General features: G+C 37.8%; 3 protein-coding genes and 1 non-coding gene across 7 annotated transcripts in view; 3 read left to right on the forward strand and 1 right to left on the reverse strand.

Annotated features, from left to right (window-relative positions):
* Positions 1–256: 256 nt before the first annotated feature.
* On the forward strand, positions 257–52,130 carry LOC125678088 (uncharacterized). Of its 4 annotated transcripts, none has more exons than XM_056153757.1 (20): positions 257–459; positions 1,657–1,712; positions 5,060–5,377; positions 37,442–37,711; positions 37,862–38,076; positions 38,156–38,261; positions 38,372–38,692; positions 38,785–39,087; positions 39,623–39,739; positions 39,861–39,885; positions 40,209–40,261; positions 40,366–40,396; positions 42,469–42,536; positions 43,086–43,101; positions 46,304–46,374; positions 46,507–46,531; positions 46,940–47,067; positions 51,534–51,561; positions 51,656–51,735; positions 51,953–52,130. In XM_056153757.1, exons 2-20 carry the CDS (start codon positions 1,661–1,663, stop codon positions 51,997–51,999), a joined length of 2,274 nt encoding a protein of 757 aa, XP_056009732.1. In that variant the 5' UTR covers positions 257–459; positions 1,657–1,660; the 3' UTR covers positions 52,000–52,130. The 4 variants fall into 4 exon arrangements, with proteins under 4 accessions (XP_056009732.1, XP_056009734.1, XP_056009735.1 ...); XM_056153758.1 differs by having other exon boundaries at positions 315–459; positions 5,008–5,377; XM_056153759.1 differs by lacking the exon at positions 38,372–38,692.
* Trnaa-cgc (transfer RNA alanine (anticodon CGC)) lies at positions 3,766–3,837 on the reverse strand. The gene has a single exon. It is a non-coding gene; the product is annotated as a tRNA-Ala (tRNA).
* Positions 52,131–64,738: 12,608 nt separating the features above from the next.
* Positions 64,739–88,140, forward strand: LOC125678087 (uncharacterized). The gene is made up of 20 exons (XM_048916206.2): positions 64,739–64,802; positions 69,491–69,543; positions 71,821–72,138; positions 72,912–73,181; positions 73,336–73,550; positions 74,081–74,186; positions 74,290–74,610; positions 74,696–74,992; positions 75,267–75,383; positions 75,497–75,521; positions 76,235–76,287; positions 76,378–76,408; positions 79,503–79,570; positions 81,452–81,467; positions 84,141–84,211; positions 84,343–84,367; positions 84,645–84,772; positions 84,914–84,941; positions 85,043–85,122; positions 85,332–88,140. Exons 2-20 carry the CDS (start codon positions 69,495–69,497, stop codon positions 85,403–85,405), a joined length of 2,292 nt encoding a protein of 763 aa, XP_048772163.1. The 5' UTR covers positions 64,739–64,802; positions 69,491–69,494; the 3' UTR covers positions 85,406–88,140.
* An 8,386-nt stretch (positions 88,141–96,526) lies between these two features.
* The window catches only part of LOC125678086 (neural cell adhesion molecule 1-like), an 18,520-nt gene continuing 8,109 nt past the window's right edge, over positions 96,527–106,937 (forward strand). Inside the window, exons 1-13 of the mRNA XM_048916205.2 lie at positions 96,527–96,598; positions 98,686–98,741; positions 99,029–99,346; positions 100,145–100,414; positions 100,559–100,773; positions 100,853–100,958; positions 101,321–101,641; positions 101,725–102,027; positions 102,323–102,439; positions 102,565–102,589; positions 102,921–102,973; positions 103,054–103,084; positions 106,527–106,594. Coding sequence (XP_048772162.1) covers positions 98,690–98,741; positions 99,029–99,346; positions 100,145–100,414; positions 100,559–100,773; positions 100,853–100,958; positions 101,321–101,641; positions 101,725–102,027; positions 102,323–102,439; positions 102,565–102,589; positions 102,921–102,973; positions 103,054–103,084; positions 106,527–106,594 — 1,879 coding nt within the window. The 5' untranslated portion in view covers positions 96,527–96,598; positions 98,686–98,689. The remainder of the gene's footprint in view (positions 96,599–98,685; positions 98,742–99,028; positions 99,347–100,144; positions 100,415–100,558; positions 100,774–100,852; positions 100,959–101,320; positions 101,642–101,724; positions 102,028–102,322; positions 102,440–102,564; positions 102,590–102,920; positions 102,974–103,053; positions 103,085–106,526; positions 106,595–106,937) is intronic.

Here is a 106,937-nt window from a genome sequence, read left to right on the forward strand (position 1 = left end):
TGGAGCGGATCAAAGGTCTGGTTTTAATCAGATTGGGAAAAGGTTTAACCATTCATTAAAACAGTTTTAAATTCCTTTACCTAAGGATGCTAAAAGGCAAGTTTGGTTGGAATTAGTCCAGTGGTTCTACAGAAGAGGTAATACAGTTATATGTACATGTTTAAAGTTTATGGACGGACCCCGGACTAAAGGTGATTAGAAAAGCGGACTTGAGCTTTAACCTGAGGTACGCTAAAACGGAAATTAAAAATGACAATGAGACCCTCAAAATAGACGCTTGACTTCATTTTTGTAGTAGTTAAACAGGAAATACATTTTAAATAGAAAAAAATATCTAACAAGGAAGAACTATATGTTTTCTAATTTCCATTCGAGCGCTGGACTGTAAATACAAAAACGAAGTAAAGTCTCTCTTTGAAGGATACTCTCGTTTTGGATTTTATATGGGCTCAGGTTCCGGTAAGAAATATCTCTATATTCGTCTGTCTTATATATTATCGGCTGTTCCATCTGATAAGTAATATAAGATATGTAATAATAGTACATGTACCGTATATGTTTTATACATTAAATCTAATTACTTATTCATAATATTAGAGTAGATTTTTAAGTTGAACTTTACACGCTCGTATCTGTTGCAATTTTAAAAGTCTGTTTAATAACGAGATGTCCACTCTGAAAACTCATGTCAAATACCGCAAAATGTTAATTTTTAGCATGCGTGAAGAAGTAAAATTAATTATCTCATGCAGACAACTACCCGGTAGACCTACAGAAATGCATGCAGTAAACAATCATCCTGCGAAAAAGAAGTCTTCAAAACTATCTAAAATAATAAGGATTTTAAAAAATAAAAAAAAAACTGGAAAAATAGCCCGCCTTATGATATTTAAAGTTTCCTGTAATGCTAATAAAGGCTTTTGCAAATAATTTCCGTGAGAGCACAGGGTATTCCAATAGTCAAATACCTAGTGTCGTGCAAATAATTTCGCCGATATCTTGAAAATGTCCCCTTGGTCAAGACTCAATCCTTATATCTGGTTTCACACAGCGTGTGTAGCAAGTCTACCTCTTAGATTACACAGTGAATTTATAAGGAAAATACTAAAGCCTTTAAAATTCCCCTTACTTCAAAGGATATAGACGGTTATTAGGGTGTTTTCTTCTTAATTTTTGAAGTGCAACACCGGGGTCATGACAATAGTCCCTACGAGCAAAAAATGGATAGCCCCTCTCTTTCGACAAATACTCAGCATCGAGAGATGAGACGTTGGCCTTTCAAATGAGAAGTCACAGCAAAAGTAGTCTCGTTATAAGTGAAAAAACTTTCGAAGGGAATTAAACAAACATATATATATATATATATATATATATATATATATATATATATGGTCCGAAAGTGAATTAAACAAACAAATATACATACGGTCCAGAATTAAAGATCGTATTAAGAATTATATCATGATTAGCTGATAACACATTGGTATTTTTACATGACTTTGCGAATCTGGCAAAGGAAGCTTTTAATAAAGTATAGGTTATTTATTGCGATATCGGAAATCTCGTTTCAAATTAGAAAATATGAAGCTAACTTAGAGGTTTTGAGTATGATTCAAATATAGGACGTACTGACCTGAATATTTTGTTTTTACTTAGGAATATGATGGTTATTTGGGGACTCTTCCTCCTTCTGTTTATTCGGGAACGCACCGGTAAGTGTCATATTCATATTAAACACTGTTTACTGCATTTAAAAAAAAAATGACTCGCTCATAGAACGTAACAGTCCGAACATCGCTCGGTCTCTTCCGTCAAGTCGAGAGAAAAAGAAACACTCTCGGATGTAGGGTTGTTGCTAAAACACGGAACGGAACGGAAAACGGAACAGAATTGAAGAATTAGAATGATTAATGTAGCTAAGATAACACCAAAAATCACAAGAAAATACTCTATTATGATTAAAATCTAGATTGTGGGTAAAACAATTTTATCGTAAAATTCTGCATCATAAAATGATTTTAGCGAAGTTAAACGTCTGTATAAGAATTTACAAAGCATTTGGAAATGTCGGCATTGATAGATGTATTAGCGAGAGCGACACCTATGGGTAGAGAATGGAAAGAACACACGTACTTTATACCCCCCCCCCCCCCTGACAAAACGTCATTAACGCACATTTACATGTAAATTTACACATAATACTGTGTATGTGTGTACCTACAACAGGGAGTGCAGAACGTATAAGACAACGACAATTCATGATCTTATTAAGTCAGCAAGTTAAACATCTTGTGTTTGATATATTTTTTTTTTAAGTAATAGAGATTTTGTGACTGCAGCACTCCAATCCTAAATAGGGAGCACTTCTAACAGTTTATTTTTCAACTAAATACTTGTATCTTAACATTTTAGATTAATAATGAGATGACCTTAAAATTGTAATTCCATTCAAGCATAAATTGTCTGTTAGTCTTTCAGCTATTTCATATCTGTTAATTTATCATACTATGGGTTGTAAACTTCACGTTAGTTTTCATTGGTTCTGTTTCAATCTTTCTTTCCCACTGTATCTCTTCGGTTTAACACTAATCCACAGAATGTCAGTAAATGTACGAACTTTCACGTAAACTCATCCCATATCCTTTAAATACACCCCGGGCTCGTTCGTAAATTAATACATGTATTACACCAGGTATAGAACTAAATTACGAATAAAAGCAAGTTCGATTTAAGATGGCTATGTTTGGGGGAAATTATTGAAAATAATTCTTTTAACTTTTACTATGTTGTTTGGTTTTTTTTTCGGGGGGGTTGGGTTATAAATTAATTCATTGGATATAATTTTTTTTTTTTGAAACCTTGTCTTTTTCAGTATGATTATTTTTTTCATGGTAAGTTAATGATTTTAAAATACATATGCATTGGTATAAAGTACATGAAACGGTGGATTTTGTGGATGACTTCCCACTCTCTCTGTAATTTCTGCTTCCCTTGATCATGATAAACCTTTTATTTTGGAAAATGCTGACCTCCTCATAACATTATTGCATACAATATTTTCCGTTCCGTCTTTCGTTTCATTTTCCATTCCGCGTTTTAGCAACACCCCGGATGTAGATAAATCTTAACTATAACGAACAGTGATCAATCTCCTATAAGCAATACAAAATGGAGAATTGGGCAAAGACGGACTCCAGGATATATATACCAGAGGTGGGATCAGGTGCCTAGGAGGAGTAAGAATCCCCTGTTGACCGGTCACATCCGTTGTAAGCCCTATATCTTGATCAGGTAAACGGAGTTTTAACGACTAGACAGGACACATGCGAGGGAAACAAAACTGTATTTGTTGTCTTTTTCATTTTTTAAAATATCAAATATTTTAAAGTGGTGTGTATTATATAGATACTTACATTTTTGTGAAAGAAAACTTTTAAGTTGAAAAATAGCTACTTCCAATTTTACATGTGGTAACTTATGTAAAAATAGATGACCACGTTCGAAAACTGATCCGTCTAATATTCATGTTTGATTGGTTGTAACTTGTTTAACGTCTCTTTCGACGAGATTTTTTACTGATATGGAGACGTCAGCAAGACCGGTGAAGAGCTTCAAATTTAGACCTTTGCTCGGCGTTTACGGCCATTGAGCAGTGTGGGTTCTTAAGCGTGCCACACCTACTGTGACATCCGCATTCAAGGTTACCTCCGAGGACCAGTGACATTCACACCAGTCCTGATGTCGAGCGTTTTAACGACTGAGATCTGTCGCGGCCGGGATTCGAACCCTGGCCTTTCGCATGCGAGGCGAACGCTCTAACCTCTAGACCACCGCGGCGGTCTAATATTCATTTGAAATAAAATATACTGAATGAAAAGTGAAGATAACGAACAGTCATCACACTCATATCTCCCATACGTAATATAAAATAGATAGTTGGGCAAACACGGATCTCTGGACACACCAGAAGTGGGATCAGGTGCCTAAGAAAAGTAAGCATCCCCTGTCGACCGGTCACACCCACCGTGAGCCCTATATCCTGATCAGTTAAATGGAGTTATCCGTAGTCAAAATGAGTGTGCCAAGAACGGCCTAATAATTGGTATGAAACGCGTCGGACAGCATTTAATGATACCTGGTAGGTTGTATTGACGAAGTAGATCGTTATAACGACCATAGAATTTGCAAAATGCTGACTTCAATCGAGACTGTTGAAATCCCGGCCCTGTACCTTCAACTTGCTTGTCAGTAGTGTGCCTCGATTTAAAAACTGACCATAAGCAGAACAAGCTCTTGCGTATCAAATCAGCTGAGAGATATAAACACCATCTGCAGGTGATGATGGAATATTGCTAGATAAAAATGGGAAGTTGACGATGGAGAAGTTGAAATCATCTCGTTTGTCATACAGCTGAGTTGTCAGTTTGCCGTTAATGTCTACTTCCAATAAAATATCTAAGTATGAAGCAGAAGTGGGACTCTGTGGTGTCTTTTATTTTGAGCTCACAGGGATATATCGAATCGACATATGAATGAAAGTTATTATTGTTGATAGAATATAGAAGAATACGAGGAGTAGGGTGAAATCTTTGCGCAGTGAAGAGTCATATCCACTTACATTAACTTACAGTGAAAAGAGTGTGCCTTACAATATGCCAACTGCGGCCATTCTTGTCATGTGACCCAAAGTATATTTACTATAGTGAAGTATTATATTCTCGGTGTTTTTTTTACTTGACGGAAAAGGCCGAGTGATGTTCCATTTGGGAATGGAAGGAATGCTGACCATTTACGTATCCAGTATTCGCAGGCGTGTAGGAACATTATTTGTCAATTTCTCACAGGAAATCGGTGTAAATTTGTTGCTTCGTAAATTTAGTCTTTCCAGGGTAATGCTTATATATAAATTCGACTGTTAGATCAGAGAACACATTTTCCTTGGAACTGCCATTCATGTATAAAATACGGACAAAGACCATGATTTACCTTAATTATGATATCTTACAGCTTCATAGGATCATGCAAGGAAAGAACTCTTACCGCCATTATTCAATTGTAGAGTGTACAGTCCTTGTTCAGCCATCACCGATCGCTAACGTGACTTATGGGAAGCCCCTGTACTTCAATTGTACATCCCCACCATCATGGGAGGCTGTCACTCTTAACATTCCTGGTGAAACTGGTTTCAAATTCGCCATAATTAATGGCGGACAATGTGATGTTCCTAATAACAGACGGGCAGATTACAGCATTGCTTGTCATGGGAACACACTAACGTATGGGATTATGAAGCCACGAGACAATACAATATGGCGATGTACCTTTAGCAGCTCGGGTGTTACGGAACACGGTAACACCACCGTCAGTTTACAAGCAGGTATGGACGGACGAGAGGCGAATGTATCATTTAATGTATGAATACGCTACGGCGTATAGGACGTAGTAAATACAATAATAGTTTGAAATACATCTTATCCTTGGACGAATTTGGCTCCACTTTTTTGGCACGCTGTTTTTGGCTATATTTAGCTCCAAAACTTCATAGTTATTTTGGATTTCAAACATTTCGGTTGGGCATCACCGAAGAGACATTATTTGTCGAAATGCGCATCTGGTGCATCAAAATAATAGTTTGAAATACATTGAACCGTTTTTAATGTGACTTTCATGATAGGCTTTAATTTGCCTAATATGTTTTGTAACATTTATCTTATTTTACAAAAAGGTTCCAACTGAAAAATTTTGAGTGAAAAGGAATGTTTTTACGCTTTATCACGATGTCCTTTACTAATTTAGAATTGACAAGATTGCTACGCGTATCCATATGTCCCCCGCCACAAAACAAAAAAAGTTGAAAAAGAAAACTGTCCTATTGGACATTTGACTAGTCCACAAGGAAATAACGTAAATGTGATTGGACTTTTCCCCAATACTCAAAGACGGAAACGCAGTCATGGACATCGTTCATATAATAGACCAATATAAATGATTTCACGTTTGATTCACTTTTGCCTTACGTCAACAGAAAATTAGGTCCACATCATGTTCGTTCAAAACTTTACTGTGTTCCATTGAGAGTTTTACTTACGTTATTTGAAGAAGCTACAGTTAGTCTATACTTGGATTTTTCAACACCTGAATATAGACTGAACTCTATGATTATGGATGCTCATCTTTAAACCAACACGGGTCATGGATGATATTCCTTCCAAATCATGCCGCCAGTTCCTTAAGCTCAAATTTACAAACAAAGGAATAGATACCGTCAACATAAGCAACATTTTTCGTCATAAAAGGGTTCAGTCGTGTATTCCCACTAATTTCAACTTGAAGTCTACATCCTGTATTTCTCACTATTCCTAATATTTCTACTATTGCATCCAAACTTTTCAATTATAAACAAACTTTGCAGTGCCTAGGTATAGACCATCTTATACTTAATCCACTTACGTGTTCTTGTTCTTCATCTTCTTTCAATTATAGTCCAGCTGGACATGTCATTACTGGTGATGTTGATATAGATGAAAATGAGGACCTCAAATCACTTATTCTAAAAGGTCCTAAATACAGAGAATCCCGGTCTTTTAATTGGCGACAGAACTTCATCACTATTATGAATTTTGTCGAAGATTATGCCAGACGATGGGCTAAATATGAAACATAACAACTTGATACATTGTCAGAATGGGTTAAACGCATAAGAGAAATCCCGCATTAGATATATTAAAACAAAAGTACGTACCATCTATCCTTCTGTGTTTAGTAAACCAGAAGTGATAAAAGAATTAAGATAGATCCATTGAGGAATATCTTTTGGTTCCAGCTGACAAAGGTTGTAACAACAATGTCTTTGTTTTTAAGGCTCATTATTAAGGTCTTCCGTAACAACGGAAGACCTTCTACTGATTGTGCTGGTTAAGATTATTCTTATTCTTTTTTCTCTCTTTTTCCTGGACGCTAACTTTGAAGCTTCATATCTCGCTCATTTCTGCATGGATTTTGCTCAAATTTTCAGGGTTTATAAACTTTACAGAACAATTTTAAAATCATGTACTACATTTCAGAAATTCCTTCTGTTCACGAGTTATTCCCCTTTGAATGAAATTTTAGGGGCTTTGGTTTCCAGACATAGGCTCCGAAACTGTATAAGCTTGAGCAGAAAATGCATTGAAAATGAAAAGTAGGAGCATTGTAGTTCTGCACATCGTTTTTTGTTTTTTGATTACAGCGTTCGAAGTGGTGGTTGATAGGGTTCAAAAATTAGGACGCCTAAAGGAGCAAAACATTACACATATTTTCCTTTGTATCTTTTAAACTAAATATATTTTGTTAAGACGTGTAGAACAAAAGTTGTGCAAAATGTTAAGAGCTTTCTTTTGATATCCCTAAAAAGGGGGCTGACTCCTTAAATTCGGGATCTGGGGATCTTCAAATTTTCGCTTTATAACTAAAAAACGGTAAATATTTCGATATGGGAAAGCTTTCGCTGGAAAAGTTGTTCTTTAACATCTTATTGATCTCATAAACATAATATTTTGCTCGAGTATTGTGTTATATGTGAGTAAAAAGCTTAACCCGCAAACAGGTAACCGTATCATTAGGTAGGTGAAGGGGGAAACATATGCGTATAGCTTAAATAAACTTGCTTTAATTGATAAATCTGACTTCATGAAATGCTAATATTCTTTTAAAATAAGGTTTTAACGTGATCTATGATTCCTTTAAAAATCATCTATCGACAACTTTCTTTCTTTTTTATTATTTAGTAGCTTTAATATAAACAATCGTTCCAAAGAAATCAAAGTACTTAAAGTACTCGTGGGAGTTGAACATTGTGGAAATTCAGTTAGAACAGATAGCACTGGAAGGGTAGGGGGATAAATGACTGAATATTATCATGATTTTAGATACAAATCAATTGTTGTTTTTCAAAGCGTTACAACAGCAAACATGGATAATGGAAGGCCCATGGGCCACAACGCTCCTCGAGTAACTGAAGTCGTGTTGTTGTTTTCTAGAATTTCACCCCTTTATATTCTCATCAAAAATGTGACCACATATTATGGCCCAAACATTCAAATCAATATGGTTTTCAATGCCTTGCAGTTATGAAGAAGTTTTTCCCCTGTATATATACATTCAAGTTTAATCCTAGTTGTAGCTAATTCTAAGGATTCATTACTTGAAAAGGTAGTCCAATATGCTAAACTGTCACCTGAGTATACTACAGTCCTGTAGAGGATCAATGGAATGGTAAATAATTGTATAATAACTCAAAATAAATGAAATGCAAAAAAATTAAAAACTGTCCGGCATCGGAAATGCACAAGCCGAGTTGCGCAAGGAATGGGCATAGAGGGAACCGGCAGAAAAGTTTGCAAGAATTATCAAGCAGGGAGCAAAATTTTGCGTACATTAATTTCAGCCGACTTAAATCCTTTGTGACCTTGACCTTTAACCCTTGACCAAAATCAATAGGCTTCTTTGTCTCATCAAGGCGATAATCCATCTAAGTTTAATGGAGATCCTATAATTTGTTAAAAAATCATAGTGCAGAAAACAAAATTTTCTCCAAATTTCAGTCTATTTATAGCCACTGTGACTTTGACCTTTGACCTTGTGACCCCAGAATCGATAGGCTTCCTGGTCTTACTGAGGGTGACAATCCATCTAAGTTTGATTGAGATCGTATGATTCGTTCAAGAGCTATGGTGCGGAAAACAAAATTTTCTCCAAATTTCAGTCTATTTATAGCCACTGTGACCTTGAACCTAGTGACCCCAGAATCGATAGGCTTCCTCATCTTACTGAGGGTGACAATCCATCTAAGTTTGAATGAGATCCTATAATTTGCTCAAGAGCTATGGTGCGGAAATGAAATATTGATGCGTGCCCGCCTGCCCGCCCCAAGGCACTTCATCAGATCATGAGCCGAGTTCGACTTCATCGCAACTCCCCTAAAAATGAAACACTAGTCAAATAATGTTATTTATTGCCAAGGTATTTGGGATATTATACTGTGGCTCAAACAGGGGGTGAATGAACCTGACAGAATGGGAAGAATATAGCGGAATCAGACTTGTGATGTTGAATAAACTATACATGTACAAGATCCATAACTATTTTTTTTTTTCAGTTTGTGAGGGAGAATCCTCATGTCTCTTTCATCTGTAGACAAATAAACAATGTGTTTTGACCAGAGCAATTTCCAATCCTTTTTGCAGCATAAATTCAACATTGTGGCAACTGGGTTAAACTTTGATAGTGAAGTCATACATGGCAGCACCTTATCCCATGCTCTTAAAATTTCTGTTTGACACACACTCATGACATCCACTTAAACATTACAGAGTGCAGCAAAATCTCATTGTAATAGGGGATTCAAAATGGATAACTGGTACAAAATATGGTACATACTATTAAAAAAGGATAATGAATTTGACATACTGATGTCTTGGAAAAGGAAATTCTGACATCGGGGCTCTAAGCGTTTTCAAACATTGTCATTTGATAAAAGTGTTCTACATTTTTAAAAATAGAGATTAATATGTCTTTACATACATAGGTGAGAAAGTTTCCATTATTCCTAGCCGAGACATACCATGTATGCACAAAAAATTCATAAACAAATATCACACTACTCACGTAAAAAATGTGGACCTTACCGTCATCAAGCGCAGCGAAACACGCCATTTCGAGATTTTCGTCGACGAAAGCTCGGTAACAGTAATGAATAAGGTACACTCATTTTGTATCTATTTTGTGACTTTCTTTATTAAAAGACACAGTTCTCTAATGTGTAACGTGCAATTACTACGTAATTTAATAACTTGAAGCATGAAGCAGTTTCACTTTGCAACCGGATATAAGAAATATTATTTCGTATTCCGATCCCAATAGAAAGTTGTTGACTGGGAATGACGTGTTTTAATTCAATATACATGTAACATCAAGCGTTTTTTATATCACATTAAAAAAAACCCAAATATATACACATACGCAATGTTGTAGAGTTATTTCTTGTAAATTTTCTTGTGTGCAGTTGTCGTTCGTTTCCCTATCAATGTTTATAGGTGACTCTGCGCTACAAACGACAATTTTCAACTTTATCTTTTATTTTTCTATGTATATCAGTATCAATTTGATCGAAATCCTGTATTCAAATTGATTTGAATACAATATCATTGCATTTCCTTACATGTCAATAATCAAAATTAGATTAATTCAGAAAAGTTACATGGATTATTTAATGGCGGATGTTTATAAAAGTTTATGTTGATTTACCTAGGAGTAAATCAGCTGACACAGAACCCCCGCTGACGACCACTATACAAATCAATACAAATTACTGCGCAGAAAAGTGCGTGATGACCCAGGGAGATTGAACATAGTTCAACTCCCAAAAAAGAGGAAAAGGTTATCTCTTCTACGTTTGTTATTAAGACAACGATATATTTAATTGAAGAAACAAACCTTCAAGCACAGAATAACTCAGTCATTAACAACACGCATCTTACATACACCGCGGGGTTTGTTTTTGTTTACAATTACGTAACCGCCCCGATGAAACATCGTGTGTGAACCAGGCATGTACACAAAGTAAACATTGTCGTCCTGAATATAACACAGATTGTTATGTTTTTGATCGTATTGGATTTTTCGAATAATTCAGTCTTTCCGGGGATGTATATACTTGTTTATACGGGTTATGACTAGATGGTATCCCTCAAAAGCAGGTGACCCACGAGTTACTTGCCCCTGATCATAGATAGAAAGATAAGTCGTACGTCGAATAATTTCGTAAAGAAATGTGTTTACGATAAAGAAGGCAAAGAAAATTGTTGGGATTTTTTTTACTAATTAAGATTACTAATTAAACCCTAATTAGCTGAACTATTAAAAATGTAAGAAATAAATAAAGCAATGAACGCAATATGGAGAGAAATACGATTTGATAGAAAGTATACAGAGTATTATTTAATTAACATAATTAATCAAACCCTAATTCTCTCAGATGTTAAAAACAGTAAGAAATTTGATATAAAAAACTGTAAGGGGCGAGATCAACAGATTGATTTCGGATAAAAATCTAAATTCAAATAGTTAGGGGGAGGAGGGGGGGGGTGTTAAAACTTCTGTAAGTTTCTCTCATCCGACATCGATTACACATTAGTCGAAAAAGGAGAAAGACAAGTGACTGTTAAAACTACATGACGATATTACATTTTAATGAACATTTGATAGTTTTAATCTACACTTTCATTTGTGAATAAACAGAAGATAGGGTATACAGAGTTATTTATACTCGTTTGTTCTTACTTGTTAATCGATTATAGTTTAAACACTCATCATATCTAGTTTAGGGGGTCGTTGTGGGGGCGGATAGGGGGGGGGGGACGTAAAAACTATGTGAATTTAGTTTTTTTGTCAGACATTGAACTTTCGATCTCGCCCCTAGGAAGTAGATAAAACAGCGAATGCAACATGGAAAAAAATAATATTTAATAAGAAGTCTTATTAAAAGCAAAACTGATGATATCTAGCGGTGGTCAAAGTGACATATCTTTAGAAATTATTTTTGAAAGTACAGAAGGGTATTTTTGATCAAAAGTTAATCATAGAAATTATTTTAATTACCCCCTCCCCCCCTCATTCAGTACACAAAATCAACTCAAAACTTTCATTCAACATTATAACTCACTAAAAAGACCATTCCTCAAAACCTGCTTTTGGATATCGAGTTAATTATTAAGACCAAACTAACTCAAGATCCAGGGCGATATAAACACCTACTTTTGAGGGATACCAGATAAGCTTTGCCACCCAGCGAGGCCTATGCTAGCCCTGCCTTTCAGGGATACCAAGTTACTTAATAAGGCTCAACTAGCCCAGGTTCCCGGGAGATCTAAACACCTACTTTTGAGGGATAGCAGATAAGCTTTGCCACCCAGCGAGCCCTATGCTAGACCTGCCTTTCAGGGATACCGAGTTAATTATCAAGGCTCAACTAGCCCGGGTTCCCGGGCCCTAAAGTCACCTACTTTTGAGAGATACCAGATAAGCTTTACCACCCAGCGAGCCCTATGCTAGACCTGCCTTTCAGGGATACCGAGTTAATTATCAAGGCTCAACTAGGCCGGGTAACCGGGCGATCTAAACACCTACTTTTGAGGGATACCAGATAAGCTTTACCACCCAGCGAGCCCTATGCTAGACCTGCCTTTCAGGGATACCGAGTTAATTATCAAGGCTGAACTAGCCCGGGTAACCGGGCGATCTAAACACTTACTTTTGAGGGATACCAGATAAGCTTTACCACCCAGCGAACCCTATGCTAGACCTGCCTTTCAGGGATATCGAGTTAATTATCAAGGCTCAACTAGCCCGGGTAACCGGGCCCTAAAGTCACCTACTTTTGAGGGATACCAGATAAGCTTTACCACCCTGCGAGCCCTATGCTAGACCTGCCTTTCAGGGATACCAAGTTAATTATCAAGGCTCAACTAGCCCGGGTAACCGGGCGATCTAAACACCTACTTTTGAGGGATACCAGATAAGCTTTACCACCCAGCGAGCCCTATGCTAGACCTGCCTTTCAGGGATACCAAGTTAATTATCAAGGCTCAACTAGCCCGGGTAACCGTGCGATCTAAACACCTACTTTTGAGGGATACCAGATAAGCTTTACCACCCAGCGAGACCTATGCTAGACCTGCCTTTCAGGGATACCAAGTTAATTATCAAGGCTCAACTAGCCCGGGTTCCTGAGCCCTAAAATCACCTACTTTTGAGGGATACCAGATAAGCTTTACCACCCAGCGAGACCTATGCTAGACCTGCCTTTCAGGGATACCGAGTTAATTATCAAGGCTCAACTAGCCCGGGTTCCCGGGAGATCTAAACACCTACTTTTGAGGGATACCAGATAAGCTTTACCACTAAGCGAGCCCTATCCCAGACCTGCCTTTCAGGGATACTAAGTTCATTAATAGGGCTCAACTAGCCCGGGTTCCCGGGCGATCTAAACACCTACTTTTGAGGGATACCAGATAAGCTTTACCACCCTGCGAGCCCTATGCTAGACCTGCCTTTCAAGGATACCAAGTTAATTATCAAGGCTCAACTAGCCCGGGTTCCTGGGCCCTAAAATCACCTACTTTTGAGGGATACCAGATAAGCTTTACCACCCAGCGAGCCCTATACTAGACCTGCCTTTCAGGGATTCCGAGTTAATTATCAAGACTCAACTAGCCCGGGTTCCTGAGCCCTAAAATCACCTACTTTTGAGGGATACCAGATAAGCTTTACCACCCAGCGAGCCCTATGCTAGACCTGCCTTTCAGGGATACCGAGTTAATTATCAAGGCTCAACTAGCCCGGGTAACCGGGCGATCTAAACACCTACTTTTGAGGGATACCAGATAAGCTTTACCACCCAGCGAGACCTATGCTAGACCTGCCTTTCAGGGATACCAAGTTAATTATCAAGGATCAACTAGCCCGGGTTCCTGAGCCCTAAAATCACCAACTTTTGAGGGATACCAGATAAGCTTTACCACCCAGCGAGCCCTATGCTAGACCTGCCTTTCAGGGATACCGATTTAATTATCAAGGCTTAACTAGCCCGGGTTCCCGGGCCCTAAAGTCACCTACTTTTGAGGGATACCAGATAATCTTTACCACTCAGCGAGCCCTATCCCAGACCTGCCTTTCAGGGATACTAAGTTCATTAATAGTGCTCAACTAGCCCGGGTTCCCGGGCGATCTAAACACCTACTTTTGAGGGATACCAGATAAGCTTTACCACCCTGCGAGCCCTATGCTAGACCTGCCTTTCAAGGATACCAAGTTAATTATCAAGGCTCAACTAGCCCGGGTTTCTAGGCCCTAAAATCACCTACTTTTGAGGGATACCAGATAAGCTTTACCACCCAGCGAGCCCTATGCTAGACCTGCCTTTCAGGGATTCCGAGTTAATTATCAAGACTCAACTAGCCCGGGTTCCTGAGCCCTAAAATCACCTACTTTTGAGAGATACCAGATAAGCTTTACCACCCAGCGAGCCCTATGCTAGACCTGCCTTTCAGGGATATCGAGTTAATTATCAAGGCTCAACTAGCCCGGGTAACCGGACGATCTAAACACTTACTTTTGAGGGATACCAGATAAGCTTTACCACTCAGCGAGCCCTATGCTAGACCTGCCTTTCAGGGATACCGAGTTAATTATCAAGGCTCAACTAGCCCGGGTAACCGGGCCCTAAAGTCACCTACTTTTGAGGGATACCAGATAAGCTTTACCATCCAGCGAGCCCTATGCTAGACCTGCCTTTCAGGGATACCAAGTTAATTATCAAGGCTCAACTAGCCCGGGTAACCGGGTGATCTAAACACCTACTTTTGAGAGATACCAGATAAGCTTTACCACCCAGCGAGCCCTATGCTAGACCTGCCTTTCAGGGATACCGAGTTAATTATCAAGGCTCAACTAGCCCGGGTTCCCGGGCCCTAAAGTCACCTACTTTTGAGGGATACCAGATAAGCTTTACCACTCAGCGAGCCCTATCCCAGACCTGCCTTTCAGGGATACTAAGTTCATTAATAGGGCTCAACTAGCCCGGGTTCCCGGGCGATCTAAACACCTACTTTTGAGGGATACCAGATAAGCTTTATCACCCAGCGAGCCCTATCCCAGACCTGCCTTTCAGGGATACTAAGTTCATTAATAGGGCTCAACTAGCCCGGGTTCCCGGGCGATCTAAACACCTACTTTTGAGGGATACCAGATAAGCTTTACCACCCTGCGAGCCCTATGCTAGACCTGCCTTTCAAGGATACCAAGTTAATTATCAAGGCTCAACTAGCCCGGGTTCCTGGGCCCTAAAATCACCTACTTTTGAGGGATACCAGATAAGCTTTACCACCCAGCGAGCCCTATGCTAGACCTGCCTTTCAGGGATTCCGAGTTAATTATCAAGACTCAACTAGCCCGGGTTCCTGAGCCCTAAAATCACCTACTTTTGAGGGATACCAGATAAGCTTTACCACCCAGCGAGACCTATGCTAGACCTGCCTTTCAGGGATACCGAGTTAATTATCAAGGCTCAACTAGCCCGGGTTCCCGGGCCCTAAAGTCACCTACTTTTGAGGGATACCAGATAAGCTTTACCACTCAGCGAGCCCTATCCCAGACCTGCCTTTCAGGGATACTAAGTTCATTAATAGGGCTCAACTAGCCCGGGTTCCCGGGCGATCTAAACACCTACTTTTGAGGGATACCAGATAAGCTTTACCACCCAGCGAGCCCTATCCCAGACCTGCCTTTCAGGGATACTAAGTTCATTAATAGTGCTCAACTAGCCCGGGTTCCCGGGCGATCTAAACACCTACTTTTGAGGGATACCAGATAAGCTTTACCACCCTGCGAGCCCTATGCTAGACCTGCCTTTCAAGGATACCAAGTTAATTATCAAGGCTCAACTAGCCCGGGTTCCTGGGCCCTAAAATCACCTACTTTTGAGGGATACCAGATAAGATTTACCACCCAGCGAGCCCTATGCTAGACCTGCCTTTCAGGGATACCGAGTTAATTATCAAGGCTCAACTAGCCCGGGTTCCCGGGCGATCTAAACACCTACTTTTGAGGGATACCAGATAAGCTTTACCACCCAGCGAGCCCTATGCTAGACCTGCCTTTCAGGGATACCGAGTTAATTATCAAGGCTCAACTAGCCCGGGTAACCGGTCGATCTAAACACCTACTTTTGAGGGATACCAGATAAGCTTTACCCTAATTATGGTGTTCTTAAACCTAACCCTAGTTGCCCGCCTAATTAAAATATCAAGTCCCGTGGGTAGAGTAATTAAGTTTTAACGTGCCCCAACCCCCGGGACGCTAGGGGTTTTTTTGGACAAAGTTATGGCAAAATCCCTAAAAAGGCGAAAAATGCCCTTAAACTCTGATTTCCCATAAAGGATTAGATAAAACTAACTAGGGGTTGAATAGGGGGTCAAAATTAAGGGCTAACCCTGTGGGAAGGGATAGCCCAGCACCCCTAGAAATATGGCTCCAAGGGACCCAGGAACGAGGATGGTCTGAGGGGTATAACCAACTTACCCTATAATAATGTCTAAGTACAAAAGTACTTCATTTTTTGGGGTTAATAGTATGTTTTTCTTTTTCCTTGGATTTTTACTTGGATTTTTACCCTGGTCCGAGGGACAATGGTTGAAAACCTACCCTCCCAAAATTGCAGCCCGATCCCCAACTTGGGGGCTGGGGATGGACTTTGAAGTTTTTTTTTTTGAAGCCAAGACTGGCCCTAACATCTCATATCGGTGGCCAGTTCGAGCCTTTTTTCTACCCCCACCCCGGGTGCTAAGCGCCCCCTCAGAGATTTTTTCTGGGTGGGGTAATAAAGAGTGGACCCTGCCCTACGGATCTGGCAAGTTTCGTGCCTGAAATCAGCCTGGAAAGGGGATAGGATGATGTTTTACTAAGGTAGCCACTTGCCCTTAAAGTGCAGGGCTCGCTCTAAAAGGGTTTTTTCAGGGTTGTGCCCCTTTAGAAAAGGGGGTTAGACCCCTTCTTTCGACCCCAAAGGACCCCCAACATTTCAGATCGGCTCCTAAAAGGATATTACAGAAGAAGTCAAAGGCGACGGGTGACACTCCAGTTACTTCCCGGAGGCCTTGGGGAGTGGTCTTGGCCCCTAGCCCCTATTTTCAACCATGGGGCAATAGAGTGGGGCCAGGTCATGTTTGGGTGCTAAGGGGTCTTCGGTAGCCCCAAAGACTTGGGCTCAGTGAAGAATCAAAGTCGCCGACTCGCCCCAAAAGGGTGGGGCTAGGGTGGGGGTCAGACAGATCCTTTGCCCTTGACCCAGGCACCTGATTTTTGGGTCCCGAATTGCACAATCCTTTCTAAGTTGGCCCTGTAAAGGGCAACAAGATCCCTCAACGGATCTTGGAGATAGCGTCTTTCAAAAATTGCCCATTTTCACCAGTTTGGCCATTGGGGGACTTCAGTCCTGACCCCATATCTCCGCTACCCTGTACGACGCTGTTGTTTTGGGATCTCATAGGGGAGGTTTGGGGTCCCATCTCACGTGAATGTCGATTCCCTAGCACTAAGGCTTCTAGGACTTCCGGCCCTTCAAAAAAGTAGAAAAAAGTGAAAAAATCGACTTGGGCCCCACTTGACCCCTGATTTCAAGGGGCTAAATTTCCCCCGTGGGAGTCGAGGGCTGTCCCTTAAGAGGTTCCTCGCGAAAATTGGAACCCTCCAACCCCCTCGACCTTAGGGCAACGACTCTTAGAAAAAAGGTCGAAAATGGAAACATGGGGTCCATTGGGGAGTTGTTGTCAACAAACCTTTTGAGGATAGACAATGCCTCTCTAGGATTGGGTAAAACATAGATGGGGCTCAAACGCACTCAAAAATGACCCAAAATTCGAAGGTTACCATATGGGCCCTTCGACCCCAAGGGGCAACAGACCCCATGAGGGGCGACTACCATCCCTATTAAGGGTCCTCCGGTAATTTGAGCTCTCTAGCCCCATCAGTTCCGGACCCGCGAAAAAATGATTTTGAGGTGATGACCGGGAAGGGACAAAATTCCGACTTTTCAAAAAAAGGGGGCTCACTGGCCCCGGACCTGTTGGGGTCGCGTCCCCGAAGGGCCCTTCAGCTCATACTAGACCCGGAAGCCCAAACACCCCCAAAAAGTTATTCAAAAAGGAATATCACTCGTGCGAACAATGCTTGCATGGGGCAAATTGGCCCCATGGGGTCCGAGAGGCACCCCATGGAAGGGGCCTCGAACCGATTGGGGGCCCATTGCCCCATCCGTTCCAGAGCACCAAACCTTAAAAGAAAAGGAGTACTCCCCATGGGATTCCCGATGACCGGAGGGGCCATGTCACCCCATGAGGATTTCGGATCGCCCCCTTCCGAGGGTCCCTCTGTCGAATTGGGGACCCTTTGCCTCACTTCTGTCAGGTAGCCATTTTGGCCCTAAAACACTTAGACAATTTTCCAGGACCCAGTAGCCATTTCTGCCTCCAAGTAGCCAAGTAGCCCTATAAAAATCACCCCTCTTTCCAGCAAGCACGGTGACCATACCTCGGGACCTAGGGACCCCATTTTCCGCACAGGAACTCCCAGAAAGGGGCTCTGTTGACCCCTAGAAGGGCAACTCCCAGCAAGGGTCGAAAGTGGATTGGGGTCACCCCTTTAGAAGGGTGTAGTCAGGGTGGGTATTTAGCCCTCTAGCCCCAATACGGCCCCATGGGGCCACAGAGTGTGACCCCAACATTTCTCGCACAGAAAGGGGTCTGGTTTGGCCCCATCCAGTAGGTCTCAGTCCTGACTATAAAAATGTTGGCCCCATCCCTAATGGCCCCTGACCCCACTGGGGCTCTGGGACCCCACAGGGATCGAGATCGCCCCCTTCCAAGGACCCTTTTCCAAATTGGGGTATCGTAGTCTCATCGACCCCGGACCTACAGGTCTTGCACTAGAGGGTGATCACTCAGGAAAATCCTGCCCCAGGGGGCAAACTGGACCCATGGGGCATCAAGGGGGCCGCATCCAAGGTCCTTGTCCCAATTTCAGTTCCGTAGCCCCTTCCACTCCGGAGCTACAAAATTTGCAAAAAGGGTCCAAAAGAGAAAAAGGGGCTATTTCGGAGGGTTCATATCTCGGTACCCGAAGTACTTGGGGACCCTATTTTTTGCCACCCCCCCCCCCGACCCCTCGAGGGGTTCTCTTACGATCCCTGGAAAGGCAGGTCCCTAAAGGGACCCACAATAGTTTGGGGCCACCCTCTTAAAAGGGTCATGTCAGGTAACATTTATGGCCCTTAGCCCCAAATGGATCCCACGTGGGCACAGAGTTGGGCCCCACTAATCTTCAAAACAAATAGGGTTAGGTCTGACCCCATCATGAGGGGCTTGACCAGTGGTTAAAAAATTCTAGCCCTACCCATGGGGACTGATGACCCCAAGGGGACCCATTTGCCCCACAGGGACCGAGAACGGACCTCTCTTAAGCCCCATCCTAAATTGGGGCCCGCTAGCCCATCGATCCCAGCGCTACACGTCTACCAGTGAAGGGTGACCCATTTTTCAACCCAGGCCACAAGGGGCAAACTGGCCCCAGAACCCTCGAAGGTGACCCCTCTCAAGGTCTCTCCCGAACTTTGAGTCTTCTGGCCCCACAAGTTTGGCAGTGACCCCTCTTTTAAAAAGGCTGTTATTCAAGTAGCGAAAATGGCCCTAAAAGGTAGTCAAAATGGCACTTAAACAAAAACGTAAACAATCCCAGAAGTTTGAGAGTGAGCCATTTTTTCAGATTGCGGATCTTCCGGTAGTCAAAACGGCTATTAAAAAACGTTTAAAATCCCCAACTTTCGATTGGTCATATCTCAGGACCGAAAGTACCTAGGAACCCCATTTTTTGGCCCTGGATCCCTCGAAGGGTTCTTGGTTGATCCCCGGAAGAATAGATCCCTAAAGGGGCCGGCAATAGTTTGGGGCCACCCTCTTCAAAGGGTCATGCCGGGATAAGGTTTTTAGCTCTTTGCCCAAACTCGACCCCATGGGGCCATACAGTTGGGCCCAATGATATTAGCCCCTTAAAAATATGGGGCTGACCCCATCAAGTGGGGCTCAGTCAGCAGTCTAAACATTCTTAACCACCCTTTGGTGACCCCTGACCCCAAGGGGGCAAATTTGCCCCACAAGATTAGGGAACGGACCCCTCTTATCCCCCAGTCCCAAATGGGGTCCTCTAGCCCCATCGACCCCAGAGCTACAAGTCCTCGAGTAAAGGGTGTCACCCTGAAACACTTGGGTCCCAAGGGGGCAAATGAGCCCCATGGGGCTCCAAGCCGCTCTCCTTGAATGCCCCTGCCCAAATTTGGATCCCCTAGCTCCACCACTCTCGAGCCCCATAACTTGCAAAGAGGGTCGAAATCGGCAAAGTGGGGCTCTGTTGGAGGGTTTATATCTCGGGACAGGAAGTAGCTAGGGATCCCATTTTTTGGCCCTGAACCCCATGAAGGGGTTCTGTCGACACCCTGAAGAACAGGTCCTTTGAGGGGCCGGCAAAAGTTTGGAGTCACCCTCTTAAAAGGGTCATGTCGGGGTAGGGTTTTTAGCCCTTTGCCCCAAATCGACCTCATGGGGCAATGCAGTGGGGCCCCATGATATTAGCCACTCAAAAAATTGGGGGCTGACTCCATCAAATGGGGCTCAGTCGGCAGTCTAAAAGTTCTTAACCCCCCTTTGGGGACCCCTGACCCGAAGGGGAAAAATTTGCCCCCACGGGTGCCTAGACCGAACCCCTCTTAGGCCCCATCCCAAATTAGGGTCCCCTAGCCCAATCAACTTTAGAGCTAGAAGTCCTCCAGTAAAGGGTGTCACTAAAAAAACATTGGCCTTAAGGGGGCAAATGAACCCCAGGGGGCTCGAAGACGTTCCCTTTGAAGGCCCCTGCCTAAATATGGGTCCCCTAGCCCCATCCAATCTCGAGCCCCAACACTTCGAAATCGGCAAAAGGGGGCAAATTTCTAGTCTCATATCTCGGGACCGGAAGTACCTAGGGACTCAATTTTTTAGCCCTGGACCCCTCGAAGGACTTTCTGTCGACACCCGGAAGGGCAGGACCAAAAGGGGGCTTTACAATAGTTTGAGGTCACCCTCTTCAAAGGGTCATGCCGGGGTAGGGTTTTTAGCCCTTTGCCCCAAATCGACCCCAAGTGGACACAAGGTGGGGCCCCACTAGTTCTGGAAACGAATAGGGTTAGGTCTGGCCCCATCATGAGGGGCTCGACCAGTGGTTAAAAAATTCTGGGAACTGTTGACCCCAAGGGGGCCAATTTACCCAACAGGGGCCGAGAACGGACCCTTCTTACGCCCCATTCCAAATTTGGGTGCTCTAGCCCCATCGACCCCAGAGCTACACGTTTTCCAGTAAAGGGTGACCTTTCTAAAACTTCTGCCTCGTTGGGGCAAACTGGCCCCAGGGGGCTCGAGAGAGACAACACGGAAGGCCCCTCCCTAATCTTGAGTCCTCTGGCCCCACCCATTTGGCAGTGACGGGTCTTTGAAAAAAGCCATAATTCCGGTAGCCAAACCTGCCCTTAAAAGTAACCAAAATTGCCCTTAAAATGTAAAATTCTCCATTTCTCCAATGGGCCATAATTCGGTACCGGAAGTACCTAGGGACCCCATCTTCTCAAAAACTGACCCCAAATGGGGCCCTCTGATGACTCAGCGAAGGCCAGGCCTCATGAGGGGGCCAGAGTGGATTGGCATGACAACTTTAGAAAGGTAGGGTCGTGATAGGTGTTTTGCCCCTTAGGACCCCATGGGGCAACAGAGTGGGGCCAGTCCTTTTGCCACTCGGGAAAAGTCCGGTCTGGCCCCATCAACTTCGGCCCAGTCGGAATTCAAAAAATGTTGGCCCCACTTTTAAGGACCCCTGACCCCAAAAGGGCCGATTTGTCGCAAAGCGACCGAGAACGGACCCCTTTTAGGCCCCATCCCAAATTGGGGTCCTCTAGCTCCATCGACCCCAGACCTACAAATCCTCCAGTAAAGGGTGTCACCCACTTTGGCCCCACTGGGGCAAATAAGTTCCATGGGGCTCCAAGGCGCTCATCACGAAGGCCCTTCCCCAAATTTGGGTCCCCTAACCCCACCCATTCTCGAGCCCCAAAACTTGCAAAAAGGGTCGAAATCGGCCAAGGGGGCTCTCTTTGAGGGCTCATATCTCGGTACCGGAAATACCTAGGGACCCCAGTTTTTAATCCTGGACCCCACGAAGGGTCTTCGGACGACCCCTATAAGGGCAGGTTCTTAAATGGTCTCACAATAGTTTGGGGTCACCCTCTTAAAAGGGTCATGTCGGAGTAGGGTTTTTCTTATGTATAGCAACCATTGGTGTAGCACCAATCATCGGGGAACCAGTTTAGGTTGAGACCCAATCGGAATTCCTTGAATGTCTCGCGCACTATCATTCTCTCAACAAAGGGGGCGTTACGCAAGCTTCTCTTACCAGAGGTGGCGTTACGCAAGCGTCGCTTATACCTCTGTCAACGTTTGGAATCACGTGATAATATAATCACATGATATAAACAATTATTCTCGTTTCCTTTCCCTTTAAAAGTAGCGCACAGAACACTGGGTAGAGAATGGCGCACTATGTCGAGTGCACGAGACATTCGAGGCGTTCCGATTGGGTTGGGACCTAGGTAAACTGGTACCCTGTTGATCTCGCTTCTCTCGTGTGAAGCACCAATCAGTAGGGAACCAGTTTAGGACCTAAGGTAGTCTCGTGCAACCAGACGCTCGGCTGTCTCCAGAAATCTCCGACGAGCAGAGATTTTCGTTGCAGATTTGCCGAGACAGCCGAGTGTATGGTTGAACGAGACTAGACCTAGGTCGGGTATGACGTAACAATGGAAGCCGGGAGCGGTATGACGTAGGAATGCAAAAGCGTACAAACTCCCCGTCGAGGCCTCACTGCGTCACCTATGTATAGACATCTCCTATGTGACGCAGTACAATATACAGATTTGTATATTGTGAGTCCGCGATTATCACGCGGGCAAATAACACTAAAGAAGTAGTTCGTAGTTAAAGCTTGAAAATATTGACATTAAGAGCATATATATAAAAGTATGGATTTTATTTTAAATATAAAATGATCAAAAGATCATTAAAGAGAAGGGAGACTGTTCAAATTATAGTGTAAAGTAATAAACTTGTTGTTTACGTTCTTGATTTGAACTATTTACGTTTGACATTATGGTTTTTTTTTCGTCATTCTACAGTGACGTCACACAGTATACAATCGCTATCCCATAATGCCTAACTGGAAGAATTTGGTTTGTGAGCAAACGAACTCTGGCGGAAGTTTGAAGAGCGATATGACGTTAAGTCGAGCATGACGTAACAATGGGAGTTATTAGCTTTACGTCGGGAAAATAACGTTAAAAAAATTGAAATAGCAGAGAACACAATGACGTAACAATTGCAGTAATATGTGATATAGGTGTAATGGTATTTTGTAGTATGGGTAGTGGTATGTGGAGTATGGGCAGTGTAATAGTATGTGGTGTATAGGTTGTAGTTGATAGTGTATGGGTGGTATACACCACATATACCACATACCACCACCCATACAATCACCTATATCACCTCCTATACATACATGGTACCACTGGCACACTTATTATTAACACCTTTAAATACTACGCCGACTTGATCGATTCTTCCCTTGTCATTGCTACGTCATAGCGCTCTTGGCTTTCTCAATTTTTTCTGCGTTATCATTACAACATAGCGCTCCCAACTTCTATTGTTACGTCATATCCGACTTGACGTCACAGGTCTCTTGTATTTTTATATCATACCCTAAACTGGTTCCCCGCTGATTTGCAAGAGAAGCGAGGTCAACAGGGTACCATTTCATATCATACCCGACCTAGTTCATCCCAATCGTAACTACTCGGCTATTTCCGCAACCGCAAATGAACCTCATATGTGGATCGACGCCATCATAGTCTATTACCATGTGTACAGAAATGCAACTATGACGTCACAGGCGTACGTTACAATATGAAACGCGAGCTTTCAAATGCATTTAAGATATCATACATGTCTAAGGTATTCTACCACTATTATTTTTTACTTTTATGTTTATGTATTGGAGTGAATAAGACGTTAATGATACCAAAACTGAATCTCTGGTGAAAATATAAATAATACATTATACAAGGATTCGGTTTTGGCCTTTTAACCTAATCCACAGGCGCGCTTCCGGCGAAGAAATGCATCAATTTGATGCAATTCTTGCGCCGATCCACGTCCGAGTCTTTTTACCGGTTACGGAAAAAGGCGAGCGCGTGATCCGATTGAGTCCATCCTAATCCTACGTCATTGACATTTTACGTTATAGCGCTAATGGCTTATATTGTTACATCATCACTTGACCTTTGACCCACCTATCAATGCTGTTTATACTTACAAGGAATGTGATATTGCAGAAAAGAAGGATCAATTATACGCGTAACTCTCAATTAGATTTTTCACCCAAGATTTATAATAAATCATTTCTTTTTATGGTAATGTTGGTATATCAGTAACAATTCTGATTACATATACATGTAGTTGCAATGTCTCAAGCTCTCTCAATGCAATGATACATGCTTTTGCCCAAAATATGATGATATATCTTGAGTATATATTTGAATACAGATAAAAATATTATTATCTTACCTTCACTCAGTGGACTTATTGATTAAACTGCAAAATCAAAATAAATGAGGAGCCTTTCTTTTATACTGCAGTCGGAGAGAGAGGGGGAGAAAAAGAAAGGGAGAGAGAGAGGGATGAATAGAGAGATAAAGAGGTGAGAATGAGAGAGAGAGATAAAGAGGAGAGGGTAGAGAGTGAAGGGAGAGAGGGGAAGGGTGGTACAGAGAGAGGAGGAAGAAGACAGGAGACATGGAGAGAGAGGAGGAGGAAGGGTGGGGAGAGAGAGGGGCAAGAGAGAAAGGGAAAGACAGGCATGGAGGCATTGAGTAGGGAGAGATAGATTAGACCGAGAGTGAGTGAGAGGAAAGGTGGGAGGAGGTAGACAGACAAGAGAGCGAGAGAAAGAAAGACAAGAGAGCGAGAGAAAGAAAAACAGTAACAACTAACACCCAATATAATATGTGCACACATTCATTTACAAACTATCATAGCTGATGAGCTTAATCAGTCTATCAAAAATTAAAATTCCGTACTAAATGTTGTTTTAATTTGATCTAGTCAATGCAACATGGTGATTATTTCATAACGTTTAAGGATGTCCATGGAGATTTTTTTATCATTACAGTGTAGCGTCATTTCCATTACAGTACGAAGTGTTTCTCATTTACTAGTATTATACATCTTAGTTCCATAGTAATAACTATGCTAGGCGCGAAATACGTTATTGTAATAGCTTCATTTGTGCACAATAGTCCCCAAAGGCAGCTTAGCAAAACACCATAGGAATTGGCTTAGCTGTCCAAGGATTACTAACTCCGTATCTCTAAAAGGCAGATCTTATGAATCGATCTTTGTATAGGAAATCAAAAATACTATCCTTAAAAGGCAGATTAGTACCGTAGACTACAAATCGTACTACACTCGTCGTTATGCGTTGCTGATTAACTCAGTATCCCTGAAAGGCAGGTTTGCCATAGGGCTCGCTGGGTGGCAAAGCTTATCTGGTATCCCTCAAAAGTAGGTGTTTAGATCGCCCGGGAACCCGGGCTAGTTAAGCCCTATTAATAAACTTGGTATCCCTGAAAGGCAGGTCTAGCATAGGGCTCGCTGGGTGGTAAAGCTTATCTGGTATCCCTCAAAAGTAGGTGACTGTAGCGCCTGGGAACTTGGGCTAGTTGAGCGTCGATAATTAACTCGGTATCCCTGAAAGGCAGGTCTGGGATAGGGCTTGCTGGGTGGTAAAGCTTATCTGGTATCCCTCAAAAGTAGGTGTTTAGATCGCCCGGGAACCCGGGCTAGTTGAGCCCTATTAATGAACTTAGTATCCCTGAAAGGCAGGTCTGGGATAGGGCTCGCTGAGTGGTAAAGCTTATCTGGTATCCCTCAAAAGTAGGTGTTTAGATCTCCCGGGAACCCGGGCTAGTTGAGCCTTGATAATTAACTCGGTATCCCTGAAAGGCAGGTCTGGGATAGGGCTCGCTGGGTGGTAAAGCTTACCTGGTATCCCTCAAAAGTAGGTGACTTTAGGGCCCGGGAACCCGGGCTAGTTGAGCCTTGATAATTAACTCGGTATCCCTGAAAGGCAGGTCTAGCATAGGGCTCGCTGGGTGGTAAAGCTTATCTGGTATCCCTCAAAAGTAGGTGATTTTAGGGCTCAGGAACCCGGCCTAGTTGAGTCTTGATAATTAACTCGGAATCCCTGAAAGGCAGGTCTAGCATAGGGCTCGCTGGGTGGTAAAGCTTATCTGGTATCCCTCAAAAGTAGGTGATTTTAGGGCCCAGGAACCCGGGCTAGTTGAGCCTTGATAATTAACTTGGTATCCTTGAAAGGCAGGTCTAGCATAGGGCTCGCAGGGTGGTAAAGCTTATCTGGTATCCCTCAAAAGTAGGTGTTTAGATCGCCCGGGAACCCGGGCTAGTTGAGCCCTATTAATGAACTTAGTATCCCTGAAAGGCAGGTCTGGGATAGGGCTCGCTGGGTGGTAAAGCTTATCTGGTATCCCTCAAAAGTAGGTGTTTAGATCGCCCGGGAACCCGGGCTAGTTGAGCCCTATTAATAAACTTGGTATCCCTGAAAGGCAGGTCTAGCATAGGGCTCGCTGGGTGGTAAAGCTTATCTGGTATCCCTCAAAAGTAGGTGACTTTAGGGCCCGGGAACCCGGGCTAGTTGAGCCTTGATAATTAACTTGGTATCCCTGAAAGGCAGGTCTAGCATAGGGCTCGCTGGGTGGTAAAGCTTATCTGGTATCCCTCAAAAGTAGGTGACTTTAGGGCCCGGGAACCCGGGCTAGTTGAGCCTTGATAATTAACTCGGTATCCCTGAAAGGCAGGTCTAGCATAGGGCTCGCTGGGTGGTAAAGCTTATCTGGTATCCCTCAAAAGTAGGTGATTTTAGGGCTCAGGAAACCGGGCTAGTTGAGTCTTGATAATTAACTCGGTATCCCTGAAAGGCAGGTCTAGCATAGGTCTCGCTGGGTGGTAAAGCTTATCTGGTATCCCTCAAAAGTAGGTGATTTTAGGGCCCAGGAACCTGGGCTAGTTGAGCCTTGATAATTAACTTGGTATCCTTGAAAGGCAGGTCTAGCATAGGGCTCGCAGGGTGGTAAAGCTTATCTGGTATCCCTCAAAAGTAGGTGTTTAGATCTCCCGGGAACCCGGGCTAGTTGAGCCCTATTAATGAACTTAGTATCCCTGAAAGGCAGGTCTGGGATAGGGCTCGCTGAGTGGTAAAGCTTATCTGGTATCCCTCAAAAGTGGGTGACTTTAGGGCCCGGGAACCCGGGCTAGTTGAGCCTTGATAATTAACTCGGTATCCCTGAAAGGCAGGTCTAGCATAGGGCTCGCTGGGTGGTAAAGCTTATCTGGTATCCCTCAAAAGTAGGTGATTTTAGGGCTCAGGAACCCGGGCTAGTTGAGTCTTGATAATTAACTCGGAATCCCTGAAAGGCAGGTCTAGTATAGGGCTCGCTGGGTGGTAAAGCTTATCTGGTATCCCTCAAAAGTAGGTGATTTTAGGGCCCAGGAACCCGGGCTAGTTGAGCCTTGATAATTAACTTGGTATCCTTGAAAGGCAGGCCTAGCATAGGGCTCGCTGGGTGGTAAAGCTTATCTGGTATCCCTCAAAAGTAGGTGACTTTAGGGCCCGGGAACCCGGGCTAGTTGAGCCCTATTAATGAACTTAGTATCCCTGAAAGGCAGGTCTGGGATAGGGCTCGCTTAGTGGTAAAGCTTATCTGGTATCCCTCAAAAGTAGGTGTTTAGATCTCCCGGGAACCCGGGCTAGTTGAGCCTTGATAATTAACTCGGTATCCCTGAAAGGCAGGTCTAGCATAGGGCTCGCTGGGTGGTAAAACTTATCTGGTATCCCTCAAAAGTAGGTGATTTTAGGGCTCAGGAACCCGGGCTAGTTGATCCTTGATAATTAACTTGGTATCCCTGAAAGGCAGGTCTAGAATAGGTCTCGCTGGGTGGTAAAGCTTATCTGGTATCCCTCAAAAGTAGGTGTTTAGATCGCCCGGTTACCCGGGCTAGTTGAGCCTTGATAATTAACTTGGTATCCCTGAAAGGCAGGTCTAGCATAGGGCTCGCTGGGTGGTAAAGCTTATCTGGTATCCCTCAAAAGTAGGTGTTTAGATCGCCCGGTTACCCGGGCTAGTTGAGCCTTGATAATTAACTCGGTATCCCTGAAAGGCAGGTCTAGCATAGGGTTCGTAGGGTGGTAAAGCTTATCTGGTATCCCTCAAAAGTAGGTGACTTTAGGGCCCGGTTACCCGGGCTAGTTGAGCCTTGATAATTAACTCGGTATCCCTGAAAGGCAGGTCTAGCATAGGGTTCGCTGGGTGGTAAAGCTTATCTGGTATCCCTCAAAAGTAAGTGTTTAGATCGCCCGGTTACCCGGGCTAGTTGAGCCTTGATAATTAACTCGGTATCCCTGAAAGGCAGGTCTAGCATAGGGCTCGCTGGGTGGTAAAGCTTATCTGGTATCCCTCAAAAGTAGGTGTTTAGATCGCCCGGTTACCCGGCCTAGTTGAGCCTTGATAATTAACTCGGTATCCCTGAAAGGCAGGTCTAGCATAGGGCTCGCTGGGTGGTAAAGCTTATCTGGTATCTCTCAAAAGTAGGTGACTTTAGGGCCCGGGAACCCGGGCTAGTTGAGCCTTGATAATTAACTCGGTATCCCTGAAAGGCAGGTCTAGCATAGGGCTCGCTGGGTGACAAAGCTTATCTGCTATCCCTCAAAAGTAGGTGTTTAGATCTCCCGGGAACCTGGGCTAGTTGAGCCTTATTAAGTAACTTGGTATCCCTGAAAGGCAGGGCTAGCATAGGCCTCGCTGGGTGGCAAAGCTTATCTGGTATCCCTCAAAAGTAGGTGTTTATATCGCCCTAGATCTTGAGTTAGTTTGGTCTTAATAATTAACTCGATATCCAAAAGCAGGTTTTGAGGAATGGTCTTTTTAGTGAGTTATAATGTTGAATGAAAGTTTTGAGTTGATTTTGTGTACTGAATGAGGGGGGGGGGGGGGGTAATTAAAATAATTTCAATGATTAACTTTTGATCAAAAATACCCTTCTGTACTTTCAAAAATAATTTCTAAAGATATGTTACTTTGACCACCGCTAGATATCATCAGTTTTGCTTTTAATAAGACTTCTTATTAAATATTATTTTTTTCCATGTTGCATTCGCTGTTTTATCTACTTCCTAGGGGCGAGATCGAAAGTTCAATGTCTGACAAAAAAACTAAATTCACATAGTTTTTACGTCCCCCCCCCCTATCCGCCCCCACAACGACCCCCTAAACTAGATATAATGAGTGTTTAAACTATAATCGATTAACAAGTAAGAACAAACGAGTATAAATAACTCTGTATACCCTATCTTCTGTTTATTCACAAATGAAAGTGTAGATTAAAACTATCAAATGTTCATTAAAATGTAATATCGTCATGTAGTTTTAACAGTCACTTGTCTTTCTCCTTTTTCGACTAATGTGTAATCGATGTCGGATGAGAGAAACTTACAGAAGTTTTAACACCCCCCCCCCCTCCTCCCCCTAACTATTTGAATTTAGATTTTTATCCGAAATCAATCTGTTGATCTCGCCCCTTACAGTTTTTTATATCAAATTTCTTACTGTTTTTAACATCTGAGAGAATTAGGGTTTGATTAATTATGTTAATTAAATAATACTCTGTATACTTTCTATCAAATCGTATTTCTCTCCATATTGCGTTCATTGCTTTATTTATTTCTTACATTTTTAATAGTTCAGCTAATTAGGGTTTAATTAGTAATCTTAATTAGTAAAAAAAATCCCAACAATTTTCTTTGCCTTCTTTATCGTAAACACATTTCTTTACGAAATTATTCGACGTACGACTTATCTTTCTATCTATGATCAGGGGCAAGTAACTCGTGGGTCACCTGCTTTTGAGGGATACCATCTAGTCATAACCGTTTATACGCCCCTGGTCTTACGTTTGATTTGTTTTAAATTCAAAACTCTAGAACATTGAGTCAGTCATCACTTAAAATCTGCAATTTAATATACAGTTCGTTTCTCAATCATGTCTAATTGAATGTGTGTTTAATATCGGAGATTCATCGCTGCTGGACTAGCGATCTGTGATTTCACACTACTTTAACTGAACACACAAGCTTTACTCAAATTCTTCGTTATGAAAAAGAAAATGGATACATTTTACAAACATAACAAATTATTTTTGAACATGTTTTGAAATCAATAGTTTATAACCATGATTAAACCAAATCTAAACATGCGTATAGAATATTCAGAAACCCATGGCCGACCCGTCTCATATCAAATGATTTGTTGTTTTATTGTTTAAAAACAACGACTTTGATTAAACATTGATTCAGAACTCCTGGTCCAAATTATGTAACTGGCGTGAAATTCATACGCGACTTCTGTGCGCACTGTGTACATAATATACCTACATGTATTTACGCAGATAGATATTAAAGTTTAATAAAATATTCAAGATTTGAGAGCAATTTATTTGATTTGTATGTATAAATAATTCAAACTCGATTAATTATTCTCTTCAGTATGAATATTATGCTATCATAATTTTGTTGTATGATAAAATATTGGTAACAGCTATAAACCTTTATTGTATGTCCTGAGCCATAAATTTCATAAATTTAAATAGTAATTTTTTCTTCATTATTGGGACTGAAAAGTTAAATGCTGAAAGAATTTAATCCCCCATACACGCGCGCCTCAAAAGACTGATTCGTGGAATGAGATCATACACGCATGTACTTGAGTAGTATAAATTTATTAAACACTTTACGATAAAAATTTATAGTACACCTTTATAGCTTCATTTCAATGATATATATTAATTCTCAAACTATTTCATAATTACATACGAATTTGGCTCCACTTTTTTGGCACGCTGTTTTTGGCTATATTTAGCTCTAAAACTTCATAGTTATCTCGGATTTCATACATTTCGGTTGAGCATCACTGAAGAGACATTATTTGTCGAAATGCGCATCTGGTGCATCAAAATTGGTACCGTACAAGTTTTACATTACAATATCAATCACAATTTCTATTGTCTTAATTATCACAAACTGTGAAACACGAAATCCATGCATGAACGGTGCTACATGCATATGAGCACCTGTCAATCAACACCACTCGATTTTGTGAACTTAGTCTGGTATCGCGGAATCATTTCCCACGTTATAGAAAAAAAGTATATTTAAACACTGTTGGGAGACTACAAACCCTGTCCTGGCCATATCAAGTAATGAAGAAACATTTAGATTTCATACTGACAACAGATTTTCATGTTAACTGAGGCTGCATTAGGACCTGACCCAAGGACATATGGTCAAGTTCAAGGTTTTTATGTCACACAGCTCCGACGGAAGACCTCTCGTTGCTTTGCAACGAGTTTGCCTAGTTTAATGCTCTATTTTAAACAAACTTGGCATTAATTCCACTTTGGTAATCGTACTTATACTCCAGCTGCCATTTCAAAAGATGAAATTCTTCAAAACCATGCTTCAGTTTTAGACACATTTGATATCCAAGTCAATGGGTGGAATGAATATGAATTACCTTACCTATACTGGATTCCTAAACTACATAAAAACCCTTACAAACAAAGATACATTGCTGGATCCAGTAAGTGCTCTACCAAGTCCCTATCTTTGCTCCTCACGAAAATATTAACAGCTGTGAAGGAGAAACTTCAAACTTACTGTGCGACTACATATGCCAGAAGTGGTGTTAATCAAATGTAGATTCTAAAACATTCTATACAACTTTAGTAAACTTGAAATCGCAAAACCTCTCCGAAATCAAAAACATCAAAACCTATGACTTTTGAACACTATACACGACCATTCCTCACGATGAATTAAAGACTATACTTTTTGACATCATAGACAGTTGCTTCTTCAACAAGAATGGAAAAAGGAAATATTATTGATGAGATTGATCACTGTTCGTGATCTTCACCTTTCATCTAGTGATCAGTCATCCAAACACTTACTTTGTTAAACACCATTCTGATTCCACGCACAAGTACTCTGAAGTTGAAATAAAAAATATTCTAAAGTTCCGCATTGAAAATATCCTCATAATCTTTGGTGATCAGGTCTTCCAACAGTCTGTTGGAATTCCCATGGCTACGAATTGTGCTCCTTTGTTAGCTGACCTGTTTCTATATTCATATGAAATAGAATTTATTCAAAATTTTCTACATGAGAAGAAAAAATATCTTGCTGTGGATTTCAATTCGACATTTAGACATATCGACGCGTTTTCTCTATTAACAATAACTTTCATTGCAGTGGTGACGCCTTCATATGAGTGAAATATTCTCGAGAGGGACGTTAAACAATATTCAATCAATCAATTCGATATATCACAGTGAGCTCGAAATAAAAGACACCACAGAGTCGTTCACTTCTGCTTCATACTTAGATATTTTATTGAAAGTAGACATTAACGGCAAACTGACAACTCAACTGTATGACAAAAGGGATGATTTCAGCTTTTCCATCGCCAACTTCCCATAGTTATGTAGTAATATTCCATTATCACTTGCAGATGGTGTTTATATTTCTCACCTGATTCGATACGAAAAACTTGTTCTGCGTATAGTCAGTTTTTAAATCGAGGCAAGCTATTGACAAAGACGTTGATGGTACAGGGGTTTCAACAGTCTAGATTGAAGTCAGCATTTCGCAAATTCTATCGTCGTTATAACGATCGAGTTCACCAATACAACCTATCATTGGGTCAAACGTTGTCAGACGTGTTTCATACCGAGTGTTAGACCGTTCTTGACACACTCATATTGACTACGGATAACTCCGTTTACTTAATCAGGATATATGACTCACGGTGGGTGTGACCGGTGGACAAGGGATGCTTACTCCTCCTAGGCACCTGATCCCACCACTGGTGTGTTCAGGGGACCGTGTTTGCCCAACAATCTATTTTGTATTGATTTTAGGAGTTATGAGATTGATCACTGTTCGTTATCTTCACCTTTCCTTTCTGAAAAAAATGACCAAGGCCTTTAATTTCCATTAAATTCAGCGTAGTGGAACATTACGTAACGTAAAAACCTGTAACGATGTCCGAGGAGTTGTATCCACAGTGTTCTTATAGGGTAGCATGTACAGTCAACAAAGTCCCATAACTCCTATAAAATTGTCGAATGAAAATGCCGGCACAATATGATCAACTACATATGTACATATGGTGACTAACACCCGGCTGCGAGAGACCTAAGTCGTTAAAACAGGTATTGACAGTTCCATCGCCAAACGCTCGGCATCAGGTGTGAATGTCACAGGTCTTCGGAGATGACCTTAAAAACGGATGTCCCGTGTGACAGAAGGTGTGGCATGCTAAAGAACCCTCGTTGCTCAATGGCCGTAAGAGCCGAAAATGGGCCTAAATTTGAAACCCTTCACCGGTCTTGGTGACGTCTCCATATGAGTGAAAAATTTCCACAAAATATAAACAAAATCCATTGAGTGATTTCTGAGGAGTCTACAAAGTGTTCCTATAGTGTAGCATGTATTGATTGAGTATTGTTTAACGTCCCTCTCAAGAATATTTCACTCATATGGAGACATCACCACTGCCGGTGAAGGGCTGCAAAATTTAGGCCTATGCTCGGCGCTTATGGCCATTGAGCATGGAGGGATCTTTATCGTGCTACACCTGCTGTGACATGGGACCTCGGTTTTTGCGGTCTCATTCGAAGGACCGCCCCATTTATTCGCCTCTTACGACAAGCAAGGGGGTACTGAGGACCTATTCTAACCCGGATCCCCACGGGACGTGTAGCATGTACAAATTCAACAATTCCCATAACTCATGTAAAATTGTCGAATCAAAATGGCAGTGTAATATGATCAACAAAACATGGTGACTAACAATCCTACTAAATATGAACAAAATCCGTTCAACGGTTTCACAGACACCGATATTTCTATGTCCCCTTCCGCGTTGCAGTGGGGGACAAAAATTCAATGTCAAGTGCAAATTTTCTATTCTAAACTAAAAGGATCACGAACCATCTTATCCATCCAAGTATCTTTAGGTAGCTTTCAAAGAAACAAGTTTTCCTGTGGTTTGTTTTACGCCCCATCGAGAGTTTTTCACTAATATTGAGATGTCACCATCTCTAGATGAAGAAATACAAATTTAGACCTATTCTCAGCGCTCATGGCCGTAGCAATTAAGAGTTCTTTAACGTGACAACGCCTGTCATGAAACGGGACATCTTTTTTAAAGGTCATATCCGAAAGACCCGTGAATCTCACTTCTATATGACTAACGTTTGGCGAAGGAGCAATCACTACCTATATTAATGTTTTAGATTTGACGCTGCCATGGAACGAACGGTACTCGAACTCACGACCTCCCGGATACGAAGCGAACGCTCTACCACAGCTATTGCGACTGGTCCCTGTGGTTATTAGTCCCCTACCGACGAAGTCGAAGGGGACTTTAGGTCTGCGCTCCGTCCGTCTGTCTGTCCGTCCGTCAGTCCTGCAAATCAGTTTTCCGGACTTTTTTTGACATGCTTGTAGATTTTCATTTGATATTTGGTGCATTGCTTTGCCATAACAAATTACAGATCAGGTTCGAATTTCGTCTTGGTCCGTTGATGTGTCACTAAGTTATGGCTCTTGAAGAGGTTCGAATTTCGTCTCGGTCCGTTGATTTTTCACTAGGTTATGGCCCTTGAACTTTAAAAAAATAGCATGAATTATTAGTTTTCCCGGACTTTTTTTTTGGACGTGCTTGCAGATATTCATTTGATAGTTGGTACATTGCTTTGCCATAACAAATTACAGATCAAGTTCGAGTTTCGTCTCTGTCCGTTGATTTTTCACTAGTTATGGCCCTTGGACTTAGAAAAGTAGTATGAATTATCAGTTTTCCGGACTTTTTTTGACGTGCTTGCAGATATTCATTTGATATTTGGTACATTGCTTTGCTATCACAAGTTACAGATCAAGTTCGAGTTTCGTCTTGGTCCATTGCTTTTTCATTAAGTTTTGGCCCTTGGACTTAATATAAATTATCAGTTTTCTGGACTTTTTTTTAATGTGCTTGCAGATATTAATTTGATATTCAGTACATCATGATAATTGTTTTGCCATTACAAGTTACAGTTCGATTTTGAAGTTTTCCTTGTCTAGTCTTTGTACCTGAATAGTAGTTGATTTCCCAACCATTCCTATCTTGGTTTCCCAATCTTCCCTTTTACCATAACTTTGGTCTCATAAAGAATTTGAATATTGATGCAGTCCAATAATTTTTGCCTCCAGTAGGGAACTATGTATTGCTATGCAATACTCTCAGAATGCTTGTTGATACTATCATGGAAATAATTTCGGTAGGTATCCGAAATCACAATGCATTCAGTAGTATACGGAGTAAAACTGCCTTTTAATGATTCCGCTAAAATTAATAATACCCATGTGCCACCGGCATTTTGGAATCACTCTTCACCCTTCACACATGTTTTAAGTAAAAGTTATGATATGTACAAAATGAAAATTGGCTTTACATGTAACTCAAGCTCGAGGTTTATTTGATGAAGAATGGGTGCGCTCATTTTCTGGCGTACGTTGTATTTTTAGTTAATTCCAATGCAAGCAGGAATTATAAACATTTTAGAACGGAACAGAACGAGACTGCGACAAATAGAGTGGTATTATAACCCTTTGACCAACAGAAATCAATCGCAAAGACAATTTAAAGATTTAACAATTTATTTACAAGTATTGAAAGAAAAATATATCAATGTAAAAAAGAAACCCACAAAAAGTGTCCGCCGAGCTAAATTCATGTGACAAAAGTCCAATCACAAAATTCAGTCTTATCTTAATAAAAAGAAAGGTGAAGATAACAAACATTGATCAATTTCATAACTCCTATAAGGAATACAAAATATAGAGAGTTGGGTAAACACGGACCCCTGGATATACCAGAGGTGGGTTCAGATGTCTAGGAGGAGTAAGCATCCCCTGTCGATCGGTCACACCCGCCGTGTGCCCCTATATCTTGATCAGGTAAACGGCGTTATCCGTAGTCAAAATCAGTGTGCCAAGAACGGCTTAACAATCGGTATGACAGACAGCTTTTGACCCATTGATAGGGTGTATTGGCAAACTAAATAAAATGAAGTTTCCAGATTTTTTGTTTTTACGACGCAAATAAACAGAGTTACATTATCTTTACAGGGAACTGACTAACATCTTTCTATAAACAGAACGTATTGAATTTTGTCTATGTCACAGGTATCAATCAAGTACAATGTTTTACACAATAACCCCCCCCCCCACCTTAAAAGTTTGAATGACAACAACTCCGTGGGGATCCGTGTTAGGATAGGTCCTCAGTACCTCTAGTTTGTCGTAAAAGGCGACCAAATGGGGCGGTCCTTTGAATGACATCGCAAAAACCGAGGGCCCGCGTCACAGTAGGTTTGGTACGTTATAAAGATACATCCCTGCTCAAAGGCCGTAAGCGCCAAAGATATGCCTTAATTTTGCAGCCCTTTACCGGCTATGGTGACGTCTACAAATTAGTAACAAATTCTTGAGCGGGCTGTTTAAACAATGCATGTACATATGTACATCAAATAAACATTCTGAGAGTATTGCATAAGTAATACATATCCGGAACCGCCATTAATTGGCGCATGTAAAACTGTGACCTACACCATTGGTACCAAGTCACCATGGTTACCAGTATTGAATTCGTTTGATGTTTCGTTGTTATTTATATCAGTGATGAAATAATCAGAACTATATCGTCGCGATGTACCGTTTGTCTAGTTTCGATGCAGAACTTTCGAAAAACATCAAATCTGGTTCACTGTCTTTGCACAAAATACGTGGGAAAATATTTCAATAATCGTGCAAATGCAAAACGAAACAACACAATAATCGTGCAAAACGAAACAACACACCGATATAACATTCGTATCTGCATTTAGATACTTAGAAAGGACTTCTGAAACCTGTTCGTAATACCACTTACTATCAAATGTTTGAAGGCCGATTTCGAATACCTGCGATTTCAGGCGGATTGCAGGAGTACGGTGAAATGAGTACTGCCGACTGATATCTTCATTGATATGTTCCTTTTGCGATTATATTGAAATGTAAAATTAATGAAGTGACTTCTTTTTATACACAATCAGCTTCCGAGTTTTGTCAACTGCCTCTATTCAGTTGTACTACTTTTACAGCCATCTCCATTGGAACACGAATCCAATGAATATAAAAATGTAAAATGTGAAAGTTAATTTCAACACATGCCCATCAAAGTACGAAATTTGAACTTGTTATGCAGTTTGCCACTCTAAAACTACTCTACAAGTTTCAACTGAATCCTTGCAAGTATAACGTTAAAAGGTCTGGAAAACTGATAGGGCAGACGGACGGACAGACTGAAAAGAAAGCTATAGTCCACTTCGGTTTTACAAACCGGTAGGGGACTAATAAAAGCAATATAACCCAAAGATAGAGTATAGTAATGACACTCTTAACCAGGCATTTGCAATAACGTTATATTTGACATTGAAATCTTTGATTCTTGTTTGAAAATTTATGCTAAAAATGAGGGGGTATGTTATTTATTTCGTTGCTGCAGATGAACCTGTCATACTACCACAAAGACGTACCTATACCATCATAGAGGGTTCCAACATTTCCATTCCGTGTACATTTACTGGTGCACCGATATACAACACTACCTGGGAACACGACAATATTGTCATGCAATGGTCAGATCAAACTCGGCCCTTGGTTCTGAGTTTACAGAATGTCTCCAGATCAGCTGCAGGAAATTACACCTGTAACGTAACTGTTACCTTTAAGGGAACCTACACCGCCTCAAATACAGTAAATTTGATCGTTGAATGTAAGTTAAAAAAATAAAATTCCAATCTATTCTTTAAACAATTTCACATCCCTTTTAAAACTTGTAGCAGACATGTTTATTTCAGGAAATGGCATTCCTATATGCATGTTTCATTGTTTAACCAATATATTGTATTAATGGATTTCTTAGATCCGCCTACATTGAAACCAAGTATTGACACTACCGTCAATGAAGGAACCGGATCTGTGTCGCTTGCCTGTGAGATTTTAGTAGAAGGGTATCCCAGAAATTACAGCGACCTCTACTGGCAGCACTGGATAGGGAGCCAGTTGATAAGAGAACTAGCTTCCGACACCCATCTTACCATTCCTACTGTCAAAAAATATACTCTAACTTTGAAATCGGTGAGTAATTTACATAATGATAGAATTAATAGTGTCCTGTTGGTCGATGGTTACTATTTTTACATTTTATTTCAAACAGGTTTCGTATAATAACACGGGACGTTACGTGTGCGTAATGGGAAATGGAATTTCGAATTTGGATGGGAAGGTCGAACAAACTGCCCAAGTGGAACTGGTCGTGCAAGGTAATGTTATAAGTCAAGTTATTGATATAATATTACAACGGCTTGAGACTTGTAAAGGTGAAGTATGATTTATTTTTGAAATGATTCCATTTCTTCTTTGGAAACTTCAGCTATTCCAAGAATCTTACGACCAAAGCATGAGTATCATGGTCAAGTTGGAAAAACATTGAAAATAATGTTTAACAGCGTTGGTCATCCGAAAGCAAATTATCATATCAACTCCTTAGCGGGAAATTCTACTATCCAATTCAATAAAACGGAGACATTAGGCGGAATTGATGTAGTCATAAATGATGAAGTAATCAAAATGAATGGAACTACCTTGGAAATGGATTTTGGCAAGATAAGACACAGGTTCAGCACACTTTACCAGTTGATAGCAGAGAATTCCATGGGAAGAGTAACTCATAGCTTCTTGGTTCAAGGACACGGTAACAAAAGCCTTTCCAAGCTTAAGAGGATATATTTCGAATTGACGTTCATTATTGATATTTCTTTATGATGCAATATTTTGTTTTTGTAGATTTTCCGATTAAACCTTTCCATATCCATTTCAAAAGATACGATGCCTCCGCTTTCCTTGAGTGGGAAGCTGCTACTCCAGACTTAGACATGACTTATGAAGTTATTCTTAAGAATTATACTGGAGACGACATTATCAATATAATTCCTGGATCAAATGAAACAGTTTACAAATATTGGTTGACTAATCTCACACTGAACAAAGAGTATATCATTCAGCTGTGTACAACAAATGTTGTTGGTAGAAACTGCAGTTCCACATTCAAAATAAAAATGGACAAACCTATATCTATAACTTTGCAAGGTATGTTATTTCTTGCATCTGTGTTCATTGAAGAAACAAATCTAATAGCATTTATGATTTCATCCTTTATTAAATCAAATACCATGAGAGAGATTGGGTGTAAAATAGAAAAGTCGCAAGACATTAGCAATTATGTTGACTCGCACAATCGGGAATGTTTTAACAATACAATACTACCTTTAGATAATCCATAACAGAGAAAAACAGTATTAAGTTGTGTTCATTGAACAAAAAACCCAACAACAACAACAACCCCAAACCAAACAAACAAACAAATATAATAGCAGGCAAAAATTCATCCTTTATTAAATCAAACACCATAAAAATCAAGGTGTAAAATGGAATCAGAGAGATTGGTTTGTCTCACACAATTGGGAATGCTTTCTTGAACTTACATTTTTTTTGTAAGACCTACCTATAAATCACCCATAAGAAAGAAAAACAGTATGAAGGCCTGTTTGAATTTGTATGTTAAATAGATATTCGTCTTCTTCATGTTAGCTTACTAAAATTTCATATTAATGACAACTTTCAGCCAATCAGATGCCGATCTCGGAAACGACTCTAATCTCTATTGTTGTTGGTAGTGTGGGACTTCTAAACATCCTTGTGGTTGTTCTGATGGCCAGGAATAAAAAAAAGCATCGTAAAAGTAATACCTTTTTTGTATTTACTCTGTTCGATTCAGGAAAAAAAATGAATGCTTATAAGTCCAATGAATTCATTGATTCACATATTGTGCTGCAATGGTAAACTGTTTTGTTCTTCTACAGAAAAAAGTCTCTCCTCCTTCGAAAGGTAAAATTAATTTGGAGATTTAAACATACGGAAAGTATTACGCTTTAGTTATTGCTTTCAAGTATATAGGTATATTGATTTTTTCACCTTTGTTGATAGCTAACGCAAAGAGAAAATAAGTACAGCAAAAAGCACTTAAAGTTCATCACTATAGATAGATTAATTCTGAGACTTGGTTAAAGAATTCTAGTATCAAGAGACTAGTAAAAAGTTGGAGAATTCAACAGTCTCCAAAACAATCCGACATATAAAAGTCCGCATTTCCTCTGAATGTCATGGTTTCTTTATGTTCTTTCCTTATAAATATCAGTTGCTCTTTACAGACAAAATGTTCCCTCGAGAAGCAACAGTTGTTCGATGCAAAGACCGACCAATGGTAACCTGTTAACATTTAAGTTAAATTGTTTCAACACCTACCTTTAGTATGCAAAATGTTTATGTAATTTTATCATTTAAATTGATTTATTTGTCGAATTTCAGATTTAGAGACCTCCGAAAATAACTGTGAAAGGTAATACACATCATCATAATATTTAAAGAAGGATTAATTTTTTGGGGTAAAGATTAATTGATTGGTTGTGTATTGTTTCACGTCCCTCTCAAATATCTTTCACTCATATGAAGACGTCACCATTGCCGGTGAAGGATTGCAAAATTTAGGCCTATGCTCGGCGCTTACGGCCTTTGAGCAGGGAGGGATCTTTATCGTGCAGCATCTGCTGTGACACGAGACCTCGGGTTTTTTTTTTTTTTGGGTCTCATCCGAAGAACCGCTCCCATTTAAACGCCTCTTACGAAAAGGAATACTAAAGACCTATTCTAATCCGGATCCCAACAGGACTATCAAAAAGTGTATCAATATTGTAGCTGAAATCAATGTGAATGAATAATGATTAAAATTTAATAGAGTGCATGGATGTATTTCGTATACTACTCAAAATTTGATAAGGATCACTAGGTTATATGTGTGTAATTTACCACTAACATAACAAAAGACAAATTTGACTCAGAAACCTGTTTACCCAGGTTATGAATGAAAATTCATGAACGGCATGAACTTTTATCAATACGGAATGCTTGAAATATGATAACAACACCAAAAGGCATTTCATTACAAAAAGTTAACAGCAAACCAGAGAAAGAATTACACAGTTTTTTTGGGATAGTCCATCATTACACTTAGTCGATGAAGTGTCAATACCGGGTATGGCCTCCCCTTGCATCAATGACGGCTTGACAACGTCGAGCCATGCTGTCAATAAGCACCCGGATGTTTCCAATGGGAAGGTTGTTCCATTCTTCCACGAGGGCGTTTCCGAGCTCTGCCAAAGTCGTGGGTTGTGCTCTACGGCGTGAAAGGGCAACCTACAGCATGTTCCATACATGCTCAATTGGGTTCAAGTCCGGCGAGCGCGCTGGCCAGTCCATACGGACAATTGTCTCCTGTTGAAGATACTGCTCCACCACCCTGGCGCGATGAGGACGGGCGTTATCATCCATGAGGATGAACTCGGGGCCAACAGCACCAGCGTAGGGTCTGACGTAAACATCGAGGATCTCATCCCGGTACCGCATCCCCGTCATTGTTCCTCTCTCCAGGACATGAAGATCTGTTCTTCCATCCCTGCTGATTCCACCCCAGACCATGATGGAACCACCACCATAACGGTCATGTTCACTGATGTTGGCATCATGGAAACGTTCATGTGGTCGTCGCCACACTCGGTGCCTCCTGTCTGTAAAGTCCAAACAATACCTGGACTCATCGGTGAGCAGAACTTCAACCCAATCGTTCTGTGTCCAAGTGACATGATCTTCAGCCCAGTCCAATCGCTCCCTCCGGTGTCGAACAGTCAGAGGGACTCGAATACATGCCCTTCTCGAGTTGAGACCTGCATTGTGAAACCGATTCCGTGTCGTCAGAGTGGACACATTCACCCCCGAGGCGTTCAGGAGGTCGTTACGTAGGCTGGTTGCTGTCCAGAAGGGATGACGTCGTGCCTGAAGAGCCACAAAATGGTCTTGGAATTGGGTTGTCGACCTCTGACGACCACCCCCATGTCGGTGTGCTGCTATACCAAAAGTTTGCTGTCGGTTCCAGGCCCTGTTTACAACGCTCTGGCTAACGTTTAGTGCATTTGCAACGTCACGTTGTGAATAGCCAGCGTCAAGCATTCCAATACAGCTGCCCAGTTATTCTGTCGTCAGGCGACGCCTTACACGTTGAGGGGGCATTGTGTTGATAAACGTAGTGTAAACACTCAAGTGAGTTTGAAATTTTAGAAAGAATCAGACACCGATGCCTGAGTGAAAATCGTGCAATGGTAGCAAAAGCATAAACTGTGATGAGAAACGCATTTCCCATGGCATGAAATGCACGTGCAAGTTTGTTGAAGACGTTTTTGATTTCACTTGGACACAATATTGCCAGTTATGCAGTTATTAATTTTTTAAACAAAATATCTATGATCCTTATCAAAATTTGAGTAGTATGTAAAACTTATAGTATATGTTATGAAGTGTATGCCCATAGGAACCTCAATTGCTCGTAGGAACCTCAATGTGCTTTCTTTCTTTTGCTAGGACAGTGAACTTCTCTGCTGACACTTACCTGACGCCACAATGCCTGACCTCACCGCAATCAAAATCACGTTAGTAGTTCCAAACACGATTCTTTACCTATTCCATGTGATGCACCCAGTCTAACCTTAATGTTAAATTGAGAAATTATAGAATATTCCTCTCGAACTCCAAATAAACCCTTTTCATTTTGGGATTCGTCCGAACTATAAAGAAAAAAAAAGATGTATACCAGATTTTATTCGCGACTACTTTATTTCGCGTTTCACATTGAGATACAGTAGTTCGCGGCGAGTAATTTCCGCGATCGAGCCTATAGCATACATTCAAGGACTGATTCGCGACGATGAGATTCTCACGAAATTTTCTCTCACACGATTTAAAAGTTGGTTTACAGTATATTGTTAAAGGATGTATTTCATCTCACATAAATGTGTATGATCTTAAAGAAATTTATATTTATGTAACAATTGCACATGTCCCCTGCAAATATAACTTCAGGATGTTGCCTCAAAACATAAAGTAGTATGTAGATATGATTAAGAAAGCACCTTCTCATTATTTAATAAACAAACTTTTGTAGAAATCAATATATATGCCTATGCTTTTATATTTTGTAGCCTCATGGCAATCAAAGTAAGTGATAATCTACTTTTGTATGCATTTCACTTCTCATCTGAATATTTTCAGCCTGTTCAATTTCAATGGCAAACTTAGTTTTTGTAACTAACAAACAGATGTAATTCCTAAATCTATCAACAAGTTGAAAGCAGTATACCTTCTACTCTGCTTAACTCTACAATTATATCTCCTCTCTTCAAGGGGAGACATGATTTGTACTTTCTGTCCGTCCGTCTGTCTGTCACAAAATCTTGTGAACGTTTCTCAAACTATATGGCTTATTGGATAGACTTGAAACTGTGTACAATGCTTTATTGCCATTTGCAGACGTGCATATTGGTGGGACAAGAAGATCCAATTATTTTCTTAAAAGTTATAGTGGGTCTAAAAGGGGTAGAGGATGTTAAAATAGCTCCGATAGACTTGAAAATATTTATACAATTTGTATTGTATTGTTTATTGGCTTTAAGCCTTACGGCTTACTTCTATCCCATTTCCATATATGCATATTGTAGAAACAGGAGAATCCAATCGTTATCCTGAAAACTACAGTGGATCTAAGGGGTGGAGGGTGTAAAATAATTTGTGAACTTTCTCCTCTGTGGCTTGTTGGAGTTCGTAATGGCTATGTTCCTGCTCATTTTTTCCTCCATCCCATGCAGTACATTAAGGGGAGAATGTCTCAATTGGAGCACTCTCAATTCAGGGAGCTGGGGAGACATTTTTTCATTAAAAAATATCTAGTATTCTTCTGTTTCTTTCTACAATCAAATCGTCAACGAGGCATTGATTGTAAAATCTTTGATATAATAAAGAGGCTCATTAATTCAATCGGTCACCATTGCAACCTACAAACGGATTTAGAAATCCCTTCATTCATAAACACCTATTACATACAGTGAGTAAATCCCAGGTTTGTATATTTTCAAAATGGCCGCCACAAAACGCACGTCCACTAAGTTAAGTTTGTGAATACTGAATATAGTTTGACTGGCAGTGTATTTTAATTGATTTGTTAAATGAAATAATTGCTGTGCACATAAAATGCTTTTAATGTCAATGGAACGCACACATTGTTAAAGCAGGTCTGCAACTCTGTGCATGTCTTTCACTTAATCTAGGATTTGTTAACATGGTTAATAAAGTTATGTATGATATATTCGAATTTTAACCTGTTTGTACCTGTTGCCAGTTGACACGCGTTCCATCAAAGAAAAACACACACGATTTCGACTATTTTGTACCTGTCGCGTGTCAACTAGCGATAGGTACATCAACATGTAGGAGAAATCGCACCAGCGAATTTTGCCACACTAATCCACTAAATTGTTAGTTTAGAGTACAGAAACGGGTGTTGAACAGAGCAGGGGTATTTTTATTAAGATATCCGGCGACTTTCTTTCCTCCCTTGTATTGATGATACTACTTGCATGGGATGTAATTTAAACGATGTATCAATTGCCGAAACGAGTCGGCATCTTTATCAGAACGACTTCAAAGGTTTTTTTTTCAAGAGGATTCATATTTTTATTTATCTTTTTTAATATACTTTCCACAATCCAGAAGACACACCCCTGTGAATTATTATGATATACATTCATTCTTTAATATGATAAACATTAATCTGTTGTCAGATTATAAATCATAAAAAATCATTTTAAAAAAGCTAATAAGAATCACCTGATCAACACTTGGTTCATTTTGGAAAGAACACGTGTAAAAAGCTGTCTTTTGAAACTATTCTAATTTGTATGTTTAAACTTAAAGTTTTTGTCTCATTTCATTGATAGAATACCTTAGTATTGATATCTTGATTCAAATATAAGCTTAAAAACTAGAGCATGCGTAACTTAAAAGTTTTATATACATGTACGTGATCAAAGTTTACTTTCGTATGTTATAAAACTGCCATGATTTAATTGTAGACAAAAACTATTGTTCCTACGTATGAAACTGTCCTAGCTATACGTGCATGATGCAACTTAGCATTGCGTAAAATAAATCAACTCTGAACTGACATGCAGGGGTCAGTATTTGCTCAACTATCTATTTTGTATTGTTTATAGGAGTTATGAGATTTATCACTGTTCGTTATCTTCACCTTGCATACATTTATCGATGAGACTGCATTCATAATTAGGTGCATCTGTATCGGATATTCTATATATCATCGTCGGATACCCACAGCTGGTCTCGTCTTCTACTCATCACCGCAAGCAAACTACTATGATGAGTAGAAGACGAGATCAGCCGTGGGTATCCGACGATGATATACCTGTATAATATGAAACGATCTAGTTTGCCTATACAACCTGTAATTGGGTCAAATGCTGTCTGACATACTTTATACTAATTGTTAGGCCGCCTTTGGCACACTGATTCTGACTACAGATTACTCCGTTTACCTTATCAAGATATAGGGATCACGGGCAGGTGTGACCGGTCGTCAGGGGATGCTTACTCCTCCTAGGCACATGATCCTACCTCTGGTATATCCAGGGGTCCGTGTTTGCCCAACTATCTATTTTGTGTTCCTTTCAGGAATTATGGAATAGATCACTGTTCGTTATCTTCACCTTTTCATGAAGTTTATGAAACCCCCGCCTTGTACTTCTAGTTTTCACCAAGACATTTATTTATTCAAGTTTTGTTTTGAGGAGTTTTTAAGACTTGTAAATAATCCGTGTAGCCTATATTTGTACACTTTCTGATAGGATACAATTATCCCATTTACTCTGGTCAAAGGAACAAAAAGTAATTTCCCATTAGTGATTCCAAATTCAATACTCAAAAAAGATTTGAAAATTTTCATGTTTTTCCATACACTTTTGTGATAAGCTCTGACAAATTACCATTGGATAGTTGCATTATTTTTTAGTATGCAAGCTAAGATCTAGAGGGAAAACAATTACATGTGACATTAACGGTTTTAGATTATTAAAGTCAGCAAGTCATTGCTCTGATCATTTCCCCCAAACAACAGGGCTAATTTTATCAATATCTACTATTAGAAAAGTGGGGTTATCGTCTGCAAATGATGTTAACATACAACCTTTTGTACGTTGTGGGAGAGATAAGATACGTTTCTATATGTTCAATCTTCCCACTTTTACTCGCCAATATTCTCGGCAATAGTCGTCCACATCTTAAATTGAGTAAATGTAATATATGATTTTATATAGTCTATTTGAGGGTACTTTATTTAACGTTCATGCAGCTTGGATGGGAATGAATATGCAAGTGTAGACGATCCAACCCTCATGAAAATTGTTGCCCAACGAAATCACAGTAAGTTTTATGATGTGCAATTATATGTTTCTCAGATAATGTTAATGATCTGAATTCATTTAAATGCATAATTATTAAAAGAAAGTATGTCCACTTTCATATACCAATATATGCAATTTTACTTTATTTCAGATGTTGGAATATTCCGATTAAATGGGTACTTATTTTTGTACATGCACAACAAAACTTGGTTTCAGTAAATTTTAAAGACCCGTGAATGGTCTATGCTATTCTATATCCGTGTAACGAGTTCTATTTACAAATCATAAGAATTTGGCATGAAATGAGTTTCATAAAAAAAACACTTTAGCTATCGATCTTACGTTTTATTTTGGTAATTTTACAGATATAACATCTGATGTCATACTGTCATTTTTAAAATTGTATTTGACTGTGTATTATTGTTTTGTTTTTTGTTTTGGTTGCATTCCTCGTCTAACTCCTGTAAAGTGCCTCATAGTAATTTGTTTTATATAAGTCGTTATATAATATTTTATTATTATTAAAGAAAAAAGTTTAAAGATGTACATGTGAATGGTTAAATATATGAATTATCATTGTATAGTGGTGATCCAGTGAACACTGGCAGTGTGCCAAACCTCCCATCCCGAGTAACTCGAAACGTTAGTGAAACCATGGTAACTCCTAACGCTTGTCCAGGAAACGAGTACTTGGAGATGGAAAAGACAGCAGGTAAAGTTTCTTTGACAAGTGAAATAAGTACATCTTATTAAGGACAAACTGTCAAAACGTAGTACTACTATCAATCATTTTACGTCATTATGTTTATCTACTGAGGTACTATAAAAACGCAGCACTGGGTAATTTTAATTTTTGTTCTCTATTTTTTTTTATTTCATGTATTCGTTGAGAGTTTTACATACGTTATTTGAAGAAGCTACAGCTAGTCTATACTTGGATTTTTCAACACCTGAATATAGACTGAACTCTATGATAATGGATGTTGCCAATCACAGGTTCTTTAAACCAGCAAGGGTCATGGATGATATTCCTTCCAAATCATGCCGTCAGTTCCTTAAGCTCAAATTTACAAAGGAATATATGCCGTCAACATAAGCAACATTCTTCGTCATAAAAGGGTTCATTGTCAGAATGGTTAAACGCATAAGAGGAATATTAAAATCCCGCATTAGACATATTAAAACAAAAGTACGTGCCTTTATCCTTCTGTGTTTAGTAAACCAGAAGTGATAAAAGAATTAGATAGGTTACATGAGGAATATGTTTTAAAACCAGATCCTGAGATCCGCTCACTTAGATCGCTACACTAGGATCTGACGTAACCCCATATAGGGTCACGTCCGCATGACCTTTCGCTTGGAATATGCATGAGAACTATCAGGCAATCAGATTGCGCCATACAGACAATGATGGCTAATTAGGCGGTTCCTGGCAATTCGTAAACAAATTGCTGTAATCTCTCTCCCACGAAGTTTATTCCACACTGTAAAGTTGTATATTCTCGCATAACGAATTTTAAACTTTCGCGATAATGCCTAATCTATTCCGTTCATTCAAACAACAAAACGTACGATATGAAATATACCCAAATTAAATTAATTGTGAATTCAGATTTATGTATGAATAGGGACGGGTACGAATTGAATAGTTTTCAAGATGGTTTACTTAAATAACGCGAGGAATATAACGCCAGTCGACGTAAACGGTGCATTGTGACGTCGCATCTAGCTGCGATATGTTTTCTTTCAAACCAAACAATCGCATCCATTTTCCTTGAATTGTGAACTCCATCGGGATTGTTTAGCGTTTGAATGAAAGAAAACCCACAGAGAATATAGACGTTGTTTAAATCGCATGTTTTGACAGGTGTGCAGTCGTCCGTCAAACGCGCAGCCATTTTTTTTTATTTTTTTTTTTTTTTGATTTTTTTTTTTTGCATCTCTAACGCGTAAATAATGACGCAAAGGTTCATGGGAGAAAAATTATCGTGGGTATAAATCGACAGGGTCAATTTGATTGGCTTAATGAAAGGTCATGCGGACATGACCCTATATGGGGCTACGTCAGATCCTAGTGTAGCGATCTAAGTGAGCGGATCTCAGGATCTGGTTTTAATGAGATTGGCTCATTATTACAACTGTATTTTAAACGAACTTTGCATTAATTCCATTTTGGTAATCATACTTATAATCCAACTGCCCTTTCAAAAGGTGAAATTCTTCAAAACCATGCTTCAGTTTTAGACACATTTAATATCCCAGTCAATGGGTGGAATGAAATGAGTTACCTTACCTATACTGAATTCCTAAACTACATAAAAACCCTTACAAACAAAGATGCATTGCTGGATCCAGTAAGTGCTCTAGGAAGCCCTTATCTTTGCTCCTCACGAAAATATTAACAGCTGTGACGGAGAAATTTCAAACTTACTGTGCGACTACATATGCCAGAAGTGGTGTTAATCAAATGTGGATAATAATTTTTTTTAAACAACTTTAATAAACTTGAAATCGCAAAACTTTTCCCAAATCAATAACATCAAAACCTATGACTTTTGAACACTATACACGACCATTCCTCACGATGAATTAAAGACTATACTTTTTGACATCAGAGACAGTTGCTTCGTCAACAAAAATGGAAAAAGGAAATATTATTGATGAGATTGATCACTGTTCGTTATATTCACCTTTCATCTAGTGATCAGTCATTCAAAAACTTACTTTGTTAAACACCACTCTGATTCCACGCACAAGTACTCTGAAGTTGAAATAAAAAATATGCTAAAGTTCCTCATTGACAATATCTTTGTGATCTTTGGTGATCAGGTCTTCGAACAGTCTGTTGGAATTCCCATGAGCACGGATTGTGTTCCTTTCTTGGCTGACATGTTTCTATATTCATATGAAGCAGAATTTATTCAAAAACGTCTACGTGAGAAGAAAAAAACCCTTGGTGTGGCCTTCAATTCGACATTTAGATATATCGATGACGTTTTGTCTATTAACAATAATAACGTTCATTCATATGTCGATTCGATATATCCCTGTGAGCTCGAAATAAAAGACACCACAGAGTCGTCCACTTCTGCTTCATACTTAGATATTTTATTGAAAGTAGACATTAACGGCAAACTGCCAACTCAACTTTATCGTCAACATCCCATATTTATGTAGCAATATTCCATTATCACCTGCATGTCGTGTTTATATCTCTCAACTGATTCGATACGCATGAGCTTGTCCTGCGTATAGTCAATTTTTAAATCGAGGCAAGCTACTGACTAACAAGTTGATGGTACAGGGGTTTAAACTGTCGCGATTGAAATCAGCATTTCTCAAATTATATGATCGTTATAACGATATGCAAGGTGAAGATAACGAACAGTGATCAATCTCATAACTCCTACAAGCAATACAAAATAGATAGTTGGGCAAACACGGACCCCTGGACACACCAGAGGTGGGATCAGGTGCCTAGGAGGAGTAAGCATCCCCTGTTGACCGGTCACACCCGCCGTGAGCCCCATATCCTGATCAGGTAAACGGAGTTATCCGCAGTCAAAATCAGTGTGCCAAGAACGCCTTAACAATCGGTATGAAACACGTCAGACATTATTTGACCCAATGCGAGGTCGTATTGACGAACTAGATCGTTATAACGACCATAGAATTTGCGAAATGCTGACTTCAATCGAGACTGTTGAAATCCCTGTACCATCAACTTGTTTGTCAGTAGCTTACCTCGATTTAAAAACTGATTATACCCAGAACAAGCTCTTGCATATCGAATCAGTTGAGATATATAAACACCATATGCAGGTGATAATGGAATATTGCTACATAAATGTGGGAAGTTGACGATGAAGAAGCTGAAATCATCCCGTTTGTCATACAGTTGAGTTGTTAGTTTGCCGTTAATGTCTACTTTCAATAAAATATCTAATATAGTTCGTCAATACAACCTATCATAAGGTCAAATGCTGTCTGACGTGTTTCATACCGAGTGTTAGGCCGTTCTTGGCACACTGATTTTGACTACGGAAAACTCCGTTTAACTGAGCAGGATATAGGGCTCACGGTGGGTGTGACCGGTCGACAGGGGATGCTTACTCCTAGGCACCTGATCCTACCTCTGGTGTGTCCAGGGGTCCGTGTTTGCTTATAGGAGTTATGAAATTTATCACTGTTCGTTATTTTCACTTGTCATTTGAAACATGTCCTATTCCGGGTACACAATCTTTAATAAATAAAGTCATATACATGTATCCGAGAATTTAACGCGGCATTGCTGTTCCCTGAAAGGCTACAGAGGAATGGGCAACAATTCTGGTTTGGTTCACTAATACTTGGTATGCCCACCATTAACATTTATGACGGCACGTGGACAACGTTCAATTGACTGACAAATGTTTGAGGAATATTCTGTCACTCTTAACAACATCCTTTCCATTTCTTGTGAATTCCGAGGCTGGTGGCTGCACATACGTCTACCAATCTCGTTCTAAACATGTTTAATTGGATTAAGGTCTGGGGATATGTCAAGCCAATCAAGGACATTGATGCCATTTCTATAAAGAAAATTCCATATCAATTTCGCAGTGTGCGCGCGCATTGTCCTGCTGAAAAACTAATCTGCTACCTTGTATGTGTTGCTTTATCAATGGCGCCAACACAGACTACAGAACGTCTTCTAAGTTTCCGTGCAAAATTGGGAGCGAAAACTGGTGTTTATCGCACTCCAAGCCAGGATACTACTTCCGCCACACCTGTCTCGTTCAAGCACGCAATTGTCTACGTAACTTTTATGTAAAATTGTATTCCCCCGTCCGCATTAATGACGCTGAATTTTGATCCGTCAGGAAACAAGACCCGTGTCCAATTTTGGCGTTGATTTATCCGCTGTCGGGCCCACCACACTCTATAACCTCAATAATTAGGTTTAAGTGGTAAAAAAGTCTTCTGCAGAAAATTCTAAAGTGTTTCAGTGTTCAAGGAACTGTTTTACGGTTAATTGCCCTACCAAATACCAGTTACCGTATGATCGCCTGGTCACGTGATGTCACAAATGGTCGACCACGTCTTTTTTGTATTGTAAAATGTCTGAAGATATCAATGAAAGCGCTAACGTTTAACATACATGTTGCCTTTACTTTTACCCTTTATCCTTTTGTACAGGTATACCAAAGTCAACTATGTCTCCAAGGTAAAGATTTTTATAATCAACTTTCCGTAGAATGATTCACATCAAAGCGATAGAGAGAGGTACTAGTATATAATTATACACTTTGTCAATTCAGCTTGCAGTTTAAAATCCCTAACCAAACCATTAGCGAAGACTTTGAATTCACTCATTACGTCTCTATGGATGATGAAGATGGTACGTTGAACCCTTTTGTAAAAATCTAAATGATTCTATAAATCCAAATTCATTATAGTTTTAGACGTCTTTATGATAAAGTGATTTGTTTTTTATGCGAACTGGGGAGGCATGAATTCAAGCAGACGAATCTGACGTCAGGAAACGTCGTCTGAAATATCAGGCCGAATTTTTCCATTTTTGATACTTACTAATTTTTTTTTCATATCCTATGAAGATAAGAAAAGTCCAGAGGTTCAGAATGGTGGCTACAGTCAAATATGAACATAAGAAAAGTCCGGAAGTTCAGAATGCATGGTGGCTACAATGATGTTGAATATTGCAAATAGAAAGTGACTTCTTGTTTCCGTTGGTTTATCAGTTTGGAGAATAAAAAAAAATGTTTTGTGTTTAAACTGATTTATTCATCAGCTACAACAAAGTTGTAAACTTTTTGTGACTCTTTCCTTTGCACCATTGCGATCAAGTTAATTCATAAAGAATTCCTAACATCACAGGGACAGGTTTGGAGTTTTCTGGTTTGGTGCTTTCTAGAAGACCGCGCTAGCATTGAGTATAGCAGTTCTGAACGGTTGGAAAAAATACAGTTGGAAAATCAACAAAATCTAAATTAGTTTAAATTTTATCAATTTTAAAAATACTTTCACATGAACATATTTTTCAAAAGATAAACACAATCGACCATATTTCAGGGGCGTCGACAAGTATTTGACATTGCCATGATTGGGGAGGCGAACTGGATCGAAAACGGTCGAGGGTCTTACTAACATGTTTTGACTTAATTAAATCAGATTTCCAGCTGAATCTTGATATTCTTTTCCTATTCTGTCAATGTCATAAAGACACCACCTGATAATACTTATAAGTCAGGTCCCAGTATCATGTAACAAACTCGGACTTGTGTCAAAATTCCTATCACCTGTAAAATGTTCATTACTTTTGAACTGAAACTCTTAATTTGCAGACACTAGATTTGATGAAGCAATATTGAATAACAATTCTCTTTTGGAAACATTGACTTGTCAATCATTTAATCGCAATATTCATATTTTGAATTAAACTTAAGATGTTCTATGATCTTTTGCCTGAAAATAAAAGGGAGGGGAAAAAAATGAAAATTAAAAAAAAAACCACTATCACAAATATCATATTTAGTGTAATTAATGTATTTGAACCGACGATTTCAAGACATGTAGTACACAAAATTTGTTTCCATTTAAAATATCAGAGTAGATAAAATGTAATATTTTGATACTTCATCATAATGTGATCATACGTATGGAACGTTTAAATAGCTTTCACACTTGACTCCATTAACCACAGATCGCCGTTATACTCGCCGCTCCAATGAGTAGACATCGCCGTTACGAATCTTTTAATTTTGTCTTTGGTTTTTATTTAATTATATTTATTACTATTATTATTGGGGGGGGGGGGGCGAAATTATTGGGACGGCCCCTGCATTTGAAGCGGTTGCGGAATGCGTAGTGTTATATTTTGCTATTTATAGGTAGAGATAACAGAATCACCATTTTAAATTGCGTAAGAAAATGAAAAAATCATTAGCAATTCTTGAAAAAAAAATTTAAAAAGAAACCTTGTTTCGGCTGTGAATTTTCAAGTTAAGATGAAACAAAGGAAATTCATAAAATACTGTACATATAGAGCTTTAACAACCGTTCAAACAATCAAAAACCGAAGTAATAGAAAACGATGTAGTCCTCTTCCCATGCAGGAGCTTAAAATGGCATGGTAATGTCTAACGAAAAGGGAAAACAGACAAAAATTAAGGAAGCTATTCAAATGTAAAATTAAATACGGTGCCAATTTTGATGCACCAGATGCGCATTTCGACAAATAATGTCTCTTCAGTGATGCTCAACCGAAATGTTTGAAATCCGAAATAACAATGAAGTTTTAGAGCTATTATAGGGAAAAAACAGTGTGCCAAAAAAAGTGGAGTCAAATTCGTCTAAGGATAAGAGCTATGCGCGAGGGGGATACTGCTTAATTTGGAAATGAATTTCTAAATTTTAAAACGGCAATTAAATATACATCCGTATTTTCAAGCTAGTAACGAAGTACTTACATGTAGCTACTGGGCTGTAGAGACCCTCGGGGACTAACAGTCCACCTGAAGAGGCCTCGACCCAGGGGTCATAATGTAAAACTTAAATACGGTACCAATTTTGATGCACCAGATGCGCATTTCGACAAATAATGTCTTTTCAGTGATGCTCAACCGAAATGTTTGAAATCCAAAATAACAATGAAGTTTTAGAGCTATTATAGGGGGAAACAGTGTGCCAAAAAGTGGAGTCAACCTCGTCTAAGGATAAGAGCTATGCGTGAGGGGGATAATCCTTAATTTGGAAATGAATTTTTAAATTTTAAAACAGCAATTAGATATACATCTGTATTTTCAAGCTAGTAACGAAGTACGCCGAGCGTAGGCCTGCATGTTGCATCCCTTCACCGGCAATGGTGACGTCTCCATATGAGTGAAATATTCTCGAGTGGACATTAAACAATATACAATTAATCAATGTATTATTCTAAAAGCTAGGAAGTGTGAGCCCAACCTTGGTCTATAACTACAGCTATAAGTGGGGAGGTCCTTTGCATGTTGAATGTTCTTTCCTATAATGGTGAAGTAGATTATTTTATATGGTGTGTGACAAATTTTCATGTTTAATGTTCTTCCTTTCCTATAATGGTGAAACAGATTATGAACTTTTTATCCAGCATGTGACACATTTTCATGTTTACCTTTCTTCCCTTTCCTATAATGGTGAATGGTTATTAATTCTTATCCGATATGCAGTGTAAGTCTATGATGCAGAAATAGGTGGGGTTATTTTTAAAGTCAACATCAAACACTTGGTCATGCTTGTCGTGCATTGAATCTATTTGTAAACTGCCAAAGCCTGAATATTAATTCAGTACTAGTATTCTAATATTGATAAGGATAACTTGACCGTTTGGAGGCGCATGACTACGGGTGTGCACTTGTTTCCACATCAACTTGCAGAAAAGGATGGAAATGTCAGTTAAAAATGAACAAGATAAGAAATAAAAGGTATAAATAAAACTATGATATACAGGTATTAATTGTATAACACCTATTTGTATGGGTTTCATCAATTGGTTCTGTTATTTGAAAACAATTAACTTTCACAATATTCAGTTTGAAAAGAAACGTTTTAAATTCAGCAGAACAACATTAGTAAATCGTCAGAACAACGAGCATAAACAGAAAATATATGGAGGATGTTAAATCTGGTTCTACAAGACACCGACTATTCTGCCATGTTTCAGTGCAACGATGCCGAATTTCAATAGGATAGCTTCAAAATTCTATATATACATGTATAATCATCTTTAATAAAAACTTAAATTTAGCTCCCAGAAAAGCTGTAAAATCACTAGCTGCAGAACTGTAGCTCTCTGAAAAAATATTTTGACATAACAGAGAGCTACAGAGCCACCCCTTATAAAAACCTTCGATTTACGGCGCACAAAAAGCTGCGCACGGTTGAGGCCTTATATCGTTGTATTCTTGAGTTGCTGTCATAAATTTACTATCAAAAAATTCTTAACATATTTTCCTACTATACTTGTGTCTAAACTATGGCATGTCAAACGTTGCAATATTTGATCTTTTCCATTTGTATTGTATAATTTTCCATTTGTATTCTATATTTTCCATTTGCATTGTATAATTTTTCATTTGCATTGTATAATTTACATTTGTATTGTATAATTTTCCATTTGTATTCTATATTTTCCATTTGTATTGTATAATTTTCCATTTGTATTCTATATTTTCCATTTGTATTATATATTTTTTTCGTTTGCATTGTATAATTTCCATTTGCATTGCAAAATCTTTCATTTGTATTGCATCCGAGGGATTGTTTATTTTGATTTGTTTCGAAGGATTTCATTAGTTTAGGTCCCACTTATATTTAGCCGTCACCAGCTGCAGGTGACGTACCACAAATAAACTTACTATGCTACATGTATGGGCACAGTGGCGTAACATTGGGGGTACTTTAACGTGTCAACGCCTGTCGATATTTACGTCCAAGGTTTGATGCAGCCATGACACGAGTAGAACTCGAACATGCAAATTTACGGTTACGAACCAAAGGGCATATCACTGAACTACCGCGATCGGTTCCATATAAGGACTAGTTGAACATACATGTAGCTAGCAATGAGGAATCTTGCACCGGGAGACCCCCCCCCCTCCCTTCACAAATATGATATTTTATATATAGATGTCGAAAAAAGCATGCATGTACGTTTTATTTTATCAGAAGGCACTTGTTCCAGGGGCGGATCCAGGAATTGCGGTTACGGGGCGCCACTTTATGAGGCAGGGGGTCTGGGGGCCGCCTTAAGGCGGCCCCTAGTGGGTCCAGGGCGAAGCCCTGGTAGGGGTCAAGGGGGCAAAGTCCCCGGAAGCTCCTGCATGGATTTTACAGATTTCATAGGGCTTGAAATAGTAAATTAGTGAAATTAGTAAAATGACGCAAATTTTAAGGGTTTCTGGAAAAATTAAGTTCTCTCAATAAAGTACTTCAAGAAATCAAAAGATTTTGTCATTTATTTCTCCGGGAATGGAAGAAATTATTGCTTCTTTTATTGTTTAATACATTTGTCTATACAAGATACTAAGATTTACTTTAAATTTGGAAATTTTGAGGGGGGAGGGGGCGCCGGCTGCGTTCCCCCTTAAATCCGCCACTGACTTCGCCCTCCCCATGCAACTCCCCTCCCCCTCCACCAAGGCTTTGCACTGGACTCACTAGGGATCTTAAGACAGTCCCCAGACATCCAGCAGTTTACTGCATCCTTTCGTTCAGAATTATCTAGATCAGCCAGTGGTTAAATAGGAGACTAATTTGAATATGTTGATCACATTAGACGCATAAAAGCGATCAATTAATGGGGGGAGGGGGTTGGTTGTTACGCCATTACACTTAGCAAATACGATACATTCGTGCGAAACGTGGCTCCTGAACTTTACCTCTTCACATCTCGCGCATTACCAAATTCGATAAACGATAACTTAAGATTAATCCATTGAATAGTTGTAACAAACCCGAATTAAGTCCCCCGAATCTACTGAATTCTGACTAAATAAAAATGTGCATGCTTTTCTGGACAGTAACGTTCTATTTTTAAACAAAAATGATCGGGGGGGGGGGTCGCCATTACTACAGCTAGGTACGTAATTTAAAAAATAACTAGTCCAGGACCTGGTCGCGGTAGCTCAGTAATATATCGCTTGGTTTGTGGGCGAGAGGTCGTGAGTTCGAGAACCGTTACTGTCATTGCCGCATCAAACCTATTAAGACATAAAGACAGTGATTGCTCCTTTGCCAAACACTCGACATTTAAAAGTGAGAATCACGGGTCTTTCCGTAATGACCTTAAAAACAGATATTCTGTATCGCTGCACAGGCGTTGGCACGATAATGAACCGTCATTGCTACGGCCCTGTCATCGTCGGTTACCCACGGGTGCTTTTATTCGAGTGAGTGGACTTAAAACCGTGGATTGCGACGATGCGGCCCTGTGTGCTAAGCACGTCTACAGATGTGGTACATCAGTGACGTTAACTAATGAAATCCTTCGTAACAAATCAAAATAAACATTCCTGGGATACAATGCAAATGGAAAATACAGAATACAAAAAGAAAATTATACAATACAAATAGAAATTATACAATACAAATAGAAAATTATACAATACAAATGGAAAATATAGAATACAAATGGAAAATTATACAATACCAATGGAAATTATACAATGCAAATGTAAAATTATACAATGCAAATGGAAAATATAGAATACAAATGGAAAATTATACAATACAAATGGAAAAGATCAAATATTGCAACGTTTGACATGCCATACTAAACATACCTTCAAATATTCATTAAAGCCCCATACGGCCTGAAAACTCCCAGCTTCAAATGATTTCGTTTGTTGACTGTACGTACATGTAGCCATGTTAGGCGGGTCAATTCGAATCCTGGTTAATTTCCATACTTGCACAATAACGTCTAGATGTGAACTAATATCCCCACAAATATTCTAGCTAAATATTTTAAATAATGTATCATCCCAGTGCCTTTAAATAATAATTATTCAAATAGCTAAACTCACGGCAATGCGGTTTTCATTAGTCTGGTCCGGTCTCCATTCCTGCCACACGAGTGTTAAGGACTTTAGTAGCATTTTCATGAATCAAGAGCTTATTTTACCTTTAGAAAAACTTTATTTTTTTTTTTTAATTTCTATAAATTATTCGTATTGATGATAAATGAAGAGCTAATACATAACATATAACGAATTTTATGAATATATACCAACAACAACAGGGATAGCTACAAAATGTTTAAATGATTTCAGAAAACCAACATTTATTTTTCGACGATAAATATGATGCTTCACTAAAACTTGATGCATCTTCAAAGCAAAGGAAACATTTATTAGTGAATATGTATTCGTACCTGCAGTTAAAATAAATATTAATACTTGAGATAGAATTGCCTGGTAGAGGTGGGATCGCCCGATGGTGTATGTTGTTGGCTAATGGGGGGGGGGGGGCTATGTTATATATACATTGACTTACCGAACAGGATCCTCTCTGTGTAATATTATGTGGACAAATATGTACGTGCCGGGGACATAATTAATGTTGCATAGATTGAAGTTCAACCCCATGGATCTAGGTTGAGGTTATAATTTGGGTTCATGATATTAAAGAGTGTAGGGATCTTTTAAAAATCTTATTATGAAGAAAGGCAAGACGAAGGGTGACTCAAGTGAGCGTTAGGGCCCATGGAACTATTGTTTTGTACATTTTAATTTTTATTTTACATCACTACCAAAGCTCGCATTGCTTGAGGAAATCTTTCATAATAGGTCTTGTTACGGACAAGTTGTAAGTGGAGATCACACAGTTAAAGCAACATGACTTCTCTAGATCAGCCATTGTAATTGTTAGGTCACTTACGCCATTGAGATGTACATGTACATGAACAAAAGCAATATTTTGTAAAGGATTTATATTTTTACTTAATATTATGGAGAGCTTAAGCTTATATTACAGATTGAAAAGTTGGATGATATACCCGCATTGTTCTCTAGACTAGTAAACACTTTGACTCCGTCGCCATTGATAATCCCCGCCAAAACTGTAGAGCTCTTCGGCATTGGAAAGTAGAAAAGTCTATGGTTGCTGCTCATTACCCCAAAAACTAAGGTGTCATCCAATAACCCAAAAGTCCAACAATAACATATGTTCAAAGGTAACACATATGACAGCGTATTCATAATATTTGAGTAGAATATAAAAATGGAAGTCATTTGCACAACGTCTTTCGGATATCATCTAAACAGGAGGCAAGATAAAGAACCATCACTGCTACATGCTTACGGCTCCTAGTTCCGAGTATCCCTGTATCCCTGCATGTGAGCTCGAAATAAAAGACACCACAGAGTCGTCCACTTCTGCTTCATTCTTATATATTTTATTGAAAGTACATGTAGATATTAACGGCAAACTAACAACTCCACTTTATGACAAACGGGATAATATCATCTTCTCCATCGTCAACTTTCCATATTTATGTTGCAATATTTCATTATCACCTGCATATGGTGTTTATTTCTCTCAACTGATTCCATACGCAAGAGCTTGTTCTGCGTATGGTCAGTTTTTAAATCGAGGCAAACTATTGACAAACAAGTTGGTGGTACAGGGGTTTCAACAGTCTCGTTTAAAGTCAGCATTTCGCAAATTCTATGGTCGTTTTAACGGTCTAATTTGCCAATACAACCTATCATTGGGTCAAATGCTGTCTGACGTGTCTCATACAGATTGTTAAGCCGTTCTTGGTACACTTAATCTAACTACGGATAACTCCGTTTACCTGATCAAGATATAGAGCTCACGGCAGGTGTGACCAGTCGACAGGGCATACTTACTCCTCCTAGGCACTTGATCCCACCTCTGGTGTGTCCAGGGGTCCGTGTTTGCCCAACTATCTATTTTGTATTGCTTATAGGAGTTATGAGATTGATCACTGTTCGTTATCTTCACATTTCATCCTAACTTTCATGGTTGAAATGAAAAGTTAAAATCTAACGTATTGGCATAGAATTCTAAATGGTTTTGTAAGAACAGGTAAAATGAGATCATCACAGGAAACAAACATACAACCATGTATTTCTATACTCGTGGATTGAGGAAGCACAGGAATAAATACATATATACATATGTCCTTTATGTATAATATTAGTCGCAGAGCAGGAATGAACATTTACGTTATCAGGAAATAAACATATATAAACATATGAAGATGTGGCGAAGGCTGCTTTGTTCCTTGAATTCACACACGGATCACAAATTCACAATTCACACATTTAATAAACATTAAAACACAATACTGCGATACACATCTACAGATACATTATAAAACAAATATAACACATTCAATGATTATGAAATATGTAAATGAGTAGGTAATTAAATAATATAGATCAATATATATCTAAATCATACAAATCTAAAATCGCCACATTGGATACAGAATAATAATCTTCAACTATTAATGAACTATTAATAAATGCTAGATCTATTGATATAAACAGACAAGATCCAAACACAAACCTGTTTCTATTCTTAATTTAATATTCAACTTGTATTCTACTTTACTATAAACTCCCTGCTAGATAATCTATTTCACTTCTCTACCTATTCTACTCGTTCAAGTCGGTCCAGCTGTCTTCTGCTATATTTACTTCCTATCTTAATAATGTTGAAATGTAAACAATCGGATAAAAACGGACACAGACTAAAAACTAATGACAAGTCATACTAAGACAAAAACAGAATAATCAAAATTCTCTATATAACAAATAAAATGAAACTGATAATAAATCAGAATAACTAGAAATGCAGGAAATAATTTAAAATGTTAATATAATTGCGGATTCGCAACAGAAGACATGTAAATGGCACAAAATGTCCGTTATGATTATACTGTCGACAAGAATGTACTGACCTGATCTGATGTCGGGCATCCAGCGACCCTAACGTCTAAGTTTACTGTCGATTGTGCCAGTATCTTCACAATGAAATTCCAAAGTAATCTTGACTGAGTAGTGATTTTTTTTTATTCAAGATGATGATGAACAAAACCAAACAAATCTTGTATGAATTATTATTGTCGCCAACTTAACCCGGGTCTCAAACATCACAGAAAAGCGGATCGCTTAGCACTCTTCAAACGCCAACATTCGCTCCAAAGACTAACAAGACACTACATAATCGTATGTGTTTCGATGCAAATGCATTTGATATTTAATGTAATATGGCCTTTGTAATGGGTAACTTAACATCAAGTGATGGTTTAAACTAGTATTATGTTTCTCCTCTTCCAGGGGAAGACATTGTTTTGTACCCTGTCCGTCCGTCTGTTACAAAATCTTGTGAACGCTTCTTCTCCTATATGGCTTATAAGACTTTGTACAGTGCTTCATTGTCATATGTAGATGTGTATATTGTCGGAACGGGAGGATCCAATTATTTTTCTATAAGTTATAGTGGATCTAAGAGGGGTGGAGGACGTAAAATAACTTGTGAACACTTCTATTATACGATTTATCTGATAGATTTGAAACTTTGTACATGCTTTATAGCCATTTGTAGATATGCATATTGTCCGGACAGGAAGATTCAATCATTTTCCTTAAAGTTATAGTGGATCCAAGAAGGGTGGAAAATGTTAAAATAGCTTATAAACAATTCTCTTATATGGCTTATCCGATAGACTTGAAACTTTTTACAATACTTCAATGCCATTTGCAGATTGCATATTGTAGGGACAGGAGGATCAAATTGTTTTCCGTAGTTATAGTGGATCTGATGTATGGAGGGTGTAAAATAGTTTGTGGACACTTCTATATGGCTTATCGGAGTTCATAATGTCTGTGTTCCTGCTCATGCTTTATCCTCCATACCATGCAGTACATTAAGGGGAGGGGTTTTCATTTGGAACATTTCCAATTTGGGGAGCTGAGGAAACATTTGTTTTTCATAAAAACAATATCAAATTTTAAAAATTACTTTGCATGAATGAAACACATGGGTCATACTTATTGTTAAGGTTTAGGGTGTAGTTGGTGACCGAGGAGTTGGTCGTGCTAATTACATTCGAAGCGGCAAGGTCTATATAATAGAAATACGCAATATATTCTGCCAGTTGTTTAACTGGAAATTCACCACGTATTTCAAACGTCTCTCCAAAAATAAGGAATATATACATTTATTGCATGATAGTGAGGGAAATATAAAGATTTATTCACCCAAGAATATATATGGAAAATCTTTAAAAATATCTCGAGGGCTTTTATATTTTGTAAATACATTTTTTACGGAAAGAACTTTCATGTGATACAATGGTGTGTCACCTAGACCTGGAAGTTTGACCTACTGTAAATTAAAAATCTGACCTATACAATATGTCATGAGCTATTTAAGGTAGATCTTTCGATCATATCATGTAAATATATTTCTTATGGCAAGACCTTTCATTATAAATCATGATCTTTGACCTTGAACTCCGGAGTTTGGCCTACGTTTGAGAAAACATAAGCCATCAAATATATTCGGAATTATTTTAGGAGGAGCTTTAATAGTTTGTATATCGATTCTTTACACCTTGTACACAATGGTGTTTGATTATTTGACCAACTTTAAAAAAACATATCTGACCTATTCAATATCTCATAAGGTAGGGCTTTCATATTTTGTATATAGGTTCTTTATGGCATGACCTTATTATTTTGTGAAGCTTGGCCTTAGAGTTGGAACTACTTTTTAAATATCTGAACTAGTCAATATCTCCTGAACTATTGAAGCTAAAGCTTTTATATTTGTATATAGATTCTTTAGGCAAGACCTTGATATACTTGGGTGTTTGATCGTATGACCTTGACCTGGAAGATTAACCTACTCTTAATAAAAATCTTCCCTATTTTATATATCTCCTGCACTATTCAAGATTGATTGATTTTATATTGTTTAACGTCCCTCTCGAGAATCTTTCCCTGATCAATATGAAGACGTCACCATTGCTGGTGAAGAGCTGCAAAATTTAGGCTTACGCTCGGCGCTTACGGCCTTTGAGCAGGGAGTGATCTTTTAGCGGTCTCATCCGAAGGACCGCTCCATTTAGTCGCCTCTTACGACAAACAAGGGGTATTGAGGACGTATTTAAGATAGAGGTTTCATATTCTATATATAAATTTCTTATAGCAAGGTATTCATATCATACCATGATCTGACCTTGTGACCTTGGTCTAATCCAGAACAGAAAGATTGCTGTTGAGGTATCTTTGTGTTATATGTATTCATTTTCAGTTATGTTGCGATCCTTTGATTAATTGATTAATTATTGTTTAACGTCCCTCTCGAGAAATTTAGGCCTATGCTCGGCGCTTACGGCCATTGAGCAGGGGAAATCTTTATTGTGCCACATCTGCTGTGACACGGGACCTCGGTTTTTACGGTCTCATCCGAAGGACCGCCCCATTTAGTCGCCTCTTACGTCAAGCAAGGGAGTACTGAGGACCTATTCTAACCCGGATCCCCACGGAACGTGATCCTTTGAGACCGCAATATGGAGTCAAAATGTTTTCATGGGAATAAAAAATCATTTTAAACAATCTTATAAAAATCACAAAAGCTGAAGAATGGCAGAACCAAGATGACTCAGGTGAGCGATATGGTTCATGGGCCTCTTTTTAAAGTTCCTGTAAACTTGGTCATCTATCGAGAAGAAACATAGCATACATATTGAAATGACAAAGGACGTCGAGACAAACATCTTTAAAATCTCCCCTCAAGTCATGTGTCATATCAATTCTTATTCAAAAGCTCTGTTAAATCTATGTTTGGTTCTCTCCACGAGCCATATTTATTTTGGAATCTCTGTAGAAGGCCTTTTTAGAGGGCTGGATGAATTGTCACCGCGAGACCATTTTATCTTACACTGACAGAAAATAAAACTATTTTCTATTTTGAGGCTTAATCAATGCATGCCAAATAATGGACGTATACTACCTGCCTATGCTTGAAATATATTGCACCTTTTCCAGATACATTCTACTTAACCATAAACCCTCTCCGGCATTTTTATACACCAATTTCCGAATGTTTGGGACATTTTCAATGTAATAGGCATTGAAACATCATTGATATTATCATACTTTCTGCAACACGGGACCTCAGTTTTAAAGGTATCATTCGAAGGACCCGCGACTCGCTTTTAACTGCCTGGCGTTTGGTGACGGAGCAGCCACCACCTATTTCTATGTTTTGGGATTGACACGGCCAAGGACCTACTGTAATACTTATCTCGTGCTTATTTCACAAACAATTCTTTGAAACATTCAAAATCAACAGATGCATGAGAACTCTTCTTCCTGAAAGTTACGTATGGTTTGGCAATAATGTTAAATTTAGCAATATTCCAGCTGGAACAATCGTATGCTATGTGTTTACATAAAGTTGCAGGAAAGCATAAATTGATTCAGTAATTTAAAGGTTGGTTATTCAAAGGGTAGGCCAGCAGTGATGCTTCATTGGATGCAAGAAATGACCAATGCCCCTTTCTAGCATGAAAAAGAAAAAGCAATTTACGATCATTATTCAGAAATGACCGCAAGACAGTGGACTTGGACCGGCTGATGTCATGGTATTACAAAGTCAAATCAGCTATAATCTCGACACTGACTTATACATACTACCAATGACAAAAATACCACCATTACCAATACACTAAAATAATGCACCTGTTTTCATTATAAAGCTTTCTGTGTTAAGAGCCTTGCGCTCGAATGAACTTGTTGAAATGGAAGTCTTCCCTATTGGTCTTTTTTTGTGTTTGAAAATTAATTATTTCCCGTTAAACTTATACAAAAACAGAGTAAGTCATGGAAGGGCAGTCTCGTTTTGTGTTTTATTCGGGCTCAAGTTCTGGTAAGAAATCTCTCTATATTCGTCTGTCTCATAATATCGACTGCTCCATATCATATGTAATATTACAGATGTAACAATAATGCTTTTTTTTAAAATACATTAAATGTAATTAATATTTATTCATAAACTTTGAGTCGAATTTGTTTTTAATTAACAGTGCTTCACATGCTCGTGTGTATTGCATTTAATCAAATTTGAAAGTAAGCTATCCCCTGTAAAACCGTTTATCTAATGCGTAAAAATGATAATTTTGTGATGTACGACTTAATATTGATTACCATTCATAAACAACTAATACCCACCCACCCCCCCACCCCCCCCAAATGCGCGAAGTAAACGTCCTATTGCGGAGAAGGTTTTAAAACCATCTGAAATAAAATATAGTTAGTTCTAATTGTAACCGGGATCGTTATGGAGGGTAGATAATATCCCCCATTTAAAAAGTGATCCCATTGTGCTTCAGCACAACCAGTCATCTTACATTCTAAGTTTTTATGGTATGTACCTGTGATGTCAATATCATTCCATTTTTTCATTTATAAGAGACTTACGGGTTATTCAAATACATGCATTGGCCAATCTACATATAAATTGTTTGCGTGTGTGTGCAAGTCATTTGACGATGCTACTTAAATGGAGAGTCTAAAAATACATCCGTCACATACATTTCAAAATATTTCTTTGAAATCTCAAAATGTTATATAGATCTATACCAGACGAAAAAAGTTTAAAATGACAATGCACGCCTATATTCACACGAATGCAAATTTCATTTAGCATCTGTAACTCACACCATTCATTAGGTATTCATATTGTAAACCTGCACCTTTAATAAAAACATGGCCATTTTAGTACCAAAAATGAATGAAAACCAAATGCACGTGCATACAAGCGCACGTAAGTATGACTTGGCACTTTTGTTGACGCCATTCAATGGACATTTGTATCATATACCTTCTGTATGTATTTCGTATGTTTGTTTCACTTATGACTAAGTTATGTGGTAATTTTAAAATCGTCCCATCATAATTCAGCACATGTGCGGGCCAGTAATTTTGACCATTGTAAATTTGATGGAGTACCAAGATACATGTACACTCAAAATATCAACCTTCAAAAGACTTTAATAAAAACAAAAACGTTATGGTCCTTCAAAAATTAAACCTACAAAGCCCGTGCATGCGCGTTGTCATTTTTTATTATTATTAACCATGTTGTGATTATCCTCCCATTCGCTTTATTAATTAGAGAGTTACCGACATTTTTATTTTAACCAATCAAAATGAAGCACATGTGCATCGACATGCAGATAGGTAATTTTGACTATGCCAATCGGTTTTGGGTCTCAATATATACCTACGATATAAATTGCAAACGATTTTATTCAAAAACAAAAATGTTAGACTAATTATGAAAGTAGTGTACAAAAAAAAAATGTCATGCACATGCATGCGCTTTCAGACAAAATGACATTCGTTCTGCATATCTACAAATGATATACATGTATAAGGTGTTGTGTCGTTTCTGAGAACAATCCCGGACAAAAAAGTACCGGAGAATATATCTAAAAATAAGATCTTTCTAAACTCTGTTTGGGGAACATATAAACAGGGAAAAATTTACCCGTACTTTGATTTTTAAAGTGTTCTGTAATGTCAATATCATAGTTAGTAAATAATTTCCGCAAGATCATGTTTGCTCCATTAGTCACATGAAATTAAAAAAGAACGCAATTTATTGTAGAAACCCTGGATATCTAGCAAATAGAATGATCGTAAACATTTCCCTTTTGTTAAGAAAAGAAATACTTTGAGGTCCTTCGTTTGATTATAAGTAACTTTTACAGTTATACCTGCACGGTAAAACCGTTACACTGTTGGTGTTCTGTGTCCCTCTTGTCAATACATGTAATTGTTTGTTAAATTGTAAAAAAAAAAAAACAAACAAAAAAACAAACAATTATCGCTTATTTTTTAATCAGTAAAACTTTATTTCCTGAAAATCCCTCGGTGGGAAGAGTATGTTTCACCCCCCCCCCTTCACCCCCACCCCTCTCTCTTCTTCTCTTTCAGGCCGTTTCTTTCTGTTGTGTGGAAAATGTAAAATTCCAATGTCTGAATTTACCCGACTAATGGAAGGAATCGGTGCACGATACCAATGTTCATTAACAAAATATCAAGCAATTTTCAAAAATACATTGTATGATATCTCATCATTTTCAAAAAGTACATGTATTAAATTAAGCCTAAAATTCCACAAGCACCACACAAATACTCAATGAGAAGTGATCCAATAATGATGACGGATATATCATGTTCAAAGCATGTTGAGTTTAGCACTTATTGATACATGTACTTTCAATAATTATATTCAACTGTAATTATACTCAACTGTATGACAAACGGGATGATTTCAGCTTCTCCATCGTCAACTTCCCATATTTATGTAGCAATATTCCATTATCACCTGCATATGGTGTTTATATCTCTCAACTGATTCGATATGCAAGAGCTTGTTCTGCGTATAGTCAGTTTAAATCGAGGTAAGCTACTGACAAACAAGTTGATGGCACAGGGGTTTCAACAGTCTCGATTGAAGTCAACATTTCGCAAATTCTATGGTCGTTATAACGATCTAGTTCGTCAATACAACCTCGCATTGGGTCAAATGCTGTCTGACGTGTTTCATACCGATTGTTAAGCCGTTCTTGGCACACTGATTTTGACTGCGGATAACTCCGTTTACCTGATCAAGATATAGGGCTCACGGTGGGTGTGACCGGTCGACAGGGAATGCTTACTCCTCCGAGGCACCTGATCCCATCTCTGGTGTGTCCAGGGGTCCGTGTTTGTCCAACTATCTATTTTGTATGGCTTATAGAAGTTATGAGATTGATCACTGTTCAGTATCTTCACCTTTCATTAAAGAGTAAACATATATAACTCTAAATATAATGTATGCAAGTTGGCATTAAACCAAATGGTAAAAAATTCTACTCTGTATTCTAATACCGTTATATTCGCGCATAATTGATCTACATTAATACCAATGTTCATCCCGGAATACTTCCCAAGAATTAGGAAATTTACTTGAATTTTACATTACCCTGTCATTTAATATTAAACAAACCCAGGTTATAAAATTGCCTGAACTATCAACTACTGTAGTTCGTGCGTTCGAAGCTAGAAGGGTTTTTACTCTTTTCAAATTACTTCCTGCTAAGACTGCATTCCCCCCCCCCCCCCCCCCCACCACCACCACTACGTTAGGTGAATTTGAAACTTTTCACTTTCAGAACATTATTGTACATATCTTCCACTTTCCATCCATATCAGATTATTCCTCCTTAATCATTATAAAACGGATTTTGCGGCCACTGCGAATCGCGCCCTCAACAATAACACTATCACCCCAAAACCTGTGGCATTCCACTATCATAATGCAGTTATGGGTATAACGTTCAACGCGACGTCGAAAAACACACCGACGCCTATCTAAGCGGTAAAGCGTGAATCTCAACTCATTAGAGAAACGTACACGGCACTATCTTTGCACAGGAAACACATTTGGATAGTTGCCACAACCATAGGGAGCTGACGTCATGTCCGTCATGATTGAGAGACATTCCTACTGCAACACGACGCGTTTTGATGCCATACGAGAGGAGACACCCCAACACAGTGTCTCGATTGTATGTTGTGAAGAAACAAATCTATTGAAATCCGAGGGCTACAATTAAGTTGGGTTTTTGCGCCCTTCTTGATAACATTCGAAGACGACAAAGTAAATTTTGAGAATGAAGTACATTGTACATACCATATAATGACTTCATTATTGTCACATGCTAATGCTGAGTATAGTACAGTTTCTACTAACTGTAGCCTACGTTCAAGCGGAGTACGATTATACACACGTACACGTACAAGCAATTTGCTTGACCTTCTCATTACGATTGTTTGATTGTTTTACTTCCCTTCTAGAATATTTCATTCATATTGATACGTCACCAGCTGTTGGTGAAGTACCACAAATTTAGACCTATGGTTAGCACTCTTGGCCGAAGCAGTGAGGGTTCTTTAATGTGCCAACGACTCGAGCCCTTCCAACCCCCAACCCCCATTTTAAGGGCATATCGGAAAGACCCATGACTCTCATGTTTTGGCAAAGGAACAATCATTACCTATGTTTACGTTTAAGGTTTGACGCGGACATGAAAAGAGTGGGTCTCGAACTCATCACCTCCCGGTCACCAAGCGAACGCTCTACTACGAAGTTACCACGACCGATTTAACACACGACGAGTTAATTAAATTATACGGAAGATCATATATTTGTATTGTAATTTGTATTAATAATGATATTTTGTGGTAATTGATCCATAATTAGTTACCGTTTCGATAGAAGTGAAAAATTCTTAAATGAAACAAACAAATGAATAAATAGTCTAAATGTGTTCAACATTATTCAGCTATAGATTATAATTCTTTGAAAACAAATTGGTATTTTTTACACAATCTTAAATTTTGCAAATCATATAAAGGAATTATTTAATAAAGTTTTTGTTTAAAATTGTGTTTGTGATTTAGGAAATCCTGTTTCAAATGTGAAAATACCAAATGGATTAGGAGATTTTGAGCAAAATATTAAATGCAGGAAGTATTGACCTAAATGTTTTAATTTCACTTCAGGAATATGATGGTTATTTTTGGAATCTTCCTCCTGTTTATTCCGGAAGGTATTGGTAAGTGTTTTGTTAATATTTACTACTGGTTTTTATATTTATACTCGCACTTTCTAAAGAAAGTTCGGGTATATTGCTGTTACTTCCGTCCGCCCATTCGTCACACTTTCTTCTTCCTCAAACTCGTCCTAGTTTTTAATTAAGCAGTAACCAGTTAATATTTTGGAATATGGTAGGTGGTGTCTTGCAGATGTAGGTTTTTTTTAAATTTTCAGTTTTACCCTGGGGACCAAAAAAAACAGCCAGGTTTCCAGAACTCCTTGTACATTTTACGCAATAGCCAAATAATCTTATGGAAGATGATTGGTGGTGTCCTGTATATCTGCAATGAGGTTTTGGAATTTTTATTTTCACCTAAGGGCCCAAATGAAGGTCGAAAAACTTTTTTCCAATTAAGAAACAAAACAAAAATGGTTCCCAGAAATCCTCTTACAATTTACACTACAGCCAAGTCATCTTTTGGAAGATGATTGGTGGTGTCCTGTAGATGTGCAATAGGTTTTCAGAATTTTAATTTTCACCCTTGGGGCCAATTGGAGGTTCAAAACGACGTTTTCCTGTAAATAAAAAACATCGTTCCCCAGAACCCTTCTTACATTTTTTGCAGTAGCCAAATCATCTTTTGGGAAATGATTGATGGTGTCCTTTAGATGTGCAATAAGTTTTCGAAATTTTCTTTGTCACCTTGAGGGGCTAATAAATGAGTAACAAAACATGGTGCTCGGTGCATTGCGTCATATGCAACAAGAAACAATATTATAACTTGTATTTGTACTTTCACTACATGTATTTTTCTAGTCAGTCTCAAAGGGGGATCACACTTTACCTGACACCTATGTACATGTTTCAGCAGGTATTGTTTATTCAGGTGATCCACCTTAATGGTTGTTTATACATTTTACTTAACAATTTACCTTATGTCATTCAATAAATCACATATTCGACAAAACTGCATTACAGTGCTGGGTTATTTGTTACTGCTTGGACGGTTTCTTCTCATAGGAGGCATAAATATATTTGCTGTAAAGGTTGGAATCTCAACCATTTTAAAAATATTTAAACAATTAGAATTATTGGGGTTGGAATGACCATGGGATACTTGCCCAACATATAATGTAATACTCAATGCATCTTCACACGTGCTGTAGGAATATATAATATGGTTTAAGGGTCAGGACCGCAATTGTTTTAACTATATTTCAACTAATATGAAAAAGTTTTTAGCTCACCTGAGCTGTCCGTCTGTCTGTAAACTTTTTACATTTTCGACTTCTTCTCCAGAACCACTGGGCCAATTTCAACCAAACTTGGCCGAAAGCATTCTTTGGTGAAGGGCTTTCACGTTTGTTCAAATGAAGGGTCATGTCCCTTTCAAAGGGAAATAATCACAAAAATAGGGTGGGGTCATTTAAAAATCTTCTCAAGAACCACTGGGCCAGAAGAGCTGAAATTTACATGAAAGCTTTCTGACATAGTGCAGATTTAAGTTTTTAAAAAAAACATGGCCCCTGGGGGTAGGATGGGGCCACAATAGGGGATCAAACTTTTACATACAAATATATAAGAAAAATCTCAAGAACCACTGAGCTAGAAAAACTTATATTTACATGAAATTTTTCTGACATAGTGCAGATTGAAGTTTGTTAAATCATGGCCCCCGGGGGTAGGATGGGGCCACAGTAGGGGATCAAAGATTTACATGCAAATATATATGGAAAGTCTTCAGATATGGGCCAAGGTGACTCAGGTGAGCAATGTGGCCCATGGGTCTCTTGTTTGGATTACCCCATGGCACTTGCCAAATGTAGTACGTACTCGATGGAGATCGACATATTCAGCTAGAATATATATGGTATAGGATATTACGCTATTTGGTAGCTATTTTGGCGAGTTGCACAAATACGACGGAGAATGTATTTAAAGGCAAACACCAGCCTGCTGGTATTACTGTCTTATGACAGCATCCAGATTTTAAATCCCTTTCATAGAATATAAGGAATGCTGGCTATGTATCCTGCATTTACTCCTCTCAGGCGTGTACAGATAGTATTTTACAAATTCACACAGGAAATCTTTGTAAATTATTGCTTCCTACAGGCTACATTTACCTTATGAAATGTAATGGTTATATATATGTACAACTATTAGATCAATGCAGCATTTTCCTTGCAACTGTCATTCATGTACGAAATACGGACAACCATACAAAATTTGAATCGTACAGTTTCGTAAGATCCTACAAAAGAAGAAATTCTTACCACCATTATTCAATTGTAGAGTGCATACTCCTTGTTCAGCCATCACCAATCGCTAATGTGACTTATGGAAAACCGCTTTACTTCAATTGTACATTCCCACCATCATGGGAGTCTGCAACTCTTAACATTCCTGGTGAAATTGGCTTCAAATTCGCCATATTCAATGACGGACCGTGTTCTGTCCCAATTCATAGACAGGCCGATTACAGCATTGCTTGTCATGGGAACACACTAACGTATGGGATTATGAAGCCACAAGACAATACAATATGGCGATGTACTTCCAGCATCTCGAGTGTTATGGAACACGGCACCACCACCGTCAGTTTACAAGCAGGTATGGATGGACGAAAGGCAAATGTATCATAGTGTATATTTAGGCTACGGCTTATGGGACATAGTAAATATAATGATAGTTTAAAATAATTGAACTATCTTTGATATTATTGTTGTGATGAGCTTTAATTTTACTCAATATTTTTTTTTATAACATTATTTTACTAAGGATTTCTAATTGAAATATTGGAGTGAAAAGTCACATTTGGCCTCTGAGTGTGTCTACATGTATGTCTTTATCACGATGTCTTTTGTTAATTTAGAATTGAACGTGCATAATTCGTCACATGCACATTTTCGATTCTAAACTAATAGATATGATCAAATGCCAAACACAAATCGTCTTCTATCGAAGTATTGTTAAAGAGCTGTCACAGAAGCACGTATTTTCCTACGACTATTAATGATATCGCCCAAAGCATTCAATGGGTGGGCGAATTCACAAAATAAATGGGAAATGCGTATTATTATTATACAGCGTAAAAATATCTTGTAATGATTCTGCTATGCGTGTGTCAACAGCATTTTACGATTATCAGAAGTTGTATTGTTTGTAAGTAAGTTCCATAAAATGCCTCCAATGCTAGGAATGATCAGAAATATCATTTTTCTATATGTGCAATTCAACCATGCTTACTTTTTTATGATCATAAATGTGTGAGTGTAAGGAAATCTTCATATCAATGCGCATTTCGTTTTAAAATGGTACGGGACGTGGCTATAGACTGCGACAGAATTAGTGGTGGTGTTAGATAAAATTATTTTTTGCTATAGATAAACCTGTCATACTCACACAACGAAATACCTATACCATCATAGAGGGTTCCAACATTTCCATTCCGTGTACATTTACTGGTGCACCGATATACAACACTACCTGGGAACACGACAATATTGTCATGCAATGGTCAGCTCAAACTCGGCCCTTAGTTCTGAGTTTACAGAATGTCTCCAGATCATCTGCAGGAAATTACACCTGTAACGTAACTGTTACCTTTAAGGGAACCTACACCGCCTCAAATACAGTAGATTTGATCGTTGAATGTAAGTTAAAAAATAAAATTCTAATTATATATCTATTCTGTAAACAATGTTTTGTATCTTTACAATTCGTAGCTGACATATTTGTTGTAAAAAATGACATTCCTAAATGCATGTTTCATTGCTTGACCATATTATATTTTAATGGATTTCTTAGATCCACCTACACTTAAACCAAGTGATAACACTACCGTCAATGAAGGAACCAGAGCTGTGTCGCTTGCCTGTGAGATTTTAGTAGATGGGTATCCCAGAAATTACATCGACCTCTACTGGCAGCACTGGATAGGCAATCAGTTAATAAAAGAACTAGCTTCTGACACCCACCCAACTATCCCTTCTGTCAAAAAATATACTCTAACCTTGAATCCGGTGAGTAACTTTCACAAGACTAAATTTACTTGTGTCCTGTTGGACGATAAGCACTACTTGAAATTTTATTATCAAGCATATTTCTATAACACCAGGCGTTACTGATTTACATCCTAATTCTGTATATGATCAGTTTTGAAATCGAGGTAGGCTACTGACACGCAGGTTGATGGTGAAGGAGTTTCAGCAGTCGCGTTCAAAGTCAGCATTTCGCAAATTATATGGTCGTTATAACAATCTAGTTTGCCAATGCAACCTATCATTGGGTCAAATGCTGTCTGACTTGTTTCATATCGATTGTTAGACAGTTCTTGGTACACTAATTTTGACTACGGATAACTCAGTTAACCTGATCAAGATATAATGCTCACGGCGGGTGTGACCAGTTGACAGGGGGTGCTTACTCCTCCTAGACACCTGATCCCATTTCTGGTGTATCCAAAGTTCCGTGTTTGCCCAACTATCTATTTTGTATTGCTTATAGGAGTTATGAGATTGATCACTATTCGTATTTTTCACCTTTGAAATAGGTTTTTTTTAACGACACCGGAATTTACGTGTGCTTAATGGGGAATGGAATTTCGAATTTGGATGGAAAGGTCAAACAAAGTGGTCAAGTTGAAGTGGTCGTGAAAGGTAACGTCTTAAGTAGTTATTGATATTATGCTACATTTCGATAATTTTGTGAAAATGATTGTATATATGTATTGCTCGTACGTTGTGCGTTTGGAAACTTCAGCTATTCCTAAGATTTCAAGATCCAAAGATGAGTACCATGGCCAGGTTGGAAAAACATTAAAAATACAGTTTAAAAGTTTGGGCCATCCAGAGGTACATTGTTTTATCAACTCTTCGCCGGGAGAAATCACTGCCCAGTTCATAACAACGGAAACCTTAGGGCCAGTAGATATTACCATCAATGATGAAGTATTTAAAATGAATGGAACTACCTTGGAAATGGATTTTGGCAAGATAAGTCACAGGTTCAGCACACGTTACCAGTTGATAGCAGAGAATTCCATGGGAAGAGTAACTCATAGCTTCTTGGTTCAAGGACACGGTAAGAAAACCCTTTCTGAAGAGGATATATTTGCACTTAACATTCATTACGGGTATTTTTTCATGATCTATGTTTGGTTTTGTAGATTTTCCGAGTAGACCTTTCAATCTTCATTTCAAAGAACATGGGGCCTCTGCTTTCCTTGAGTGGGAAGCTACCAGTCCAGATCTGGACATGACATATGAAGTTATTCTTAAATATCATACTGGAGACGACATTGTCAATATCATTCCAGGATCAAATGAAACAATTTACAAATATTGGTTGACTAATCTTTCATTGAACAAAGAGTATATCGTTCAGCTGTGTACAACAAATGTTGTGGGCAGAAACTGCAGTTCCACATTCAAAATAAAAACGGACAAACAAAAACCTTCGCAAGGTATGTTGTTTCTTGCATCTGTGTTCATTGAAGAAACAAATCTAATAGCATTTATGATTTCATCCTTTATTAGATTAAATACCATGAGAAAGAAATAGAATGTAAAATGGGAAAGTCGTAAGACTGTTGACTCACACAATCGGGAATGTTTTTTCAATACAAGACTTACCTTTAGATAATCCATAACAGAGAAAAACAGTATTAAGATCTGGTTGACTTTATTCGTCTTCTCCATGTTAGCTTACTATAATTTCATATTAATGACTCCTTTCAGCCAATCCACGGCGGATATCAGAAACGACTATCATTACTATTGTTGTTGGTTGTGTGGGACTTCTGAGTATCCTTGTATTCATTCTGATTGCCCGGAATCGCAGAAAGGATCGGAAAAGTGATAACTTGTTTTTATATTTTGGAAAATTAGTCTTAAATTTCTGTTCAAGCGAATGCATTCCTTAAGTCAAGAATTTATTTTGTAATAATGATTTATTTGTTCTTATACAGACAAAAGCCCCTTCTCGCTAGAAAGGTAAAAAACATTTTGAAAATTTAATCATCAGGAAAGTAATAGGCCTACACTTTAATTTTTGCTTTCAAATAGGAAGGTATATTGATTTTTCTATTTTATTGATAACTAACGTAAAAGGAAAAGTTGAACAAAGGGCACTTAAAGTAATTGTATGATTGATTTATTGAATATTGTTAAACGTCCCTCTCGAGAATATTTCACTCATATGGAGACGTTAAGTGTATGAGATAAAGTTCATCACTATAGATAGATTAATTCTGAGACTTGAGTAAAGACTGCTAGTTTCAAGAGACTGGTTAAAAGTTGGGCAAATTTAACAGTCTCTAAAACAATCCGACATAAAAAAAAAAGTCCGTGTTTTATCTGAATATCATGAGTTCTGTATGTTCTTTCCTGAAAAATATCAAGACCGGGGTTCGAATCCCGGCCGCGACAGACCCAAGTCGTTAAAACAGGTAGTGACAGTTCCATCGCCAAACGCTCGGCATCAGGTGTGAATGTCACGGGTCCTCGGAGATGACCTTAAGAACGGATGCCCCGTGTCACAGTAGGTGTGTCACGCTAAAGAACCCCCACTGTTCAATGACCGTAAGCGCCGATCAAAGGCCTAAATTTGAAGCCCTTCATCGGTCTTCTGTGGCGTCTCCATATGAGTAAAACGTTAAACAAGATACAATCAATTAATCCTGATAAATATTTTTTGCTTTTTACAGACAAAATGTTCCCTTGGGAAGGAACAATTGTCCGATGCAAAGAGTGACCAATGGTAACCTGCTGATATTCAATTTACATTGCTTCAACACCTTTATTATATATATGTAAAATATTGTTCATAATTTGATCATTTAAATTTCAGATTTAGAGTCTTCAGAAAAAAACGGTGAAAGGTAAATACGATTTATCAAGGTAGTTACAGTAGAAATTAAGAATTTTATTAAAGATTGTATCAATAGCAAAGCTAGAACAAATAACAAAAATTCGAGACCTATTCTATTCATATTTGAATATTTGTCGACGTTATATATGAAATATTAATAAAATGTTCCTTAGTACTGTTTTTCGACCACCATAGTTTTGTTACTACATGTGTGTATATGTGTAAGTATATATCGATGTAGTTTTATTGCTTGGCATTCTAATTGCCATTGTTTTCATTAGATGTATACTCATTTCAAGCTTAAGGCCAGATGATATCAACAAATTTTTCTACCTTTAGCACTGAAGAGTTCCCATGGTAAAAAAGAAATTTGGTTGGTTTTGGTTTTCTCATTTATAGTTGTTTGGAACTCCTCTGTGTTTTAAGAGCAGGAAAGGGGGTCAGTAAACAATGTAAACAATTATGGCACCAGAATCATTCAGAAGGAAAAAATCAGGAAGATTTATTAGTAAAAAACGTCATCAAAGGTTACAGAATGCTAAGAAAGGTTATGCATTATCCCTTGGACGTAAGATAGTGAATGTTGATGCCAATAACAACGTGGTTATCGAAGAGAAGTTGGATGAATGAAGAAAAAAATGTTCGTCTGGTGATAATTCACAAGAATGCCTAGGAAATGAAGACACGTATCCATCTGATGACCTTGCTCGCCATGTAAGATGATGAAACTTTAAAGCTAACAACGGGTCTCTTTTCCGGAACATTAAATCTAAAAATAAAAATAAAACAGTAACAATGATAATAAACAATCACATTGTAGGTGAATTTTTCCGCTGCTATATCTGTGGGAGTTTTTTGTGTTCCATTTGCACGATTATTTGAATATCTACCCACGTATTTTGTGAAAAGACCCAGATTTGATGCTTTTTGCACTGGATCGAAACTAGGGAAACGGTACGTCGCACAATGACGGAGTACCAAATTTTCTTAATTGTTGTTCAAGTGAGCTTTTCTGATCGTCTGCTGTCCAATGTCTGTGTGTCTGTCTGTAAACTTTTTACATTTTCGACTTCTTCTCCAGAACCACTGAGCCAGTTATAAGCAAACTTGGCGAAAAGCATCCTTGGGTGAAGGGCATTCAAGTTAGTTCAAATGAAGGGCCGTGTCCACTTCAAAGGGGAGATAATCCACAGAAATGCAAAAATGGAGTGGGGTCATTTAAAAATCTTCTTTTCAAGAACCACTGGACCAGAAGAGCTGAAATTTACGTGAAAACTTCCTGACATAGTGCAGATTTAAGTTTTTTTTAAAAAAACATGGCCCCTTTGGGTAGGATGGGGCCACAATAGGGGATCAAAGTTTTACATACAAATAAATTTATATAGGGAAAATCTTTAAAAATCTTCTCAAAAACTACTGGGCCAGGAAAGTGGAAATGTACATGAAAGCTTCCTGACATAGTGCAGATTCAAGTTTTTAAAATCATGGCCTCAATAGGGGATCAAAGTTTCACATACAAATATATAGGGAAAATCTTTAAAAATCTTCTTCTGAAAAATCACTGGGCTAGAAAAGTTTACATTTACATGAAAGCTTCCTGCCATGGTCCGGATTCAATTTTGAAAAACTCATGGCCTCGGGAGTAGGTTGGGGCCACAATAGGGATCTGATTTTTACATGCGAATATATAGGAAAAATCTTTAAATACGAGTCCAGGTGAGCGATGTGGCCCATGGACCTCTTGTTATAATTATGGTTATTAGACATTTAGAACACATGTTACATATTCGTGAATTGAATTAAAAATTTATAGAGCTTTGATGAAGACTATTTTATCCCTGAAAAAAAAAACCTTACGTGAGTCAACTGTATGAACAACGAAAATTTAAACTAATACGGAAGTTCCGAGTTCCCCAAGAGTTATTTCCCTTTATCGAACTCTTCCGTAAATTATGACTTAAAATATGATGACAGTGGGTACATTTGCTAATTACTATCGTTGTATTATTTCTTAAAAGATGATATCCAGAGTTTCCGAGATCATCCTATCTCAGGGAAAAGGCAACTTTAGTGAGTTTATGAGTATTGGATAACAAAATGGCTCAAACAAATATTGTTAATTGCCATCTTTCTTTGATGAAAGCGTCACTCATGTAGAAGAGGAAACGAATAATGATTCAATAGCCAATTTGATCTTATTCAAACAAATTATGTTTGATATGGCCAGAATATGCATACCAGTGATTGATATAAACAAAAGTTACCCTTTTATTACATTAATCGTACGTAATCGTTATGTACAATGCCAGTCTACAATATTATGTATACATTGTGTACCCACCATACGTCATAAAATGCGAAAGAGTTCGACAAAGGGAAATAACTTTTGGGTAACTCGGAACTTGCGTATTGCATACCATTAATCATGGTGACTTGGTACCAATGTTTTATGTCGCATTTCAAACAACATAAAATGTACATTCATCAATCCGGAATTTTTGTCTCGGCATAGTGTTATACTATTTTCGCTTTCAATTTTAACTCGAGAGTAGTTTGGAAAGCCTGTGGCAGTGTCATTAGAGGTAGGGGAAAATAGTCCCGGAAAATTGACAGTGTAAATAATAATATTGCAGTTGTAGCGTAACGGAACTGAGTTGGTAAACAAACAGAAATGGGGGTAATTTTACATACCATGGCGGGATTTCCACTTTACCATGGCGGGATTTCCACTTTTAGATGTTTGATCAGATGAAAGTAGTACCGCGTAATTTGCTCTCATTGGAAGAGAAATGATCCCACACCCAATTTGTGTTTTCCATCGTGACAAGATGCCGCAAAGTTTACAGCGTTGTATGAACGTGTGTGCCGGTATTAGACTAGTGGTAGAATATTGGAATATTAAATTTCCATTTGAATATTCTCGATTTACTATTCGGTCATTCGTTTTAGTTCTAATTAATATTGTATGATTATTGATTGAAAGATTAATAGAGTGCGTAGATGTATTCCCTATCTTATGAAAAGTACGCCCATAGGGACCTCAATCGCTCATAAGAACCTCAATCGCCCATATGAACCTCAATGTACTTTCTTTCTTTTGCTAGAACACTGTACTTTTCCACTGACACTTACCTGACACCACAATGCCTGACCTCACAGCAATCAAAATCACGTAAGTAGTTTGAAACATGATCGTTTACCAATTCCTTGTGATGCACCTAATCTAGCCTTGTTGTTAAATTAACCAAGTATAGAATATTCCTCTTGAGCACTCTGAAGATCATTTATATCCGAAAGCACTTGAATATTTTAGATTTAAAATTCATCAATGTTTTCATGCTATAAAAATTACAGATTACAGTATGATGAATAGATATTGTTTAATTCTATTTCATCATGATTCAAATGCCGTGATAGTATCAGTATAAAGTTTGAAAACGATAAAGTGAAAAAGGTATTCTCTCTCACTCATTCTCTTACACAAATATGGATGTTTTCTCGGGCATGGATGTTAGCGGCAAACTGGCAGCTCAGATTTGTGGGAGGCAGGTGGCTTCGGCTTCTCTATTTGTGCAGCAATGTGCCAATGTGGCCTCTGTGTTTTAAACTTTGTGTATCTCGACTGATTCGATTCCCACAGGTGTAGTCTGTGTATGATCGGTTTCTGAATCGAGGTACAATGTAGACTGCTACCAGGTGGGTTGATGTTGCATAGATTTCTATAGTCTCGTTTGGCTTTGACATTTTATGGATTCTATGGTCGCTGTGACGGTCTGATTTGCGAATGCATCCTGTCAATTGGTTGAATGCCATCGGACGTGTTTCGTGCCGTCGTTGGAACGCCTTTTGTGTGCTGGTTTTGGCTGCGGGTTATCCCGTGTATCTGGTCAAGATATAGGTCTCACGGCGGGCGTGGACGGTCAACAGGGAATGCTTGCTCCTCTTAGGCACCTCACCCTATCTCTCACGTGTCTCGGGGTCCATGTTTGCCCTACTCTTAATATTGTATTCTTAGTAGGCATTATGAGAATGATCACTGTTCGTTATCTTCTCATTTTCATCTTTAGAACCCTCTGCTTCACTGACATTAAACTTGTTATATTGGTTTACCATAGAGTAAATTACTCCTATGGATTTTGGGATCTTCAGAACCAATTTTTGACAGACATAAAAACTTTGTAAACTGATACCCTAGTTGTTTTAGGTCAAAGGTCATGACCCTATGACTGGTTAGTTGTAAATGTCTGCTCAGTATCTTGAGAGATCAAACTTAGTATTGTGGTTGCTACTTACTAGTAGATAACTCATGTATGTTATCATTACAGACATTCTGAACTCAAAGTTGATTTTTTTTGTCCCCCGCCGCACTACAGAAGTTTGCATAGAAACACCGATGTCCGTGCCGTGTGTCCATCCGTCCCACTTGACTTTGTGCAGCCTTCGAAACCATTCAACGGATTTTTTTCAAATTTTGTAGGATTCTTAGTCAACATATACAGTATGTATAGTTGATCAAATTGCGCCGCCATTTTGATTCGACAAACTTTACAGGAGTTATGGAACTTAGTTGAATTTGTACCTTCTACACTATAGGAACACTTTGGTGACGCAACTCCTCAGGAACCAATCGACGGATTTTGTTCAAATTTTGTATTGTTAGTCACAATATGTAGTTGATCACATTCCACCGCAATTTTGATTCTACAAATTTTACAGGAGTTATGGGACTTTTATGTTCAACTTTTTTTTTTACGGCGACAGTGGACATATGACTAACTGTAACAATCATGTCAATATTTTCTAACACGTTTGGGTTTGGGTTTGTTTTGTTTTTTTGCAGGATTTGTCCAAACTATAGCTATAAAAAAAAAACTAAAGAGATATATTTGTGTTTCATCTTATTCAAATGTATAACAATATAACGTGTCCTCCGCAAACATAACTCCAGGATGTTACCTCGAAACACAATGTAGATTCTAGATATGAATAGGGAAGTAGCATTATAATCAATAATCTATAAATCAATAACTGACTATGCTGTTACATTTTATAGCCTCGTGTCAATCAAAGTAAGTGATAATTTACTTTTATGTCTATTCCGCTTCTCATTTGAATATTTCCAATCTGTTCAATTTCTGTGCTAAACCTATTTTTTTTTTCTAACAAACAGTTGTAACTCCTAACTCTATCAGCAGTTGAAAGCAGCATGCATTCTACTTTGCTTAACTATGCAATATTTTTCTGTTTCTTTGTACAATGAAATTGTCAATGTTTAAAAAATGTTTAATAAAATCATATCGGGCCAAACAGCTAGAAATCCCTTGATTGACAAACACGTATTACAAGTAGAGAGGAAATTCCAGTTCTGTATAGTGTTGATGGTGCAAATTAAGTAGGTAGGAGAACTCTTCAAATCGAGCTTTGCAACTGGGATTCTCCATCCCAGAAAATAAAATAACAGATTAGATATTCTTTTCTTCTCTTTTATAATGATTCAATTGCCGTGGTAGTATCAAAATAAAATAGGAAACCCGTTTGTGCAAATTGATAGAAAAATTACTCCCCCTCTCTCTCCAGTTAACTTTTAAATGCGAAAATTTTCAATCCTGTTGCCAAGCCTAAGAAGTCTAACATTGTGGTAATGTTCATTCGGCAAGCGCTCGGTATTGGAAGTAAAAGTCACGGGTTTTCGGATATGTGTCACGGTAGCCGTTTGCTCGAGAAAGAACCTTCTCTGGTATGGTCTGTGGCACTTCATCTGGTGACGTCTCTGTATGAGTGATAAATTCTCAAATGGGACCCGATACCCCTTTCCGCTGCCAAATTCTTACGTCTCTCTGACATTTTGTTTTCGTTCCTCTCTCTCTCTCTCTCTCTCTCTCTCTCTCTCTCTCTCTGTGAGATCTTTTTTCGCTCCTCCGATTCATAGGCCACAATGAACGATCAAACTATGCCCATTGTGTATCGTTATCGTCGTTGATGTTATAAACATTTCTTATTTACAACTTCTCCTGCATTACTGGAATATTTTCAACCAATTTTGCACATCCGTTATGGGCATTCGAGTTTGTTCATCGTCAACTTCCCATATTTATGTAGCAATACTCCATTATCACCTGTATATGGTGTATATATATCTCAACTGATTCTATATGCAAGAGCTTCTTCTGCGTACAGTCAGTTTTTAAATCGAGGTAAGCTACTGACAAACAAGTTGATGGTACAGGGGTTTCAACAGTCTCGATTGAAGTCAGCATTTTGTAAATTCTATGGTCGTTATAACGATCTAGTTCGTCAATACAACCTCGCATTGGGTCAAATGCTGTCCGACGTGTTTCATACCGATTGTTAGGTCGTTCTTGGCACACTGATTTTGACTACGGATAACTCCGTTTACCTGATCAGGATATAGGGCTCACGGCGGGTGTGACCGGTCAACAGGGGATACTTACTCCTCCTAGGCACCTGATCCCACCTCTGGTGTATCCAGGGGTCCGTGTTTGCCCAACACTTTATTTTGTATTGCTTATAGGAGTTATGAGATTGATTACCGTTCGCTATCTTCACCGTTCTTAATAATATTACTGAAAGTTTAGGAATTCTAATATTGACTGACGATCATCTTAAACCGTTAATTGTAAAATATGAACATGCCTCACATAGCTTTCACAGTTATCAACATTTTCTGTTCGATTTTCAATATTTTTATCGGATTTAAATTTACAGCGACATGCAATGTATATAAAACTCCTCCACATTTTTAAAAATGTGATTTTTATTAGAGTGTATCATACATTTTATATAATATTCCACATACTATGTTAACTAATAAGTAACTTTTCTTCAACGCAAATCATACGATTTGTTTCAAATTATTTTATTCTTTGTTTTCAGTGTACGCTTTTTCATAATCCCCTTCGCGGATTATAAAGTGTGAACTGACCCAAACCAGGTTATACTCGTATAACTTGCCCCAGAATTAAAGTAATTCCTTAAATAATCCAGAAATAAGTACATATTATATAGAAAAATCTAAACACTGAGTAGTATTCCATAAATATTGCATGTAGTTGAGGGTAACATTGAAAATTTTCAACCCGAGAAAACCATTATCAACCGAGGCGTAACCGACTACGTCCTCGAAGTTACTAGATTACAGAATCATACCACCACTTCCGGTCAAGAAAATAACATTAACGGTTTAAGATGATCGTCAGTCAATATTAGAATTCCTAAACTTTCAGTAATATTATTAAGAACGGTGAAGATAGCGAACGGTAATCAATCTCATAACTCCTATAAGCAATACAAAATAAAGTGTTGGGCAAACACGGACCCCTGGATATACCAGAGGTGGGATCAGGTGCCTAGGAGGAGTAAGAATCCCGTGTCGACCGGTTAAACCCGCCGTGAGCCCTATATCTTGATCAGGTAAACGGAGTTATCCATAGTCAAAATTAGTGTGCCAAGAATGGCCTAACAATCGGTATGAAACAAATCCGATAGCATTTAACCCCATGATAGGTTGTAAGATATGTTCCTTGAGGAATATAGGTTCAGAGAAAAATATCCTTCGTGTACAACCTGTAGTACTCTGTCAGAGTGATGATTTTCTCTATCTTCAATTTCACTACTTTTATTCCTTAATATACTAGAAAATGTTCGTTAACTACTAAAAAAAAAAAGTATGAATGATATGATTTCATAGATTTTTGTTGTTATTTTCTTTAACGTTTATGCAGTTTGGATGGGAATGAATATGCAAGTGTAGATGACCCTACCGTCATGAAAGTGGCTGCCCAACGAAATCACAGTAAGGTTTTACAATTATTTGTTTCTCAGATATTGTTTAGCATTGTTTTTGTTTATCAACATAAACGAGTATGTTAAAAGAAAGTATGTCCACTTTCATATACCAATGTATACAATTTTGTTTTATTTCAGATGTTGGAATATTCCTATTAAATAGGTACATACATTTCTAGAGACCTGCAAAATATTTATCCTATTCCATAATTCACCTTATCTGCGTAACGAATTCTATTTCCAATTTATTTAACAAAGTCAACATGAATTTACCGTAAATTTCCTTCCTTCCATTTCTAGTGTATTTCATAGTATTGATAAAAAATGTTTGTAAATGCTTACCGGTATATTATTCTTTTTTCAAAATGATTTTCATAAATGTAGAGAGAAAAGTTCAATGATTTACAACAGGATGGTGAAAATTATATTATATTGTACAGTGGTATTCCAATGAACACTGGCAGTGTGCCAAACCTCCCATCCCGGGAAACTCATAACGCTAATCAAACCATGGTAACTCCTGACACCACTCCAAGAAATGAGTACATGGAGATGGGAAAGACAGCAGGTAATATTTATTTGACGAATGAAATAAGACTTCAATTTTAAGTGCATTTCAAAACGACAAATTATCAAAATATAGTACTATTATCGATCATTGTAAGCCATTATGTTAACGATTTTTGGATAATTATCTTCTGTTCAATAGATATCCCGAAGTCAAATATGTATCCAAGGTAAGGATCTTTAAGATGGGCTTTCTGTAATTTTTTCAAAATAAGTTATTTACACCAGAGCGAGGTAAAGGGGTATATTATTATACACTTTGTCAATCCAGCTTGCTGCTTAAACTTCCAAACCAAACCGTCAGCGAAGACTGTGAATTCACTCACTATGTTTCTATGGATGCTAAAGATGGTACGTTGAACACTGTTTTAGAAACTGAATGATTTAAACCAATACACATCATACTTTAATTATTATTTTTTCTAAGAAAGTGATTTGTCTTTCATACGAAATGGGGAAGCATGGATTCTATCAAACGAATCTGAAAATAAAGCATAATGTCAAAAAATTTCATCTGAAATATGAGGCCGATTACTAACCATTTTTCATATCTTATGAAGGTAAGAAAAATCCGGAAGTTCAGAATGGTGGCAACAGCGGAGTTAAACACCCCAAAAAGTACGTTCGGAAGTGACTTCTTGTTTCCGTTGGTTTATCAGCTCGGATAATAGAAAAAATGTGGTGTGTGTTTAAAATGGTTTATTTACCAGATAAAACAAACTTTTAAACTTTGTGTAACTCTTTCCTTTATTCACGATTGAAATGTGTTCGATGATTTCAAGTTTATCCATTAAAGATGAAGACACAATACAGTATTCTCGATTGATGCTTTATGTAGATGTTATTCTTGATAACTACTCCAACATTAAGTGCAGTATCACTTGATCAAAATATGTAATTGTGAACGATTAGGTACAATTATCGAAAGAGAAGACGTGTGTGAAACGCAATTTCCGAGATACCAGCTCTTACGTGATGAAGGTACATTCAGTATTCTATCAAACTCTTGGGTGGACACATGATGTATTAACTTTATTACAAACGTGATGACTTCAGCTTCCCCATCGTCAATTTTCCATATTATGTAGCCATATTCCATTATCATCTACATATGCTGTCTATATCTCATTGATTCGATACACGAGAGTATGTTCTGTAAATGATGAAGTTTTAAGTCAAGGCAAGCTACTGACAAATAAATTGATGTTAGAGGGGTTTCAAAAGTCTAGTCTGAAGTCAGTATTTTGTAAATTTTATAGTCGTTATAATATTGTTTGCAAATAGACCCTGTCGTTAGGTCGAATGCTGTTTGACGTGTTTCATAACAATTGTTATACCGTTACTTTTATATTCTGATATTAACTATAACTTTCTCCGTTTACCTGATCAAGATATAGGGCTCATAGTGGGTGTGACCGGTCAACAAATGGTGATTATTCCCCCTAGGCATCCTACTTCTGGTGTGTCCACGGATCTATGTTTGTCATAATCTTAATTTTGTATTTATCTGATTTCTATGAGGTTGATCACTGTTCGGTATCTTCAATGTTCATGTACGTATATTATAGACTGGTGATGTAGATGAAAATACAAGTTATGAAGGCGTGGATTTTATTTATAGCAGCGGATGATATGACCAAATCAAGAAAAAAATTGTTTGAAATAAGACATAACATTAAATGTGATCACAATTTATTTCCTTTTCGATACGATCGATACTTCTAACAAAAAAGATGGCGAATTGCAATTAGTCGTAAGTCCTGTTTTCCTACAGTTCAAGTGGTTCTATAGCAGCTGGTAATGATCCTTTAGCCAAGGTACGATTGGTGTGGTAAGTGTGTATATGAAAATGTATCATACGCCCCACTCTTCGTAAGAGCTCGTGAAAGAGTAACAAATATTGGAGAACTCGGAAATTGTGTATTCTTGTTTGTCACTCATGTTCTACTATTGTTACTTGAGGAAATCAACAAATCTAAATTGTTTTTAATTTCATCATTTGTTATTGTATATACATATTTTCTTGTAAGATAACTTTCCACAATTTATTGCATTTTGATCGGTAACGAAATACATATTGTTATATATTGGTATTCATATCATAGGTTGAGATAACCGGAGCATAACTTGAAATTGCATAAGAAAATTATTAGGAATTCTTGAAAGTACTTTAAAAACCAAAAATGTTGCCGCAGTGAATTTTTGGACAAAGATCAACGAAAATTCATGAAATTTCGTGTACAGCTTTAATACTTGTTCAAAGAATCAAAATGCAAAATTAATAAAAAGATGAAGTCAGGTGTCTTTAAAATGGCATGGTTATGTCAAGTGGAATAGGAAGACTGACTATAAATAATAATACCATATTTATATAGCACCTTTTTCATACACTATGTACGCTCAAATGTGCTTTAAATACGGAATCCATTAAAATAGCGTGCATAAGACGCGAAAGGTTGTGCGTTGTACAATGCTATTGGTGATAGTGCGCAAATCTCTGAAAAACGACCATATAAGTAACGCCCATCACAAGGTAATCACTTATCCCGTTTAAAAAAGATTTTTCTAAAAATTAGACTGCACATACTTCAAAACGGAATATTTACGTTATACATTCATCTTTATTTTTCCATTAGCCTACATAGGAAGATCTGTGTTTCACTGAGAGCATTTTTTGCCCTTCATCCGCCAGCGATAACGGGGGCAACTGCTATCGAGTGTAGTCAGCTATAGCTGATCTGTCAATTTCACAGCGGTAAATTTCAAAACAATGCATACGTAAATAGCATAAAATCTTTTATTTTACATCCATTGTGTATACATCAATACGTTGCGCAGACAATTTATCATAACGTGCGTTCATTTTTCTTCACAACGTTCCGGTTACTAGCACGCAATGTCAAAAAGTAACAAAGCAATAATTCGACGCTTCAGCAATGTCAACATAACGCCAAAATTTTATTGAGGTGCTCCGGTTAACCTTACATATTTGATTTCTAATGTATCAAAACCAATCCCTTCATTGAAGATATCCATATAGATAGAATTATTATGTTTATGTTTTGTGTAAGTGCTTTCATAATTGTACATACATGTATCTTTTTTCCCAGTGAAAAAAATATTTTATTTGAATATACAGATGCATGTTTTGTCTTTCTATATAGTGATACTAAAGGAAGGCAAATCTGACTTGCGTAAATGACAATGTATTTTATCAACTACATTTTTGCATCCGACTGTTTTGCACTAAAGTATTTGGAGTCTTTTAAAAGTTTGTCTGTATATTTTACGTGCATGCTACTCGTTCCTTTTTTGTTTTGTTATCAACATCTTTTTTTATTTCCAATAAAGGTAATTGTTAATAACTAATTATTTGTATCATTTTTAAAGATACCGCTTTTGTCCTCTTTAGCGTCAGCTATCTGTTGGTGTTGTGGTGTTTTAATCTTTTTTCGGAGTGGATACATACTCATCCGCCAGATACATGTATACTTTATACAAGTGTTGATAGTTTTTGGAACGATTGAAATTCCAATATGACCACCATGTCTTTTGACTGAGACAAAATCAACATTTCCAGACTGGCTATATACCAATTCAACATACTTAATACAACGTTTCTCTAATGGTCCAGCAGAAATTTAGTTACGTGTCAGAGTGGCCACTATTACATTCCATTGTCTGATTAACAGGGGAAATGGACTTCTCCAAAACGGCAGTATACATTGTCAGCATACTGTGTACATTTAATTCTCCTGAAGATTGAAATGTTTCTTTTCGGAGCAATCTAAATTCCAATATTATTTAGGGGAAAACACATTGTCAATTTTTGACTGTCTGTGCAAAACACGAAATAATGGAAATCATCGACAGATTTTCACTGCATTTAATAAAAAATGTTTTTTGAAAGAGTTAAAATATGTCAAGCAGTATGTGTAAGGTAACATGTTTGCCGATCAAGTCAATCAAGTCTATTTTACCGAAAATTCCGTTTGAAAATACTTTTTGATGTACATTTACTATAGTGAATGAGACTGTTTTCCTTATCACACTCATAAATAATTGTCTATTCTTTTCCCGTTTTCATCTTTATTTTCACCACATAGGTTACAAGGGAAAAGTTTGACTACAATGAAGAATAAATAAACAAACTTACAAGTATGCTGTGCATTATATCTATTACTGAAATGTTGTACTACACTATAAAATACTTAATATAATAACTAGTAATACTGACACTGCTGAATAATTTAAGCAAATAAATATATCTGACATGACTATGTGAACGATTGTTTACATCTCATAGACCTACTCGAGATTATGATTAACCTTGTTTACAATGAAAATACGATATGTCAAAACATTATATAAATATTGCATGTATTTGAGGGTAACATTGAAAATTTTCACCCCGAGAAAACCATTGTCAACCAAGGCGTAGCCGAGGTTGACAATGGTTTCTCGAGGGGTGAAAATTTCAATGTTACCCTCAAATACATGCAATATTTGTTTTATTATACTGAATGTTATGTAAACTGGAAAGCAGAAAAACTTACGTCTGTTGACATTTGATCAATCACTGTCGTGCGATATTTCGTATTTCGATGCGGGTACTCGCGTTTATTACAAACGCTCAAATGACGTCGTCTAGCAATCTACGGCGAACAGTACGCGCATAAATTTGACGCATGTGATAATTTTTTATAATATCACCCGTTGTCAAGTACTGTTACCCGTTGCTAGATACTATCACCCTGGGGCGCGTGTTTTTTGTTCTCAGAGGGTAACAATATGTTTTTTCAAATGCTTCTCGACCAATCAGGTTCGAGTATTTTACATGAAAGTATAATAAAATAAGTTAACAATGTATTCATACTATCACTATAAAGATAATTACCGTGATTATTTTCCTATGTATCTGTGAATATAAGGTCAAACAGCTTGAATTCACCATAGCAAGCAAAATCCCGTGCAAGAATATTCAGTTCTAAAATTTTACATTCTGACAAAATTGGATATAAAAAGTATGTGAAAAATAATCCGGATAAATTTGGAAAATGCAAATTAAATCTTACATTTACATAGTAACTTTATTGATTAGAAATATCGTCAGAATCATTCTAGAAATAATGAGAGTATTTGATATTTTAAGTACGATATTAGATTTCCCTATGCATAAATCAAATCGAAAAGACTTGTCCTTTTCATAAATGCACGTTTCTAGCATGATAATGATACCGTGAATTACTTGAGGAGGGAATCAATGGAGTGACTGACAAGATTGGCACTACAAACAAAGATACTTAGCATGGATGGAAAGCGATTTTTTAAAATAGATATAGGGCTCACAGCGGGTGTGACCGGTCGACAGGGGATGTTTACTCCTCCTAGACACCTGATCCCACCTCTGCTATATCCAGGGGTCCGTGTTTGCCCAACTCTCTATTTTGCCTTGCTTATGGGAGTTATGAGATTGATCACTGTTCATTATCTTCACCTTTCATTTGTAATACACATTTCAGTTAAGAATGCAGAATCTGAATTGAACAAATAAGCAACGAAATCCATAATTAGATGTACGTATGATGATAATATCTTTTAATATACTTCTTCCTTACATCGATATAAGATATGGTTTTAATGACGAAATCACCTGATATACAGTATATCCTTTCTAATACTCTAGCGTAAAAACGGATATATAAAAATGGAGTCGCGGGGGATTTCCTTGAGGACCACTGTACCAGAGTAAAACAGATATGGATTGATGTAACCCGGTACTATAGTACCATAAGATATTTTACCGTTGTCTGACAGTGTAGCGAGGACTCTTTCGTCATCGAAAGCAATTTTTTAAACTTGCTTTAGATGGTCGAGCGATCTAGAGCGCTGGCCACACGCTACTATGAGATTTGGTTCCGCAGGTAATGAGTTCAATCCCGGGTAGGGGCGGAAGTGGGTGTACATACATAATGTTCTTGCTGTTTGTTTGTTTGTTTTACGTCCTGTTGAGAATTATTCACTCATATTGAGACGTCACCAGTCGTAAGTAAAGTATCACAAATTTATACCCTTACGGCCGTAGTACATTGTAATAAGGGTTCCTTAACGTACCAACGACTGCCGGGACAGGGGTCCTCCATTTATAGTGTCATATCCGAAATACCCATGATTCTCACTTTTAAATGCTGTTTGACGAAAGAGCAATCATACTTATGTTTGATGCGGCCATGGCACGTGCAGGGTTCAAACTCACGAACACCCAGTTACTAAGCGAACGCTCTACCACTGAGCTACCGCGACCGGTCCGATATACAATAAATTTATATGTCCTATTGCAGAGAAAATTCTGGGCATTAGTCTGGACGACAAGTCCGGAATATGAGGTATTGTATACCCTGTCAAGAATAGATGAGATACAAAGTGGCTTCGATAGATCTATATACTTGAACGCTTCGTAAAATAAACATTTTTAAAAATCCATCTTGTAGTTTTCGAATTTTGAGAAGTTATTTGTAAAATTACATTCATTTATTTGAGATAATAAAGAGTAGCTCCGCTCGTGACGTAATAACGATGTTTATCGTCTACGTGTTTGTAAACACATAAAAACTACCATACCCTAATCATCGCTTTGGTTACTTCAAGACTAGATTATGGGAATGTGCTTCTCTAGGGAATTTCGGAGACCAATATACTGAGACTCCAAAGGATCCCAAATACAGCAGCAAGGATCGTTATTAGATCTAGGAAGCATGAACACATTTCTGAAACGTTAACATCTCTTCAATGATTTACCTGTTAACTTTTGAGTCCGCTACAAGATAATTTTTAAAATAATTACAGGAAATATCACCATCAAACCTGAAAGAGCTTGTGGAAGTTTAGGGACACTATCTTCTGAGCAGTCGTTGTTACTCGTGAACCCACGCGTGAGCACAGTGACGTACGGAGCTCGCCTTTTTTAGCATGTTGCAGCGGAACTCTTGAATGATCTGCCAGATGCGCTCCACTTGCAGTAACTTTTTTCAAATTTCTAAACGGGACCTTAACAAGCATCATGTTGAATTAGTTTCTTCAATAAAAATGAGAAAAAGAAATATTCATACCTTGTCATCAGTCATCCAAAATATTACTTCGTATTAAAGATATGCTTGAGTACCTCATTACAATATCTTCCTAGTCTTTGTTATCAGGTCTTCCAAAATTCTGTTGGAATCCCCATGGGTAGGAATTGTACTCCTTTATTGATTAAACTGTTTTATATTTGTACGAGGCAGAGTTTTTTTGAAGGCTTCTACATAAGAAGAAAACAATCTCTTGCTGTGGTTTTCAAATCGACATTTAGATACATGGACGACGTTTTATCTATTTGGTGTCGGTGGCCGAGTGGTCAGGCCGTCAGACTCTCGACCGAAAGGTCGTGGGTTCGAGTCCTGGCAGCGGCAGGGCTGACGTTGTGTTCTTGGGAAAGGCACTTTACATGAATTTCCTCACTCCACCCCAGTGTAAAAGGGGTATCTGGCTAAAGACAGTGAAAGATATTGTTAGAATGTTAGTGCTCTAGCGCTTGTAATGGCAGCTTGCACTGTATGCTTCCTAGGAGGCTGAGAAAGTTCTAGATTGATATAAGGTCTGCCGGGGTAATAATGTACATTGATTATTGTAAAGCGCTTTGAGCAGCATACGCTGGAAAAAGCGCTATATAAAACCAATGATTATTATTATTATTATTTACAATAATCATTTTCATTTACAGTGTATATATCGATTCGATATATATCGCAGTGAAATCGACATAAAAGACACCACAGAGTCGTCCACTTCTGCTCCATACTTAGATATATTATTGAACATAGATGTCAACGGCAAACTAACAAATCAATTCGATGACAAACGGGAAGACTTCAGTTTCTCCATCATCAATTTTCTATATTTATGCACAGGCAATTGCATCGCTTGGGGGTCGAATTTACTATATAAAGAGTAAAGGTATAGAACTCTAAATATAGGGTACCCAAGTTAGCCGATGTAAAAACAATAAATTAATTGATATAAAATTCTACTTTGTATTTTAATTTATTCATACATAATCAATCTACATTACTACCAAAGTTCATCCCGAAATTCCGTATACTTCCCAAGATATGCAGAAATGAACTCAGAAAAATGCCTGTAATATTTTTTGGTTGACTTTTAGCTGGGCCCTGACACTATACGACTACACAGAGTGTTTGAGCATTGCAACAAGATATCAAATAAAATGTGCAGCATAAATATCATTTTTAAAATGAATTTCTAACCCCAATTCATAAAATGAAGTCCGTAATAGCTCCAAGTGACTGAAAATTTTTAAACCGTCTGTACTTTCAAAATCCCAACCATTAACGGTAGTTATGACTAATTACCCAAAAGAGATGGAAGGACCCATAACGATTTAGAGACTCAAATACTAATAATGATCAATATTGATTCATTATAGTACATGAATTATGCTAATAACAAGCCTTTATAAATATACAAATGTCTTATTATGTCTATTTTTATCTAAATCACAGTATCACAGGTGTTTGACGATTGATAATAATGATGTCAAAGTGGGTAGTTAGTGGCACCGATGAAAATGACTGATAAAATGAAAGTACACACGGTTTTAAGTTTTCAGTCACTTGGAGCTATTACGGACTTCATTTTATGAATTGGGGTAAGAAATTCATGTTAGAAATGATATTTTATGATGCACATTCTATTTGATAGCTTGTTGCAATGCTCAAACACTCTGTGTAGTCGTATAGTGTCAGGGCCCAGCTAAAAGTCAACCAAAAAATAATAGGCATTTTTCTGAGTTCATTTCTGCATATCTTGGGAAGTATACGGAATTTCGGGATGAACTTTCGTATGGTAGTAATGTAGATTGATTATGTATGAATAAATTAAAATAACGAGTAGAATTTTATATTAATTAATTTATTGCTTTTACATCGGCTAACTTGGGTACCCTATATTTAGAGTTCTATATCTTTACTCTTTATATAGTAAATTCGACCCCCAAGCGATGCAATTGCCTGTGTATTTATGTACCAATATTCCATTATCACCTGTATATGGTATTTATGCTTCTCAACTGATTCGATAAGCAAGGGTTTGTTCTGCGCATGATCAGTTTTTAAATCGAGACAGGCTACTGACAAACAAGTTTATGGTGCAAGGGTTTCAACAGTCTCGTTTAAAGTAAGCAGTTTGGAAATTCTATAGTCCTTCGAGTTTGCCAATACAACATGTCATTGGGTCAAATGCTTTCTGACGCGTTTCATACCAATTGTTAGACCATTCTTTACACACTGATTTTGACGGATTAAACCGAAGTTGACTGTAGCTTTCTTCTCCATTTGTCAGTCTGTCCCATATTGGTTTTCCAGACTTTTTTTGCTATGCTTGCGTGGATTTATTTGAAACTTGTAGTGTTATTTCAAAGTGGCAATCTACAGATCAATTTCGAATTTCGTAGTCTTTGATGGACAAGTTTTAAAGAAATTAATTTCTATATTTTACGTTTTTTATTCATCGGGATCGGGATTGTGTTCTGTAAAAAAAAAAATACTTCATTAATTTGACATTTCAAGCTCATTAATCACTAGAGGAACATATCACGAAAATATATATCAAATCTGTTAACTACGTATTTTTGTGTAATCTCTGAGCGAAGTCTGGTGCGTCGACAGTTCTCAATTTACCGCATTCCTGCAGTCGCGGACATTCGAAATCGGCCTTCAAACAGTTGATATAAGTAGAATTTTGAAGTCCTTTATAAGTATTTAACAGATACGAGTGTTATATCGGATCATAATTCAAGGTCAAACAACATCAAATGTACATTTCCTCGAATATTAAGTACAGTCGTCAGTTAATGGGGGCGCCGGTATGGGACATGTATTGCTTATGCAATATTTTCAGAATGCTTGTCTGATCAAGATATACATATGTAGGACTCACGGTGGGTGTGACCAGTCAACATGGGATGCTTACTCCTCCTAGACACCTGATTCCACCTCTGGTATGGGATCCGCGTTTGCCCAACTCTTAACTTTGTATTCCTGATAGGAGTTATGAGATTGATTACAATTGTATTTTAAACGAACTTGGCATTAATTCCACTTTTGGTAATCGTACTTACACTCCAACTGGCCTTTTAAAAGATGAAATTCTTCAAAATTATGCTTCAGTTTTAGACACATTTAATATCCCAGTCAATGGGTTGAATGAATATGAATTACCATACCTATACTGGATTCCTAAACTACATAAAAACCCTTACAAACAAAGATACATTGCTGGACCCAGTAAGTGCTCTACCAAGCCCCTATCGTTGCTCCTCACGAAAATATTAACAGCTATGAAGGAGAAACTTCAAACTTACTGTGCGACTACATATGCCAGAAGTGGTGTTAATCAAATGTGAATTCTAAAAAAATTCTAAAGAACATTTAGTAAACTTGAAATCGCAAAACTTTTCCCAAATCAATAACATCAAAACCTATGACTTTTCAACATTATATACAACCATTCCTCACAATAAATTAAAGACTAGACGTTTTGACATCATAGACAGTTGCTTTATTAACAAAAATGGAAAAAAGAAATATTGATATCTAGTAATCAGTCATCCAAAAACTTACTTTGTTAAACACCACTCTGAATCCACGCACAAGTACTCTGAAGTTCAAATAAAAAATATGCTAAAGTTCCTCATAGACAATATATTCGTGGTCTTTGGTGATCAGGTTTTCCAACAGTCAGTTCGAATTTCCATGGGCACGAATTGTGCTCCTTGGTTAACTGACCTGTTTCTATATTCATATGAAGCAGAATTTATTCAAAAACTTCTACGCGAGAAGAAAACAATTTCTTGCTATGGCATTCAATTCGGCATTTAGATATATCGACGACGTTTTGTTTATTAACAATAATAACTTTCATTCATATGTCTATTCGATATTTCCCTGTGAGCTCGAAATAAAAGACACCACAGAGTCGCCCACTTTTGCTTCATACTTAGATATTTAATTGAAAGTAGACATTAACGGCAAACTGACAACTCAACTGTATGTCAAACGGGATGATTTTAGCTTCTCCATCGTCAACTTCCCATATTTATGTAGCAATATTCCATTATCACCTGCATATGGTGTTTATATCTCTCAATTGTTTCGATACGCAAGGGCTTGTTCTGCGCATAGTCAGTTTTTAAATCGAGGCAAACTACTGACAAACAAATTGATGGTACAGGGGTTTCAACAGTCTCGATTGAAGTCAGCATTTCGGAAATTCTATGGTCGTTATAATGATCTAGTTCGTCAGTACAACCTATCATTGGGTCAAATGCTGTCTGACACGTTTTATACCGATTGTTAGGCCGTTCTTGACACACTGATTATGACTACGGATAACTCCGTTGACTTGATCAGGATGTAGGCCTCACGACGGGTGTAACCGGTCGACAGGGGATGCTTACTCCTCCTAGGCACCTGATCCTACCCCTGGTGTGGCCAGGGGTCCGTATTTGCCCAATTATCTATTTTGTATTGCTTATAGGAGTTATAAGATTGATCACTGTTCGTTATCTTCGCCTTTCATTGATCACTGTTCGTTATCTTCAGCTTTTCATTATAAAGTATCCGTGGTTAGAATTAACTTAGAAATATTCTTCTTCCTGTGTTTATAGATTCCTTTTCTGTTTAAACTGTATTTCCTGTATAATTGATTCAAAAACGAAGTCAGCTCCTTGAAGGATAGTCTCGTTGTTGCATCTATCTACGCTCAAGTTCCGGTAAGAAATTTATCTATACTCCTCTTTCCTATATATCGACTGTTCCATATCATAAGTAACAATAATTATGTTTTGTATATCAAACTTAACTATTCTTTTTTCATCAACTTAAAGTGGATTTTTTTTTTAAATTGAACTTTACATGTTCGATTCTGTTGCAATGAATTAAATTTACGAGTAAGATGTCCCCTATGAAAACGCGCAAAAATGCATTAAGTTTTGTGATGCACGAAATAGCTTTAATTTTCGCATATAGACAACTAGAACTACAGCAATGCATGAAGTAAACAACAATCTTACGAAAAAGATTTTGTAAAAGCATTAAGAAATAAAACACGCATGGATTTCCTATCTTCCTTAGGTAGTGTTCAGTAATGCTGAAACGGCTGTAGTGTATAATTTCTGTGAGAACATAAGGTATTCCATTACTCGCATAGCTGAAAATAAGTAATTGGTTGTAAAAATGACTAGCATCTTGCAAATAATTTTACCGATATCATGAAAAAAAATTCCCCTTCCTAAAAAAATCCTGTCATCTCGTTTAACACATAACGCATTAAGGTAGCTCATTACACTAAAATTTTATCTAATTGCTCGTTAAACACCTCTTATAAAGTATGATTTCGCCATCGAAAGAGTGACACAAGCTCTCAAGTAATTTATATGAATTTTTGTGCTTTATCCCGGAATGATAAAAAAGTGCTTTGTTTCCAAATAAGATACACTAGAGTCCAAATTTCGCTGTGATTTGATGCATAATATGAGTATCTAAGAAGACATGCCCGTACGACTCAGATAGATGTTCTATTGTTTTAAATAAAAGAATATTTATGAAAATTGCAAACGTTATATGATAATATTTGTTTAAATCTACGGATAAGATCTTCAATAAACGCATGAATTAGAAAAAAGATCAGAGAAATATATTTTAAAAGAAATTGAAATGAAATACTGAAAATTAAGAAATATTACGATTTTTCAAATGACACACTTCTTGCACGAAAAAGTATGCACAGAACAATCGATGAACGGTTTATACAGAACAAATCATAAACGGTTTGCACTGAACAAAAGCAAAACGGTTTGCATTGAACAAAACAAAAACGAAACGAACAGATTGCATGGAAAGCTGAACGGTTTGCATGAAACGTTGCACCCTTTGTAGGGGGCGATTCGGAACGCCTTTAATTTAGTAGCACGCTTTAGGGTTTGTGATATGTTAAAGTGAAATGTCACGATACAGAAGGGTTAAGTTACGTTTTAATTAATTTCCCCCTCTATTTTCAAGAAAAAAATATTGCATTGATATTTATAACCTTATGGTTTTCAAAACGGAGTGCAAAATGTCGAGTTAACTTCCATATATGCTAATTTTTGTTGTGTAGTATTTGCAATTAATTTCAAATTCACTAGCTTACGAAGTTCCATGTAGCTCGTTTTGTAGACCTTTTCTTTAAATTTAGATAAGTTGTATATAATGATCCACTTACGATTTTACACTCAGTCTGGGATTGTATCGGTCGGGGAAATTCTGAGGTTTAATAGAACAACCCCTTCATGATCGGGGGGTCAAAGGTTCAAATTTCACTCGTAGCTTGGTTGCATCCTACCTATGACGTAAATGGGTAAGTCACTGCTCTCTCGCCAAATGCTGAGCATTTAGAAACGAGAGTCGCTGGTTTTTTTTTTCAAATAAGAGGTTATAGTAAATAGATCACTCACCACTGCAACCTTGAGCAGAATTTGTGGCACTTCATTCACAATTACGTGTACCTAACGTCTCGATCTGAGGGGAAAAAACCTTTAATGGACTTACAACAGACAAATGAGTAAACAGTCTGGAAATGTGTACAACATTATTACATTCAATTTCATTTAAAGAATTATATTTCAATTACTTGAAAATACATAGGTATTTTCACATAATCTTTAATGTTGCGTTTCGGGCAAAGAAGGTATTTGATAAAGTTTAGGTCAGTTATTTCATGTGATCTTGGAAATCCCGTTTCAATCTCAATATACGAAATTCATTTGGAGATTTAGATTAAATGCAGGAAATATTGACCTTTCTATTTTTGTTTATTCAGGAAGATGATGATTATTTCTGGAATCTTCCTCCTTTTGTTTATTCCGGGGGATACTGGTAAGTGTTATATCAGTATCTGCCACTGGTTTCTATATTTATATTTCTTAATGTCTCTTTCATAAAAGGAATGCTGGCTATTTATCCTGCAATTGCATATATAAAAATATTCTAGTCAAGTATCCTCAATCGACTTTGTGATATATATATATATATATATATATATATATATATATATATATATATATATCTTAGGTAAAATACGGACAACCTAATAAAAATTTAATAGTTCAGTTTCATAAGATCCTACAACAGAAGAAATTTTTACCGCCATTATTAAATTGTAGAGTGTACAGTCCTTGTTCAGCCTTCACCGATCGCTAACGTGACTTATGGGAAGCCCCTGTACTTCAGTTGTACATTTCCACCATCTTGGGAGTCTGCCACCCTTAACATTCCTGGTGAAACTGGCTTCAAATTCGCCATATTTAATGGCGGACCGTGTTATATCCCAAATGATAAACGGGCCGATTACAGCATTGCTTGTCATGGGAACACACTAACGTATGGGATTATGAAGCCACGAGACAATACAATATGGCGATGTACCTTTAGCAGCTCGAGTGTTACGGAACACGGTAACACCACCGTCAGTTTACAAGCAGGTATGGACGGATCAGAGGAGAATGTATCGTTCAGTGTATAAATACGCTACGGCTAACATGACATAACAAATATGACAGTAGTTTAAAAATGTACTGAACTATTTTATATCATTATTGTGACACGCTTTCATTTGACTCATTGTAACATTTATATTATTTCATAAAAGGATTGTAATTGAAATATTGGAGTAGAAAGTCACATTTGGCTGATGATTGTGCAATGTGATTTTATTTTATTTTATCACGATATCCTTAGTTAATTGAGAACTGAAAATGAAAACTTAATCATGTGTAAATTTTTTATTCTAAACTGAGAGAGAGAGAGAGAGAGAGAGAGAGAGAGAGAGAGTCACATGCCACACATTGCCTTCATTTTGAAGCATATATTTTCCTACGGCTATTGATGATATCGTACAAAACATTCAATGGGTGGTCGAAATCGTCAAATAAATAATAAATGCATATCATTAGTATACAACGTAAAACTACAATGTAATGATTCCGCTATGTAATAATGGTTATGAGCCAACAGCAATGTCAACAGCTTTGTACGATGATCAAATGTTGTATTGTTTGTAAGCAAGTTCTTTGAAATCCTTCCAACGCTATGAATTATAAGCATCATCTATTCGGTATGAGTGCAATTCAACCATGCTTAATTTTTTTATGATCATAAATGTGTGAGTGTAAGGAAATCTTCATATCAATGCGCATTTCATTTTTCAGTGGAACGGAACGTGGCTATGTACTGCGACAGAATTAGTGGTGTTGTTAAATGAAATTCTGTTTTTGCTGCAGATAAACCTGTCATACTCACACAACGAAATACATACACCATCATAGAGGGTTCCAACATTTCCATTCCGTGTACATTTACTGGTGCACCGATATACAACACTACCTGGGAACACGACAATATTGTCCTGCAATGGTCAGCTCAAACCCAGCCAATGGTTCTGAGTTTACAGAATGTCTCCAGATCAGCTGCAGGAAATTACACCTGTAACGTATATGTTACCTTTAAGGGAACCTACACCGCCTCAAATACAGTATATTTGATCGTTGACTGTAAGTTAAAAATATAAAATTAAAATTATAGATCTATATTTCAAACAATTTTACGTGTCTTGCAAATTGTGTTTCAGAAAATGACATTCCTTTATGCATGTTTCATTGCTTGAATACGATATTATATTTTAATGGATTTCTTAGATCCGCCTACACTTGAAGCAAGTAATGTTACTACCGTCAATGAAGGAACCAGAGCTGTGTCGCTTGGCTGTGAGATTTTAGTAGATGGGTATCCCAGAAATTACAGCGACCTGTACTGGCAGCACTGGATAGGCAACCAGTTGATAAGAGAACTTGCTTCCAACACCCCTCTTACTATTCCTACTGTCAAAAAATATACTCTAACCTTGAAATCGGTGAGTAATTTACACGATGCTAGAGTTAGTTCTGTCTTGTTGGTCGATGATTAATAGTTGAAATTATATTTTCAATCAGGTATCCTATAATGACGCGGGACGTTACGTGTGTTTAATGGGAAATGGGATTTCGAATTTATATGGGAACGTCAAACAGACGGCTGAAGTTGAACTGGTCGTGCAAGGTAATGTTATAAGTGAAGTTAATGATATGTTACAAGGTAATGTTATAAGTGAAATTAATGATATAATGTTACAAGGTAATGTTATAAGTGAAGTTAATGATATAATGTTACAAGGTAATGTTATAAGTGAAGTTAATGATATGTTACAAGGTAATGTTACAAGTGAAGGTAATGATATGTTACAAGGTAATGTTATAAGTGAAGGTAATGGTATAATGTTACAAGTGAAGTTAATGATATAATGTTACAAGGTAATGTTATAAGTGAAGTTAATGGTATAATGTTACAAGAGCTTGAGACTTTTGTAAAGGTGATATATGATCATTTTTAAAATGATTGCATTTCTATTTTGTAAACTTTAGCTATTCCAAGGATCTTGCGATCAAAAAATGAGTACCATGGCCAAGTTGGACAAACATTAAAAATACAGTTTAAAAGCATGGGCCATCCAGAGGTACATTGTTTTATCAACTCTTCGCTGGGAGAAATCACTACCCAGTTCAAAACAACGGAAACCTTAGGACCAGTGGTTGTAGACATACATGATGAAGTAATCAAAATGAATGGAACTATCTTGGAAATGGATTTTGGCAAGATAGAGCACAGATTCAGCACACGTTACCAGTTGATAGCAGAGAATTCCATGGGAAGAGTAACTCATAGCTTCTTGGTTCAAGGACACGGTAAAAAAAAATCCGAAGAGGAGATATTCACAATCAAAATTTATTATGGATATTTCTTCATGATGATATGTTTGTTTTTGTAGATTTTCCGAGTAAACCTTTCCATATCCATTTCAAAGAATACGAGGCCTCCGCTTTCCTTGAGTGGGAAGCTGTCAGTCCAGATTTAGACATGACGTATGAAGTTATTCTTAAGAACTATACTGGAGACGACATTCTCAATATAATTCCTGGATCAAATGCAAAAATATACGAATATTGGTTGACTAATCTTACACTGAACACCGATAATATTCTTCTGTTGTGTACAACAAATGCTCTGGGTAGAAACTGCAGTTCCACATTCAAAATAAAAATGGACAAACCTATATCTATAACTTTGCAAGGTATGTTGTATTTTGCATCTGTGTTCATTTAATAAACATCTCTTGTTCTAGCCCTAAATTAATCTTTATGCAATCAAACACCATCAGAAAAAATAGGATGTAAATTAGAAACGTTTAAATACATCGGGCGATTATTTTCTCTTACACCGTCGGAAATACTTTCGCAAACATCAGACCTATCTATAAATCATGAAGAACATAAGAAGATTACGACCTGGTTGACTTTGATTCTTAAAAAGTCATTCGTCTTCTCCATGTGAGCTTACTATAAGTTTATATTAATGACAACTTTCAGCCCATCAGATGCCGATATCGAAAACGACTTTGATCGCTATTGTTGTTGGTTGTGTGGGACTTCTGAGCATCCTTGTCTTTATTCTGATTGCCTGGAATCGAAGAAAACATCGGAAAAGTAATCAATTGTTGTTGTATTCACTTTGCTTAATTCAGAAGAAAGGTTATAAAATTTCTTTAAGTCTAATACATTCATTGTTTCAGGTAATATACTCTAATGGTGGTTTGTTTATTCTTATTCAGGTAAAAATCTCTTCTTCCTAGAAAGGTAAAATATTTTTAAAATTTAATCACGAAAAAGGATCATGCTTTAATTTCTGCTTTCAGTTTTGAAGGTATATTGATTGTTTCAATTTTGCTAACGCAAAAAGAAAATGTTATGAACAAAAGGCACTTAAAGAAATTGTATGGAATAAAGTTCATCATCATAAATGGGTTAATTTTGAGACTTGAGTAAAGAATACTAGAAACCAAAGAATGAGGAAGCGTTGGGCAATTCAACAGTCTCTACAGCAATCCGACCCATGAAAGTTCATATTTCATCTAAATATCATATTTGCATCTATTCTTTCATGATATATATCAATTGCTTTTTACAGACAAAATGTTCCTTTGGGAAGGAATAGTTATTCGATGGAAAGACTGACCAATGGTAACATTTCAATCAAATCAATCATATAAAATATTGTGTATAATTTTATCATTTAAAGTAATTTATTTCTTGATTTTCAGATTTAGAGTCCTCAGAAAATAACTGCGAAAGGTAATACGATTTATCGAGAGAGTTTCAATAGAATTCATTTTTTTTCAAAATTCCATCCGTATTAATGCTACCAAAATATATGTTCGAATATTCAGGACTGCTATTTCATCTCTAATTGAATATTTGTCGACGTTACATAAAATATTTTGATAAAATGTTACTTGTTACTGTTTCTCGACTACCAGGGTTTTTTTTCCACTATGTGTACGTGTGTAAAAATGCATCGATGTAGTCATATTATTTAATATTAAACTGACCATTCTTTCCAGTGGACTTATACTTATTTCAAGCTCAAATGAAAGGAGCAAAGTATTAATATTGCAGTTATAGCATACTGGAATATACTGATCGGGCTGACCTGCGGTAGCCCGTCATGTTAGATGATGAAACTTTAAGCCAACAACCAATTTCGTTTCCGGAAACGTTTCGTTAAGAAATAAAAAAAAAAAATAATCCCAAATAAAACAACAACAAAACAGTAACAATGATAATAACCAATGGCATCGTAGGTTAATGTTTCCCCTTCAATAATCTAGCATTTAGATTATGAATCCTTGTGATCTGCGTCGTCATACATCGAAAAGTCTTTTAAATGAATACAAGCCATGTCTAACATTACGGTCTCAATTGAAGTCACGACTTGTGGCGCCAAATATCAGAACAAATAAATGTGGAGAACGCCAACACAACGGGGCTGCAGTAAATCTCTGGAATGGCCTTCGGGATGACATCCAGAAGTCTACATCTCTTGAATTAAAAAAATCGCCTTCATGAAAGGTGAAGGTGGGATCAGGTGCTTAGGAGGAGTAAGCATCCCCTGTCGACCGATCACAACCGCCGTGACCCCAATATCTTGATCAGGTAAACGGAGTTATCTGTTGTCAAAATAAGTGTGCTATGAATGGTCTAACAATCAGTATGAAACACGTCAGACAGCATTTGACCTTGTGATAGTTGTATTAGCAAACTAAATTATAATAACGACCATATAATTTGCGAAATGCAGACATTAAACAAGACTGTTGAAAGCCCTGCACCTTGATCTTGTTTGTCAGTAGCCTGCCTCGATTTAAAAACTGATCATACGCAGAACAAGCTCTTGCATATCGAATCAGTTGAGAGATATAAACACCATATGCAGGTGATAATGGAATATTTCTACATACATATGGGAAGTTAATACTTATTTTTATAAATTAGCTTTTTAGATTCTAACATTTATAAACCGTGATTGTAATTGTTTCAATCAACAGACAACCCATAAACCCTTTAGCTATCGATCCTAATCAAAGAGTTTTCTTTTGATAACTTTACAGATATAAGATCTTATGTCATACTGTCATTCTGTTATCATTAAACTGTGTTTTATTGTTGCATTCTTCTTTTTACCCTTGTAAAGCGTCTTAAGAGTAATTTGTTTTATACAAGGCGCAATTCGAATTTTATCATTATTATAACAAAATATATTTATTAACTTTTGTTGTTATGAGCATATAAAACCATTTTTCACATCTCAAAAAAGCGATTTCGCTTATATCAACAATTCAATGTAATAGTACAATGTATGTAATATCAATATCGCTTGTTTATTTATTCCTCTTCGTATATGGCTGCATATAAGACAGCTACAAGGTCTCTCCATTGGTTTAACCATCTTCCATCAAACCCTATCAGTCTTCTCGTTATCTCCTTGATGGTCCTCCATGTATCCACCACATATAATAGCACTGACCTAACAGTGCTTTTTTACAGCTTAATCTTCATCTATTTCGAGATATTCCATGATTTCTAGATGTTGCCTAGTTTTCAAAATGCTGTGATATTTGTTGACTTCCTCCTTCACCTCACCATTGATGTTCACCACGCTCCCAAGGTACTCGTAACAGAGTGTCTTCACTTTCTCGATATCTTCTCTATTTATGCTGATTGCATCGGTGTTCCTGTTCATTCTCATAAACTTGGTCTTCCTTTTATTAATTTTCAGACCGATTTTTCTGCCGTCTTCCTATAACTTGCAGGTCTGTTCCTGTATCTGTTGTTGCGTGTGGCTCAGTAGACTGGTGTCATCTACAAAGTATATAACCCCCAGACTCGCTGTAAATTTCCAGGGTATCCTAAAGGGTTCCTCTGTCACTTTTCACATCATTCAGTCACCCTTGTCTCAAACCTGATGTTATCAGAAACATTCTGATGCCTATCCCTCGTGTCTCACTGTGCATCAGAATCCCTTATATGTCTTTTATAATGCCCAATTATCTTTTTTTGCTATTCCATATCCCTCTATTATTTTCCACAGCGTGATCCGATGTATGCCGTCAAACGCGTTGACGATCTCTCAAAGTTTATTAAATATCCGTAATTTTTGTCTCCGCACGGTGTAATACTATTTTTACTTTCGATGTAAAGTCCGCAATAGTTTGGAAATTGTGGCACTATCATTGTTCGTAGGGGAAAATAGTCCTAGAGAATTGACATTGAAAACTCGGTACAGTGAATAATATTGGAGTGGTAGCGTAACTGAATATACTGAACTGACTGGAGCTTGGTAAACAAACAAAACTAAAAGTGGTTTTACGGAACACGAGGCTGAGGGATGTTCCCCTTTTAGACGATTGATCAGATTTGTTGCGGCTGTATAGATCTATGGAAGTGAAATTAGAAGTCTTTCAGCATTATCAGCATTTAGATTAGCCATACAAAAATTATATCGCTTAAAACCCAGGACATATTATAATTATAGAAATCGCAAAGCAATTTCATTGCTGCAAATATACTTCACTGTCAACTGCGAAATAATGCTAGTAATTTACACGCTGATCTATGTAATCATTATCTGAAGGGAAATTAAATATGTGGTGTGTGGAAATATTTCTGAAACTTGTTTCACGTTTTCATGAATAATCCAAAATATATCTTATAAAGACAAAATCTAATCCAAAGTTTTAGTAATTTGCCATTACCATTAGCCTTATCATTGGAACCAAATTATTGCAGTATTCAGAATGATGTATGAATTTATTCTGTAAACGAAGAAATTTGTTACGCAAAATTGGTCTATAGTGAGAGATGGGGGTAAAACAATGAATGGAAGGAAAATTGAATTATATCAAAATAAATGGAAGTGTTACCACGTAATGCGCTCTCATTAAAAGAGAAATGCTCCCACACCCAACCTGTCTTTTCCATCGCGTCAGGATGCCGCACAAGTTTACAGCGTAGTATTAACGTGTATGCCGGTATATTAAACTTGTGATAGAATATTAAATTTCGATTCGAATATTTGCGATTTACTAGTCGTTCGTTGTAGATGTAATCCATATGTATGGATAATGATTAAAATTTTAATAGAGTGCATTCATGTATCCCGTATGTTATGAAAACTACACCCACAGGAACTTCAATCACCCACAAGAACCTTAACGTGCTTTCTTTCTCTTCCTAGAACAATGCACCTCTCCACTGACACTTACCTAACGCCACAATGCCTGACTTCACCGCAATCACAATCACGTAAGTAGTTTGAAACATGATCCTTTATCATTCCATGTGATGCACCCAGTCTAGCCTTGTTAAATTGAGCAAATATAGAATATTCCTCTTGAACAGCCTTAGAGATCATTTATACCCCAGAATTTATAAATATAGTAGGTAAAATTCATTAATGTTTTCGTGTTATAAATAATTACATGTTGTAGTATGTTACTTAGATATTGTTTACTTTATTAATCGCAACGATAGAGTCGAAATAAAATTAAAAATCTGCAAGGTGATAGAACCGCATCTCTCTCTCTCTCTCTCTCTCTCTCTCTCTCTGAGACACAAAACACATACCAGCAAACCTCCAAATAAATCT

This window comes from Ostrea edulis, chromosome 2 (assembly GCF_947568905.1).
Source record: "Ostrea edulis chromosome 2, xbOstEdul1.1, whole genome shotgun sequence".
Classification (NCBI taxonomy): Eukaryota; Metazoa; Mollusca; class Bivalvia; order Ostreida; family Ostreidae; genus Ostrea; species Ostrea edulis.

Coding starts and splice junctions, on each gene's coding strand:
- LOC125678088 (XM_056153757.1), top strand. CDS start 1,661: ATGATGGTTATTTGGGGACTCTTCCTCCTTCTGTTTATTCGGGAACGC. Junction 37,712..37,861: donor AGTAAATTTGATCGTTGAAT/GTAAGTTAAAAA, acceptor TGGATTTCTTAG/ATCCGCCTACATTGAAACCA. Junction 47,068..51,533: donor GGAGATGGAAAAGACAGCAG/GTAAAGTTTCTT, acceptor CCTTTTGTACAG/GTATACCAAAGTCAACTATG.
- LOC125678087 (XM_048916206.2), top strand. CDS start 69,495: ATGATGGTTATTTTTGGAATCTTCCTCCTGTTTATTCCGGAAGGTATT. Junction 73,182..73,335: donor AGTAGATTTGATCGTTGAAT/GTAAGTTAAAAA, acceptor TGGATTTCTTAG/ATCCACCTACACTTAAACCA. Junction 76,409..79,502: donor TCAGAAAAAAACGGTGAAAG/GTAAATACGATT, acceptor TTCTTTTGCTAG/AACACTGTACTTTTCCACTG.